Raw genomic sequence first — 140388 nt, 5'->3', positions numbered from 1 at the left:
TTTGCGCGCCGCGGAAGGATCTAGTTTTCTCGCGCGAGGGTCGACACATCCGCCCAGTTTTCCGATGTTTCGTTCCCCCCCGAGTTGAAAATGGAGTTCGATTAAAGCGAATGCTGCAACTTGCGCGAGGATTCTACAGCTGCGGGCTCATCTCCACGCCGTCGCCGTGAGCCGAGAAGCGCGTTCGAGCTGTTTGCTTTGGCGTCGGATGCCTTTACTACAGATTACTGGGACACGTTGGCGGCGCTTTTTCAAGTGTTGTCCTGGAGCCGAAGTTGGCGTGTTGGATGCGCGACACCGTCGCTGACCTGCTCGCCGCCTGGGAGACTTTTTGAAGGATATTGTACCCGTCGCTTTTCTCCGCCCGGACCCCGCTGAAGAGGACGATGGCTCGTTTGTTGTGGTCGGATTTTACTTCCAGGGAGGATGAGATGAATCCACGGCTGTCATTTCTGCTCGCGATTTAGTTCCAGCCACAGTAGCTAACCGAGCTAGCTCCACTCGGGGCTGGTCTTAGTCCCCCGTCTCCCCTCCACTGAAGCCAGGCATGTCCCCGACCTGCACTGCCTGTCTGCCATCCGAATTCAGAGGGATTTTCTCCGTGTGAAGGAAGAAAATGGTGATATTTGAGGCATTCTATCCCGCCGTCACTGCGTCGTCCATGCTATTGCTAGGATTCGGATCTCCGTGAGGAAAAATGAGTGAAGATTCAACAAATCCAAACAACGAGTGAGTACATTCCCTTCCTCGTCTAAAAACATACCAAATGTCAACATCAGATTTGATATTTTGTTCATAACTGAGTCGCAATTTTCACATTTTAAGGCTTAAAAACGGCTGAATTTTATATGACAATAGAATATAAGAGGCCTGGAGCAGAAATGGTTGCGTTTAAATAAAAAACAAAATAATTATATTTAGCTTTCATGTTTCCTATAATAGTGATCGCACAATCGTGGTCGTTAGGTGTTCGATAGTCTGGATTTGAACGTGTTTATGACGCCACTCGTCCTCAGATGTTTGCAACAATGTCACAACGAAGATGCCATTTTTTTCTCAATCGCATTCATTTACATATCTCCATTCATAAAAAAGGCTTTTAATCGTTGGTTCGTTCACGCCCACGTCATGCAGACGCGCGGATGTGAACGCTCGATCGCGTGTAGGGTGATTTTTGTGGCGTGTTTTGTGTCCACGGACCGAGCCTTGTGTGTTGACAGTCAGTGAGAAATAGCTGCTCCGGGAGGTGCTGCGGTCACATGACCCTCTCCATTCATAAAGTACCTGCCAGCCCATTCACAGCCTCGCACACTGTTCCACATCACATTTCCTCCTCCTCCTCCACCTCCTCAGCATTTAATCCCAATATAGTTTTTATTTCATCGGACGTTTCCGCCTACACCGTGTCGGGCTGTTCCAGAGGAAGTCACAAGTCCTTGTCACGGCTTTGTCTCTAAACACACCCATGTTTTTCTCCATTCCATTTTACGGCTCCTCCTCATGCTGTTCATTCATAAAGGTATTTAGCTGCAGATGGCTTGCGCGTTACTCTATTAAACAGCAACATGTCAGGATGTTAACTGAGCTCAACAGTGACATTTGCTGTAGCTTACAATTCAGGTCGCTCATGGACCAGGTGCAATTGCTTAAGGTCACTTGTTCATAAAACGGTGGAATATTCTCAACATACGTGTTGATAATCTCTCTTACATCTAATGCATGTTATGTTAACACTGTATTACTTGCTTTTTATTGATGAAATGGTTGTTGCTTTTGACTGGACAAGTCTAAATGTATATTTAATTCTTGGCCCATAAGACCCCAGCATGGACTTGATGTTGAACCTCTGTCTCGTGTCCACACAATTTGCGTGGCTGCAGTGTCTTGGAGATTAAAACTATATTGTCAAAAGTATGTTGTGGAATGCTTAAATATAATTATTATTCCGTTATGAAAAGATTAAAAGCAAAACGCACGATGAGCAGTAGTATTTTGAAATTCTCTAACATGTCATTATTTAACTTTTTTCATTTATGTACATCTTTAGACGTGTTATCGTTGGAAACAAACATAAAAATGCAAGTTATATTTGCCCAGGAACCGCTGAAAGATAATATAATATCCAACGTGAGTCACGTTGCGCTACCGATTTCCTACTCTGCTTACATTCCCCTCCACAGTGCACAGAAGATTATAATCTACACTGTTAACTGTTAGATAAGTTAGAGATATTTGAGCTAATAATAATTAAATTGTCTATTTCTTTTCATTGAATAAAGTGTGACAGATTTCAACTTAGCTGCCCTGTGTTTCTTTTAAATTAGGCTTTGTATGACACATGTATTAAGGCAAGCCTCACTATGAATATAGCCTAGCTGGATTGTCACCTGTGGGATGTTGCTCACTGGTGCTCCTTTGGATACATTTGGTGGAGGACCATCAGCAGATAATGCGAGTGACTTTACACGCCGAATATCTTATCCAATATGTGTTTTTGCATTTGTTTGACTTCATTGGGTCCTGGCGGTTCATGGTTTAATATACTCATTGTCACTTTGGTCAAAAGTAGCTGCGACATTCAGCACATTTGGCCTAAAATTGTCAGGGACGTACAGCCTACACGGTTAATTTAACCTTTTTGGCTTTTCAAACCAGGCTAAAATGAATATGCAAACTAAATAGTTGAAGTGTTGCTGGTGATAGCTTTACTTCTCTGCAGGCAGCATTCTGCTTGTTGTCTTTGTCAGTAAGTGGAACGGCTACACAAGGACCACAAGCCTCTGGTTGCACACTGTCAGAGAAAGACACCATAAAATGCACTAATGAATCTGGTGTAGCTTTGCTCTCAGTGACTTGAGAGCTTGTTTCTTGGATCCTGTAGTTCTTGTCTCAGGGCAGTCAGGTGACCCTCTCTGTGTCCTCTTCCTATCTGTGTGATTGATTTGACAGTTCAGCGTTTTATCTGCCATGTGGGTGTTGTGATCTTATCACCTGTGGGCTGTTTTGCTCTGCTGTTCCTGTTGCAAACACATTCCTCCCAAATAACCCCCATCCAGCCAGCAGACGACAAAGGAGACGGTTGCTTCAGCTGTTGCTTTATGGCAAGGCTAATTGCCTATATCCTGTGGCCCCTTATGTTGAAGCTAAATCATTTCCTGGGCTCTTTTATGGACAGTATTAGGATTATTGCCTTGTGTGACCTGCACAGAGACCTGACTGGTCGAACCAGTCTGAACCAGAATATTCTTTACATGTGAATTGTCTGCTGGGGTAAAAGCAGTTTTGCTTCTGTCTTGCTTGAGGAAGTGCTGCTTGTGACCAGAGCTGCTGTGTTACTTAGAATTCTGACGTATGAGATGTACCAGAGATACTCATCTGTCTGCCACTGCTGGCTCTTTATTTAAAGCCAGACCATTTCAGCTTCATTACGCAGTGAAAATTGAAGCTGAAATTTAAGAGTACCTTTTGTCAAAGATGTAGCCTTACAAAGTGCCATCATTGGGAGACCATCTACCTCAGTAGTCTACAGATAGTGATGTTGGACTGGACTCTGACTCGACTGGAACTGAAGGAGGTTGATGGTTCTTGATATAATCACCTTTGTTGATGAACAGACGTCATACAGTTTTGAGGAGTAAATTGTCTGTCAGTTCTGGAGGCTTTTGATGTCTTTACTAGCATAATAAACCAGTGTTTTTATCGTCATCTACCAAATGGAATCCATCCGACTTGGTGTCCTCCCTCTCTCTCTAGTGCTGGTGTTGCTGCAGTCATCGACAATGACTCTCTGTTCCACTGCAGTGCCGAGACAAGCCAACCAACTCGCATGGTGGTGGACTGTTCCATTCCCATGGTCACAGTTGTTTTCTACGCCCTGACCACTTCCCTCGCATCATTTTCGTTTCCTCTTAAGTATTTCACTAGTCACGCACAGCGCAAATGTCGCCACGCTTTCTGAGTTGCTGTTTCAGTCTTTACATTTATGACCTCAGCACTGTTGTATCTAAAGATCGCAGACATCACAAGACCCTGGAGAGCGAGGCTGGACTTTTTCTTCTCTTTGTCAAAGAGCTTCTCTGATGTTCACGGACCATATCAGGATGCCTTTAGGAAGTGCTTTTAGCACTGAGTGTCTGAATTGCGGATATTGTTTTTGCTTGTGAAGCATGCGGGAGCGTGAAGGCTGGATCTGCTGCAGCTGGTTCTGATGCGTCTCCCCTGCGAGGCCACCGACATAAAAGGGCACAGATGTAAACCCTAAACCTTGTCTTTGATTGAGTTTCCTTACGCTTTGAAAACAGGAAGAGGTTTCTGTGTGTGTGTGCCCTTCGATGTGTGTGTGTGTGTGTGTGTGTGTGTGTGTGTGTGTGTGTGTGTGTGTGCAGATTTATCCAGGAATGTGAAACATGTGTGTGTCTCTCTCCAAACCACTGAATATGAACTTGTCAGATCAACAGATAATCGGTCAGACATTTGTCAGACCAGACACCTGTCAATTTCATGTTATAAAATCATCCTTTTAAACCATGATTGCTTTTCTTAACTCATCTAACTGGACGATAAAGATGAGTCCTTTAAGTCTCCTTTATGACTCAGATAATATTGTGACTGTTGCAAAAGCAATCCTGTTTGTGAGTACCAAATGGCATGAATTATAGAAAATAAACAAGTCGACAACAAGCGCAAACCACAGTCTGATAAACATTTCATTCCCAGTACCATTTTCTTTTTGATCAATGGTGCCGGTACAATGAGTTGCCCATATACAAGTATGCTACCTACAAAGATGCCGTCTACTCTGTATCAGAGAGTGAACGCAACACATTTTGTCATGCAAGTCGACTGTCATTCTATGGATACGCTCATATCACATACACTCTCTGCCTGGCAATGTAGTACAATGTCAATGCAAAGGAGGAATGTAAAGGAGGAGAAAAATGTTTTGTAAGGGTCATTATTGTATTAGGAGCTTGAGGAAGAAACAATTCTTTCTTCTATTTCAACACTGATGTTGCCGTGTGAAGTTATTTCTGAGTTCGGAGAAGATACTACCCAATTAGCATGCTGGCTAGCAGTGAAATACGCGACGATGGAAAACTCAACCGGACAGTATGTGAGCTCTGTCAAAACAACTCTGTGTGGAATCAAAATCTTATTTGTCAAGGGACACTTTTAAAGAGTGGGGAAAGTCTTAAAATCTACTTATGAAAATTATTGTTCCCTTTTTCACTGTGGTGACATATTTTTGTCAGTTGGTGCGTCTAAGAAGCAACTGACTTGACGGCTCATGTCTTTACTCAGTCTAAAACAAGTTTTTCCACCAAAATCTACTGTTTTTTTATTCCAATATGGCTGAGGATTTCTGGCATTGTGGTGATGTTGTGTCCTCTCTGCTGACTTCAGGCTTCAGCAGTTTATTCCTTCAAATTGGCTTCTGGTGTGACTTGTTCCTCCCGCGGCTAGACCAGCACAGTGGCCCCTCAGGCCCACCCTCCTTAGTTACCCTTCAATGTTACCATGGCGACAGGATGCCTACATCCCACAGAGACGACTGTTTACATCAGAGACACCGCAGAAGTTGACTTTGCGGTCCCTTCTTTCGTAAGAACATTTTAAATATCCGTGCGGTTCAGCTGAGAACATCCTCTTCCAAGCTGCAGCCCGTGTTTAGTATTTCCAGTATTTTTTTTTCTTTGATCTGTTTTGAGGTAAATGTCCTTGACCTGGATTCTTTTACTTTGATTTTCCCAACAATATTCAAGCTATTCAGAGTGCTTTGTGTAACAGGGGGGAGGTGAGAGGTGAAATGTCAAAATGAATATTTCGTAAGATTGCTAAATCTTAAATGTAAAATTAGGATCAAGGGTTTGAACTCAAGTCGTCTTTCTCCTAAATCGTCACAATTTCATCAGAAAAATGTTTTCATCTGGCTCTGTATAAGTTATACATGAGGTATATGTTAGCAATGCGCCTCACTTATTTTCATGAAACTGGAAAATGGACAGTTATCTTAGTAGTTATTTCATTTGAATTGCAAAAATGGCTGCCTTCTTCTAGCCCAATGGAAGTGAGAAGATATGTGTTTTACTCTGACCGGATATGGTGGTGTATTTACTTGTCAGCTGGCGATATCGATGTGTTGAGTAAGTGGAAACTGATCGTGTGATATAAATTTTCTGAGTTGATTTTCCAACGTAAATGGAAGATCTGATGTACTTGTGAAGCGATGTGGGGTTGTGCTGTCCCGAGAAGCCGTTTGGTTTTTGAGTCGACATTGTTGATTATAAGAAAATCTGAATGTAATTTGCAGAAGCAGATGTGTGTTTTTTCCTCCCTGAGTCAGTCGGTAGCTGAGCTGAATGTTCTTGCAAGGGAGATGACTCATCAGGCGCCTGAGGTGAGGAGAGGAGATATGAAAAAAAAAAGAGTCTTTCACTTCTCCTTCTATAGCCATACTATCGCTCCTTGCTGCCACAGCAGCCATTGACTTCTCTGTGTTATTTATATACATTTGTATTTACAGATCGAACCTCAGCCTGCTTCGGCCTGATGCTGCCGTTTGCTCTGCGTCCATGTTAGGTCATGTCACTGTTTGTTTTGGGTTCCTCTGCGCCCTTCACTTCACCACTGGTTATTTGGAGGACGTGAACCGTGACTAATTGGCCGGTCAGTTTGCACCATTCAGATTAGACGCACCGCTGGGATCGACAGTCGAAGCCCAGATAAGGCAATAAGGCAGTGCCAATATCACTCGTCTATCGTTTTTAGTGGTTTGACCAATATGATTTCTGAATTTTTTTTGTTCACTTAGAAATCCTCTGCCTAGATTTAGATTGTTATTCTGGTTATATCGATTTGGTAGCTTTACAACTGATAAATGATACGCCAGGATTTGAACATGATTCGAACACTGCTGAATGCAACAAGTAACACCTTCTGAACACAAGTGTATAATTTATTTGGACATTTTTATGATGATTTTTGGCGTTGTGTTGCTGACCAAGACCAAAGAGACTTCTATTTTGTTTAGGTTTAACCCCACACACTGCTCAGCGCTATCGTTCTTGCTGTATGGCTCACTTTTTAAAGGAGAGTATCAACTTGTTTCGTTCGAACTGTGCATGAACCCCAGTACCAGGAAACACGGCAGCATGTTTGCAACCTGGTATATTAAGAGCGATCTGTAATGACTGAAATAGAAAAATTAGCAGTAATAGTAAAAAATTTGAGGTAAAATATCATCTATAAAAAGCATTTCAATGGATATTGAAGTTCAGTTTCGATCGGATTAACCTTTGTTGTTGGTGTAAAGCCTCTTTTTGTAATCTACTTACATAAGTTCAAGTGCTTTTGCAGTCAAATTTATCCTTCTTAGTTAGTGAAGTACTGAAGTTTTTTTGCATGATCGATTGAAGGTGTTTATTTTTACAGCTTGTTTTGCAGAGAATATGTTGATTGTGGTTCCCCCATATATGAAAGATGAACAAACAGTTTGTGAGCACACCTTATAGCTTATTAGCAAGTTAGCTCTGTTAACATACATTTTGGTGTGATAGCATGTATTTGTGAGACTGTATTGTACCAGAATTTCTTTTAAATGTGTCTTTTTCTTTTTAATAAAATTTGATGGCTGTTTAATGACACAATACTCCCTTAGTTTGTGAAACAGTTCCATTTACATTTAAATTGTGTAACTAATAGAACAGTGAAGATACATTAGGTCTGTGTAAGATTTGATTATATTAACATGAATTATTCTCGCTTCTAGTGAGGAACCAAAGTATGTGGGACCATAACCAGGCAGCGTCTGAGATGTAATCCTGTGTTTCTTTGGCCACTGTATATTCTAAACATCTTATCATCCACTCCGCAACAGTTTAAACATTAACACTGTCTAATCTCCTAAATGAGCTGAGTTTTCATCTGGACTTTCTACTGGACTTTTACTGGCTGAAGTGGACACCATTGGATTGAGTCAGATAAAGTGATGAACGAATGGTAGTGATAATGTGCGTGCGTACACACGTCTTATTACTGACTCTGCATACGCCAGTCTGTATACTATCTTTATCTGCAGTGGTGTACTGTGGTGTACTGTAAAACGTATCATGGAATGTGTGTGCACTTTCGTTGCTCAATCTAAATGTACTTAAATCTGTACAGTAGAAAGGAATTCAATCTGCTTTACTCCAGTTCTGGTGTAAGAAGGAAAGTAGCAAAATGCTCATTAGCAACCATATTATCGAATAGTTTCAGTCCAAACTTTGGAGAGCTGATAAGTGAAGCAACACCTTGATAGAAAAGGTTACATCTCAGACTGTCACAAATTTGGTGCTGAATGTGATAATTCTACGCCCTAGTTTGGGACATTGATGCCGAATGTGTAAATGTGTAATAAAGTGTAAATGGTGAAATGGCAAGTTACAGAACTAAAGTCTTAATTTATTTTCTTTGTTTGAATTTAAAACTCGTGAGAATGTATATCTGTTTTATTGAGAACAAAGATATGCGGTCACGATTTTACCAATGCACTAAACATAAAGAAGCAAATTCTTATTTGGGTGTCAAGGCCAAGATGTTTGCATTGAGGACCATGATGAGTGAAAGAATGAGTTGTCACATCTAGAAGGACACGTTCCAAACGGCACACGTCAAGGACACCGACAAGCGTTTGGTCACAAAGACTTTTATTGTGAATTTGAGATTCACCCTGAAGACCGGCTGTATTTTTAGCTCGGACTTGAGCTGATGTGAAAGCTGCATATTTTATCTTTCATAACCGCTATTGAAGATAACACACACACACAGTTTTGAAAGCGTGGAGAATGAGTCACAGCTTTCGCACCGTCCTTCCATTTCCGCTCCCTCCACTTTCCCAGCTTTCCTTTCCCTGGATAATCTACGGAATCGGATTGGGACTAAGTAGCTTGTCTTTATTTGCCAATGATATTTTAATTTTTTTTTCCACCACTCCTGAAATCTGGTTTAGTGAAGCCTGACGGGCCCTCATCTGTTCCTGATACCAGGAAGAGATGGTGATGGGGAGGGTGATGGAAAAAAGAAGGTAGAGGGACTTCTCTTCCTTTCTGATGCTAATGAAAGGAGGAATGGTTTTCCAGCTCTTAGCTTGCAGAGTGTGTCTCCCCTGCAGCATGCTCCGCTGCCCGGACATTGTGGGAGTACAAAACTCTAGGCCCGGGATCCAATAACGTGAAATTTCAGCTGAGAAGCGGCCATTGTGTAGTGAGAGGCAGCCGGGAGGGGCTGGGTGGAAGAGTGGGGGACGGAGCGGAGCAAAGGGAGGGTGACTTGGCCGGCACCCAGGTCTCAGGCCACATCCTTTCTTTCTCCTCCAGTTCTTCTCCTCTCCCCCTCTGGTTTTCTTTCAATACCAGACCCCAATACCCTGACCCCCCCCTCCCCACTCTGGCCAGGCACCTCTCCCGCTCTGGGGTCTGAAGGCTGAGACGGGGGCAGAACATGATGGCACGCTGGAGCCTAGAGAGGCAGGGGCTGGACCAGCAGACAAATGGACACTTTGTCCACTAAGGAAATGGTTGTCCCAGGATCCCCCTGCTCCACCAGCCAGCCTGGAGGCCCCATCCTGCCTGCTCTACACGTGCTCCAGCTCTCTCCAGTCTCCTCTGGACACTGTGTTTCCCACTTTTGTCTTTGTTGTTATGGTTGAATTTAAAACGCCATCAAACCACACCTTTATGGTTGCTTGCCACTTTCAAGTTCCAGTCTTCGTCAGGGGGACCAGTTGGGGACAGTCCATACATCTGATGATTCATTTGACTTTTATATTAAAAAAACAATGTTTTTTCTTCCCATTTACATCATTGACCAAATGTAAAACCCCTGTGCATGTCACACCCAGTTCATGGGCTGGAAGAGAAAATGGAAGGTTCTATGGTCCAGTCCCACTGCATCAGCAAACACAAGAACTTGTGCTTTAGTCGTGTGTGCTCATGGTGAAGACATGGGTTCTCCTGGCGTCATATTGGTAAACTGAGCAAGTCACCTTGGCCTCCACCCCGTTCCCATCCACCCCCTCCTCTCCCTCTATGTTTCTCTCCAGCCTTCGATCGGAAATGAAGTCAGTCATCCAGCAGAATAACTTGGAATAATTTGGAACAGTCGCCCCCCTCCCCTTCCACACGCCCTCCCTGTCTCCCCACTCTCTGCGGTTCACAGGCCCAGTCCAGCTGATCCTGCTTCCGCTCTCAATTGTGTGTCCAGTGGACTGTGAGGGGGCGAAGAGGGGATCGCCTTTGTCTCCGCTGCCCCACCGTAATGTGAAGCCTTTGGCACCTCCCACCTCTCAGGGTCTCCAGTTCGTAGCCGGTTTTGACGTCCCGCCATCTTAAAATAGTTTGGGGCGTGGAGGCCAGTCATAGAAAGCAGCCACAATCCACTTCCTCTTTGACCCCCACCCCTGCCCCCCCAGTGGCATCCTGGTCAACAGCATGTGTGTAACGGAGGGTCTGCAGGGTCAGGATTTGGTCATTGTGCCCTGGTCATGGCTGAGCGACATCACCGCCTGCCTTCTGTTCACCCCCTGGGATCCCCTGCCTGAGTGACAGCCCCTGCTGCACCCATCACCCACATCCTCTATTGGGGGCCGTTAGAAGGGTCCATCCAACAGCCGTCGTATTTCCTGTTTTTATCATTAGATGCATTGCTAGAACTACGCAATGTAAAACTGTCAGTGGATAGTTGGATGTGAGTGTGGTTCAGTCATTTCCTACGTAGCAGATTTTAAAGACTGTGTAGAACCTGTTCTCCAGAAAGTGTTTGAAGTCATGAACACAGCAAAACAAAATATAAAAAATTACCTTAAATATACATCTGTTTTTTCAGCAGTTTCGTATACTGTAAAATGTTTATTTTTTGGTAATTATTTATTTATTTTATGTTTTTTTTTTCCCTACGACATAAATATTTGAATCTGGTAGTCTTTACGAATTCTCTGTCGTATGCCACATTGACTTGAACCTGAAGTATCGATTCTGTTGCGAATATTAATTGCTTTTCTCATAGATAATTTTGTGTATTTCATATGGCCTCCGTTTTGTTCCCTTCTGCTCAGACGTTGCCATTGATTCTCGACTCATAATCTGGCTGCGTCGTTTACCGAGGGTGTGGACAGCAGGAGACCAAAGGTCACTGTATGAGCTCGACCTATATTCAGAGGGGCAGGGCAACAAGTATAAGTACACAGAACATGTAGCCAACGGTCTGTGACATGCCTCCATCCCTCAACATAAACCTCCGCAACATTTCCCTGTGTCGCTATGAACTCGCGTCCTCTTTCAGCCTTTTAATATGTTACCGGGAGTCTTGGCAAAAACGCTGCCCTCAGCACACCCTGACCTTTGTAATTTCCGGCAGCCCAATGCAGTTTCTGTTATCTAATCAAGGGAGCATCTGACTCTATGTGAGGAGACAGAGAACAGAGCAGACCGAGGACTGCGTTGGGTGAACAAGTCATACATTCTTTGGATGCACTGGTTCCCAAACCGGGAGGAGTTATGTAATGTCCATTTCTCAATGTGTTCCTCTCTGCAACCCTTCATACTTGAAGTCAAAACACTGGACATGAAGTCGACGATTGATAGTCTCACAATGTACAGTCCGATCAAGACCCGTGACTCGACCGCTGTCTAGTCAACTGAATTAAAATTGAATCATCAGAAATATTGAGCCAAAATTTTGTAGCGTCCTGAAGAGTGGTATCCCAATTGGTTCATACAAATATACACTGATAGTTTGTGCTAAGCTAATTCAGTCTTAAAACTCCATGTACTATTGAGTTTGCTATAGCGGTGTGGTCAGCGTTCAAGTCCATTCAAGTCGTCTTACTGGTTATTTTGTTTCTTCATGTTGTATCCTTCTGTGTGACCAGGTGCTATATAAATAAAATATAATGACTGAAGGAAACAGGAAACGCTGCCTCTTAAGGCCCTGAGGTTGTTTGTTCTCTGTCATAAAAACCATCTGTTTTGAGGTAAATCTTGGACGTGTGTGTGCAGGCAAATGGTCGCTGGCCTTCAGCTATGAGTTCAAATGCTTTTTTTTTTTTTGACTATTCTGGGTTTTCAGTAGTAACCAGCACTCAGACAGGACAAACTGACCGTGTTTGGTTTGGCTGCTGATCTGACGTCGCTCTGTTTTATTATCAGCTGCTTGTTTAGCTTCAGATTGTGGCTCGTTCTCTGTGGATGTGATTTATTTAATCTCACTTTGATAGTCCCAGAGTGAGTGTGAACACTCAAATGGGGTGTTTTTCAAATGATAGAAAGGTATGGTTTGGCTTTCAATATTAAAAATGCAAAGATAGACCAGATAAAATGGAGAAAGTATCAGTTGGTTTTTTTTTATTGTGTGAATTATTTGCAAAACACGTCGTTTTTTCTACAGCCAATAATGTGGCATGTTGTCAGGGTCATGCTCTGGCTCTGGACTCGGCATCCTCCATGGTTGACAAGTCTCCCTCCTAATATCGTGTCTCTATCTTCTTTGTTCATCAGTGACAGTTATGCGCGCGTGAGAGCAGTGGTCATGACTCGGGACGACTCCAGCGGTGGCTGGCTCCCCCTGGGCGGTGGGGGTCTGAGCTGCGTCACCGTCTACAAGGTGAGCCGGGCCGAGGACAGCAGCAGCACCCACAGCGGAGGCAGCCGGGGCAGCAGCAGCAGCAACCTGAGCCCATGCAGTCCCAGTCCGAGTCCCAGTCCACCCGCCGTGGAGTTCCACATCAGGGGCGAGAGGCTCAAAGACAAACTGGTGAGTGGAACCTGTGACCACACAGCTTGACGATGACATCACAAGGAGTCGGTTGAGTCACTCCGAGAGAAGATGGAAATGCTGAAACCATCATGCTCAGGTTTTTGTGTGAGCAGCGTCAATGTATGAGGCTGTAAAATGCGTCATGTTGTGTGACCATTTTGACGCCCAAAGTTAGAGCAGTGGAATTTTCCATGGTGATAATTAAAGTTCATGTTAACAAGAATGTAAATCTGAATTCATGAGTCAGACCCGCAACTGTCCCCGAGACCACCATGACAAACAAGCCGCAGTCAAATGGCTACATCATTTACTCTTTTACTGAGTGCATTTTATGTGCATTTTTGTGTAAGATCTGTTTGTGGTTGTGTAGAACTGGTGCAGGGGAGGGTGTGACCTGCCTTCTGAGAGGTTACAGTGCCATTGCTCACACCCAGAAAAAGAACTCATTTGGGATGTGGTTAAACACTGAAGTCAGCGACAGCGTCTCTTCCCAGTCACCACAACAAACACTGAAGCACGTGTAGGTTGGCTACTGTGCCGGCGTCAAGTGCATCTTTGGTGATTGTCTGAGGGTGTGACACGAGAGATGGTTGAATGAGAGATGGCGGCTGTGGTAACCAGGAAGTCTGGGGTTGTCTCAGAAGACCCTTGAAGTTCACACTCGCTACAAGCAGAGAGGTTTGGATTGAATCTCAATACTGCGGTCAGGTCACATCTCTCTACACTAGTGAGTTATTCAGTTTTGCTGTGAATTAACTTGGTTGAGTGCCAACACAACACTATAATGACGAGATTGTTACAGCCAGGTAAGCAGGGTAAAACCTGTAACTGCTATAATCGAGTGGAGCGTAGAAAAACTCAAGCAGAAACAAGGTGATCATGAGGGATTATGAATCCTGGAGAAAAAAAAGGAGGCATTGAAAGAGCAGGAAACGGAGGCGGAGCCAGATCCACGGAAGCAGAGAGGTGGAGGGATCTGTCTATAAGCGCAGTGATGCGGCACTGAGTGTGCTGGTGATGACTCAGCTGGCTCTCCATATAGCTACCAATCACTCTCCTCCTGCCCCTCCCTCGCCTGTCTTTCTCTCTCTGACACACGCTCGCCTCCATCACTCTGATTCTTAAAAACTGCAGCTCTTGTTCTTCAGTGATTACATGTGGTACTCGGTGTGATTCATGTCTTGGTTGTTTAGGGACTCTCAATGTTGGACATTTCAACAGCTGATAAACCAGATTTTTTTATTATACGCCCCCAAATAGCCGATGTATAATATACCATAATTACATGTGGGGAGGTGAGCATTAGGGTTCAATCTACTCTTGTTGACCTGCTGTGATCACTAAGTCTGGGAAGGATGAGAACTTCCTGTAAACCACCACAGAAGAGAATGTTTGCTTGATGATGTAACCAGCTCCATCCGATTGAATCTGTTGCTGCGCTCGTGGTACTGTGGCGTCTCACAGATTGCGAATGTGATCACAGGATGTGTCTTTTGTCTTCCTGCTGTCATGCTATCTCACCCGTCCGTGGAGCGCCGCCCCTCTTTCTCTCCGGGCGCTGCGTGGAATGCGGTGTTGAGTGTCACCCCCTCATGCGGCTGCGATACTTCCTCTTCTGTGGGTGCTCACCTTACCTGCTCCGGCTCCATACAGTCTCGCCACCGCAGCCAGAGGCAGAGCAGACCCCCACCGCCACCCTCATCTCCCTCTCTGCTTCCATCCCTCTGTCCCCTTGTCCCTCTGAGTCCTGGCGGGCTTAACCCCTGACCCAGCTTTTCTTCACCAGGAACATCTTTCATGCATAGAGAAAATGATGGTAAAATTCCAGCCGTATCACTGGAACCAGCAATTCTCGCTCCAGTTGAAACGTAGACCTGAGTCCTCCGGCCACCGCGCCCCCCCTTACTCTCTCTCCACGCATATCACATATCAGCAACCTCTTATACAGCTGCCACGTATCAACCTCTTGAAGAGTGTCAACTCTTGTCCTGTTCCAGAGGGAGAGGAGCCATCTGCCGTATTTGTTTCTGAGCCTCTGAAGACATCATGAGACCTTGTGACACTGGCGCTCTAGCATTTCACCTTTCCCCACCTGCATTCATCCGACAACCCCAAAGTTTGCAATGTCCATCTCTTCATTCAATCCATCAGAGATCAAGCCTAATAGCACCACACATTTTTACCACATCTACCAACCTAGTGCAAGACAAATCTAGAGCTCTAGTACTGTTTCTCGCTCGAATTGACGGATGAATTATGACAGTGATGTGTGTTGAAGGATTCACAGTTTTCGTAGTGGGGTTCAAACACCTGAAAAGCTTTATAACTTTCCAACTATAGCGCTCTGCTCCTCTTTGGATCTAAAGTTGTCCTGTAAAGAGTCACAGAAAGTCTTGTGGTTGTAACCTGCGGGGAACTATGAACCAAAAAGGTTGGCAGTGTTTTCTTACGTCTTTGTTCCTGTTTTCAGGTGGTTTTGGAGTGCGTCCTGCAGAAGGATCTTGTCTACAACAAGGTCACACCCATCTTCCACCACTGGAGAATCAATGACAAGAAGTTTGGATTGACGTTCCAGAGCCCCGCAGATGCTCGTGCCTTTGATCGAGGCGTCCGACGTGCCATCGAGGACATCTACCAAGGTTAGCCTGATGGTGGCGATATCGCCACTTATTTTCTCCTGGTCATCGCAAAATCATAACTCTATTGTTACCTGCTCTTTCACCTAAGCATGGCTCACCTGAGATCTTACCTGAGGCAGCTGCTAAAATCAAATGAGCTTCCTGAGCAGCGCAGGTGTTGCATGTTCAAGTTGACATGTTTTCTACCTTTTGATCCACGGTGTTTGGGTTCAAGACAAGTGAACCCAAACACTGGCAGAAATGGCGTTCGAAATGTGTTATTATGTGCTGCTGTCAGTAAAGGCTGTGGAGAGGAATCAGCTGAAGAACCTCGCACCAAAGAGCAAGGAACAAAATGAGATCATCATAAAATCTGGTCGTAAAAATTCAAATAAAACTGGACATGTGAATAATAAAGTAGAGAAAAGTACTGTCTGGTAAAAATCTGAAAAAAGTAATTCAGTGAACATTACAAAAGCGTATGAGGCCTGCGGTGGCTCAGAAGGTCACCACTCCCAGCTTGGTAGTCACCTGGGCCCATTCAGAGGCGCCAGAGTCGCCTCTGTCCTGTAGGTCTGAGCACTTCCCTGCTCTGCATCCCGATCAGCCATATTTTTCATTTGTGTGCCAGAGGTTGCAAAGTCATCCAATTAGCAGGAGAATCGCCAGCTCAGCAATCTGCCACCACGTTACACAAGAGGCCCTTTTCTCTGAGTCTGGAGTTCTGAACCTCCCCCCCTCCCCTCCTCGCCCCCCGCCTCACTCTCCTGGAAAAGCAGCAGAGGAACGCACCATAAACGCCTTGTTATCAGCGCCTGGCATCAGTCGCTGCTCGCCCACACAGCTGCTTATCTTCAATCTCAACTTCCTGGGTGCAAGTCCACGCCAACTGATAATCAAGGACGACGGCCGATAACGCCGTCTCTGTGGACAGTTGAGGGAGCAGTCGTGTTGTAGGTCTTCATAGGCTCTCCAAGATATATCAGTTTTTTCCTTTGTGGTCGTTCTCTTTTCCATTGAAACAGAAATTCAGATCACAGAATAAATAATATAGTTTGCCGCTCCATGTTGACCGTGATAATAAAACCCCTGAAAAATGAGAAAACAAAATGCATCATGGGTTACCACAGGAATTCCTCCACCTACATCCATCTACGTCATCCTTTGGTCAAGCCAATCCTCTTCATGGTCTCATTCATCCATGTCGTCCTCCAAAATTCTCGGTCCATCACTCTGTCCTCACCACAGATCCAAACCATCAGATATCCAAACCTATCCATCCTCCACTCTCTTCTTCACCTCCTGTCATCACTGTCCAATTCTCTGGATGAAACACTAGATTTGTTTTTACTCCCTCTCCGCCCTCATCTTCTGCCTTCTTCTCACGTCTGTCTCTGATTCCTCCCGCTCATACCTCCACCTCTCCAGTTTCTCCTCCACTTCCTCCTGACTCTCGCTACAAATCCGAATGATTTAGTTGAACAGTCAAAAAAACATAAGACTGCTTCACTTCCATCGTTCTATCTCAATTGATATTAATGAAATGGTGAGTCACATGTGGACGGAGCTTTTGGGCTGCAAAAGGTGATGTTGAGTTTTAGTCCTGGTACTTCAACGTCTCCCTGCTGTCATCCCTCCCTTGCCTCACTCTCTCTCTTCTGGTTTCTTCTGTATTCTCGGGGTGTTGTGTAATGCTTCTCCTCAGCAGACAGACAGGTTCTTCTGTATTCCTGTTGCATCCTTCTGCTGCTGGACTGTGTGTGTGTGTGCGCGCGCGCTTTGGCGTGTGTCTATGTGAGTCCACATATGTGTGTATCAGTCTTTGCAGTCCTCAGTTGCCATGGAAACCCTGGGCACATGGCTGAGGCAGCTCGGCGGCCCAACACAACCGGAGTCGTGCCGCAGAAAAACCTTTTTCCTCCCGGTTGTGAAGAAGACCTTGTGATTTAAAGACAGACAGGGGACGGGTTTGTTTGTAGGATCAAAGGGACCATCTAGAACAACACTGTTAGACGACAAGTTTGGTGTCGTGCGTGTCAACTAGAGAGGTCGACGCAGTCAATATGGATGGAAGCTTGTTACCATTTGACTAGTGGTCAGACCTCCAGCTCTGGATAAGCTACTTGGGGGTTCATTCTATTCGACTGAACTTCACTTGTCAAGTAGCTGGACATCATGAAACTTCAGCATTGCTTTCAGACATTACTAGGCACTTTAACACTCACAAAATCACAAGCTTATTCCATTCAAATTCCTATGGATATATTATTATTTTTATTATGGTGTTATAGTGCAATTAATAATATATAATTTCAATTGGATTTTAATTAATTATCATATAGTTTGCACTGGAAATTTTGCAAAAAAAAAAGGTTAATAAGCCCTTCATATTGAATGATTGATTCGGATGACCGTGTTTTTCAAAAATAATTATCGTTTTTTGCATAGAGGTGCTGCCCTTTGTTGACCTCGGTTCGACTCCTTTAGCCAGTAAAGTTGAACCTCTGTCCAAACCTGAAACATGACACCACAGACGAGGCATCCCGGATGTGGGTACGTCACCTTGGGTTGAGGGTCAGGGGGTCATATCACTCCAGCATACATATTTCATTAACGTCGGTGTGGCCCACTGACACAGCCGCGTTCATTTCCTTAATTTAGATGCCACAAGGTCTCAACCTTCTGAGAATCAACAGTTGGCATTTTAAAAAAACAAACCAAAAGAAGAATTGTAATTCATAGAGAAAAGGTATTGTAATAACACACTATTATCATCTGAACCTTAAACATTTCGGTCTTTCTTACGGGACGTGACTTCAGCAATCGTCTGGAATCTCAGGAGAGTGTGAGAGTGTCTTGTCCGCTTAAGTAAAGCTGAAGGAAAATATCAGTGATGTTAATGGGCTTCGATGACGTTGAGAATGGCCTTCAGTGTGTCAATCATCTTGACACATATGCTGTGTAAAAACACTGTCAGCGTACAATGGTGTTAAACAACAAATTTCAAAAAGGGTTTAACGGTTTTCCCGTTTTCTTTCAGGTTGTCGGTCTTTTGGTGAGGGCGACACTCCAGAGGATGGACTTCCGGTGAGTAGACTCATGTGTTGCTTCTTGTTCTGACGCCTGCCTTTCCTTCATGAAAGATTTACTGACCCGAGGCTGGGAGCGGGCCCCCAGCAAGATTTTTGTCTGCTCTGGATAGAGTCTAATACAGACTGTTGGTCCAGGTCATGGTCACAAACGTGTCGTGTAGGTTCCAGATGCAAGGACGAGGATCGCTGAGCTTTCTGTTCTGAAGACGTGCTAAGAGTTATTTACTCAGAGCTGCACTCACGCTGACCTTTGCACCTTGAGAGAACTGTAATACAGCAGTCATGACTGATGGCCCCATGTGAGACATGTTTGTTCAGCTTTTGTCTCCCAAACATGAGTCACCATCGGTAAACTTGAGAAATATGCACCGTTAACGGAGTTGTGACTTCAGCAGTTGAGCAGGCCAACAAGTTGCGGATGTGAACTATGACTTTGAAGTTGATAATTTGGGCCTTTAAAGTACAAGAGCGCGTTTTTTATTCTCCTGTCCATCTCTAGAAATCTGTATAATAGCAGTCTTTGCGGTCCTAAAGCATAAATTGCACGTAACGGCACGACATTTTTAAAAACTCTGTAGGAACTCGATTATACACTGACCGTCGTCATATCCTCGCAGCTATTGTCTTCTAAACATTCTCGCTGTCTTTGTAGATTTTATGTCGTACTGTGAAGAACCGGGTGCTGGGATACGACCACAATCATGCAGTCCGCCATGTTGATTGTTTTGGTTAGTGACAACAACAAGCGTTTTGATTGGTCGGATGTGCAGTCCACTTGGCCTTTTCATGATGTTGCTTGTTGTGGAATCATGTCTTTTCTGCATCAACTTATCACTGTGGTGTCATCACTCTTGAGCCACCCTCACATTCTCAACCAGCCTGAAGGACGAGGAGTGAGCTGCGACTCAGTTCCTGCAGTGAAGTTCCTCTTTAAGGAATCAAGCCTAACATACAGGAAACTCAACGGCACCACAGTTGCTAGGCACCAAGAAGGAGGGGGGTGCTATAGAAAAGGGAGGGAGGGGGCTTTGACTAGGTTCAGATAGTGTGCCACCAAGGGTGTCACCATGGAGACTTGGCATCCAAACGTTGTGGTCAAAGACCTGGGCGGCAGAGAAAGAAAACTGTTTGGTTCCTAAATGTCAACAGTGCTCGACAGATATGCTGGAAATGAGACTGTATTGTTTAATAGGAACATGATTTGATCCTTTTGTGTACTAACCCTTGCTCACCTCACGAGCATCTGCAAAGAAACCCTAGTCTCTTCTTTTGAAGTGGACTAGTTTTCACGGTGCCTTTGAGAACACCACAGGTTCAACAAAATCCAGGATATGGGCCGTTTATTTCAGAGAGAAATGAGTCCAAGAGGTTTCCAAATGTGGTTCTGTTCCTTAAAGCGAAATATCAAGGACTCTTTATGAGTCAAGCAGTCTCAAACCAAACTTGGCCTTCCCGACTGATAAGAGTCCACTTCCTGCCAGTGGTTTAATTGGATGCGGATGTTTTTCTGTGGCCGTTGAGGAAAAACAAAGAGGGAGATGGAGGTAGAACATAAGTCTTGGCAGCGGGTCATCACAGCTGAGTGGGATGTTGTGCAACCGCATTTTTCTTTTTTTCGCTCCTTCACAGCTAAACTATGTTGCATTCATAGTTGTTTGACTGAGCGAGAGGAAGAATGTGGTTTTGCTAGTGAACGAGCGAGTGCCGAGGCTCAGCGGACAGGATGTGGGTGGAGAGGACCATCGGAACACGCAGGCACACAAATACGTGACTCAAATTCTTGTGACAACATCAGGCTGACGTGAATTCCATGAACTTATGGAGGAATCGCTTCAGCTGATTCCCACGAGGACAATTGGACTCAATGTGGACATGCATTTTTTCTGGGAAAATGCAGGATAAAATTGTGAGAAAAACGTGTCACAGTTGAAATGTGGAGACTAAAATATGACAGACTGATGGTGTGCTTTCATGGTGACAGCACTTTCCCCAATTGAAGAACAACAACCAAGATGTCCCATGCTTTTGCAGCCCTGTGTTACAGGCTGTGGTACTTCACTTCCAAATGTTCCTCTGGCACGTTGATGGTCAGGTGACCAACGGGGACGCCATGTTGTTGCATCACACAGAACTCCTTCAGTTTGACTGTCGGCCTGGAACCCCCCCGCCTCCATCGCCTCGCCTGGGCAGAAGTGCATGCTTCCCTGATGTTGGTGGGGGGCCATGTTGCCCCTGGCTGCCCCCCTCCCCTTCTCTTCCTCTTCTCTCCTCTGTTGCCCGCCACATCTCCAGGGTCAGATCAGCTCCAGATTGGCCTACACACTCACACACACATGCCTTTGAATGGCGGGGGCTTAGGCCAGCGCTTTAAAAGGAAGCCCGAGTCCGTTTCCCATTTTGACCCCCCCCCGCCATCTCAACATGCATACACACTCACACACTGCTCCTCCTAACCCCCCCTCACTCACTCACTCACTCCTTTCTGTCTTCCTCTCAGCACACACACAGCTGTCATCTGGCTTTTTTAAGTTCTGCACTGCATTTCTCCAGCTGGAGCTGGTTTATGACATTCTCTCTGCAGACTCTTTGGCCTCTCTCGCTCCCTTTTTCTTTCATATTTCTTTCCCCCATTCCACCCGCTACATACACACACACACACTCATTTTTTCCTTTTCTGTTTCTCCTCTTCATCTGTCTCCTCTTCCTCACATTCCCCACCAGACTCCACTCGGTACGTTTAGGGGCAAAGAGGAAGCGGACACACACACCTACACACACCATGTGTTAGCCGTCCGGAGGGGAGGGGGGGGCGCCTAACTAGTTGGGGAAAAAAAAGAAACAGAGAGAAGAAAAAAGTCAAAGGAAGCATCTCTTAGCAACCACAGGACAGTAATTACTGTAGCAGCAGCTGGGAGCAAACCAGATTTCCGCTGCACGTTAAGCACTGGCGTGGGCTCCTTCTCTGTCCTTCTCTTTCTCTGTCTCTCTCTCTCACACACACACACACACCCACACTAAATAGAGCCAACAGCCTCCTACACATGCAACCCAAAAGTGGGAGAGGGGCAACAACCTGGGTCCGCTCAGGTCAGACGCGTGTAGCTCCATATTTTTGAATGCTGGAAATCCTGGTTTTCCAGTCTCGCACCATTCCTGGTGCAACTTTCGGGAGCTGCTCAGATGGCAGCGGTGACATAATGTGAGATAGAAAATATCAGCTGCTGGCCACCCCCACATCTCCTCACCCCTGCACGCATGAATCACAACCATCTCTGCGCCTAGTTTCATCCATCAAAGCAGACTTCCCCCCCCCCACTGATTATTTATAGACTTTCGCGGCTCCATGGCCTCGGTGCGGCGCACTCCTTCTTTCCCGACGTTCCCCTGGAAGTCTTCCGGAGTCACATGTTTGTTTGTGGATCACCAAGGAACATGTTTGTGGGAACACTCGAAGGATGATGGGAACTCGTGAGTTCTAAACAGAAGGCCCTTTTAGTCATCAGCACTGACTCAGTGAGCCGCTGTCGCCCCCTCCTGGTCAGAAATAGAACACGCAGCCTGAGTCACTACTGTGGACGTTCCGTGCGAGAATATAGTGAGTTGGATTATATAGTGAATTAGAGATTTACATGTGAAGTAGAAAAAAACGTTTTGTAAAAGTCAAGAGGTGAAAGTGAGGTCCTCACCTGAGGATCCATTCGTGGGTGGCAACTCCAGAACTGTTGAGTCAGAATTGAATGCGAAAGCAATGGATGGGATCATAAACTAAACCCCGGTTTGACTAACCCAGTGTTTTGCTTGTCTTCCAGGTTCTTGATGCACCGCCACCCATCTGCACTCCGGTGAAGGAGCCCTTCTCGCCGCTCAACAACGTCGTCTCCAGGGGCTGCTACGTGCGCACGCAGCCCTTTGATGAGTTCCCAAACAGCAACCGCCGTTACCTGCCCCCTCAGGTCTTTTTTTTTTTTTTTTGACATGATTTGGCGTTCTTGCTAGGACACTTCCATTATTGACCAAGCAGACAAAGACGTTTATGGATTCCAAATGTGTCTTCTAATCCCAGCTCCTGGCTTCTTCTTTCAGACCTCGTTCAAGTCATCGCGTCACGTCAGCTTCCGGGTGGACGAGGAGGAGGAAGTCGTGCGCATCAACCCACGCAAAGACGTTCTCATCCGGCGCTATGAGGACTACCGCCATCCTGTTATGTGGAAACCAGAGACCGACCGCGAAGACCTGGACTTCCCCACCGCCTTCCATAAACTGGACAGTAAGAAGTGCGAGTACCTTTATCCCCCAGGAGGGGAGCCCCACTCTGGTCCTGGCATCGGCTCTGGCATCGGACTCGGTCTGGGCAAAGACACTGCCATCAAGACTCAGCCATCCCCTCTGCTCAAGTCTAAGAAGGGGCGGCGGCGGCGGGAGGACGGCGAGCGCTCCCGCTGTATCTACTGTCGAGAGATGTTCAACCACGAGGACAACTGGCGGGGGCAGTGCCAGGACGCCCCGGACCCCATCAAGCAGTGTATCTACAAAGTCAGCTGCATGCTGTGCGCCGAGAGCATGCTGTACCACTGTATGTCCGACTCCGAGGGAGACTTCTCGGACCCCTGCTCCTGCGACACGTCGGACGAGCAGTTCTGCCTGCGCTGGCTGGCCCTGGTGGCGCTGTCCTTCATCGCGCCCTGCATGTGCTGCTACCTTCCGCTGCGCGCCTGCCACCACTGTGGCGAGGCCTGCCACTGCTGCGGGGGGAAGCACAAGGCCGCCGGGTGACCCCCGCTGCCCTCTCAGCGCGACACAGGAAGAAGCGGAAAATGAAAAGCCGGCATCCTTTTTTCATTCCTCCTCCAGAGGGGAGCGAAGTTGTTGACCCTCCTGCTCTGAGGGGCTTTTGGAGATTTCAGTTTGCGTTTGTCGCCAGCGAGCAGCAGAGGGAGACACAACGTACCGTTTGTGGAGCTCTTAGCGACCTGGAGCTTAAACTGAGGCGAAGATCAAGATTAACAGAGTTGTTACTAAACACACCTGTACACACGCACGTCACAACTCTACAAGTGGAACTATGAAGGAAATTTGTCTTTTGTACAGAGCAACACGTTCACTACACAAACTCTTCTTCAAGCTGTTCTCAGCAAAAAGGGATTTGTTCAGGCTTCTCCAGCCGCACTGCAGCGGCTTCCTGTCGGCTTCTATGTCAGCTTCGCTCACCTGGTGGAGAAGTAGGCGCCAGATGACTCTGGAAAGTTCTTAACCCATGCGTCACCCATATCAACCTCTCTCCGTTCCACTCAAAATGTGAATCCGATTTGGTGCTTTCAGGAGGTTCTCCGTGAATTCCGGGTGAGTTTGAGACTCAACTGCATTCCAGAATAAAGGGATTCACCGGTAGAAGGGAAGTCCAGACTCACGGAAACACACGTCACCAAAAATGGCCGTTTCAGCACAGTCATTTCCTGCTTCTCCTCTTCATCACCACCCTGATCATTTTGAACAAATTCTGGTCAACCAGCAAGTTTTTGGGTGAGTTTGGGGTTTCGGCTCTCGTGGGCTCCAATAACAAGGCACTTAAAGTTGAATTTCCCTTCGTGTTGTTTTTATTAGGCTGTAAATAAAGAAGGTATAATTTAACATCCAAGTTTGGGTTCAAAGCACTGCCCCTTCCGACACACCCGCCCACCCCTCAAGCTTCGGTTGCAGCGGCGTCTCTGAGAGTCTCATGTTTGGTCCCACAATCGATCTTTTTGTTCGGTGTCCTGCTCCTTCCATGTGTCTTTAACTGCCCGAATGAATGCAGCGTTTTGTTCTGGAGCAGCTGAGCATTGCAGTTATTAAATATTGTGTGTGTGTGCGAGCATGTGTGCGTTCCCCACAATATCGTTGTGTTCCTCCTAAATGAGGTGAAAAGAATTGTGTTCGGAATCAGCTGCGATCAGTTCTGTGACATCCTGTTTACTGAGCCCTTAAAAGAGAGCAGTGGTCCCGAGGTTGCGGCGCCACCATGTCCCATCAGTGTTGCCGGCCCTTTTCAGATCTCCAGATTCTGTTGTCAGTTTAAGGTTAAGGTTAAGATTTTCAGTTGGGCTGAGGGGGAGGCCCGCGCCTCCGAGCAAGAAAGGGCGGAACTCTCCAGGGAGTCCTGCACCAGTATCTTAGTGAGCCTCACATACAGGAAAGCACTCCTACTACAGGCCCCATAATGCACTGCAACAGTTGGCGCTCTTATTATAAAGTCTAATTCCTGAATCGGTTCCCCTTTGTGGTGACACATCTGACTTCTGGTGATATTGAAAGATGCTTTGGCAAGTGTGTAAAGTGGTGGAGTAATGAGTAGAACTGTCTGAAGAGTTAACATTATCGACCCTCATTTAGATTCTCTGGAACACGATTGGTGACTCGGCTGAGCTTGAGTCCAGGCCATTCACGTCAGGAATTGTGAAATCCAGTTCCAGCACTTCCTGACTGGCGCCTCCACAGCTAGCAAGTGGATAGATCGACAAGCACTTGGGCGGCGCTAGCCTATGTATGTCCACAAACACTTTTTGCATTTCTTCATCGGCCAAATGAAGACCAGAAATTTCTCCATCCCGCTTGTGACGCCAAACTCTGACACTTACATTCTATGCAAACTCCACCTTCGCTTCCCGCTTGCTGCGAAACTCCTGTAAATACTGAATTATTTAAAATCCGCGCCACGTGCGACGTTTGTTTCCCGCCCTGTAGCTTCGATGGACAGCGTTTCTGTACATACGTTATTGTATTATTTCATGTTGAAAAGTGGAGGGCAACACATCCAGGAATTATAGGTTCTCTCTAGTTTTGTACGTTATAAGAGGCGCTAACACGGTACAGTAGTGGCAGTCTTTCTTTGAGAGATTTGATATATAGATATATATATATATATAAACATGTGTGAAGATATACGGCTGCTAGATACAATCACTAATTTTATTGTGCTGACAGAGGAACTTTAGCTATGAACGACTGTTAAACCCTCATGTAACCAGGTGTGTGTCTGTCTGTGTGTGTGTATGTTTCACCTGCGTCTGTCTCTGGAATCGAGCTGAACCGAGTTTGAACCTGAAACTTGCTGGCTGAGACCCAACAGTGGTTTGTCTTTCCTCATGAGCGTAGAGAATGCCGACTCGTCATTAACCAGCACAGTGCAAGTTCCTGTCACGTACTGTAAGATATATATATGCAACATGTGTCTGTCCGCTTTAATAAATATAAATATATATATCTATATTTTTCGACCTGCGTTATTACAAGACTTCAGTTTTAACCACTTTGCTGCTCCACCTCCTTCAAGCTCCGGAATTTGGGAAATGCATCCAAATGTACATTGTGTAGATTTACAATGATATAAACTCTTCAGTGTGTTTGTTTTGAAGAACTCTGTGTTTTTGTTCCTCCGACGCTTTGGTGCACTGATTTTTTTTTTCTTTTTTTTTTTTTAATCCACCCTTCAGCTCTTGATGTAACATTTTTGTGATTAGTTCTAAAATAGTGGAAGAATTTGTGTTTTGAAGCTCGCAGTTTAAAACGGTACTGAACTCTGTAAAAACACTGCCTGTTGATTTTCCTCTGGCTCGCGCGTGCGTCGTCTTCTTCAGTTCTCGCTGTGCCATCTCTCTCACGTCCTCACGCTTACGACAAGTGCCTCACGTTTCCATCTCTGGTTCTGTTGGTTCTCACGCCTTCGTTTTGATCGTCACGGTTGGAGAAGTTTATGATGTATAAAGAATTTATAGTCCTGGAATAACTTTTTTTTTTGTTGTCATAGTTGTATTTTCTTTATACGGACGTAGCTTGTTACTTTTCATAAATATATAATGTAAATACGCATCAACATGTTTGTAACGGTTTTATGTTACACCACACACTTGTAATTTGACATATCAAATAACATTATCATAATAAAATGTTGAGTTTTAAGCTTTTGTCGTCTCCAAGTGCATCTGCGTGAGTTTATTATTGTGGTCCCTCGCACCTGGTTGGTCCTGGTTCTGGGAGGCCCGTGCTAATCCAAGGTGGCAGAGGGTGATTGAAAACTACTACTTTATTCTCAGCCAGATACTTCTTCCAGTAGTTATTTGATTAAAAAAAAAATTTTTTCTATTAATGGAGAGACATGTTAATTTAAATCCAATAATTTTCTGTCTAGAAAACAATGGCGATGAAAATTATACAGCGGATACAATAATTCATAATGAATTCACCCACACACAGTTACATGAGGCTGTTTTTAAACTGAATACAGCCCGGATACAAGCAATAAATGCGACCTATTATTCATGTTAAATATATTTCTCCTCCACAGATGGCGCTGTTGTGTCTGCGCCCCAGAGTTTTGACGGGCTTTAACAAATATGGCTTGTCATAACACATTTTATAAGGTTTATTTAACAGGTAATATGAATTCTCAGTCCAAACATTTACAGAACAAACTTTGTAGACCATCTTCTGCAGGTGAATCGTAACTTTATTACAATGGTCCTGGGAATGAGCAGGTCGATGAATGCTAAAACTCAAAATACATTTTTGATGGGCTTCCTCTCAGTCGCTGTCAAAGTAGAGGTCCTCCTGTGAGCTGCTGTCCGCCTGAGGGCAGTCTTTCTCAGGGAACATCTCCCAGACGACGAAGGTGTCGTTTTCTGGAAAACAGAAAAAAAACAAGACGACACAAGTCACCGGACACTTCAAGAGTCGTGGTGCAGCTCAAAGGCTGCATTCGCTACTGCTACTGTGTCTCAGTGGGCTTGTTTACAGATAAAATTCTGGGCTCTTCAGCACCAAAGCATCACAGTTATTGGGTCTAAAGGTGCAGGAGCCAGAACCGGGGTCAAGGGTATTAGAAGTAATGAGGACAAAGCCAGTGGCACCATGATCACGGGGAGAGGTGTCCTGCAATTGGTCAGCAGACATGAGCTGCTCCTGTGATCCTGACTCACCTGTGTTGCCACATCTTCTCATCTGTTTGTCTGGCATTGGCGTGTAGCTCTGCAGGAGACAAAGGTTAAGACCGGAGTCTGCTTGGTGCTGGACTAGAGTCTGAGGCAGAAACTAGTACCTTGGCGGACGGCTTGCGGGCATCAAACTGGTTCTTCTTCATCCTCTTCTGGAGCTGAAACACGTACTGGTCATTCAGGTTCCTGCAGAAGATCCCTATAATGACACTGCGGCATCATGGAGCGAAACACGATGTTGGACGCTCACCTGCCGGGGGACCCAAACATTCCTGGCGTGAGGTGCTGACACTGAGGCGTCTTTGCTTCCCTGTAGTCATTGGATTTGGGCGTCATGGGCTCCAAGTCATTCAGGTTGAAGTCCGGTTCACTGGTGTGGGACATGGAGGGGAGCTGATGGGCAAAAGTAGCACCTGTGAGGACCACACTGAACTCTGGCCTTGAAGAAGTGTGGGCCATGACAAACCTTGAATTTCTTCTTCTGCATGAAGTCGCAGCTGAACACGTCGTCCGTGTTTTCTGTCTGCATGTTCTCCAGGAACTGACGCACCTGCTGCTTCCTCCGTAACGTTCCGGCCCTGGCTGTGATGAGCACCTGACCTGCACCGGGGAAGACCAGCGGAACGTCGACCTGGCAGCTTCCCGCAGATAAACCTAGCGTTGCTCACCATTCTCCTTGGCTGGCTCCACCTTCTTCTTTGCGCTTCTCTTTGGTCTGGCGACGGAACTTGGTGCCTTGCTGAACGCGGTGCACTTGTGGTGACATTCCTCTGCGGTGCGACTGTCCACCATGGTGGCCACCTTCTGCCAGTAGCCTGGAACATGTTTGGGCAGACTGGACACAGCCCTGAAACAACCCAGCGTGTTACACTCTAGCGAAGCCGTGTGTGACTGTCGAAGGAAGCGCCACCTACTGGTGGAGTCTCTGCATTTCAGCCTCCGTCCAGGCTTCCACGTCTTCCAGCGGCGGCGTGCTTTTGTTAACTTGTGGCTTCTTGATGGTGTGTGTTGTTTTTGTTTGTGGTTTATCTGTTGCTCCCTTTGCATTTGTTTCCCTTCGACTCGCTGGTCTCTTCGCCGCACCTTTTGCAGGCATCTTCTTCCTGTCGACAAAGCTCTGCTTGAACGACTCATCCGTCGCCTCGTCCTCTGTGGACGATGTGATCTGGGTCCTTTGTCTCAGCGTTGTCTGAGCTTTCCTGCCACCCCTTGTTGGTCTTTTGGACCCTTGGCCTTCAGGCTCTCCCTGGGGCTGCGCGTCTCTGGACCGCTGCCTGCCTCGAAGCCTGCGAGGCCCCTCCTCGGAGCTGGACTGTTTGTCGAGCGTGTCCGACACCGCTTTGCGGCGCCGTCGCGCTGGCGCTGCTCTGCATTGAACCGACGCACCATGGTCACTGCCTGAGCCACTGTTTCTCTTTCCTGGACACAAGCAGCTTCGCTTACAATCTCGCCCCCGTGTGGCAGAAATCTCACCGTTTATTTTTCTGGAGATGGGTCACATGACACCAGAGCGACGGCCGTTACCTTGGTCAGAGGGCAGAAGCGTCTTGGACTGGTGACCCGTTTCTGGGGACGTGTTCTGTGAAAACAAAAGGTTTAGCCAGAGTCTGAGTGGGAGTCTGACGGAGCTCTCACCGTGTTGACCACAGATGTGTCGTAGCATTCGTAGATGGTCACGTTCATCTGCGCGTCCACGGTCACACGGCCACCCTTCCAGTACTCCAGCGGCGCCTTGAGGACGCGCCCGCTGCGGGACACTCTGGAGGAGGCAGACGAGGGCGTGTCCGAGTCAGCAGCTGTGGAGCGATCGGTCGGGTGAGATTTGCCTCGGCAGTGACTCTCCAGCTCGCCTCCACTCACGTGACGACAGGGGCTTCGACCTGCTCGACTTGACAGGTTTCTTTTTGACCACAGCTTTCGACGGGTTGGAGGGCTGACTCTTCCCATCGGTCCGATCGCCTCTGAACAAGACAAATGTTCTCACATGAGTCAGGTGGAATTTAAACCTCCTGTACCTTAAATTATTCACACTGTGAAAATGTTTACATGTTACAGCAGCACAATATTCACAGTAAAAATACATAGATGACACGGAAACGAACCAGACTTTACCGACATTTGAATATATCAGTTTTATCTGTACTAGAAATCAAGTGTTTGGACACTACCGAGGCATCCGGAGTGATATGGTGATTCACTATCTCGGATCTGAAACCAGCGAATTAGCTTCTCAAACTGTGATCCCGCACCGCCCCCCAGTGGACATAAACGGACTGAAAATATTTAAACATCCTCACGCGGCCCTCGGCCAGTATTTAGGCAGGTCCCAGCAAAACAAAAAAAATGTTTTGATTTTTTTAAAACTATTATTTTAATAGTAATTGTTGGCCCTCAAAATGAAGATATTGAAAAAAGTAGCTCATAATAAACTGCCTCTGTATCATATTTGCATTTTAAAATTCATGGTAAATGATACTATACATTTACAAAACCAAAACTACTTGTTGATCCAAGAAGACGGGGAAAGAAAACTTACTCAGCGAGCAACTTGTCCAGCAGCTCCTGCCAGTGTGGAGGGAATCCAGCAGAGAAGTTCTTGAGAAACCAGCGTGGGAAATCTGCAGCAGACAGGAGGTCAAGTCAGTGAGGTCGGAAGGTCTGGAGCGGCGACCTGAGAGGAGCGTTCTCTGACCACTCTTTCTGTTGGTCACCATTTTGCCACACAGGATGTACACCGTCCCGCTGACCGTCTTCACCACAGAGTTGGAGATCCTCTCCACGATGATGTTGCTGTTCCAGGGAGAGTTGTCTTCTCTGCACAGAGATGAAGACTCAATCTAGTCACAGTCGTCCAGCTCCACCAGAGAGCGGCTCACCTTCTCAGCCCGTCCACGAACAGCCCCTGGTGTTTCCGCCGAGGAAACCATTTGGTCAAGTGGATCTCGCTCTTCTGCTGCACACAGACACTCAGACCACTGCACTTTGGTGTGTGAGCTGCAGTGTACTCTACTCACGCCGGGGAAGGTGGTGCTCAGCGACTTGTCCTTCCATATCAACGGCTTGTTTTTCTTTGGGATCTCCAACTTTGGCGAGTTCACCAACAGCGGGTCCTCGAACACGAGCACTTCTTGTGGCGACTCTTCAGGTGACTCTGGTAACGAAGGGCTGACGGTCTGCGTGACCTCACCGTCTGATGAACTGGGGTCCACTTTGGATGGTGTCAAACCTCTGGCTGGGGGGAGGAGACCTGACAGGACCAGAGTTGTCAGAGCGGGTCACCACTCCAGAGAGACGTCCAGCTGAACGCACCTTTATCCACCGGTCTGAGAGCTTTGCCGCCGCTCCTTTTCAGAAGGTCTTGTCTAATCCGACTGTCCTTCTGTTGTAAATAAGCCAGAGCCTTGACGGGCGACATCAGGGTCTGATGGTCTGCAGCACCTGGATCAAAACAATCGTCCTCAGTTGGAGATGATGGATGCGAGAGAGAAGATTGTGAGCTCAAGTCTCACTCTGTCTGAGACCATGTGTCGTTGGGTGTTGCATCTCCTGGATGGCTTCGCATCTGGGTTGGGTTCTCCTCTCCTTCGGTGGACTGGCAGCATCGTTCAACGCACGTTCGGTGCTGGCGGCCAACTTCCGCTTCCTCGTCCTCGCGGGCGAGAAGACGTCCGCGCGACTCTGTCCGGTCTCTGTGAAACATCTTGAATGTGGTACCGGTTCTGCTCGCGTCACGCGAGACCACGAAACTGCTGTCGGCTATATGCACACTCACCTCTCGTTTTGCGGTTCCGCGGACTGCAGAGTCCGGAGACGAACGCAGGCACATCAAACCCGGTGAAGTCCGGTTCCACCGAGGGTCGCGTTGGACTTGATATCGGCGACAATGTAATCGCTTCGGCTACGACCGTGGAGGACAGGACATTCACTTGGGGCTCGTCGCTGAAGTTCCCTCCGTGGCCTCGACCCAGAGCTTCCTTTTGGACTCTCGACTTCATCCTGGCGAACAACTTGGCCGGTGACTCCGCCCGGCCATTCGACTCGCGTAAAACACCTATAAACGACGACATGTTTCGCCACAGCGCTGTGCTAAGGTGTTAGCATTTGCCCAGCAGCCTGGGAGATTTGAATGAACGATACAAATCAGCGATTGGCTGAGCGCTCGTCACATGAGCTGTGACGTCACGGTGACGTTAACGCAATAGATTATTTGTTTTACGGTGTGTTGCTAATTATGTGCAGTTTAAAATGATAACTTCTTAGCGAATGTGTCTTTTGACAAATTGCGTATTTTTTGATTATTGTAAAGAAAAACAGAATAATATTAGCGACTCTGTGTTATGAAAAGACCTGTTTTCAACAACAACCTGTGATCCGATTAAATGCTTTTGTTTACAAGAAAAAAAACAAAGAAAACTCTAAGTGGATTCTTGGTATGAAATGTGTTTTTGTTATATTCCCGACGTGCATGCAAACAATTAGGAACTCAGCCAGTGATACTCTTTTGCATCCGTTTATTTTCCTGAACTACCGGACTACAAACACACACATGTACTAATGGGCAGGCGAATCACTTATGCACGATTGCTGTATTTCTACCCAACAAATAGTAGTGCTTCTATTTTATAAAAATAAAATAACATAGTATTTTTGCAAATACATAACAGTTTTATAAACTGACAGGGGACAACGTTGCGACCTGGAGGACCGCAGGCGTGGTGACGCAACAAACATTTCACAAGCGAAGAAGAAGGCACTTCCGGGTGGCAGCAGAAGAAGAAGTGAGTTCTGATCCGACCAACTTCCGACAGAAAGGTCGGTTTAGAAGTGTGTGTAGAAGTCGCTACTAGTGACCGCGCAAACATGGCAGCGGCGGCGGCTGTCGTGAGGTGTTTGCGGACCGGGCTGAGGACAGACTGTCTGGTTGGCTCGCGGCTCGCCTCCGCCGCCGCGGTGAGCCGCCACACAGCCGAGGACGTCAGCAGCCTGAGGCGCAGAGGCGCCGGTGGGTCCCGGGGCCGAGGACGGGACCGCGGGGGTCGCCTGCTGAGTTCTGTCTCTCTGGGGCTCGGACTCTGCGGCGCCGCGCTGCTGGACACGCGGAGGGACGAGGACTCGAGAGGTGCGGCGGTCCTTGAACGCGTCCTGCCCAGCGCTCTGTGCGCGGCTCCGTTTAAGCCCGACAGTCCGCGGTTTAAGTACAACTTTATCGCCGATGTGGTGGAAAAATCGACACCTGCTGTGGTCTACATCGAGATCCTGGCCCGGTGAGTCTTTCGGTTTCTTGTTTAGACTCGCCTGTAATTCATTCACTAAAGGTGAAAACACCATAAAGTAGATTAACAAATATGTGCCAAATAAAAACTTTTAAATATATATATATATATATATATATATATATATATATATATATATATATTATATTTTAGACTTTTTTTATGTCTCTGTTCAAGTGATATTTGAGTTGTTTAATATCAAACCAAGTGTTTCTATAAAAACATGAATTTCAATTTTATTTATTATTTATTTTGGCTGAATCCCAGAATTCAAGACAATATATTTATTTATGAATCAAATTACTTTTTAAATGTGGCAGGAGTAGTATCAACGTCACCTGAATGCACCACTAATTGAACACCTAGCATTTCTGTTGGAGGTCGGCAAGTGAATGCATCACCTGCTGCTTCGCCTCTGTGACCAGCATCTACAGCTTCAGTAGGTTCCACCAGGGCGGGTCACATGACTGACCTTCCTCCTGTCGCCCCCAGACATCCGATGTCCCACAGAGAAATCACAGTGTCCAATGGCTCGGGATTCATCGTCAGCAGCGACGGCCTCATCCTCACCAACGCCCACGTGGTGGCCAACAAGCGGGCCGTGCGCGTCAAGCTGGCCAATGGCGACACGTACGACGCCACCGTGCAGCACGTGGACCAGGTGGCCGACATCGCCACCATCAAGATCTCCGCCAAGGTCAGTCGCTCTGGAGGTCACGGGTGAGACACTGATCTTACGGAAACAGAAACACATGGAAAATAAATGTTTTTATTTAGGAAAAAAAAAACTCAAATAATTTGCTGGATGAGAAAATTACAACAAAAAAATTAAAGAAACAAAATAAATAAATGAGAAAAATGAATGACGGAACATTAATTCAGGGAAAAAATGATTTTAAAAAAGGTTAAAAAAATTAAATTATTGTAATTTTTGAAACATAAAAAAATGTGCCACTTACGTCTCCCTAACCCAGAAAATTGTTATAAAAAGTGAGCATATTAGCGACCAAAAAATTAAAACCCATGGTGGGAAAATACACATAAATGTAAATAAAACATTTAAGTCAGAATTACCTACAAAAAGTATGAGATGATTTATTACAAATACAATATTTGAGGTTTGGCATCAGAAGAAATGGAATTATAAAAAAATGTATTTGTTAAACATGAAAAAATATGATAAGGAGGAAGTGAAGCGCATGAAGGAAACATAGTTGAAGGACAGACTGACTTCTGTTGACCTCATTGTTGATCATGTGACCGCCCCCACAGAACCCCCTGCCCACGCTGAAGCTGGGCCGCTCCTCGGACATCCGGCAGGGGGAGTTTGTGGTGGCCATGGGGAGCCCGCTGGCGCTGAGGAACACCATCACGTCCGGGATCATCAGCGCCGTGCTGCGAGGAAGCAAGGAGCTGGGAATGGTCAACTCCAACATGGACTACATCCAGACGGACGCCGCCATCGACGTGAGTGCACCTGACTGAGCCTCACACACTGAACACACTCAGACTGTGTCTCCTCTCCTGCAGTTTGGGAACTCTGGCGGTCCTCTCATCAATCTGGTGAGTCCTGGTTGACCTCCATGTGATCTGCTTGTTGGTGTGGTGAGAGGCTGCAGCCTGCAGGGGGCGACAGAGTCTAACTCCTCTCGTGCCGGTCAGCGCAGGACGGCGAGGTCGTGGGCATCAACACCATGAAGGTCACGCCGGGCATCTCCTTCGCCATCCCGGCCGACCGCTTGCAGCTGTTCCTGGATCAGGCGGCCAACCGGAAAAGTGAGTTGGCCGCCATCTTATTTCGGAGGTCACCAGAGTCATGGCTGGTCTCCTCGCAGGTTCGTGGTTCAGCGGCTCGGACACCCGCCAGCGCTACATCGGCATCACCATGTTGACGCTGACGCCCAGGTGGGGGAGTGGGCGGGGCTTGACGCACCGCTGAAAACACACACACGCTGAAATGTTCACGTGACTCCTCCAGCATCATCGCGGAGCTGAAGCTGAGGGACCCGACTTTCCCGGACGTCACTCACGGAATCCTGATCCACAGAGTTCACAAGGGCTCTCCGGCCCACCGGTGAGCACAGCATCTCTCTTCCGTGTTCAAAGTGGAGCTCAAGCTTCCAGTAGTGACGCGCTTCCGTGTCTGGCCAGGGACGGCCTCCTGCCACGGGATGTGTTGGTGGAGCTCAATGGGAAGCCGGTCTACACGGCGGAGGAGCTGTACCAGGCGGTGCAGAACAACCAGCGGTTGGTGGTGACGGTGAGGAGAGGCGAGCGACTGCTGCAGCTGCACATGATGCCCGAGTACGTGGAGTGACGCCGCTTTTTATACTTCTGAGGGACAAGTCCGAAAACAGCTGATGAATCAGGTGCCGGAGGCGTTCGACCACCTGCTCTTGTGTCAGCACCTCTGTAAAACGTGCTCAGTCATCTGACAATTACACACGTTTAAAAACAACTCTTGAATGATTGGCCGCCCCGCTTCACGTGACTTAGCCGCGTTCATGTGTGCGATGAGAGGGTTTGTCTGACCTGCGGACCTGGCAGTAACAGAGCCCTGCCAGCAGATGGCGGCATGGGCCGCGCGACTCTAAAGGTGATGTCCGGAGTTAGTGCAGCAGGGCTTCTTTAAATACCAGCTGAAGATCAGAGGTAAGACCTTGTTCTCATTTTTTTTTATTTATTTATAAACGTCCTCGATTTTCCTTCAGCTTTTACACGCTACCTATTTTTCTTTTCCACATGTAAATGTGACGTTTCAGTTATTTTTTCATGACAACAGGAGACAGAATCATATTAAAGCCATTTAATGTTGACAGCGACAGGAAGCATAAGTCAGACAGTACGAGCCGATCGACGAGTTCACGAATGCTGCGAGAATGATCCCACTTCATTAATCACAAATCAACACACAAAGTCTCGCGCCGGCTGACAGGAAGTAAAGTGACACGTACGGCTACACGAGTAATAAACGTGAGTGACTAGAGCGTTAAAGTTCTACATCAAACGTACGAACGAGTATGGAGGACAGGACGACATCGTTATTTAAAATTAGTTAAAAAGGCTTCATATATTTGCTGGTAATATTTTTTTCTTTAAGAAAATATAAATTGTGCGACTGAAGCTTACAATACACTGCTGGCAGTAGCGCCGGGTTCGGAGGCGACCCGCCAAGGAGAGTTCGGGTTGTCGGTCGGTCCGGGCGCCGTGTGCTGAGACTCTCTGCTGGAGAGGAAGGGGGTGGGGGGTCGGACACTTTGTTTGAATCCCGTTGGCCTGCGACTGTCGGTCACGGTGGAATGCTGCGATGTGCACGGACAGCGCCGGACTAGAACCATACAGATACATAAATAAAGGGCATGGGCTTTGGAGGGGTGGGGAGGGGACTGTAGTGAGCAATCTAGTCCAGCAGGAGGCGCTACGCCACATTGACGTTGTCTAGCGCTCGCAGCAGCTCCTCCCCCTGCAGCAGGTACTGGCGCCCCTGTAACGGGGCGTTGACCTCGCAGTCGTAGCGTGTGAGCTGCGGTAGCGAGAGCAGAGAGCCGCCGCCGTCCGACGTGCTGCCGAGCAAACGGCTGGCCAGGTCTGTAGCCAGAGGAAGAGAGAGGGTGAGAATCCACGGGCGAGCGCAGATGCCGGGGCTCACCTGAAGGCAGTAGGATGAACGTCTTCCCTACATCTGACCGCTTCGGCTTCTTCACCGCCTCCACTCGGTCTGACGTGAGCGCCTCCTGGAGGAAGAGCAGTTCAGCACCGACAAGCGCGACTCTCCTCTGACAGGTCAAGCAAAGCAACTCACAGGTGCCAGTGTGTCTCGCAAGTCGCCCAGCTTCCGCTTGCGTTGTGCGTTCTGAGCCGCGAGGGTCCGCAGCGACACCTCTTTGTCCAGCTGTGGAGTTCTGCAGGAGACACGGTTGCTTAGCCTCCACACTCGCGCACTGACTGGCACACGTTACCTCTTGGCGATGATGGTGGCGAGGTGCGGGGCGACCACGGGCTCCGGAGGCACCGGGGAAGCGGTGCGACTCTCCGGTGAGCTGAAGGGGGCGCCGGAGTAGTTGTGCAGCTCCTGCGATGTGATGTGCACCGGGGAGCCGGTCAGGGACCGGGCGGCCTCGTCCGGGCTCAGGCTGCGCAGCTGGAAGTCGTCGTCCATGGGGATGTAGGGCGCCAACATGTCCAGGTCCAGGTCCTCCAGGGGCTGCAGGCGGACTCGGAGTCAGTGGCAGGGACGGACGGCGGTGTCGCCGCGACAACTCACCTGGGAGGTGAACGGGGTCTTGGGCTGCGTGTTGATGGTGAACAGCTTCTCCACCAGGTCCAACTTGAAGTCGGGGTTCATGTCCGAGTCCATGGGGAAGCAGAAGTCCAGAGAGGTGACCACCTGGAGGAACAGGAGTCAGAACCACGGCGCTAACTCGGCACTGATGCCGAAGAAGCCTCCTCACCTCCGGGCAGTTCTGGCTGACCGCAGCGCTGGACGGGAAGCTCTTGGCAGCATCTGGTGAGGAGCTGGAGACAGCGAGCGGCTCGCTGGGCGGCAGCGGGGAGAGTGGCAGCGCCATGGTGCTGCTGGTGGACGGCAGCATCACGTCGTTGTACAGCGGGTCCTTCAGGATGTGGATCTCAGAGTCTGTAGTGACAGGAGAGGGGTCAGAGGGCTGCGTGGTTCCAACCCACCTGGAGGCGTGAGGAGCACCAACCGGGGCAACTGAAGTCCAGCGAGATGATGGTGTCGCCGGCAGCCGGCGCCAGCTGGGTCAGGCCTTCAGGCTCCTCCTTCAGACGCTCGTACAGACTGGGCGGGGGCTTCACCTCCTCCGTTTGGCTGAAGAGCTGGATGGTGTCCAGCTCCTCCTCCTTCTGCTGCTCGGCCTTCAGGAGAGTCACGCCCTCCTCCGCCTGGCTGCTCTCCTCCACTTCCTCCTCCTGCTGCTGCTGCTGCTTCTCCTTCTTCACAGACTTGACGTCCTCCGTCTGCTCCAGAGACAGGATGGTCTGCTCCTCCTGGACCCCACTGAGGGACAAGAGAGCCCGTGAGGTCACGTGACTCAGCGGGGAAACCTTCCAAAGATGGCTGCCACGTTACCTGAGCACAAAGTTGACACAGACGACGCACTGCGGCTGCGAGTTCTTGTTGTTGTAGATGACGGTGGCCTGGGTCTCCACCCACACGAAGCCGCCCCTCTTGGCCAGCATGCGGTACTGACCCGTGATCACCTGACCCTTGGCGAACACTGGCGGGGAACACACGATGTGAGCGCCAACGCTTCCACTGGCAGGACCAGAGTCTGAGCACTCACGGTTGTGGTGGGTCTTGGTCAGGTGGTTGGAGTCCAGCGCGTGGTAGTACTCGTACACGGAGCGGTTCAGGAGGTCGTCGGGGTCGTAGCCCATCAGCTCCGTGATCCTGGAACACGTGACTGTTGTAGGTGACTGGTGGCCGGCGCTGAGCGAGTCTCACTTACCTCTCGTCGCAGTAGGTGAACTTCATATCCATGGTGTGGCGGCTCAGGAAGGTCTTGGTGTCCAGTGGTGCCTCGATGTTGGACGGGTGAGGGATGGGGTCGCAGATGAGCACCAGGTACGGGACGGACGCGTCCGAGAGCTCGCTGTCGTACACGTGACCAGAGCAGTGCAGGACCTGCCGGGATTCAGGTACACAGCCATCAATACACCTGAGGAGCACCATGTTCTGGCAGCAGAGGACTTCAGGCTCACCTTCCATGTGGCTGACTTCACATTGACGGTGCGCCCCCTGCTGGTAAGAGTGCACTTCATCCTCAAAAAGAAACTGCGAGCCGAGTTCACCTCCCTGGACTTCTTGGATCCTGAACATCACAGGAGATGGGAAATGACTTAAATATGGAGCACGGTGAAGAATATGTTCGCTCATGAAAAACTAAATCCATTTTAAAAGAAATTCATAAAGAGCAGTTTTTTTATTTAAGAAAGAATCACATACAAAAAAGGCATTTTAACTGAATGAAATACGACAAAATACAAAACTAATTCAATTCTGTTTTTTTAATAATAGAAAAATAAAAGGAGTTTAAATAATTATATTCAATAAAAATCCTTTTCAATCTTTAAAACTGAAAAACACATTTTTAAATGTTTTAATTTGTTTAGTTTAAACTACTGTAAAGACTTCAAATAACGATAAGCATCAAGTCAACAGTCATGGCTGAGGATGAAATGACAGTAAATCATGTCACTGCTGCAGGAGAACACGCTCCCTCCCAACCTGAGCGGGTTCTAAATAGTTCTCAAAGCCGCTCTGCTCCAGTGACGTGTTCCAGCCCGGGCGACGACCAACGGATCCCAGAGTGTCGCTCACCTGCTCTGTGCTGCAATGTCTCCCTCAGCTCCTCCTGGTCACATGGGTGTGTGAAGTCGAAGACGCTGTGGCCCGTCAGGTCCAGCTGAGGAAACCATACAAAGTTTCAGCACCAACGGGGGGGGGGGGCGGTGCTTAACAGGCTAAAGAAAGATCAGCTGTCACACTATGACTGCTGACAGGTGGTCATCTGGTTGTCATGGGAACAACCTGTCCTCACAGGCGCTGTCAATCAATGAGGGCGGCTACTTCTGAGTCACTTCCAGTCACTGCTGAACTAACTGTTACCAGTTAAAGATAACGGCTTTTTTAGGTCAGTGGGAACTTCAGAGAAACACACCGCGACCGTGAGCCAACTAAAGCAGCATTCATGATGTTTTTAAATTATTGTGGACTCAATTATTCATGGGTTCACTCCAAATGTTCAGTTTTCAGTCAGGTGGCGCTCACCTGTGCCAGGCCCAGACACTTGTTGACGTTGTCAGAGAGATAGATCATGTCTCCGTCCTCGGACAGAACCATGAGGAAGCCTTCCAGAGCCTTCAGGTAGGAGCTGTTGAAGTGGAGGTCCAGCTCGCTGCCTGGCTCGGCCTTCGACTCATCTGATGGAGGGGGGGAGAGAGTGTCAGGTCACATGATCTTGAGGACACGCGACCCCTGTTCTGAGAGAGTGTTGGCACGTGAAGTCTGTCCACTGCAGTTGGGCCATTATTTTTATGCGTGCGCTTCATCTATTCCGGTGTGTTTGTTGTTGTCTGCGTGTCTCGGCACGTACGTGCCGCCTCCCTCCTGCGTGTGTGTGTTTGGTGCGTCACACTCGATGAAGAAACTGAATATTTACAGTGCTCAGGTTGAAATAAGGTTAGAGGCAAAGGAGACCAGGTGACATTGAGATGTTTCTGTCAACACAGTCTAGTACAAACTATCTATCCTGCCACTGAGCGTGCGTGTGTGTGTGTACACTATGCATGATCAAATGTTCTTGGTGACAAAGAGAATGATCACGAAGGTCCCACAGCAAAGCAACAGTGGAGGTGACGCTGCAGGCAGATCAATAGAAGCATGAGCTCATGAATCCCAGCAAACGGAGTCCACTCACATCATGTCATCTACATTCCGGCGGCGCGCCGCCTCTGCCTCCATATTGACGTGGAAGCACAGGAGCAGGAGCTGAATAATTGACAGGAGAGGAGAGGGTACTGACCGCTGCCCAGCAGTTTCCTCATGCGCAGGTAGCTGATGGTCAGTCTCATGATGGAGGCCTTGTCCAGACTGGAGCTGCTCCCGGCCGGCAGCGGCAGCTGCTTGGCCAGCTCGAAGAACACCTCCGACTCCTTCCCACGCCGGCATCGCGCCGCATCCCTGGACTTCTCCTTCCTGCGCTCGGAGCTCACCCTGCGGGGGACGGGGGAGGACGGGTCAGTGGGCTCCGAGTCAATAACCTGCAGCGTGAGGACGGACATCCCGGGATGCTGCAACTGAAGTCGGCAACAGGCGAGCCGCTGTCTGGACCCCTGTCAAACTCTCTTCCACACACACACACACACATGCATTCCAGCTCTCTGACTGGCTGCTGGCCGGCGAGGCCACGCCTACTGACGGCCGATTGGCTGAAGGAGCGGAGCTGAGTCTCTTGTGTGCGCGTGTGTGTGTGTGTTGGAGCAAAACCGATTGAGAGCAACACCAGTCATTCTGACATTTACGAGCCTGGAGCCAGGCATCTACAGGGAACGCTGTAATGATGTCATCAACACGCACGCACGCACGCACACAGACTCGCACACCTTCCATTAATGATTACACCACTTGTTGCGGCGACTGAATTCATGCAAGCAGCCGAACGTTAATCCCTCGTTTCAGAGAGACAAGTCCAATATCCACCTGGTTTCATCCTCAGTAATCACCTCAGCTTTTCACCATTCACATGCCCGAGTCACATGACTGCTCCACTTCATCCATCATTCATGCTCCTGTGATCTATACCATCATGATAAAAACTGAGAGTGGTAGCCCTCTCATTGTAATTGCATGTCACAGTATTTAAATATCAGTTTAGAAATGTTCTCAACAACACAGTGTTAGCAAACCTCTCTACGCAACACGATATTCTGAGTTCTGCACTGCTGTTGTGGTAAGTGCCAGTGCCATAAGCAGATGAATCACCACCCAGCCCTTCGCTCTGAAACCCAGTTATGAAGTGGAACATGAAAAGTGATCACTGATGAAGAGATCCACGGTTTCAACATCAACAGTTTCCTCCCTGCCCCTGCACACTCACCCCTCTCTCCCCCCCTCCACACACACAACCTCATTATCTGAGATGCATTTAGGAGCCGCAGCAGCTGCATCACAACAACAGTTTGAAAGCTGTGCGGCGCTCAAATGCTCGGCTAAGTGAAATTGATACGCTGAGCACTTTCCGGATTGGACGAGTTATTTGTAGCTCGCCAAGAAGAAATCAAGTGAAATCTCTAAATCGAGTGGTTGGCAGGGCGCGCGGGGGGACGCTCTTGATCTGGGAGGAGGACTGACCAGGAAGCGTTGCTGCAGCAGCAGGATCAGTCAGGAATCCAGAATTACTCTCTGGCTTTGTTTGGGTTCACAGCAACACAAAAGATGCAAGTTGAGCAAATGAAATAAGCGCTCAGGTCGATTCAACAGCTCCACAGGGAGATTCAAAGCATCAATACTGCGTGGCCAGGTGTTTAAAATAAGATTCTCAGTAAGTCATAATGATCAAAGTCAAGATCATATTCTGAATCACTGTGAAACCACAAGCACACTTGTGAGCCAACGCTAAATCTGCGCAGACCGGTTTCACTTCCAAGCTCCGGCACAGTTTGTGTTGTACTTTCACTCAGCCTGTCTGCCTTGTTTACACTGCTGAACATGGCTGGTCTGTCATCCAGCTTATTTCTCTCAACACCAACCTCGCAACAATCAAATTTAAGCAGAAGAGATAAATGCGGCAGAGGTAAAAATAGGATGCACATCACCAGGGGAAACAGAACCAGGTCATTGTGTCATTAACACCTCGCTCTTATCTGCTCCGCCTTCTGCTGAAAAGTGCAGGGGAAGCAAATTTGAGTGTACAGATCTGACTGCGGTCGCCTCTGCCCATGTGAAGTTATGAAGCCAGAGCGGAGAAGATTTGACCCCATATTATCCTGGATAATGCCCTCAGTGGAATGCATTCACTTCTACCGCTCCACTGACAGACAGCAGGTCTGTATGTATGTATATATATAATAATATATATATCTCAAATATATCTCAAAATCATTATACAAACTGTCAGTGCTTTGTCTTGTGTGATGAAAAACCTTTTCACAATTCTCTCACCTAAAATGGTTGTTTTCCAGTGCCTTATTGAAGATGTCACTCATACTTTGACTGTTATGCAGAGACTCAGAGTCGACCAGTGTCATTATCAAAGCTTCCCTGTATTAAAAATAAGTTTATAACTACGATCGTGAACCAAAGTCCACCACACTTTCCACAACTGTTACACGCCGCGGAGCTGGAGAGTGAGCTGCGTGTTTATCAAATTTATCGTGAGATGCAGAATCGTGGAGATTGTGTTTGGCGGTATATTGTGAATTGTGACGTTATTGCGCATCCCTACATACTGTATATATGCACATACACCAGAGGACTGAGATACTTAACCAGTATCCAACTTTGCTTCCCTTAGTCAAGTGACATGTTTATCTCAACAGAATTTCACTGTTGCTCTGCATCAGTTCAGTGGGTCACTTCAGTGCCGTCAATGTTTATCCAGAGAAGCCGTTGTGAGGACAGAAAAGTGATGCTCACCTATCCATTAAGATGTCGAGCCCTTGAGTTGTTCCTCCACTAATAAAGAAGCTCTGAGTGGGCCGGGCCGGGCATTACACACATGACACAATGGAAACTTTGCCCTGCACGCCACCAGCTAAGCTGCTGATGATCCAATGACAGATAAGCTCCAGTGTGCCGGCGCGTCGGCTGAGGAACCGCAGACCCTCCAGGAGGAAATGAGAGCTTGATGGATGAGTGGGAGCGGACTCATGAATACAGACGTCAAATAACACCGGCACCCACACCTCAGCACAGGCGGCTGAAGCATCCACAAACACGGTCAACAAATTCATCAGAGCACGACAGCTGCACAAACCACTGTCACTAATGCTCGGCGAAACACTTCCCCACCTCGCTGCGGCCTGAAACAATCCCTTTCTGTCTCAAGCAACAGAGCCGGGTTCGTAAAGAGCTCGTTTAAATGTAAAGAGAGGAGGGACAGTGTGTGTACTCTTCCACAAGCGAGCGGCTGTGGAAATGTCGCAGCTCGGTGGAGCTAAAGGGCAGCCGAGAGGCCGCGGTTACATAAGGCCCCTCCACACACATGGCCATACATGTTCAGCACACACACACTCCGCTGCAGTCACATGTGTAGACTTGCTTTTACTGGATGCGATTGTGGAATGCACGCCAGCAGGGATGAGATAGCGTAGACAAAAAAAAAGTATCCAGGGCAAGTGTGTATTTTTACTACGAGGTCTGACCTATTAACTAGAGAGGTCATTTGTCAGCGTAGTTTGGCAGTAAACAGCGTCTCGGTTACGCAACTTGTGTTGGGAATGTAGAGCGGCTGCACAAACTCAAGGGACGGAAGAATGAACAATCTCAGAGGAAAACAGGAATCTGCGCACATGAGGCGCGGAACATTTGCACCTCAAGGGTGTACACTCTGGAACATATACTGGACGCATTCCAGAGTCAGAAATACATCACAGGGTATGGGAAGCTTCAAGTCACTGCGCCCAGATTGGGGTGACAATAAGCCTCATTCTCGAGCGTTTGAGACTCCAGTTAATGTATGAATGATGAAAGCAACTCATGCAAATTAAATAGCAATGTATCGCAACACAGCCAGGTTTTCTGGTTCCACGGTGAAAGCCAAAGAAATGTGCATATAAAACACAGCAGCCTGAACAGTGGAGGAGTCTGCCCATAAGAGGAGAGCTCCACTACCATTAAAACGCAATACTCCTACGTGCTCTCTACACGAGTGACTGTGCGTGTTATATTGCTGACATATGAAGAGATGAAATGAACTTCAACATCCACAGGGCAGCTGTTAGCTCATGGCTGGGTGCTACATCATCATCTGATGCTTGAGCTGAGCAGGCGGGATAGCCAGCTCTGCGAGCAATATGCCCCCACAACCCTCCCGAGGACTGTTAGCCCTGCTATTAGCAATACAATCACTGCAGGTGAGAGATCAGCCGGCGCTAGCTTTCCGCTCGTCGTGGACTTTTTCAACTGCTGACCCCATAAAACAGACACTGCTGCCAGGAAATGACCCGTTTGGGAGTTGTGGTGCGAAGACACACACAACAAGAGGGTTTTTTTTTTAGGTGGGGGGTAACTGCCTGGTGCGCAGCCAAACAAGCCGACTGGGCTGTGGAGATTAGACCACCTTCTAACTTCAGAAATCATCCTGTTTATCCGGTGAGACCAACAACGCTGAGTCAAACAAGAGCGTCAGGTTCTGGACAGTCTTTTGCTTATCTGTTGCTGGGTTGGTGGGTCAGTGATGGGACAGTCAGTTGAGTCAAACACACTTGGTGACTGAAAACAGACCGGGTGACAATTGTGTTTTCCAGATTCAGGGACCTAATGCGTGCAAAGTGGCAGTGGCACACTTAATGTGGACCTTTAGGTGAGGACTAAATCAAACCTCAGATCCAGGTACAGGCAGCTCAGGAAAGCACTTCCTTTTTCTTGCAACTGAACACTGTAAATGGGTCCCACAAATAAAATGACATTTGAATGCATGGAACAAACAAAAGAACACAGCCAACTACACAACACCTTTTGGAAACTGTCGCGCGCAAGCGTGTCTACTAAGCTTGTAAATAGCATCCGCGTTGCTAATAATGATTAGCGACAGTTGGGATACAGTTGGGTTGGCAGGGTTCAGAAGTCACAGGGACCCACTATCAAACCACAGCTACTCTGATACATGCTGCCTTGTTTACAGCCATGTGCACCGTGTCCCTGGATCCAATGACCTGTTCTGGACGAGATGTTTGTTTACGAATCCCCCACATGAGGTAACTGAGCTGGCTTCTCTACTGGACTTTGATAATAAAAGGACTGGAAAACTTGGCCTCTATTTCAAGGCTTGATTTTCCTATAAATATCAGGCAGACCCCTGACTCACTGGGCACGCTGCAGCTGGAACGTGATTTTCCAGCCAGTGGGATTTAAAAACCATACGGCAGCACCTCACGTGTCTCCCACTCCAGGAATGACGGACCCTGGGAATTTAGCATCCTTCCACAGGGCTCTTGTGACCGGGTATTATTAAGAACCTCGATATTGTTCTCTCGGCTTAGAAACAGGTCCAACTGAATGTTCTGGTCTCCAGCACTAGCTTCACGTGACGTTTTTTGTTCGCCTACTAATAACAGAATGTCCCAGTGTATACTGCTTCACATGGTGTGGGCATCAGGTTTCAGTCATGATTGACGAGTGAGGGTGCAGCAGGAGGAGAGATGAATGCTTCCATGCATATCACCTCTCTGCAGCGACAAGTAAAGTCAAAGCAAAGGCAAATTCAGAGTTACGCAGAAAGAGAACTGACAAGGAAGAAAGAATGATCAACAACAAAATAAAAGACTTCAAACCACGGTTCACATTCCGAGACTCAGAGTCAATGTTTAACATGTAAAAGAGAGTGTAGAGAACAAATGTTCCAGAACAAGTTGTTGTGTTAGTATGGATTGGTTCAAACAGAAACAAACAAAACCTCACTTCATCATGAACAACACAATAACAAAGAGATGACTGCATGCCTAACAGCTTCATTCTTCATGTTTGTTGATGCTTCCTAGTAGCACTTCCTTGGAACCTTAAGGAGGGCTGATATCAAGATAAGAGACCAAAGACAGCCATAAACTTTAACTGTCGCCCTGTAAACCAGTGCAGAAACACACACACACACACACACACACACACACACACACACTGAAGCACTTCAGTGATGACATTCATGGCAATGTTCCGGAACCTGTTCATATTTCTAACCATTGCCAACATGACCAAAAAATTTCACCGCAATCTCGACTGATTCAAATAGCTTGTCTAACAACACACACTAAGGCAAATGAAAATGTAAAAAGTTGCGATGTGCTGCAAGAACTGGGTCCAATTACGGCCAGCAGCCTCAAATACGTCACAATAATCAACTGGAAAACTTGTCAGGAGCAGTGGTGGCAAGCTGGGATTCCAGCTTCAGCTTCAGCTTTCGTGGCCTCAATGTGCAAAGTCAGTAACACAGAGACAAATGTGGTACTTCACTGGTGCAAATGGGCATTTTGGAAGACCAGCACAATTTGGTACTGACACTTTAACACACAGCCCTACAACTGACGCTCTTCTCAAAGGTGCAGCTTTAAACGGAGGGAAGTGACAGTGTGAAAAGCTGAATCAGTGATGTAACAGGATTAGAATCCTAAACTCCAGAATGAAAATACACAAGTGAACTGTGCATTTCATTGTACAGCAGGTTTTATCATCACTGACTTCTCTGATTCAAACAAACTGCATGTAAATAAGCCCTGAGTGTAGCGATGTTCTCCGTCTATAAATACTACACACCAACAAGCATTATATAAGTCACATGGTGCAGTGTTGATCAACAAGCATCTTTGGATATGGCCAACTGAGCAAGGAGCAAATTGAATAGTACACATTTAGAGCAATACATTTGCTCCTACAGACTATTACAATATTTTTGCACTCTGGACAGTGCGGTCAGATTCTTTACAGCAAGTGGTAGCTGCTCATTTTATGAAAACCTGGGTCCATTTCAGAGCTCCTTCTACATCACCATCTACATGTAAAATTGGTAGGCGAATGAGCACAATGCTCTCCTTTATCTGCACCTTAAAAGCAGCGTCAAGAGCAGCCACGCAGCTTCATCATTGTAACCGCCGGGTGAAACCCCGACGTTACATCATTCATGGGGTGGGCGCCCCCAACAGCAGCGCAAAAGGCATTAGGTAGAAATGAAGCTCGTTCACGCACAGCGCAACCTAATAGGTGCATCAATTTTTTCCTCATATATTCCATCATAGCACCGATCATAGTACTACAGCTCCAAACACAGGGGGTTTGGATGATGATGGAACAGAGCAGAAATAATTTACAGAGTGGCTTTAAGTGACACCATATTTGCTAAAACAAATTTTGGCAAGCGATACGGACAGAATAAAATGATTTTTCTGCTCCAAAAAAAGGACATCTGAAGGTCAAGCGAAGAATACAGCCCTCTCCACACACTCAGACAAATCTAATAACCAGTGCCCTAAATGGATAATCTACATAAGAAAAGGCAAATAATTCAATACAGAGTCAAAAATTTAAACAAATAATGTAATTTCAGGACTGCTTTAAGTCGCAGTTACTCTTAATCTCATCAGTGTGCAACGGAAGATATGACGGACAACAATGTGAAAGGAAAACAAGAAAACAAAACAATAGATCTGTTATGTGGCGACGTTGAAAATCAAAGATGAGCGGCCCATCTGTCAAACTTGCCACAACAAATGCTTTACACCATCGGTGTATCAACTTCTACATGTGGAGAATGTAAACCTGCGACATTTAAGTGGCCTCTAAATCCATCTCAAAGCAATGCTCATTGCAAGCACCACTGAGCAGGGTTGTGTGATACAGTCAAACACATAGCCTTTGCTGAGCTCTATGCAATTACAATAGGAATTAGGCGCAGGCTACTGATGTTGTATTTTGAATTAACCCAACAAAACAATCAGAAATACAGACTCAGGACGCATTTTTGGTTGGTAGGGGCCATAAAGTTTTATGTATTTATAATACAAGTGTTTTTATTAAGATTTTGTTATCATCACCGAGTATATAAAGCAATCAGACACAGTTTCCTGGACTGTACTTCACAAACATGTGTATCAACAGTGGGGAGTCTGCCATGTTGGGAGTGGGAAAAAATCTCTGCTTTGATTTTTGTCCAGCTGCTTCCTGTTTTGTTTTGGTGTGCTGCAATTTTTACATACATCCTTCGCTTATGGAAAACACAGTGGAATCCATTGCATGAAAATATCTTCAGTCACTGGGGATTATTTTTTGCTAGTATTTTAACTTCCTTTTTTGGAACAAATGCGACACTCTCAGGTTTCAAACCGTCCAGGTGCTGGATTGAAGCGCTTCGAGTCAGATGACCTGGATGAACAAACATCTCATCACTTCCAGAATCTCTGTTAACAGTTAATATTTAATCGCTTGTCACAACTGTGTTTGTTTGGAGCTCACTAAACTGACCAAGTCATCTACTGTTGGACAGTTGGACCCTAAAACAACAATGCCGCCCCAGGAACAGCCACTTCCTTAGCCACACCCTCAAAACCGCTTCAAAAAACACCAGTTCAGTTTTACACAACTTGCCAGCTGACCAATGACTGACCAGAAAGACTAAATACTGACTTGTGAACTTGGAAAGTAGCGGAGAGAGCGCAACCCCTGTAGTGACTGTACGTCCTAACAGTATGAGGTTTCAACTCCTGCTCTGTTTTGCTGACCGCCGACTCCCGTCTGTGCGGCTGTTAACAAAGAGGAAGATGGCGACATCCTGTACGACAGCTGAGAAGAAAGAAAGAAAACTTTCCATCACAGCCGCAGAGGCTGAACAGCAAACACTGTCATTTACGACGCTCAACACTCACTAATACTACACAGCTCTCAATTTGTAATTATCCACCAGTGCCTTGAGGCGACCAGAGAAATTAGCAGGCGATAAATATCCCAGCACATTTGACGTCAACCTTCAGTGATTAAGAGCTGAGACAAGCATCGGCATAGCAACCGGCCAAAACCAGAGTCCAACTGGCGTTTCTCTCTGACAAAACAAACATGTTGCGCCACAGATGAAGCGCCGAGACATGATTAGACAGATACAAGGCGCTGTGCCAAATATGCAGCTGTAGAGGAATGAGGGCAAAATCTGAGAGCATTAACTTCTCTTGAAACTAATAAGGACATGTTAGAAGAAATATATAAAAGACATTTTCCGCAGTCGATTATTCCAGTCTGCTCAGTGCGTACAGCTGGCGCACTTCAGGAGAAACGAAAAGTACATGGAATCTTTTCGGCTTTGTTGGTGGAATGACCAGAATTGACTGGAAACTGTGGTCGCATCCCACACATCGGAATATGCCGAACATGAGTGTCTATCGCAGAGTCTTCCAGCTCCCAGGAAGCCTGGCGTGAACACCATCCTGATGCTGAACGTTTGGCTTTAAAAAGTGGCCGCAAATTCATAGTAAATCAGAAAAATGTATCAGACACTTTTCCAAGTCGGCTACTCCTTTCTCCGATTCCACGTTGGTAGATCCAGCTAGTTTAGGAACCCATCGAAGTGAGTTAGCAGCTGGTACAAGACGCGTGGAAGGATTCCAAACCACAATTACAAAGTCATTAATAGAGGTTATTGCGACACAGTCTTTGATGGTGAGCTAGTTTGAGCTGGACTGAACCAGAGCTGTGCGTTCATAACTAGGGCAGCAGGAAAGTTCCATTTGTATACCATCTTTGGAGCAAGCTTAGAGGTCGAAATAATAATGAGATTAGAAAAGTAAGCTCAAGTTTGAGGTTCTTCAAGAACCCACTGAAATGCTTTATGGTGCGTATCCTACACCAAGCTCATCTATCTTCTGATGGTAGGTTGAAAATATTCAGACAAAAAGTGAATCTATATAAAACCCAGACAGCCTTGTGTCTAAATTAACCATTGCACTGAGAGTGAAGTAGAAGTGGGAGGCCAGAGGAACACCATTCAACAGTTACTCCTGTTGACCACATATCCAGTGACGATTTCCACAAGTTGACCGACACGGTCACCTCAACACCAGTAGATTTAACCGCCTTTACCACCAAGACATCAAAGTAACACAAGGACATTGTCTCGCCTATAAATTTGCTGCTCATTCTGTTATCAAGTGTGACTACACTGTAACCTTTGATTCACGCCTGTGAGTGTATTTGAGCAATGGGTTTAGTGAAACCAGAACAAGCAGTGACCACCAAAAAGATGCTCAAAAGATGAAGATATCTGACATTACAGTTAAGACCAACTAGATTCCAAACTGCTGCAGTCGTCTCAAAGAGGTGTGACGTTAAACTTTAGCGATCATCCCGTCCTTATTCTCTCAGATCGCACTGGAACAATAAGAAGGCATACCAGTGAATATTTATATAATCCCTGACCCTGCCTGATTACTATAACACCTGTTCAACTCAAGGCCTGGGGCCCAAATACTACCCAGGAAATAATTTGCTGCTGCCTGCCCGGAGCTTAAAAAATAACGTTAGGTCAGAATGGCATTGAAAACTAATGTAAAGGGCAATAACAAAGCACTATTCCATGGCTAATATACTAAACACAATTTCAAGACAAAACAAGCCTCTTCAACTTTCACCTGAACCAATTCCCTGTTCCAGGAGTCTCATGTAACATTTTTGTTTTGGCCCTCATATCTGTTTGTTCTATGAGCACACAAACATATTTATACACCACCATCCCAGCTCAATATTATGTTGTGTATACAAGTAATGCTGCGTGGCATGATCTAACAAGGTGCATGACATGTTGGAAGTGCAACGATAAATTATGTTATCAAATAGAACATACTATTATACTGTACAAGATACTTAATAAGGTCAGCAAGAGCATTCCACAACGATTGCAGCATCTCTTTTTAATTCAATTGTCAAGTCTAAATCTATAGTGAAAATATTGCATTTGAATTCCAATGACCACACATTCACACATTTTAAACCCAAACAAACATTTGATCGTTGGAATGACAGATTGTAATTACCAGGTAACGTCTTCTCTGTTAACATATCAAACATGTTAAGGAAACGACATCCTTCAACATCTGATGTTTAGGATCGATGCTGCGAGGACATTCAGGTGAGCAAAACTTGTGCAAACAATATTCCGACCCACAATCGAGCAGAACAGAAAGTAGCTCGAGTCAATCACTGGCAACGTACTACGATGTTTACGTTGACGTCGGGTTTTGGAATAATTACAGCGTTAAATAGACGTTATTAAACACCAGAGCGGACATTAAGGGCGACATTACCGGAGTGGAAGAGTAAAACGTGTGTTTTGAGAAGTTAGTAATTCGACTCGGCTAGTAATTTTCCAGTTAGCGCGAGCTAGCCGCTGCTAACAGTATTAGCATCGACTGTCTGTGTGTGTCCAGGGAGCGGATGCTAGCAGACAAGAAAACTATTATATAATTGGGATTAGTTCACTCGGCTGCGTTTGTTATACACGGTTCGCCACTGCGCACATAGCACCACGAGCGGCCGTTACCTTTTCTTTTCAGGTCCAATTCCTGTGTCCATGTCAGGACGGGAGGGCTGGAGTTGGGTCTCTCTCTCTGAAGCGAGCTGTGTTCGGGCCCGTCGGAAAACAAACTCCCACGGTGTCTGTCGCAGGGAAGTGTTCGTGGATCCTCCGCCGGGTCTCTTCTGAGGTCGCAGCGGGTGGGTTTTGTTTCGAGAGAGCGGTGTTTGGGTCGCGAAAAGACGTCCGCGCAGTGCCACGCTGTAGCGCTTCTGACTCGCTCAGACAATGTTGAGTCCGCGGGGACGCGCAGTCACATGCTTAGTCGCTCGGGGGCGCGCACAGGAACAGTTCCAGTAAGATCACGAGGAGGTCAACAAGTTCACGGCGGTTGACAGAAGCGTTCCACAACACCGTAGACGCCTCCAACATATACTCGTATACTGCGTTCGGTGTTGTGTGTTAATGTGGTTGCAGAAGCAGTGTAGATTGGGTTGTGATTGCACAAAAACATACGTTCAAAGGTCCGTTTGGTTTGGAATGATCGTGCACAGCAAGATGTTCTTTTTCTGTGAGGTTGTGTCGGGCAGTCATAAAGTTCATATTAACTGTTTATAGCGATTTTGGTCAGGAAGGAGGAAACGCGTGAAAACAGGAAGTTTTGAAACGGCTGCAAACGGCATTGAAATTCGGCGCCGCAGATTCGTCATGATTTCAGCGAGTGGATTTCAAAGTGACATTGGCGTCTTTGTTTGTCTCAATTCTCGTTGTCTCGCGTCTCAATCGCAGGTGATTCGTCAGATCGACAGCTGATCCATCCATCAAGGAGAAGCACGATCCTCCGCACTGAAGGACGTCACACGAATGAGCTTCCTCTTTTATGGCGAGCCACGCCGGATTGTAAAGGTGAACGTGAATCATCTGGACCCGACCGCACGGCTATGAACTGGGACTGTAGATCACCTTCAGCCCATATTCACCACTTAGATGTTATCAACGCCGCCACGTTGCTCTGCCAGTCTGTCCCAGCTACTTAGGGTGAGAGACAGGGACACCCTGGACAGGCCTCCAGTCCATCCAACAGTCATCAGTTAACATGTTTTTGGACGGTGAGGACGCACCTCCGTCATGATTCACTCGAGACTCATTGTTTTCAACATCAAAAACAAGCCTTGTTCCTGGACCCTGGGAGGAAACCGGAGTGCCCACAGGAAATCGCAATCAACGAATGAATGCACAGAAGCCATAAAAGATGAGACAAAAGTTTGCGAAGCTGCCATCAAATGGCTCCAACTTCATCTGCCAGGCTGATGGTGCGAGGAGAAAACTAGACTTCCTCCCTAACAGGAAGCCCGTCTCCTCGCTGCAGGTCATCGTGGCGACTTTCCTCTTCCTCTATTGTTCTACATCTGTTCTACAAAGGCCTCCTTACGGTCTCCATCGTCCATCCTGAGGTTTCCTGTTTCAGCCGTGACGTCAAACATATTGTTGTTTACCGACACCAGAGCTGCTGGGTTGACAAAAGACCACAGAAAAGATGTTGCACCCGCTTCTGATGAAACTCTGTGAAGTTCTGTTGTAGACATGAGTCAGACTTTCTCCACTGCCTTGCATCACCTGGAAGGTTTCCTTAACTGACCGGTTAACTTCTGCAGACTAGTCAGGCAGCGGTGACTCAGCTGTGACTAGACACTTTTCTGTTTTATGTGCCGCCTGGGGGCTGCACCGAGCTGGAGACATGCAGCCTTGCAGCTGAGCACCCTCTAAACACTTCAGAAGCAGGTTTTAAACTGAAGGCCCAAGGGCTTTAAATCCAATTTAAACAGCACCAAACACTACATGAACCACACAGACAGCTGTGTTTACCACTGGACATGCAGCAAGTGCAACATTCAGGGTCTTGTGTTATGAGTCAGCGGTGAAGTCTGAAACTACTGAGAAGCTAAAAGTAGCTCATGATAAACAAAGCAAGACAGGTATTAGGTTCTCTTTTAACTCTTATTTCCTCACACATGAACACCAGCTTGTTTGACTCCCTAAGACCGAGGCATTCACCTTTTATTGTTTGTCCTCCTTTCAGTCGATTGTTGAGTTGCAGTTGAGCAGGAAGCATCGTCACCTCACAGTCCATTTCTGTTTTCATATTCTAAGATGTTTCTCGTCCATCCTGACATAGTCTCCAAGGAAATAAAGTTCCTACAGCGCAGAGGCCGCCAGTGGACTCAGTGGTCTGGATGATGTATGAGAGGCCATTTGTCCTCCCCCTCATGTCACCCTCTCTCCCTCCCCCGGCTCTCACTCACACTCTGTGAGAAAATATTCCAGATTCTGTGGTCGGCTCTTCCCAGCCTTCAACTCCAGCCGCCAAAAAATCTGTTCCCATGAAGTGAAAAGATTTTTCTTTTTCATTTACATTCAGAAGATTTTACTTCAAAGGTGAAAAACATAAAAATGACAGAGAAACAAGTGCAGATCTGACAAGCGCTTGTGTCCGTTACGCTACGTCGTAGCTTCACTTGCTGGACCGTAACGTGACTCGCGAGGAGAGGGGGTGGAGTCGGAATGCCACTCAGCTTTCCAGCAGCTCCGGCGACGTGAAGGAGAAGTTTTGGAACTCATCCTGGTTGATGGCGGAGAACATCGGGTCGTCGATGGGCGTCAGTGTTGGCTCCTCCTGGGTGAAGTCCGGGTCGAAGTTGTTGACGTCCTCAGGGGTTTTCTGGGGAGGGAGGAAAAGTGGAGCAGAAACAGATGATCCTTCAAAACCAGGAGCACAGAATCAGCGACAAGAATATTTTGGACCTTGGGAGGGAATCGGAGTTCAGTCTCAGAGATGCTAAAATTAGCGCAGACATTACAGTTTCATAGTGCTGTCCATTTCTGACCATCATACATTGGCCAAACATGGACTGCCCTGTTGTGGAGACCACAATGCTAGACTTGGACCCCTGGTGGGGGGCTGTGTAACTGCATCCGAATGGTCCAGGGGCCACAAGTTTGAGGTCCCTGCTCTAGAGTATCCAACTAGAGTAAAGACTGGTACCATGGTGGCTCCATGTAACGCCACCAACTAATAATAAACGGGAGACTTACTATCCGAGGTTTGAACGGTGGCTCCAGTTCTCTACGTTCCAGCTTTTCCCAGTCGATGCCGGAGAAGAAGGCGTGAGCGGTCACTGCACATTCACCTCCGAGCGACGGCACACAGCCGAGACGCTGCGACGGGTTCTTAGTCAACAGCTGTGGAAGCAGAGGGAGACGCAATATTAAAAAATATATATATATTCCTGTTATTTTTGTTGCAACTTTGACCATGTCGCACAATGACGAGACCTTGTGTGGCCCCCTGGCCATGTCATGACTCTAGAATCAGAATTGTTTTCTGATCAAGTCAGGACTCCGACTGAGTCGTCATAACGTTACGGCTGTCCATAAACGCACAAACAGGATGTTATTACAGATCAAATGTGCAGTGGCTTCGACAGGCGCTTATCACAGACTTGTGTACTAATCTGGTCACAAAAGCGGGAAGCGCTCAGCTTGGCTGTTTTTGGACCTGAGGTCCTGCCAAGCTGGACCGGGTCCAGAAGGACATCCAGTCAGTCACCTCTCTGACACACAACAACTCTCTCTGGACAGCAGCCGGCGCCTCCCATGATGCATCAGCCGCCACAGCTCTCAGACTCAGGGTCTGGGAGGACCGGACTTGACCCAGTCCAGATGATGACTTACATTCAGGATGAAATTGTGAGGAGGAAGAGACTATTAAGGAAGCGAACAGGCTCAAATGAACTGACGACAAGGACAATTGTAAAAAGATTAAATAAGTGCAAAAGTGCAATTTATACATTGAAAAATAGGTAAACTTACAAATAAACTACAAGTGATCATATTAGAGTAAAACATAATTTCTCAAAAACGTAAACTAAATTAGATGAATGAAAAAATAAAAATAAAAATTCAGTATTATGAAATATTTGAATGATAGATTAAAGAAATTAAATAAAAAAAATATGAAATAAATTAAAAGTAAAAAACACGTATTTGAGAAAATAATAATAAAAAAATGATAAATCTAGAAGAAAAATATGATGAAAAAACAAAAAGCAGATTAAGTCATTAATTAAAAAAATAACTAAAATGTGTTTGAGGAAAAAAATGATTGACTAAAATGTCAAAAATAAAGTCATTTAAAAATAAAAACATGAAAAAAATATAAAATAACAATAAACAACAGAAGAATCAGAAGAAAATTTTGACAAATATAAGTCTAAATTTTGAACCACAGAAATAAAAACAGAGCTTTACGACACAGAGGGGCGGAGTCTGCTCTTCTGGACCCGAACAGAGCCCAGATGGAGGTTCCAGAACCTTGAGTGTGTGTGGACTCCCACAGACGCCAGAGAGTTTCCCGTCATTGTGGTCCTGTCCCAGAGGAAGTCCCCTCCTCCGTGACGACCCGGCAGCAGGTTCTGGCTCACATCCAGTCGGACCTTAAAGTGAGACTCACCGCTCTGAGGAGCCCGACAGCCTCGGCGCTGAGCCAGGACGCGTAGACCACCTCCTCGTTGAGGATGGACTCGAACAGGTCGTCTTCGTTCTCGGCCTCGAAGGGGGCGTGACCCGACAACATCTCGTAGAGGAGCACGCCCAGAGCCCACCAGTCCACCGAGGGCCCGTACAGCATCTCCTGCAGGATCTGAAGACCAACAGGTGAGACCCGGGATCTGCTGCTGGACCCGTGTCTTCACGCTCTCACACCTCAGGGGCGATGTAGTCCGGAGTCCCACAGAAGGTTCCGGTCGTGGCTCCATCACGGATTCCTTCTTTACACATCCCAAAGTCGGCGAGTTTGCAGTGACCGTCGCTGTCCAGCAGGACGTTATCCAGCTTCAGGTCCCTGCAGCACACACACACACACAAAAACAATACACAAAGGTCAACTCATTTTTACACAACAAATTTCCCACTTCACTGTTTGTCTTGGCTTCCTGTTGCAAAACTCTGCTCAAAACAATGGAGTCTTTCAGTGATCAAGCACGTCGCTGTTGTTCACCAGTGACGTTGTTTGTGTCGCTGCCAATTGACCCACTTCTGCTTTTGCATCCGGTTCAGAAAGTCTGGTAACTGCGTGGTTATGTTGCTGTTACTGTTGAGCCACACACTTGTGTGTGACTATGAGTTTTCAGATTTGGACAGTCAAGTTCACCAGAGGTCAGGCGGTGGCTGTTCTGACCTGTAGATGATGCCTTTGCCGTGCAGGAACATGAGAGCAGACGTAATCTCGGCCGCATAGAACTGGGCTCTGGGTTCCTCAAACTTCCTGGACTTCTGTATGTGGAACATCAGGTCACCGCCGTTCACAAACTCCATCACGAAGAAGAGTCGGTCCTGAGACACACACACACACAGACACGATGATTAAAACGTTTCCTCGCAGCTGCGTCTTCATCTGCTCACGTCGGCAGAACTAATGACAGTGAGAGCGATCGGGTCCAGCAGGTTCTGATCGACTCATAAATCTTCCTGTCCAGCGGGAACTCAGGTTGCGAACTACAAAGATGGTCGCGTGGGGTTTCCCTGTTGCATCATCCGTGTGTGTCCATTGGAGAGACCTCTCGGACCCATGTGTCGCTGCGTCTACACCTGTTCATGTGTTGCGAGTTGTGTTGGTGTTTGTGTGTTGTTGTGTGCGCAGCTCCTTGAGTCCGGACTGTGGCCGGAGAGCAACGGAGCGCGACACAAACGCGGCACGCCGTCCTGGCCATGATGAGGTGCAGCCTTGATGGGTTTCACTTCTGGACCCGAGCAGCTCATTACCGTGTTCTGGTGCCGAGAGCAGATCCAGTGAAGCGGCTCCATCTGATCGCCCGCGGATGATGCGCGGTAATTAGATTCCGGCTTTCAGCGCCTCGCTGCTTTACTATCATGTGACAAGAGCCTGGTCCCATCGGGCACCATCGGTCCACACACACAAACACACACTTGTACTGCTATCTTTGTGGAGACCTAGTGTTAATCCTCAAATTGAGGTTGAACCTTGTTCCCACCTGCAAAATCCACGAATAGGTGTGCTTCCACGGAGCAGACCTCATGAGTCCTCATGAGTCTAGCAGCCTCGGGGATTCACAAGTGCAGCTGTTCCTTTCTGGCCCGGTTCCAAACTGGACCCCTTCTGAACCTGACCGACTCAAGTCAAGACTCTGCCGCCTCCTGCTGGCCAACTAGGGTATCACAACCCAAAATAAAAGCGGGCGAAACTAAAATGTTCCGGCCCAGTTTCTGGTACCATACCTGTCAACTTATACGTTTTCCCCGTATTCTATACGTTTTTTTTTTTACAATTTCAAATCATGTACGCTGTATAACGACTTTTATACGGGGAAAAATAATTTTATACAGGGGAAAAAAATATTTATTTTTACTAATTATTATTATTGTGTCTGTTTCTTTGTAAATATATATTCTTCTTCTATTTTTCTCTGTAAATATATATTCTTCTCTTCTATTTCCTATTGAAAATCTCTATAAAGTCACCATCGGCCGGAAACAAATTCCCTGTATGTTAAACATACTTGGCAAATAAAGGTGATCCTGATCCTGATCCGGGTAAATCAGAACAAAAAAATATTCCCACAGACGTTTCACGCCAGACCGATATCGACTCGCCAATTTCGGATCCAAAACGGATCGTCTCGTCTGTGGTAGCCGACGACAGTTGCCGCATCATACTAGCAAAAGTTATCCTCCTATTTTTCTCGTTGTTTTGTGTTGCGTGTGCATGTGCGTTGCACTGCGGCCCACATCCGTTGTTTTGAATTGTGTCGCGAGAGGAATAATTCAGAGAAAAATCATAGAAGCAAGCATGGAACAATCCAATTCTTCCATGCTTACTTCTATGTTTTTTTGATTGAAAGACACTATGGAAGAATTATTTATTTCAAAACATGCTGCACACGGTAAATGTAATGCAAGAGCTTTTATATACGTTATCTCTGTTATCATTTTCCACTACATTGTCTGTCTTGCTGAGATGTAAATAGTAATAATAAAATATTTAAATGCGCCGCAATTGTGTTTGTAAGGTTTCTTTTCGATTTATAAGGGGAATTGCACCGCTTTATAAGGGGAGTTATTGGCAGAGGTTGACAGGCGTGTGATACTGACCGGGGTCTGAAAGCAGCAGTAGAGCTGGGTGAGGTAGGGGTGGCACCGGGCGAGCGAGAGGACTCTCTTCTCAGTCATGGTGCACTCGACGTCATCGTCCTGCAGGATGATGTCTTTCTTCAGAACCTTGACCGCGAAGACCCGACTCCTGCTGTCCAGTCGTGCCAGCATGACCTGCGGAGACACCAGAACAGAACATGCAGGGGTCACGGGATGTCAGGTGTGAGTCACAGCCAGTAAGTCACCACCAGCTCACCTTGCCGAAGCTTCCCTTGCCGAGCACCTGTAAGAAGGTGAAGTCTGAGAGGCCCAGCCGAGGGACTGGCTGCTGCAGCGGGTCTCCGCACTCGGAGGTCGGCCTCTGCTGGACGTTCTGTTTCTGCACATCAGACACACCATTTCAAAAAAAGTGAACCCACAAATCAAGAAAGACAAAGTGGACAAGTGTGAGTCAAGTCCTACCACGCTAGTCCGCTTGGACAGCCCCCCCGCCTGCAGTCCCATCTCTGCTAGCTTGTTGGCCAGCTCCGCGCTGTTGACGCCGCAGCTAGGCGCGACATTCCCTCTGCAGCGGATGTGAACGTTCATTTTGCAGACTGAGGAGAGACAGACAGGTGAGACACAGACAGAAGGGGAGACGGAAGGTGGGCGGCTCACTCTGGCAGTGGAGTCCCTGGCGCACCAGACCCCAGAGCAGCGAGCCGCAGTGGTCGCAGAACGTGGGAGACTTGTAGTTGTGGATGTTGAACTTGTGCGGGACGTTGATGCTGAAGCCCTGAGTGACAGCCTGGGGGGAGAGACAGGGGACGCGGTTACATGCAGTACCGTCACCACCCAGCGGAGGGCAGCAGACGCTGCTTGACCACGTTTATCAAAAGCGATCACTGACCTCTTGACTTTGCTTCCTGTGTTCTGCCCGGTAGACCGGGTCTACAGAAAAGGGGAACTAGTTTTGGTGCACTTCCCCTAATGTGGAACCACTTCAGAACCATTTTCACACATTTGGCCACAAGAAAGAAATTGGCTTTTAAGTTTCGGACTTGAAATTCTAATATTGAGTGAATAATATTTATTTTCCTATCACAATCATATATTTTATAACACAGCTGCATAATTTATACTAAGTTTCTATGAAGTAAAAAAAATACAGTATGAGAGATATAATTAATCATTAATAAATTCAAAGCAATTTTTCATTATTATATTTGAATTACACAAATACTCTACTAGTGAAAATGAATGTTCTGTCATGAATACAATTATGATTTTAAACATACAACTGACATAAAATACAAGAAAAATGTTTGTGGGAAATGAATATAGACAATATAATATTTTTAACGCATATTTCATTTCACTATTTTTCTAATATTGGCTCACCTCCTCCTTGGAGGTCTTCTTCATGCGTGGACACACGGTGACCACCAGCTGATGGCATCGCTTGTGGACCACACACGTGCAGACTGAGGAGACAAACCGAGTTGTGACTAAATGCAGTGGAAAAACGCTGTCCTGACTCAGAGCTCTGCTCACTTTGACACTGGTAGCCTTGTTTTCCGAAGACACCCCTGTGGGAGAAGAGAAACGGGTCAGAACCGGGCCCTGGGGGGCACCAACACCCCGGGGTGGGAGGTCTCACCAGATGAACTCCTTGCAGTGGAAGCAGAAGGTGGGCTGCCGCAGGAAAGTGGACATGAACTTGTGCCCGTTGACCTGGTGGATCCGCCGCCGCACGGCGCCGTTACGCTTCCGTGTAAACTGCTTGTAGGTCTTCTCCTTCACCAGAGCGTCATCTGGAACCAGAGTGAGAAATCTAGTCAACTCAGAGTTCACAGATCCTGAATCCCCTTTGGGATTCTGCGTATCTAACCACATGCAGACACACACATAGCTGAGCCAGTCTCTAGAACTGGTCCGGTCGTGTCCGAGTTACGAGGAGCGACGCCGGTGTGAAACATGTACGGGAGCATTTCTTGTACACAAAAGACTGACATCAGCGCTGACGCATCCTCAAAGACTCACAACATTCCGAGGGCCCGAGTCACCGACAGGAACCTGAACTCACCGTCAGTGAAGGAGCCGCTGAAAGAGACGTAGACGAAGACCTTGCCTTCAGGCTCCAGGTCCACCTGCGGGACAGCGGAGGAGATAAGGACGTCAGTGAACTGAAAACCAGTACCACTTTCATACAGCAACTTCATTTAATTCGATTTGTACTGCACAATACCCACACTACACATGTCACCTTTGATGAAACCAGCACCTTGTCCATATCAACAAGCGTGTTTGCATGTGCTAGCTAGAGATATACATTTCTAGCTAGCATTTAGCAGTTTTTTTTACGTAAAGGGAGAATAAATGGGCCATTTGCGTTACCCTCTTATGCCATCATTATTACTGTATATCATGCTACAGATTAACATTAAGACAAGAATGTTAAAACATATTGACATGTTCTTAAAACACAAATGCACTGTGCAGCAACACGTTGTTCACATTTGACAGAAAATGTTAAATAAAAGTCCAAGATTGATCACGACAATATCAAGTTTAAAACAGGGCAACAGTGCAAGCTCGCCACACACTATCAGGTTGGCAGCAACATGTTAGAACAAAGTCAGGGTCATGACCAACCACAGACGATGAACAGTATCGATAAGCTGCTTGTGAGGCAGCTGGTGTCGTGACAGACATCCAAAACAAGGAACCCAAAGATGTCACAAGTAGTCGAGACTGTTCCTGAGGCGCGACAGCTGCTGTCAATTCTCATGTTTTGGAATTTTTGCTGCGACGCGCTGCTTTTGAGACGAAAGGCGGTGGAACCGGTCGAGCGAGCCCCGAGCATCTGAAAGACCTGGAGTCAAGTCGCACTTGTAAACACACCATGAAGTTTCCGCAGGTCGGTGCGGGGGCGGAGGAAGTGACACGCTCTCACTTCCTGCTGCAGGCCTCGGCTGGAAACTTGCTTGAAGTTAAACCTCCATTTTTGCTTGACTTGCTCGACTGGAAATTAGTGCGGTGCAGAATTGAACGGCTGTGACCAAAACCCCTGGTGCTGTCCAGTGAAAGTAGCAGTGAAAGAGAATTCGTTTTGGAGTCACATCACGGAGCGCAGTTAGCGCTTTAGCTGTCAGCAGCAAAGGCTAATGTTCACGTTCAACATTACATCGGACTTTGGATTAGCACATATGCTACGCCAGAAAATAAAGGAACAAAAATATGAATCATTAATACACAAATTACTTCCTTATTTACTGTTAACAGTCACCAAACCTCAAACAGATGAACATGCCGCTAAGTTGTTGACTTTGGAGTATTCTCAATGAAGTATTCAGCTTTGATACCGGTATTCCATCATTGCTGCTTGGAAATGGTTAGAGAAAAATTCCATTAGAGTAGAGTAGCTGTCCGTTCTCCAACAGTGGGGAAATCCAACCTGCCACAGCAGCAACAGTAGGCGGTAAATGAGAAATCCACTCATCTGATTTATATCCTTCATGGCGTCACTGTCCGGCAGCCATAGTGAATGAACGTAACACGACGTTAAGATGGAAGCCACAGATACTGATTTGGCCATTTATTTTAAGTCTTTCTAACTTTGAGCTTTGAGTTTTCATGACATTTATGTTCAAGAAATCCTTTTAATTTGGTTTCATTTTTTCTTTATTTGCAGAGAAAAACACATCCACAAGGGGACACGGCGCCCATCCTTTAACTTGTTTATCTTTGTTTGTTAAAAATAAATTGTATTTCATGTTGCAGGTTACTCTTTTGTTGCGCCCTAATATGCTAACATAGCGCCTCACTTATGCTAGCATCTGGAACAAACAGCGAGGATGAGAAGGAAAGGGAGTTTCTGCAGTCTGAAAACAAGATTTTGTCGCGTCATGACGCAGAGTTGAAGCCGCAGAGTTGTTGCAGCGTCACTACTGAGGAAGTTCAGCTCAGTCGGCCGCCTCATCGCAACCGTCGCCATGACGACGACGAATGAAGGAAACAGTCTGAGAGACGATAAAATCAGCGGAGGTAGGAAAGTTCAGCGACTGGAAACTCGTCTGCCCACACCTGCAACGCGGCAGTTTCATAATTGATCTGAGGTGGAGGCCACAAGACGATGGCAGGTTTTGAGGCCTGTACAGGGTTCAGAGGCTTCAGTCGTTGACGCTGGCATCACCATCATCATGGCTCCACATGAGCTAGTCTATGAATCCGCTGACTTACTGAAGACTTGTGAGAGACTCATGAAGTGTGACTCACACACATCTGAGTGAGTCTGACTTCTGTCAAGTAAGATGTGAGTCACTGAAGGGCTTTTTTGACTCACTTTTTAGGGTGAAAGCCACAGTGTTTTTCACAGGAAATGAGCCTCACACTCCAAGGAAAGACAAGTCGCAAACATCTGAGTGAGTCGTTTTGAGGACTTGGAGTCGACTGAAGAGGATGCACAACTGAAAACTGCAGTATTACTAAGTTTCACAACATTGTCCTCAACGGGTGACTTAGTCTGTTATAAAGACTTCAACGACGACTTGTTAGCGCATGAGCTCTGACTGCAAACAGGAATCATACTTCACCGCACCGGCAGCACCTGCGGTTTCAGACCCTGGCGTGTCCACTCAACGCAAATGAGCCCCAGCAGCGCAGCAGCAGGAAGTGGGCGGAGCCAACACCACAACAGATGAAGAAGAGGCGTTGGTGTGAAAAAGCAGTTTCTCAGAAACATGCGGACCGCCTGAAAGTCTAAGTCAGACGACCATCTGAGCTGAGACTTGGCCCATGAGGGTCATAGACCACTATGTTCCAGTCAAGTCCACAAGTTACCACGGGACTTCCAGTTCCTGACCAGCACAGTTGTGAGCCACTACATAATACTGACAAGTTTCATTCTGACTCTCAAGTATCATGCTGACATCACTTCTTTTTCCTAGACTTCAGGATTAGACATTACGTTTAGAGAGTACATTCCAGAATATGAAACCAGGTCAGTAGTCTGAGAGACTGGCGTCAGGAGGGACTCATTCAGATGTATGGGACTCAGGAAAATGCATTAGTACATCTTTGGGCCACAGAGACTCATTCAGATTTCTGAGACAAAGAAAATATAACTTTGTAGAACTTTAAATCTATAACTTTGAGTCACAAAGACTCGTTCAGATGTGTGGGACTCAGAGACAAAGTATGTTTGTACAACATCAAATCTACAAATGTTGAGCCACAGAGACTCATGCAGATGTGTGGGACTCAGGAAAAAAATTCTACTACTACTTTAAACAAAAACTTTGCGTCACAAAGTCTCATTCAGATATATGGGACTTGAAGGCAAAGTATGTTTGCACAACTTCAAATCTAAAAAAAATGGAGTCACAGACTCATTTTGGTATGTGGCACTCAGAGAAAAAATAACTTTGTACAACATCAAATCTACAAATGTTGAGCCACAGAGACTCATGCAGATGTGCGGGACTCAGAAAAAAATAATTTGTACAACTTAAAACAAAAGTGAAAAGAGTCACAAAGACTAATTTAGATGCGTGGGACTTCGAGAGAAACTATGTTTGCACAACTTCAAATCTAAAACATTGAATCACAGAGACTCATTTTGGTATGTGGGACTCAAAGGGAAAGAAATCTGTACAACCTTAAACAAAAACTTTGAGTCACAAAGACTAATTCAGATGTGTGGGCAAAGTATGTATGTACAAGTTCAAATCTTTAAAAAATTCAAGTCTGAGACTCATTTTGGTATGTGGGGAAAAATCGTTTGTGGCACTTTAAATATAAAAATGTAAAAGACACGTTCAGCTCTACAGAGCAGTTGAGTCTACAGAGTCAGTCCATAGAGTGTGAGTATATGACTGAGGTCAAGTTGAAATAGACAGATGAGTGCAGCTGAAACTTGAAGGAAGAATGGGGGGTACAGCCCAGAGAGGTTCCCACATCAGAGCGGAGATCTCCTGGCTGTCACAGCTGAGAGGCTCTCCTCCGAGTCTCAGAAGGACGACACAGCACCACGTGGCGGGATGTACTCACCCAGCCCTCGAAGGTCTCCCCGTTGTTGGAGGACTTGAGGAGGTCCTCGAATTGGATGGTGCAGTTGGCCACGAAGTCGTCGTAGCCGATGGGAGTGTCGTGAAACACCGCCAGCTCGATGCGTCGGCCGTCGTTGACGTTGAGGCAGAACTCCTCGTTATAGGTGGGAGTGTTGGTCTTCTGCTTGGTGTGGGTCTGTCCGATCTTGAAGTCGTCCACCTTCACCACGATGTAGGGGTCCAGCGCGGGCGCGCTCTTGTGGAAGATGAGCGAGTGCCGCTGGGAGAAGGTGGTGGGCTTCAGCTCCAGAGCTTCGCCGATGCGCAGCTTCACGTAGCCGTTGAACTTCATGGTCTCCAGTAGCGACTCAAACAAACCGGGGAGCGAGTGCGCATGCCAACACGCGGGCAGGTGAGCCGGAGTCGAACCTGCAGCCTCTGCGGCAGAGAAGGAAGGAGCTCCTGCAACACAAACACACGCTGCGGGCAGAGAGTTCCGCATAACTTGTCAAACACACTCACGCACTCTCGACCTGTCGCTGGGCTCAGAAGTCACGTGGCGTCGTGTTTCGGTCGTCTTAAAGAGACAGTACACTAAATGAACGCACCTGTCCGGGCTCAGCAGAGGAATAGCACCACCTAGCGGCCAACAGGTTAAACTGCACACAAAGTCGATGGACAAACATTATTTCAGAATTGTTTTATAACAAATTAAAAACTTATTTCACTCTAAAAATAAAAATCGAGTCGATACGGTAATCAGATTACTTAAACTTAAATAATGTATATATTTAAAAAAGAATGATTCAATTAGTTTTAAATATTTAAAACAATTTAAAACGTAAATCCTAACGACATATTTGCTGAAAAACAAGAATAATTCAAAGCATACTTAAAGGGGAAAAATAAACCTCAAACGTGCTGTTCTCAAGATTTCACACAAAACTGAAAATTATAAATTTAAATCAACAAAATCATGACGAGAAGCAGTGAATGCCAGTCAATCAGAAAATTTATATTTATTTTCCAGTAATAAAACAAGATTACCGAAATACAAAATTGTTACAAACGTGTATTACATATTTAAAATATTTTCAGTGAAAGAGCATACAATCACATAAAAATAAATTCTACGTAATTTAAAACAAATATTAACTGACATTGAGGCGCTATTTATCTGGGAGGCAAATATATATATTACACAGAATTCAACTCGTTGTTATTCACATGCCGTTGTAGATTTGTTGTAGCTTTCACAAGTGACCGGCAGAGGTCAGGATAACGCCACCTACAATCGAGTTTCGCTCACAGACCCAGGTGAACCTGCAACCCTTGGATCAGTGGGGAGCTCGGACGTGCTCAGAGACTCAGTGTAGAGCAGATGTTCACTTGGTCATCATCCATGGCTGAGAAGAATACAAACTCTACTTGTACTTCCTCGTAAAATGTCACTTAAAACTACGGTTGCGGTGGACTCACTTGTCTCAGTCAAATCCTCACACGACACAAGGTTGAGGAATGGATGTTGAATTTTCATGGGTTTAAAGGTTTGAAGGTCACCCCAGCTGCAAACATTGGCGTTTCCCTCTGACCTCAACAGCTAGTCGGGGTCTGAGGCAGCGGTGTTGTGGATGTAAACAGAGTAGACCACAGGACACTGGGTCCACGTGAATCCTCCATGTTGTTGTAAAATCTACAGGAATGTGAGTCGTGGAGGGTTCGGGGGTGGTTGGGTGGGGGGGTAGTCAGAAGGGTGAGGGGTCCTCTGTCACAGCCCCTCCAGTAATGTCCTCCAGATGTGCGGCAGCGTGGCCTCAGCGCCAGCGAGGCGTCAGGGCAGCATTAAGAGCTCAGAGCAAGAGTGATGTGATCGCAACTCACGGCTGGACAGAACCCTGCTGACCCCCCCACCTCCGCATCATCGGGGAAAGTCAGGGACAGCTGACTTGAAAAACTAATACCAAACATTCGTGAAGAAAAAAAATGTTGCTGTTGAAACGAAATCAAACATCAGTAAAACACATTTATTATTTCACATGAATTCAACAGATTAAACAATATTCAGCAGCATCATTTCCACTCAGTTTAAATTAGAAAGGTAGATTGAGCTTTGGTGCACCGCTGTTGAGCTCCTCCTCCAGAGTGTGAAGTTCCGGGACTCTGGGTTGGATCAAGGTAATTCCCGGGATTAGACGCAGCAGTCGGCGGCTGCGTGAGTCTAAACAAGCTCCGTGATTGGAACCGGACCGGACATGTGGCTCTGATTATCCTGGAACCGTGAGGGAGGGGCGTGAGGTGGAGAGTGGGGGCCACCGCGGACGTGCGTCGAGGGTCGATCAGCAGCTGCAAGACCAGCGATCGAACCAAAGGAATGACTAGTTAGAGTCCTGCTCCGTGAAGAGGTCAATTCTCTGAAGGTTAAAACTTGCTCCTGGATCTCTTCGGCAGGATCTGGTGAACCTTCAGCAGCAGCAGCAGCAGCAGCAGCAGCTACGAGCTCTGCACCCAGGTGATGACGATGACGGAGAAGCTGGCGGCTCCCATCAACACGCCCAGCACCACCAGGATGGCCGCCTGAGGACGGACAGGAGAGGAGTCAGAGAAGCTCACGCCGGGGCCAGAGAGTCACCGGCGTTACCCCGAATGTGTCCGGAGATCTGAGCGGCTCGTTGCTGATCCTGAAGTAGAAGATTCCGGGGAAAACGAAGAGCAGCAAAGAGGAGGTGGTGGACCCTGAAGGGAGAGAGGAGCATGTTTTTCTAAATTTAGAAAACATCACTGGGAAACATTAAAAACGAATAAACACAATTAAAGGGGATTTTTGAAAGAAATAATATTCCAATGAGAAATGACATTAAATCTTAGAAGAAAGCTGGTTTGATCAGGAAAACCTGGGACTCACTCACCCACCACTCCAAACACGTTCTTGATGTCCGGGACCAGCACGGCCATAGTGAGCACCACGCCGAGGATGACGATGGTGGCAGTGACGTGGATCAGCCAGGAGAAGGCGTCGCTTCCACACAGCAGCAGGATGGCGGCTTTACGTGCCTGTAGATGGCGCACAAACACACAGTCCAGAGTGCGTCTCCCACCGATTCTCACCACAAGTCTGGTTCTCACCGGGAAGTGAATGAGCGGGACAGTGAGCAGCACTGACAGCAGGATGGCCAGCCGCACCGTCAGCACCACCATGTCCCGCGGCAGGTAGTGGTAGCCCTGCAGCAGTTCAGAGTTCACATGAGCTGCGGAGAGGCAGAAGAGGTGAGAGTCTGGAGAGCAGCGGAACTCGCTGTTGGGCCTCACAGTAGAAGGTCAGGTAGCCGAACAGAGCCGACACCAGGTACACCAGGAAGCTCAGGCTGATGCCAACGTTGGAGACCTTCTGCATCCTGGACTTGGAGGGTCTGCAGAAAAAGGGGGCTCAGTCTGATGGAAGCAATGGACCGAGGCACTGATGGAAGTTACCGGTCCAGCTCGCAGTAGATGGGCAGGATGGCTGTGTGGCAGAGGAAGGAGAAGGCCATGGTGGGGATGGCGTAGGCGCTCTGGAACACCAGGGGTCAGCATCAGAGAAAGAGCTAGGAGACCTTCTAATGTTCTGAATCTCACATACTTTGCTGGAGAACACGAAGAGTTTGGGGGAACACTCAGGGTCAGAGGAGTTCTGGGCAAACTGGGGAGAAGGAAGGAGACGTCAGATCAAGAGTCAGAGGTCAGGATCCGGGTCGGGTGAACTTCCTTCCCCTCAGGTCCACTCTGGTCTTCATCAGACACCAGACATCAGAAGAAAGCCCTCAGACTCGCTTCCTGTAAGTCCTACAGCACGGTTGTGTTTACTTTATCACAACAATATTTTTAGGGAGTCCCACACATCTGAGTCACATTAAATCCTAGATATCAAAGTGCGTGCATGTGAGAAAGTTGACAGAAAGAAGGTAGGATTCATTGAATTTGAGTGACTTGCAGTGTCACTACACGTCGGTGAATCCTACAGCTCTGGATGAGCCCCACTGTCGAGCTTAACAGGAAGTAAGTCAGCCACCTGAGAAAGTCTGAGCAACTCTTTTCAAGACCAATGCCAACATTGATGATAAACTGGCTCAAAGGACCGAAGCGAGTCATTAAGCCAGTAATACAAATACATTTTCTGCAATTTGTCTCTGCAAATAACCTGGCAAAAGAACAACAAGTGTCAGTAGCTACTGTTCTTCACAAATGAATAGGGATTTTCTATAGGACTTTAAGCACAAGTGTGCTCTGGCTGAGGTTCCTTTGGTGGTGAGCCTTGAGATTTTCTAAATGATCCAAGGGCTGTGGCTAGAAAAAGGTTGAAAAACACTGCATTAAAGCACGAGTCATGTAAAGCTTGGACCTCTCACCTGGTCCACACCCAAGTCCAATGAGGTGTTCAGTGGCAGTGGGCAGGGGATGGACCACTTCTTGATCACGACCTGGAAACAACAGATGATCAACGTCGGAGCGAGGTTCAGGAGCGCTGCATGTTAACTCACCACCGCTGTGAAGTAGAGCATGAAGAAGAAGGCCAGGCTGCTCGTGTAGCCCAGGAGGCCTGCAGGTGAGACGCTCGGTCACCAAGCAAAACATCCACCGAATGGCAAAATGGCAAAGGCAACTCACCGATCTTGGTCAGCATGGACAGAGGGAGAACCACACACACTGCGATGAGGACCAGGAGCACGCGGCCGTCCAGGTACCACACGTCCCTGCGGAACAGCACACATTATTAAAGATGATGATGATTCTGCTCGGCGGACTCCACCTCTCCTTCAAATCCAGAGCGACGGAGCCTTCATCTGCTTCCTATTAAAGGCCTCAACTCTGTCAGAGCAAAACAATTATGTGATTCACGAGCAAACGTTGCGTCCTTCCATCAGATACGGCTGCCGAGGGGGTGTTTTTCTTCTGCCCTGGTGGTTGAGCAGCGTGGAGGTGACGCATGTGGAAGGCATGCGTGCCCGGATCAGGTCGTGCACCTCAACATGGGGGTCAGCAGGTCTGGCTCCAGAGCTCTTTACGAGGCTGGCGGCGGCACCTGCTCTGACACCGCCAACCCTCCCTGCCCTCGGTTTGGCAGCTTCACAGCTCCGGACGTCACCGACACTTCTGTCTTTATTTATACAAGTTTAGGTTCTTTTCATCCGCTAGGATCCGGAGAAACCACCGGCAGGGGGTGCTGTTGAGCAAGGCATGAGTAGCGGCGCGAGTTGTTTAAATATTTACAAAATGTCACACAGTACAATACGGTAATAATAATAATAATAATAATAAGAGCGGGGGAAATTAAATTACACATAAAATTGAAAAGGAAGACTTTAACCCGAAAAATATAAGTGGAAAAATGCAAGCAGGACTTATGTATTATGTATTGGACTTAAATATTGATAAGTAAAAAAAAAACAACCCTAAAAGTTAAAAAAAATAAAAACACAATTAAATGATTAAATGATTACAGATTAAATTCATTGTTTTTGTAAAAATAAATTGGAGCAACTCAGAAAAAAATTCTATTTCTATTTAAAGTAAAATACATTTTCAGAATCAAAACTAAATTTATTTTAAAATTTAAAATATTAAAAACAAACATACGAAATTAAAAGCACAAAACAATCTTGTTCTATAATACAGATGGCAAAACCAAAAAAAGGGTCAAACCCTCACTACTGGACAGGTGAGGTCTGTTGATGTGGTTTTGTGGTTCTGGAATCGACACATGGTGCAGTTCATGGCAGTCGTCACGCCTCTACTCTCCACGTGTTCTGACCCGAGTGAACGATCAAGAAGAGCGGTCGGCGGTTCTTGCCGGGGGATCGCGGTACGGGCTGAGGATACTGAGAAGAGCCGTGAAATACGGAACATTTCACGCCTTAATGGAAAGCAGGGCGGCCTGGAGTCGACAAGTCAATCTCAGCAGGAGTGTGTGGCGCAGGACGCCATCATTCGCCACTCTGCTGTCAAACCATTTGTTTACCGTTCCCGGGTCTCATTAACGGAAGCGTCTGGCCCACGTTGGTGCCGAGCTGTGATTAGAATGGCAAAACTGATATCCTCTTGTATCAGTCTGATGGTAGGGAACATGTGTGAGAGATTTGGGGGTGAAGGGGGCGCGCTAACACCTAACAGCTGCGGCAGATGTAGATGTGGTGACGGCAGCTTGGATCGGCGCGGACGCTAAAGTTTCGGAGACTCGACGATGATGAGTAATGAGTGACGGACCGTTGCAGACAGAAGCGAGTTCCCTGAAGAGCATTTTAGAGGAGCAGAGAGAGAGATCTGCCGCAGCTGTCAACCTGAGATGGAGATCCAGATGTGTCTGCTTCTGACGCCTTCTGTTTGTCTCCTCTCTCTTCCTTTATCTGCCCATTTGTCTTTCTTTTTGGCAGTTCAGTACAGTTCAGTTTGGTACTTTGGACTGGATCACTGGAGTAATTTACTTGGATTGTTCAGAAGATGAAGAAGAGCCGGTGCCACTTCAAACAGCACCCCAACACCCAGAGTGTCTCGATCACATGTACCCACCGAGGAGTGTCCGAGCTCAGGAAGCTGGTGATGGAGGCGGGAAGCTCTGACTTCAGGATGAACAGGTACGAAGCCATTGCTGAGAGAAGAAGAGAAGGTGATGAGGGAAGCACAGTCACATAACTAACACTGTTATGAGTAAGGGGGGGAGGAAATGGAAAGCGGGTGAAGGGGCTCTGAGTTAATGCAGGCGGGTGGAGTGGATCACCTCTAAAGCTCTTGCTGCAGAGGAGATCTTCCAGGCGGGCAGAAGTGCGAGGAATGTTAACAATAATGATCCCTGACACTAATCCAGGTACCCCCAGCCCCACTCCTCTCTCCTCCCCTCCCCTCCCAGGACGGCTCCGCATCCTCCCAATCTCTAAAGTGGTGGCTTCCTTAAGGTCACGACTGCATCCTCCACAGCAGAGGGGGCAGTGGACCAGCGTGTGTGTGGTCAGCCACGAGCCCACGCCACCAAAGCTAGCTGGGACTTTACTGCCCCGGGGCCAGGTCCTGCGCTCGCCGTTCAACAAGCCCGGACCCTAATCCCCGAGATCCTGTATTTGTTTGTGGAGCAGAATTCCTCCAATAACGTTCCAGGCCACACAGACGCCGCAGCGCTCGCTCTCAGTGTAGTCAACCAAAATACCTCAGTCCAGAGGAATTCTGGGGAAACTCCCCAGACGTCCCCCCGACTAGTCCCGCTGACCACATCTGCACGCAGATACATGCAGATGCAACAAAGGCTCAATATAATCTCAAATCAACTCTCACTTCAACATGACCTGTACGATTAACCCTTTCACGACCAGGGTTCAAACTACCGTAACTCTCCTATTAATGAGAACAGATGAAAGGGGAGAAGCTGCTTCGTGTCACTACAACAAAGTGGTGAAAGCAGAGCAGGAAAGCAGCGGTGGAAAGTGAAAGTGAACCTTTTAGCAGACAATAGCAAAATTGTTTGTTCAAGCTTTGAGTGACACTTAGCCGCTGTTTTCCAGCAGCGTTTGAAACAGTCAACTTGTCCTGGCAGTGGACAGGGGTCACCATGGGCTCCTTACTGAGTCAATCAGAACCAGGCGGCCCACACACACCCCTCCAAAATGTCCCCTCGTTAACATGTCATAAAGCCGGCGTTACGCTCGAGCAGAAGCAGGGATCCAAGCAACATACAATAAAACCACAACAACACACACACGTGGTGACTCACCATACTTACTTTCCTAAAGAGCTTTGAGAGGGAGCGCGACTGAGCAGTGAGGAAACAAGAGAACCACCATCAGGAAGAGGAGAACACCTGAACATTGTGCGTGTGCAGTCAGGTAAACACAAAGGACAGAGCCACGTTCAATTCATTAGGAGGGGTGGAGAGGAGGAGGGGGGGGGCGTTGTGAGAGCCCGGGGCTGCTCTGTAATTAAGGTCAATTGGTCCATCAGCCTTTGGCAGCGCAGATGAATGTTTACTCAGTCAAGCTAATTGCGCTCTTATAAAAGAGGCCCGGGTGCAGACAGATGCACGTGGGAGCGCGGGGGTCTCTAACGCTCTCACACGTCCCCCAAAACCACAAACATACCAGAGGCCGGTGCGGTAATCCACTCAGCCGCTCCGCTAATGACGGCGGAGGAGCTTCACCTCTGCTCGCCACCGGCCGAGATGTTTCAGGCTGAGCTGGGGGGGTGATGAAGGGAAGTAACTCAACACCAGAGAGGGAGGGGCCACCATCAGTGATCAATTAGAGCACAAGTCAGGTCTCAAGCCCCGGGGAGGGGGGGCCGAGAGGGGTCGGAGGTTATCAGGGAATCAGCATAATGGCCTGCGAGCTTTGACCTCCGGTAGGGGGCGCTGTCTGCTTCATCTTCAGCAGTGAACAAGAAGAAAAACAGGAGGGCATGTACATGACTTCAACACCAGCTGGAGCCCCTAGATGATCTGCAGAAGACAGCTGAGGAATGTGTCAACTCACCTCCCATGTTCTGGATGAGGATGGAGATCGCAACAATCACCTGGAAGACAAGAGCGTGACCGTCACCAGGACACCCTCAGCGTCAGCTCAACTTAATCTGACTTGTTATTTAACACCAGCAATCGCAGTTGCATGATCCAAATGTCCAGTGAAGAGTAACAAAACTGTACGGTGTGTTTTATGTGTCAGACATGTTTCGGGGTGTTCATCATCAACATGACCTTCACTCACCTTCCCGGGTCTGTGCAGGGCTCGCAGGCCCAGGTCTTCATACGAGGTGATACCTGTGTGGAGGTAGAACAGACAGTCTGTTCAGAAGCCTTTATTTCCTCCAGCATTTCTCAATCCCAGTCTTCTCTCTGTCTCCCTCTTATACACTAATCTTCTCCTTAATGTTCAGTCCCAATGACAACCTCAGTATCTTCATCTCTGACTCTTCTAACTCTGCTCTGCCTTCACACCAGCATCCACTCCGACCACAGCTGTCCCTCCACCCTGCCTACACTCTCTTCATCACCTTTTCAGTCTTCACTCTTCCTCCATCTCATTCACTGATGAGCTTCTCCTCAGAGTGGTCATCACAAATCCCTAGCAAGTTGAGATGAAAGAGTTGTTCTTGTTGTACAGTGCGTTTGATGTGTAATTGAAATAAAGTTATATTGCTGGTATGCCAACACCAAACATCATGGCCCATGCCTCAGTTGTAATCCTACTTTCACCGTGAATCATCAGTGATGGACATCTCACAGAGGTCTCAGCTTGTCCTGCACAACCCTCACATCTCTTCTCTTATGCTCTTGACTTCCTCATTCAGAACAAAGGTTCCTCTCTTGGAACAGGATTTCAAAAACATAGGGCAGCGCAACCTAACTTTATCTGTATTCCTCCATCCGTCTTCATGCAAAGAACAGGTCATTTTTTTCCGTCTGCCTTTGGAAAAATAGTCACTTCAAGTCAATTTTTCTGAAACCAAGTACAGCATTTGCTGCCATCGGTCCAACGTCCATGAGTTGCAGTCGTGTGCTGAACAAGACCAAGAGATAGTGAATCAGTTCTCGCCACGATAATCACCGGAACAATGTCTTGGTCAATAATAATCATACTCATTGATCAACCTCTGTTTGAGCCCCGTGACCCCCTATTGATCTTCACTCACCTGTTTGATCACAGAGCTTCAGAAGTAGATGGATGGAGTACGCCGCCATGGTGGACACCAGAACTAACAAAATGCTGCAGGCACAACAGTCATTATAGGACTAGATAGAAGCTCAACCTCTGACGGACTCATTATTTTTGTGAAAGGAAAAAAAATCAATAATTGACTTAGGAAAGATAAATTATGCGAGAAACAAGTTTTGCAACTTGACTGCACACTTGAAGACTGGAGAAAAAGGAGGAAAAATTCAGAGGAAGAGAAGGTGAAGAGTAGGAGGAAGACTCACCAGAAGCCAACGATACCCGTGTTGGCCATGGCGTATGCCAGTCCAAGTATCCCGCTGCCCATGATGGCGTTCATTAGGTTGAACACGGAAGAGGTGAAGGAGGCTCCTCTGACTCTAGATGGCGCCTCCTGCTGTTAAAACATTGAAGGATAAATAATGAGAACACTATAAACGCTGTTCTTATCATGAATCCCCATCACAGTGCATGTTGTCCTGTGACCTCCTGTGGGGTCATGGACGCTATGACGCCACTGGTCTGCAGGGGCGACCAGGATCAGGGGGCCGAGACGGGAATATCTGGGATTTGAGCCTCGGCGAGTGACAGCTGCCTGAGCTCAGGATGCCCGACTGCTCGGCCCTCTAATGAAGGACATCCTGAGAGACCATACAAGTGTCGCCACAAGGCCAGGATTGACATTTGGAACACTGAGGGAGGGGGGACACTGTGCTCACAAACAGGAAGTGATGGAAGATCAGAACAGTCCCAGGAAACGTCGACTTAATCACAGCAAGGAATGTGACACATTTAGTGATCTCTTCTAAAGGGTTCTGCTCCAAACCATTTCGACACAGAGCTTTTATTATTATTTTTTTTATTAGTAGTAGTAGTAGTAATTCCTCAAAATCCGGAAAACTGCTCAAAAGAGGTCATACACTGGAGAACAGTGATTATCATCAGATTATCTGGACAAACGGGGCTTTAGCCTGACAGTCAATGAAGTAAATTGACACACCCTATGTACAAGTTCATATCTTTGTGAAAAGACTTCAAATAATCAGTGCGTACAAATAGGGGGATAACTAATACATTTACACACACAAACAATACTTTTAATTTTGCAACATGTGATTCTGCGCCACGATGTGTATAATTCATCTGAATAACGTTAAATTATACACTCAAATACAGTGCATAAAAAGAAGGAGTTGTGATGAAAAGACAGATAAAGGACAGTAGTGCAGTTTAAATGTGCTGATTTAGTTGTATGCAGACGAGAAGGGACTTTGGAAAGTTGCAGCTTACACAACAACACAATAACAGTAAAACGCTGAGATACATAAACCAAGGTTTGCATCTCAATAATGTTTCTCACTAGGAGAACTACAAACTAAAATCTGAAAAATGATCAGTCGCGTCACTAAAACGACAGTATTCTCTGAAATGCCAGCTTAAAACACACATGAAACACATGGAGGCACATCAATGATTTTCATATCTGAAGAAAGTTAAGTTGGACTTTATTTTGAATGTAAAGATTTAACAAGAAACTGAGGTGTTTTTAACTATTTAAATCAACGTCACGAGTCAGCAATACTATGATGAAAGACGTTGAAAGCTGAAAGTCGTTTAGTAATATGCAATAATAAGGAATATGACAATATTTTTGCCGTAAACAAACTTACACTTGACAGCAACGGTGTGGCTTCATCCTCTGCTGCAACATCTTGGCGGCACACTTCTCCGTTGATGCTCATTTTCACAGCACAAGTTGAAATCTGCCAAGCTGCTCTAACTTGTGAATTTAAGCTGCGCCGGCATATTGACCGCTTCCTGTTGTTGGTGTTACCACGTCACGTGACAACAGTTTCCGTCGCAGTGTTCTGCGTAAGCATATTCCCTGACCAATCAGAGGCCGCCGTGAGGGGCTCTAGTTGATGACGTTGCCAGCATGCTGAGGACGGAGGATGTTGAGGTGAGCGCTGAGGTGATATTTCTTTCCTATTCAAGCCAGGATTCAAATATTTAACGTTCATTTCATAGCGTTTGTTGTCGGAATCAATGATGCCGTATGTCAACTGTGACGGGCTTGCTATAATTAATAAAGAAACGAGTATTAAAACCAAGATCCTGACGTTTATGAAGTGAAACTGACCGTCTGCTTCACCTTTCTGCCCACGTAGGTACCTCAGCAGAGTCTTTAAAAATTCACAGACTCACATCAAGCTGAGATCATCAGATTCAAGTTTGTGTGCAACTGGATTCATGGTCAAGCCTGTGGTCATGGATGCAAAACTGTACCGGGTTCCTCCTGAGGTCAGAGGGATGACCTCTCTCGACAAACAGGCCTTCACTCAGAGCGTCTCAGTCCCGGCCCTCTGTGTCTCCACCCGGGTCCTCAACAAAGTTATCAAGAGTTTGAGGAAGTCCACGATCCAGCGCCCTGGGATCGCACGGGTCGTGAATGCAGGGAGCGAGGATGAGCGTCTAATTCTGCTGGACCCCCGCAGAGTGACATCCACGGACTCCTTCAGTGCAGCGGAAGTGGAGGCGCTCAGGTCCTTCGACGTCCCCATGGAGCTGCGGTTCCACCAGCTGACCCTGACCTACGAGAACCTGAAGAGCGAGGAGGTGCTGGAGGCCATACTGCCGCCAGGTCAGGACGTGTCTTCAGGCTTCAGTCGGGTTGGACACATTATCCACATGAACCTGCGGGACCACCAGCTGCCGTACAAGACGGTCATCGGTGAGTTTTGATGGGCAAGCAGTTGTTGAGGCTGGGCTTCTTCAGGTCTGGGCAGGAGAATGCGAGGGAAGATTTTGTAGCCGTTTGTTGCAAAGTCAAACACTGTGCTGCAGGTCAGGTCATGATGGACAAGAACCCCGGGGTGACTTGTGTTGTCAACAAGACCAACGTGATCGATACCACTTACCGAAACTTCAAGATGGAGGTTCTGGCCGGTGAAGAGGACATGTTGGCCAAAGTAAGTGGAGCCTGAGCGTAGCTCTGACTCCAGGAGGACATGGTCCCGCTGAACAGATGTCTCTTCTGCAGGTGAAGGAGAACGGGGTCACGTACGAGTTCGACTTCTCTCGAGTCTACTGGAACCCGCGCCTGAGCACCGAGCACCAGCGTGTGGTTCAGCTGGTCAAGCGTGGCGACACGGTCTTCGACGTGTTTGCGGGGGTCGGACCCTTCGCCATCCCGGCCGCCCGAGCCGGCGCTGAAGTGTACGCAAATGACCTGAACCCAGAGTCTTTCCGGTGGCTGCAGCACAATAGCCGAGTCAACAAGGTGTCGGGGGGAGTCCGCTGCTTCAACCTGGACGGACGAGAGTTTGTGCGCGGCCCGCTGTGCCAGCAACTGCCGGCTCTGCTGCTGTCGAACGCCAACGTCCACGTGGTGATGAACCTGCCTGCGCTGGCTCTGGACTTCCTTGACGCATTTAAAGGACTGCTGCCCCAGCAGGACCCGGAATACAACAAGCTCCCCACCGTCCACTGCTACGGCTTCTCCAAAGATCAGAACCCAGAGGAGGACGTGGTGAGGAGAGCATCCCAGAATCTCGGCTTCCCTCTGGACGGACGGTGTTCCGTGCACTTTGTCAGAAACGTGGCACCGAATAAAGACATGATGTGTGTGAGCTTCACGCTGCCGAAGGAGGTTCTGTTCAGTCTGGATCAGGATGAGAGCGGTAAGTCTTGAGACCTAGTATCTGCTCCTGCTCACAGAGAAACAAGACAAGGCTGATCTCAGTTTGTGTGTGTGTGTCCATCTCCGTCCTCCAGAACCTGCACCAAAGAAGCAAAAGTGCGACGAGGTGACTGCATAGACATGTATTTTTTTGTTTTCCACCTGGACAATGAGACAATGTCGACATTCTTTTTATGAACAATTACTTTTTTAATTTTATTAAACAAGTCGACTGAAGTTTGTGGAGTTTATTTTAATACAAAACATGAAAAACTGTCAAACGCCGGCGTCACCGTTTCCATGGAAACAGACCCGTGAAGGCCTCCTGGACCGCTCTGTGACAGGCCAGCGCCGACGTGTATCCTCCCGCCGTGTCCTGAGGTAAGGCAGCACGCACGTGGTTCAGATACCTGACAACACACACACACTTGATGGGATCTGCACCGACAGTTTGACACTGAAACTCTTGTGACGGAAAGTGGCGGCTGCTGAAGTATCAGAGGTGTGTAAGTGTGTGCAGATGTTTCCTGACGGCACCAGTGTTTATGTTCACCTCGCCAGAGCAAAGAAAACAGTTCCCTGCTCCATTTAGTCTCACATACACACGAGATGTTTTCAGGTTGTTGGTGCACATGTTTTCTTTGCGTGTTCCTGACCTGTCTCTTTCTCTTTGTACCACTGAGAATCTCAAAAACCTGTGACATCACACCATCAGGTGTGTTGCAGTTGTGTCCTGTGGTACAACATAGGAGATGTTTTCCTCATGAAACGGGAGCTAGTTCAGCGCCTTCTCAGCCAGCAGGTGACGTGAGAGAAGCTGAAGAGAGACTGAGAAGAGAGAGGACTACACAAGCCTCACCCCCTCCCTCGTGAGTCTGTGGCCTCTAACTCTCTCAAGTCGAGGAAACTTCAAAGTCTGACGGGAATCGGACGCCTTCTAGTGTTTCTAGCGTCTATTCAGGCGGCTTCACTCAGAAACCCAACACCTGAGTGTGTGTGTGCGAGTCTTCATCCCCGATAAGATTGTTCTCGGCTTTGATGAGTCACGTCTGTTTTTGTGGAGCAAGTTTCACTCAAATTATTGATGGCGACGGTCAAGAGATTCAGGTAACATGATGTCGCAGTGGTCAGTACCCGGAGACCAGAGGAGTCCAAGTTCAAAGCAAATCAACCGACAGGTGCCAGTTCTCTGTTTTGGGTTCTACTGGATTTTAAGATTCAGACTTTTAAGGAGACACACTTGTTATTTCTAAGAAATCTATTTCACCTTTAACTTTTTTTTTTTAACTTTGACTACGGGGACATTTTTCTTTTCTTCCTTCTCAGACGCTATTTTACTTTATGTTTAAAAAAGTCACCTTTTTGCAACTACAATTGTTATTTTGTCCGTCTTTACGTCAATACATCAACAGTCGACTTCTCCTGTTGACTTTATAACTGACTGAGCTTTTTATTGGAGACTTTTTCGGTGAAATGGAACTAGAAACTTTTTTTTTCTTTTCACATTTTTGTCAACTTCTTCTTCACTGCTAGACTCTTGAGATGCTCTCTGGAGTGATGATCAAGAAAATACATATTTTTAACAGTCACAAAATTTCCATCCAAAAATAAATTGAAAATCCAAATACTAAAATAAAAATCCAAATTGTTGTCTTGAAGTTCATGAGGGGTCATTTTAACTTGGATTAAATATTAACCTAAATTATAAATTCTTGTGAAATACATTATTAAAACTGCCACTTTGCAAGCATAGAGTCAATCTTTTTGTTCCAGAGATAAACTGAGATGGAGGAAAACACAGTGAAGCGGCTTGTTGTCGAAGACAGGAAGATTAATAATAACTTCATTATAGGGGCTGGGGGGGGGGCACTGGAGCCCCCGTCCTTCAGAGCACTTGTCTTCTCCGGTGGCTTCCTGCAGCAGATGAGTGCATCTATTGATTAGGTTTTAATGGTGAAGAAAGTGAGCTATTTCCAGCACGGCTAAGTCTGCTCTTCCTGCTAATCTAATCCCAGAGCCGCTGGTGTGGTCGCTCCTTCCAAGAAAGCCGAGAGCTCTGTGTAACCCAATACCTGCCGAACCCCGAGCGGGAGGGGGGGTGAGATCACCTTTGGGAATCATCATCATCATCACACAGCTCTTCTCTTAAACCAAACCGCACCCCCCCACTCTCCCCCACCTCTTAGCTCAGTTCTGCTCCGTTAACTTCCTGTGGAGGTCACACACAAACAGCTGGACGACAAACCTTCACTGTGCACACCAGGAAACAGGCTGGATTTGAACCTCACCATGAAATCGAAATGGTTTTTAATATTGCTGCAACAAGGGGAACCAATAAACTGAAGAAAATGTTATGGTTGTTGCTCAATGTTACTCATGAGAATTTTACCGAAGAGTTTTTAATCTGGGACGAAGACAGTTGAAGCTCCGGTCTCACGGTGACTTATGTCACTGAAGTTTAACTTCATTATTGTTGCTCAAGATCAAAATTGATTTTAGATTTATGACCTTGCATCACGTCTCTGCTAATCTTAATATTTCCAACTGTTGTCAACACTCAACAAATTCTAGAGACTTTCTAAAAACCTTCCATGTGCTAATCTGGGCACCTCATGAGAAATGAAATCTATAGTGACATTTAATGGAGTCTCAAAATAATAATCCCATTTTTCATCTCATAATTTGCATGTTTTTAAGTCCCAGACAGTAAAGTCAGTTCCATTACTACTGTCAATGATCCAAGTGCTAAACTGGATCAAACTATCACACAATTCCAGCAACTTTGGATCAGCTATTTCTACCATCATTTATGTTTTAAATGAGACTATATTACTGACTTTCCACATTTTAATGTTCAAATCTGATGTTCATCTCATGATGTTTCACCTTCATTCACTGTTATTATTGAATAACTCTGACTTCCCATTACACAATTGTGACTGTGCTTTGGCCCCCAGGTCGTCCATAATAGAATTATATAATTTGACTTGATTGTTTTTTTTTTTAATCTCATTTTTTTTATCTCTGACTCACAAACTGACCTTTAACGTTTGAATTATCCTATAATCTCTGACAAATAACGCTTGCATGAGGAGACGCCTCCCCATCATCAGATGTTGCACTGAATTTCAACACATATCCACTGTACCCCCCAACCCCTTGCTCTCCCCCCCCGGTCCCCGTCAGCTCGGACTGCTTTTGTTCGCGAGGTCCTGAAACCAGAGCCGGTAACATCTTTCACTCTCCGGGCCTCACTGGAGCATTAACCGCAACCCGATCCGGGTCTTTTCAAAGCCGGAGTTATTGGGTAAATATGGGTCACTCCGGCCCGGCCCATTATGTCCCCTCGGGGAGGAGGGGGGGGACGGGTGCAGGTGATGAAGACGTCTGAGCGACACAATGAGACGGAGTGTGTGAAAGTTAAGTTTTAGGACGGGGATTTCCAGCTCCAAACTACTGCAGGAATATTCCAGGAAGAGGAAGCGAAGATTTCTAAATGTTGACGGTTCAACAGCGACCCGTGTACCTGGCAGGCGTCTCCGGCTAACCACGCTCCACGAGTCCCGGGACAGACTCTGGAAAACACTGCAGAGCGGCGTCTTTAACTCAAAGTGAAAAGATAAGTGGAAGAACGCTCCAGAGGATCCGCTTGGTTTCCACTGTGGAACGTTCCGAGGCTCGCTCCGCTCGAGATGAGTCAGATTCAAGGAAACGTGGAGCGGCGTGTGTGTTCCAGGCCAAGCTCCAGTCCTGATGGACGAAAAAGAGCTAGCGACAAGTGTTAAATGAGAAGCTGTCTGGGAGCTAGCTCTCAGACAAGTGTAGCTTATCGAGCAGCCCAACCCCAGACCTGGGTTTCCTGCTGCGGCTCGGTGTGGCTGCAAGCTCAGGTGGTCGAGGTGCGACGTGCAGTCTCCTCTCAGTGGGAGTCAACAGGCCTGACCTAAGCGCTTGGCTGCAGCAGTAGCAGGAATACTGGGAACATGGAGGGGGAAGGAGGGGAGGGGGCTGAGCCACACACCTGTCAGATGATTTGTCATTATAGAGGGGGTCAACACTCAGCTGTCACCCCCTAATCACCCGTCCTACCCCCTCAAATCTCCCCTTCTCCCTACTGCTCCGCTCCGAAAACACCCTCTGCATTCCTGAGGCGGATCCAGTTACTTCCCCCCTCCTCCCTTCCTGCCCCCCGACCCTGAGAGAAAATCTACCTCTGTGAAAAAAAAAGACAAAACACACTGGAGGGATTGTGGGGGTCTCCCCCCCGATGGCAGCGACGGCGCACAAATGTTTGTTTCCGCACCAGAAGGTCTTCTTTTGGGGGAATTTACCCAAAGCCCCCCCTCCAAAAAAAGTCCACCAAGCCCACTCTCACAGGTCTACAGTGTCCAGTCGGTGGCTCCTGTCATCGGCAGGGTCACAAGTTGCCCTCCTCAGGGACGAGTGGACCATTGGGGTGGCGACTTCACTTCCTGTTCAAGATTGGGCCACTTTAGGGCACTTCTCTTGACATTGGCATCATTACTGAGGATGAAGCTTCTAAGTCCAGGATGAATCAGAGTAGAACCTCTGCTGAGGTGGATCAGGACTCCGGGACGCTTCGCTCAGTTGCTGCCCCCGTGACGTGGAGACAAGTCACAGAAGACAACGTTTGGTGAGTTGGAAGAGATGCTTGATGAATAGAAACATCTTCCGGTTTGAATAATTTAAAACATGAGAGAGAAACTTCAAACACACTCTGGCTCTGGAACAAGTGACCCACAAGACACAGCTAACAGATCAACTGTCGAAACATGAGTGACAGCCGTCCGACCAAAACAGAGGCCGCAGTGGTGAGCTGCACTACCCACAAGCCGCCTGCAGGGGGCAACAGAGTATGACACAATGCTTACAGCGCTCATACACAGCTTTACCCAACACTTAATGACGCTAAATAAGGTGATAATTATCGAGAAATTACTATGAAAAATGAGAGCAGATAAATTCTTGAATTTCATTTGAAAGTAATAAAAACATAAAATAAGAAATATTGTTATATGATTAAAGAATTTCTATTTAAAAATCACAAAAAGCCTTAGAAAAGTAGCAAGGAATCATCTCTGAAAATAAGTGAAAAACAATGTACTTCAAAATTTAATTTTGAAAAAAAACTTACAAAAACAAAACATAACCATAAAAAGGAATAATATAATCCAAATATAAATAACAACAAGAAGAGATCAAATGCAGTTTCTGTGAAATAACACGAAACTATTTTGGTATTCTACACTAAAATATTGTATTTTATTATTTATAATTTTACCAGACATCAATTTAAAAGAAGTCATGAAGAATTTGTGGTGAGCTGACGGGTGTCACCAGGCCGGTGGAGGAAGCACCGTGGTGATATCAGTGTCATCATTAACCAAATGGAGGGGAGAGACAGATGCTGGGCAGCAAACGGCTGCGGGCACAAAACCGGCCTCGGCTCTGGTTCTGGGAAAAGAGCAGCAGCTTACAAGTGGAAGAATGAAGGCATCCCAGCGGGACCCCTGCTCCAGTATCGGTTACCAGAGCACCTCAAGCACCTCCGGGAGGATTTCAATTATGACGAGGAGAAGACAATAAGAGAGGGAAGGTGGAGCTGGGGGGGACCCGTGGTGGAGGGGGGGTGGTAGCTGCTGTCCACATGACCAGAGTTTCTCTGCTGGACTCTTGAGAGAGAGCAGACTGGTCCACCCTGAGGGTGTGGGAGGAGGCGGGTCAGGGTCCCATGATGGCTTCTGGTTCATCATTGACCATAACATTACAACCACTTTCAAAAATAAGAACGCAGGAGGGCGGAGCCTCGTGATGGCGCGAATACACCAAGTACCGAACCGATGAGCCACCCACGGCCATGTTATTCTGGAGGGGCGTCCCTCAGAGCTAAAACAGTGGTGGACACCGCGTCAGCCGGGACACGAATAAACCGGGTCTCCCTGAACTCGTCTGCTGGCAGACGGTCACCAGAGATGGAGACCCAGTAGAGGAGTCTAAACCGGGCCCAGAATAGCTGCTGCAGTCTCAGGTGAGACCAGGACCAGAGTCAGACCAGCTCTGGTGGAGTGTTCCTGGCTCAGAGTAGATCAATATTTGCTCAGAGGAACAACAATAGTGATCCGGCCTCCACCAGCTCGGCCTGTTAATGGCCTGTTTACTCAGACAGACGGGATAATGGGCTTGGGGTGCGGAGGGGTGGGGGGCCAGGCCGGGACTGGTGATGGACACACTTGAGGGCTTTTTGATCCAGTTAGCAGCTTCAGCAGAAGAGTGTACGTCCACACGACCTCAGTTCTATCGCGGTTCTCAGCAGGATGACAAAGATCTGTCACTCAAGTGCTTCTCAAACGGATGCTCCCGCGCACACAAACCCTAACATGGACCTCCACAACAAATCCCCAATCCACATCCAGGTCAAAGTCATGATCAAGGATAGAGGTGACTTAGGTGTGGCCCAGGGGCCAGGTGGGGCCTTCTGAAGGCCTGTAAGTGGACTCAATGTTCAAAAACAAACAAAAAAAAAATCAGACAAACAAAAGAACAAGATCACAAATAAAATATGTAACTTTGAATTGTAATTGTTAACTGTCCTTTTCTGCTTCCCCAGATTAATTAGAATATTTTGTTTTAAACTTCTTTAGCATAATCATTTGGATTTTTTTGTTCCACCTTCATTGTACAATGCTTCTGTTACATTTAAAATTTAAAAAATAAAAGCCTGTGCCACAAGGTTCCACACGTAGCTCTTTGAAGGTCAACATTCCACAGGCAGAATCTGCTGAGGAATCACCACTTCAGGACTCTGCATGAGTTCACAGCTAATTCAAGATAGTTGCTCAAGATTCCGCTCCTCAACACTCCTGTGAACCTTAGTGACCCCTGCTGGGCACTGTAAGGGCTCTGTAAGAAGTGAGGCTGGCGGGGTCGGAGGTCGCTGACGTGGGCCTGAGTGACGGCACCTCAGAGAGCCGTGAGTCCTGGGCCGCCGTCTCTCACACGCTCGGCTTTGATGGTGAAGTGAGCGCCGGTGAGCTTGACCTCACGTGACCTCCCTGAGGAGCGGCGCCCACTGATGTGCTTTTACGGCAACAGATAAAATCTGAAGAGGCTTGTCTCTGAGCTCATCACCAAAACATCCCACCGCTGGCTCAGTTCGTGAGACAAACAGAAAGGCTTCCACATCAGAAGTTCAGATGTTAAAAAAGCTAGAAGTTAGGAGGCGAGCTAGGTCATCCAGGAGAAGCCTGGAGTAGAGCTGATCCTAAAAACCTCAATATTTTAGCCAAAGTCCTCCAAGATTTCCACCTTCTGACATGATTTTACTGAAACCTTTTTCCATCTGTGAACATCCCACCTCAGTTTCTCCACCTGTCCCCATCCAAACTTATGGGTCGTAACCAGACCAGAGCCGAAGTGGAGACATCTGATCAACTCTGACACACTCCGGCGTCTTGTGTTACCAGATCTAGTAACTTCGTCAGACGAGGCGAGCGACTCGTCGGCTCAGATCCGCAGTCACAGATTTGATATTTGCATACCCAAAACAGACTTCAGGCCCTGTGAGGGCCGACGACTATTTGACTTGCAAACACGTCCGTGTCAACACGGGGACCTTGTCACAGGCCCAACACACTGCGGTTGTCGAGAGAGCTAGTGCCACAATATAGGTCAGGAACAGACACTCCGGCCCATCTTGGGAAGACACAAGCATCTCAGTGGCTTCCTGTCCATTAGTGTGGGCACCACTGCACCCTCATTGGACCAGACGCTTGGTGCCTCAGTGATGCAGCTCATACATTTATGCTATCTACCGGTCATATCAACACCTAGTGAGCAACCCTTTAACAAAGGTCAGGGACCAGCATGACAAGAAAAACCTCCAGGTGAGGTATTCTTAATGTGACGTGACAGATGGTGTCATGAGTAGGATAGCTACATGAAACTAGAGAGGGATGGGAGATGAGAGACCATCGCGGTGGTGAGGCACTGATGTGAGTGAAGGATGGATGGTGTAGCAGGACAGACAGAGGACCTGAAGTTTAGGATCAGTGAAGTGGAGGAATGAAAAAAACTTCAAGGTTTCTCTCCTCCAGAACAATTGTCTTCTGTCAGGATCGGTTTGGTTCATTTGATCCAAGCCACTCTTGAGAGAACCATTCCTCGTCGCCTCGGGGGGGGGGGGGGGGGGGGCGACTTCCTAGGACAGTGAGAGGTTCAAATCCCGAGAGAGCATCTCAGACTAAACACGACTTGCTCAGCTGTTCTACTTCGCCAAACCGACAAACGACGGACGCCTGAAAGGCAACTCACTTTTTCCAGCCAACGGAGATGTGAAGTGAGGGGGAGGACGGGGGAGGGAAAGGGAGCGAGGGGGAGGACACTTAGCAGAGCATTGAGCTCCACTGTCAGAGAGAGAGACGGCTAATTTGGGGGCAGAGCTGCCAACACAAACAACTGCTCTGGCTCACAGTGGTTGTCAGCACTTGAGGTTTTTTGACTCAGAATTTTCAACACGCAGCAGCCAACCATCAACCCCCCTTTTATACACCCTCCTTTATTTAACTCAGCCCAAATCCCCCCCAGGCGCCTCCCCCCTTCGCCAAATATCTCGTCCTTGTCCGAGAACCAAGTCCCTCTTTCATCGCTCTCACAGCTTGAAAAGTATTCTGGTGGAAAACAAACCAGATGATCGTCGGCCTGACCCGGGCTGAGGAACATTCAGGGACTTGGGAGGGCTCCTCGGGCGAGTCTACGACAGTGCAAGTCAAGAGCTGGTCAATGACAGCTAGTAGGAGGAGGTCAACAAGCAAAGCAGGTCTATGAAGGTCCAGAGTGGGGCTTCAGGTGCAACTGAGCCCCCCAAAAAGACATTGTTACACGGAAGGGGTCGTAAATGTTATGTACATATGTTTGAGATCTGTGGAACGTTCTGTGGTTGTGATCCATCCAGTGTTTGTGTCTCCTCAGAATATTTACTTCAGACTGAGTGTGTTTAGTGGGCATGAAAGCCGGGGGAGGAGGCGGCTGGAGCCACAACCATCACAGAGGTCTGGACCGGGACAGTCCCGGGTCAGAACCAGCACATGGAGCACAACCACACGCTCCACAACAGCTCATGAAGGAATCGTTTGGAAGCTGCCTTCCCATCATCCATTGTCTTAGTCAACCTCTATTATCCATCATCCTTCTATCATCCAAAGATTCATCCTGCCATCATCCATCCCTCCATCAACTATCTGCTGTATGCTCATTCTTGCGACATTTGGAGCTCATATGGCAACAGAAAATCATGCTCTACTCTGAGTCTCAGTCACATGACACAACTCCTCATGGACACCTCCTGTCAGCTGGTCTTCTTGTTTCGAGTCAAGACCTCGTGTGCAACCCATCACTTGTGAAAGAGAGTCACCAAAACCTCATTTGTTATTTTGCCTGGACGACAGGGGACTAGCGGCAATCGGGTGCAAGGACTCCGAAGACAAATGACCGGTGGAGCTGCTGTCAACAGGAGAAACTGCAGCTTCATCCAAACTCCCGCTTCCTTCACAGGTCATCGAGTCGTCCAGCGGACGAGTCTGCAGATCCACAATCACGCTGCACTGGCCACATCACACACCAGACCCTCAGAGCCTTAGGCAGCAATAACAGAGGCGAGCAGAGACATGTTGACAACGAGAGACCAAACCTGAGCTTGAACTTGAAGAATGTCAGCAAGACTGGGAGATTAAATATAAGTAAGAATATTTTTTAATTATTTTTATAAACATTAATTACTTTATTAGTTCCTTCTTTAATGTGCTGACTGGCATTTTTGTACCATTTTTGAAAGTAAATCTATTCCATATTTGTTATTGTTGTTGTTTTTTTTTTATCATTTTACAATTAAATATATTTGTAACTCACTTAGCTGAACAGATATTCTTACTTTTTTCATGAAACAAATTTCTGTTTATGAAATCTAAAATCTAAACCTTTCACTTGAGTAAAAAATATAAAAACATCAAAATATATAACATCAGGATATCAATCACAAAATATAAACATCAGGATAATTGATTTATAAAATACAATTCTTTGTTTTCATGAGAGAAATGCAAATTGTATTGGATTATAAATTTAAAAAGTGCTTATCTGTATTTATATTTCTAAAAAATAGACTACACAGACACATACAGATGGAGTTGATTAACAGAGCAGAGCATCATGGGAGTTGTGGTCTGTGTCTGTGGAGCTGCCTGGAGCCCTGAGCAGCGAGGTCGGCACAGGGACAGATCCGAGACTCATTTATCTGAGCAGTGTGGGTCCTGGCGGACCCTGAACTGCTGACGGCCCCCTCACCCTCCTGCCACCTCTGTCTCCTCTTTAGTGTCCGCCGCTGCAGAAAGTCAGTCCATCTGCATATTGATGGTTTTGACCTGCAGAAGCGGCGGCTCAGCACTTCGCTGAATACATCATGTAAATAAGTTTTTCTCTCCCTCACGGTCGCTGCCTCACAAAAACGTTGTGGGACAACGTCTCACCGCCACAACATCTCGCTCCTGCTTCCTCTTAACGGCGGGGGTTTTTGTGGGCCGCTCAAGTGCAGACGGCCGGCGCTCAGCGTCTGATGGATGGCGAGGAGCGATGGCGTCATGGATTGATCGTCCCGGAGGGGCCGTCGGGTGGCAGGCAGGCGAGGGGGGCACTTCCTGTGTGTGTTAATGGAGGCTGCTGCTGGAGGCAGCGTCTGTCTCTCCCAACCTTCTTTCAATCTGAGAGTCTCACCCAGGAGGTTCTGAACCGTTAACCCCAAGAGGGGTCAGCAAAGCCTGGCCCGGGGGCCTCACAGGGCCCTTAGAATGTCACCTAAGTAGCGAGTTGAATTTGTTTACTGCTTTTTCATTGTCAATTTCATACCTCCTTCAATAAAAATCTACCACTTTTTCAAATCTCTTTTCACGTTACGAGAACTTACCCCTGTCTGCTGAGCTGATCCAGTTCAGGCACCGGGGGTCCGTAGGTCTGAATCTGAAGTGGCTGGTACTGGTACAGAACCTCTGGGAGCCTTTGAAACGGCTGAAGAGAAACCGTCTGACCCTGCAGACAAAAGGTGAAGGGACATTTGTAAGTTAACAGAGCTCACGACATCAGGGCCCTCGTGGACACACCTCCATCTCAACCTTCACCTTCATCTTTGGTGGGGTTTCATTTAAATCACGTAATAGAAAATAGCATTATTAGTAATCAATCCACATTTTATAGAAAGAAGTGTCAAACAAAGCTTGAATGAAAAGTCAAAAACAGAAGTCAGTCAGTCAAGTAAATTGAGGGCTTAACAAATGAGTCAGAGTGAAACAACAAAGAGCAAAAATAAAAATAAAGACAAATATATGATTTTTAAAAATAAATAGCTAAATAAATAAAAACAAAGCCCAGATCAAAATGAACATTTTTAAAAACTAAGTTCATTAGTAATTATGATACAAGTAACAGACAGAGACCCCTTCAATATAGAGGCTTCCTGGTGGTTGCGCTCTCCCTGGTTTGCTCACTGACTTCCACACGTGGCATAGCAGAACATCAACAACACCAAATCTTAAGAGCGACTCGGGGAGAGCGAGTGGGAGAAGAGTAAACAAAAGAGCTCAGAGGGAGCTAATGAAAACCAAACCCAACCACTAACCAGTGACCTCACACACACACTCCACTTGATTTCCCAGAGGAGACGCGTTTTATGTATGAATGTTGTTTTTGCGGCGCTAGCGTTAGCGCAGTTGGGAAACATTGCGAAAACGCAGTGGATATATTGAGGCCAGATCGGGTTGGACCTGTCGGAGGGTCTGCTGACCACTGCAGCACGGAGAGCCAGAGCTCTGATGACATGGATCTTTAATAAATCGATAAATATTCATCTTTTTGTGATTTTACACTTGCTTAGACACAAGATAAATTCAGAGAACTTGAAAAAACGTTTTTATGTGGTGGGCTTTTTTAATTTTCCATTTTCTTTTTTTCCCCAACAGACGTTTCTGCTCTGTTAACAGGTGGTAATCGTGCCAAAATCTCCCCAAATATTGATACTTATTTTCAACCATAACCTGTTCCAAAAGTTCCTATATTGAAGCTGTGCACTGCAGATGCCACCCATAAGGGGACTGGCACCTTCTGTGGAACTTCACGACCTCAGATCTGGAGAGGAGTAAATCAGACCTTTCCAGAACTTTCACTAAGCTAATGGAGAGATATCAAAATTCCAGATGTCACAGAGTGATCATCAGAACGACATGTTCTCGCTATTAAAGAGAAGACTCTTGTGGAGGGAGGAAGCATCACTGAGGAATGTCGGGTTCCTCACTGACAGAAGATTCTCTATAGTTTCACTTTAACCTTCGACCTCCGGGTGCCAGCGATCCCCCATCCTGTCCACCCCTTCATCCGACAGTGTGACCCCCCCGCCGGCGGGCTAATGAAACCCAGAAGCCGGGGTCCCTCACACCCCGTCAGTCTCCTCATCCATCTCCCTCTGGGCCATCAGAGGTGCCAGCTCAGACCTGACGGGCTTCTGGAAACAGTTGTCAGGACTCTGCAGCAGATATTCAGGCCAGAGGACCTCAGTCAGGGAACATTCCATCACAAAGTCACCTTGAAGACTCAGCAGAAACAAAGACTCTTCTCAGCAGAGAGCAGAAGTCTACAATCCAGATTGGGTCAGAAGGACTGAGGGCCAGTTCAGCTCCTCAAAATGAAGCCTGAAGACGATGGAATACTGATCATGAGCGTGGCGAGAAGCTGGGAGAGACTCAAACCAGAATTTCAGCACAGGAGAGGCTCCTGGACTGAACTTCTTCAGCACAGCAGCCCTGCAAATGGGCCGTGGCACCAGCAGGACTGATACCAGAGCAACATCTGCTCCCGCCATCTGCGAGTCTCTTCTCCACGTTTGAGTTGTCTCCCTGGTGAGTCCCAGACGACGCTCTAGAGAGCCGTCAATCTCTCCGAAGGGTGTTAGCGAACGTTGATGTCCGACCGTTATTGCTCGTATATAGACTTACAGAACAGCAGGAACCGGGTCATTAAGTGACACTGGGCCACGTGTTAGTGCTCTGAATCATCATCAGAACCGCATGAAGTCATCACGGACTTGGATGGTTTCATCTGGAGCCCACCGAAGACGAAAAGTCAGTTCTTTGGACGAACGAGACCGTCATGACACCACAACCAGAAACATGACTCGCCACTCTTCAGAAGCAGGTGGTCACAATGTTACCACATATTTGAAAGTAGGACAGCACAACTTCTGTCGTCTCACTTGATCCGGGTCCGTAACTAATGAGGCTCATTAGCAGTCGGCCCGGCTCCTCTCACCCGACACCACCGGTGCTTTGGCGCGGCTCAAGAGCTTTGTGCTGCCCACCGGCCGCAGAGCAACAAGTAGCCGGTGTGAAAGCCGCCCTCCCTCGTCCCCCGCTCCCTCACCTTACAAGTTTAAATTTAACCCCCTCACTGGTGGCAGCTGCGCCCCGAAAAGCCTCCAAAGCTGACGGGTCCTCTTTCTGAGCGCCACTGACCCACCCATGGGCAAAGGTTGCCGAGGCCAAAGCGGAGAAGGAAGAGCCAGAGGCAGCAGGGATGAGAACGTCCACATGTGCTGACGTCAATCAACAGATCAGCCCTCAGACCCCCAACTCTGATGAGAACTAGGAACATAGAGTCATGTGACCAGCTATCAGAAATGAAAACTCAAAATGAAAATGCCCAAGAAAAGTAAAGGAAGGATGTGGATGTATATGGAGGAGTCAAAAATCTTACCAAGGAGATTAAAATAGGTTCAGACGAGAAGGAAATATCTACATTATAAAATGAGAAGGAATTGTGAGATTAAAAGTGGAAAAAGTGGCAGACTCAAAATCACAAGTTAAAATCTCCTAGCTGGGCTGCTATTTGAGATAAAAAAAAAATCAATCATGAGGTAAAAAGTTCTTAATTACTGTGATGCAAAATAAGAAAAAATAACGAAACACTAAGTCAAACTGATGTTGAAGGAGTGTGTGTGCACTTGTTTATCCTGCCTTGTGGGGACTATTTGGCAAGACACCGCGGGGTTGAGCCTCAATTTCTGGATGAGGACGTCAAAATAACAGGGTCACTAAAATTAGGTTTCAGTTTCTTTCAGAGTCCTGGTTAATCTGAGCTATTTGTTTTGTAAGGCTTGGTTCATCAGGAGAGACTGGGGAAAGGGTTATGTCAATGAGAGGTCCGCACAAACCTGCGTTTGTGTGTGTGTGTGTGTGTGTGCGCATGCTCTGGTAAAAACTGGTCAGTCCAGTTTGACGCAGGAAAATTTCCCCCACACGACAAAAAGCAGAGGTCAACCTGGAGGTCGACCGCGACCCCACACTTTTGTGTGTGTGTGTATGTGTGTGTGAACAGGTATGTCAGCTGCTCCGTGCACTGGAGCCGCACTGAAACTTCGGACCTCTGATTTAAGACAGTGCTGAAAGCTGCACAGAACAGAGAGATTCTCCGTAGGTCACACACTTCCAGGGATGTGGGAGCAACACACACAAATACACACGCAGGCCACACATGAAAAGGAACTAACAAGAAAGCGCGCTCGCACACAGACTTCTGATCTGCGGTCTGTGTTTGACTGGACACGTCTGTGAGTGTTTGAGTCTGATTGCATAACAGTGTGTTGTGTACCCACCTAAGAATGTGTCTGTGTGTGCGTCTGGTTGTGTACACCACCGTGTGTTCTTCCATCAGCGTCTCGACAAATGAGGGATCAGTGGAGCCATCCCGGGACAAGCCCGGGCTCGTCCAGGACCCGTCACACCGGGACCACTTTCTCTCTGGATCGCTCCGGAACATCGGTTTAGGAGCGCCAGAACATAGAAGGGAGTTCACAAATGTTCCCGTCAACAAGAGGGAGCTAGCGTGAGGTCACTGGGTATATAAAGGTCTGGACTCTCGAGCAGATCCGTTCCTCAGAGTCCAGGGATCCCGTGGCTCAGTGACAGACTCATCATGTCTTCTAATAACATCACAACAAGTGGCGCGACTCAATCCTCGCTTGACCCATCCGACATTTCAACACCGCCGAGAGGAGTTTGTTCTGGTTAACTGAGGACAGTGACGGAAGCCAGTCAACGATGTGTGTGACTTTGATGAGTCTGAAGAGCTTCCTGCCAACAGCTCAAGTGAGAGCCACAAGACATCTGAATCAATTTGAGTCAGGTTCACGGGTTAATTTACAGATCCAACGAACGGGTCGCTCCAGAACTTCTGCAATAAATGAATTCCAGAGCTGGAGTGGAATCCGCCACTCAGCTGAACCGTCACCAAGTCAAACAAGAGTCGACTCTTCTTGACTCCGAGATGAAAAGCAGTTTAAACCCACACGTTCCCTCGACTCGACTCGCAGTCGGAGAGTTCTGCTCCGTCAACAGGCGAGTCGGTGAGCGAAGGACAGCGGCCAAAGGAAACACAAATGTGCTGTATCTCGCTCCATCAGCAAATTTGACTTGGAGCAGCGGTTCCAGAGAGGAGGAGCTCCTCAGATCACTGCAGTCCGATTCATTTTTCCACTCCTGCTGAAGTCTGGTTCGGATTATTTGCATGTCAAGTAAATGCCTGTCGCACACAAGAAACTAGGAACGATAAACGATCAGTGTAAAGCATGAAGAGCACAGATTGAATGATCCATACACCCACTGTCCGCCCTCTAGCTGAGGTCAAATCGCAGGGGCAGCAGCTTGCACAAAGAGGCCCGGACATCTCTACCAACTGTCGCAGTGAAATCACAACCAACAAACCTATTTACAAAGTTGTAAAATATGTTGAAAAAAATGATCAGAACATTTGGAAGGAGAAGAAAAAAATGTGAAAATTTTTACTTATATTTTTTGCACAACCACATCATTTATGTTCTTTTAAAAAATTGTCACACCATGACCTTGAGGGGTTTATTAGAAAAGCCAGAAAAAATGTTTAGAATTAAGTTACGTTTAGACAGAAGTTTTAATTTGAGTGTAATAAAAAAGTAAACTATATGTATATAATAAAAATAAAATATAATGAAAAACATAATTAAAAATAAAATTCGATACTTTCAGAGATTAAGAAATTAATGTAAATTTATTTTTCAAAGGTTTAATGAGGTAAATGTGGGAATTTCACAATCACATCACGAAAAAAATAATGAATCAATCAAAGACAGGGAGAAGGAGAGCAAATGAATGATGAAAAAATAAATCATTACCATGAAGGAAATATTATTATTCTTCGATTATGTCATGACCAGCTGCTTCCTTGTCGGACTGGGATTATCTCCAGCACAACCCAGACTTGCTCTGACAAGCATCACCACGAGTGAAAGACAGATGTGACTAAAGATGATTCGAGACTCACTGTATTGCCATTGTGTAAGTGGATTTGGACTTATGTTGGTGCCCGGACTGATAGCTCCCCCCACCCCTGACTCGTGGGGAGAGGAGTGGTTCCTCATGAGGGTGGTGGGGAGAAGAGGGGGGTGACATCAAACTAAAAATGAAAACAAATGGCTGAGGACATGAACCAGTTCCCTCAAGACCACCGTGAGTCAGGTTACCCGAGTACCACATAAGGAGTGGGAGTTCAGGAATGTATGGACAAGAGACTAAAATTGCAGTCAATAAGATCATTTAAGTCGCAATACAAAGTTTCCTCTCCCACTAGCACCACTATCGACATCACTTCCCGTCCCGGCTGACAGGATTTTATGTTAATGTTGCTGAGTGCTGTTAAACCTGGTCGAGACTTTGAGAGACTCCCACCTGGAGTGTGTCATTGCGACTCATAATTTTCAGAGGATCTTTGATAGGTAAGAGAGCCCCCTAGTGGACACTAATGTGACCAAAAAAATGTAAAACTCTGACAACTCTTTCAAGCCATTCGAGAGGTATAACATCTGGACTCACCATCTGGATGCCGGTGGAGAAGATGCTGGTTGGCTTAACCGTCTGTTTCTGCTGCTCAATCTTGGTCTCTAGCTCGGCTGCTCTGGCCTTGTGCTGTGCCAACAGGAGTGCAGCGGGAAGTTGAGATTGCTCCTGTGAGAGGGAAGACAGCAGATGACCTCCAGGAAGATGAAGATTGTACCAAGTGAGGCTGCATGTGGATGACAACATGGATCTCTGCAAACTAAAACTTGAAGGTGACTCTTCACCAACTTCAAGGACGGACGATTCTAATTTCTCCGGTGGATGGTTGCCAAGAAGGGGGTGCAAGCAGGACGTGAAGTTTGCTGAGCAGTGAGGACAACAGCGGCAGTCGTTTCAGATGACAGGCGGTCATAATGTTTTGGCCCATCACTTGTTATTCAGAAGGACCGACCAAAGACATCAACCAGCTTGAGCGACGGCAGGCAGCTACAGATGTCAGGGGCCCTGGGCTCACACCCCCCTGGGGTGTCGCAGGGTTGATCTCATCTGCTTCAATCCACAGTCTCGACTCTTAAACAAACAAACGCAGCTCGACCTGCTGCCTCTTCAGAAGCGCCACAACAACAGCAGTGTGAGAACAATGAAGCTTCACAACACAAAGACTGTTAATAAGCTCTTAATGTCCTCAGAGCTCAGCCCCGGGCGACACACAAGTGTGTTTTTATAAACTGCTTTCTTGGGTATTTTATTTCAAGTTACTGCTTTAAATATTTAGGTTTCTCACCTCTCTTTTCTTCTATGAAGTTGGTGCTTTTTGATTAAATTAATTTTTAATTAAAATTAATTTAATTTTGTGTCTTTTTGAATTTGTTTTTCTGCTTTTTAATGTGTCATTTACTTATTTTAGTCAAGTCCTACCTTCATATCATTTCCTCCCCATATTTTGAACACTATTATTTAATATATTTTGGGCGCATTTTAAAACTCCAGCCACTTTACTGGTGCATGCGACGCCTCACCAGCTCATCCAGCAGCGCCTGCTTGTTCTTCCTCTTGGCCTGCAGCTGCCGCTTCTCCTCCTGCAGCAGCTCCAGCCGTCGCTGCTCGCTGCCGCGCTGCTCCAGCAGCAGAAGCTCCTCCAGCTCCTCCTGCTCTCGAGTCTGACGCAGAACAGCAGAAGCAGAACTTGTTTCAGAAATCTGTTCATCTAATTTCTGTGGTGACTGAATGACAGTTTATTGATCCTCACATGAGGAATTCAGTTTACTTTTTATTATATCCAAGCATGGTCACTCAGAAAAAAAACACATTCCCTGACCCATAAACCAAAGACTACGGGCATCAACCACCCTCATCTGAACAAGGCGGGACGATGACTGCTGAGCCAATGATCATGCAGGACACTGAACTGCGTCCAGTCCCATCCAGCAGCATGATAAACTCACCATCTTGTCCTTGTTCTTCTGGATCATGTCTCGGTTCTCCCGCTGGTACTGCTCCATCCTCAGCTTAGTGTTTTCCACGTCCAGGTTGTTGGTCAGGTTGTAGACTGGAGAGCAGAGCAGGATTGTTAGCATGATGAGCAGCGACTGACAAGGTCAGAGTTGAGTGTCGCAAAGTTCCTCCTTGAGCTGCTGTTGTTTTATCCCCATATGTTCAAAAGCAACCTTAGTTCAAGTTCATAAACTACAGTGCTCCCACCCTCAACAGTCGATGATGATCTGTTTTTATTTTAGTTTAGTAAAGCTCTTTAAAAGAGCATTCAACAGATAGATTTGAACACTCTGACAGAGTGACAACTTCTCAAGGATCGTACCGATGTCCTCCACTTGTTCCAGGTAGTCGTTATACTCTCTCAGCGTTGGGAAGTCCGAGTCTCTCTTATTGTATCTGTGGGAGAAGTGATGGAAGCAAAAATCATCAATGTGCACTGAGACTTATTGCCCCCCGCCTTTGGCTTCCCTCCCCCCCGGTTGCTTTTACTGCCATCAATCTATAACAGAACGTCTGCACTGTGGCTAATAGCTCACATTAGATATCAATTATAGGCTATTAAAGAGCAGATAAGAGGGGCGGGGGAGGCAGGGGGAGGCAGAGGGAGGAGTAAAGACCTGGCAGGGAAAGAGCCTTCCTCCCCCCTGGGAGACTCATTGTCTACAAAACAAACAGCATAATGAGAAAGACAAAGGTGGCTTAAGAAGGGAGGAGAGCCGCGATGACACATAAACACACATGGACACGCCCCCCTCCCTTCGCCCCCTCCTCACTCACATCTTCAGCACCTTCTTCCGAATCTCCACCTCCTTGTCGACGGTCGGGTCCTCGAAGAGCTGCACGCGGAAGTTGCTCTTCCTCAAGGGCGTGTCGCATTGGACACAGTTACCCGAGCCACGGACGAACAACATCTCCACGCAGTTCTCACATCTGTCCAAACCAGAAGCACAGACACCAGGACGTTCGATGAGTTTGCCTCAGAATGTTTTTGCTGAATAAAATTGGAAAAAAATATGAATCAATTTTTTAAATCATTTTACAACACATTTATGAATTTTATTTTAACCCTGTTATGATACAATATATTACAGTGATGTTATATTATTTCATTATTGATTTTCTTTTTTTTAATTCACCCAGCATGTGTTGTGTTTTTCGGCATTTATTGTTCTGTTTGCCAAAAAAAAAAAGCTTCAAAGCATTACAATGAATCATTCAGGAAATGTTCTTAATGGTGCAGGGAAGGATCCAGGAAGTTTTTAAGGTCAACAACCAGCGCAGCAGATGACACATCCGGCTCCGTCCAGTCCAGAGGTAGAGAGCGACCATTTTTAAAACACAGCAAGCGATCAAAGCATGAAAATAAATCAACTTTCATGTCACTGCATCGTCAAATACACATTTTTTTTCTTAGGTGTAGTAAAAAGAAGTACATAAAATTGACATTTTTTTCATTTATGCTAACATTTCCTGTTATTGTTTCATTAAAAAATCTATTGGCATGTTCTTATAAACACTACACTGAAGAGCAAAGATCACATTCATTACAATTCATAAGACAAGCAAAGTTAACTTCAAATTATGCTGACTTTTGTAATTTGTAAACATTTTCCATCATATTTATTTAAATATATCTATACAAAAACTACATTCTCCTAAAAGTATTCTTTTAGAGGCACCTTTCCCCTGAAAGAATATTTTATATGCATGTTTTTTCCAATTTCTGACTTCACAGTAACGTCACAGACACAACTTATATTCCTTGAATAAATCCTTGTTTTTAAACGATGACTTTGACCTCACCTGGGGGTGGCGCTACAGCGTCGGCTACTATTATCAGGAAAGCCCTGAATCTGAATCTTAGTAGGAAAACTGTGAAGTCACTTATAGTTCAAATTCAATTCCCATTTTCTGCAACAATTTTGACGTGCATCTTCATGGCAAGTTGAGGAATGACTGCAACTTTAACTGAAGACAGGAGGTCATAATGGCAATGCTCTCAGAATACGGAATCTCTGGAAAAGCTGCGAAACATGGCGAGCAGGAATATTTCCGAGAGCTGAGTGATGCCTGGATTAAGTCTGGAATGTCATTAGGCTGCGTGCTGCTCCCAGATGAGAGGAAATTAGTCTGACACCCGTAAGTGCAGCGTCTGTCTGGAACACTTCACGAGCAGCATGGTCAGTCCAGCCATCATGAGGCTCTCAAATCCAGGAGGGACCACAGAGGACCAACAACCGGCCAGCAAAACGTGGCTGGAGGCCGAAGTGAGAGCGCTGTGATCCATCACACTGGACCGTCAATCTCACTAGACACTGAAGACAAGAGGAAGGCTCCACATCTGCAGTGATGGCCTGCAGGACATTCTCACATCAGAGTGAAGTCAGGAACTCGTGTGGATTACACAAAAAAAGTGTTCACAGACATGACAAGTGCATCCATGACACTTCACACATGCGTCACATGACTCAACTGTGAGTTGCAGCCCACTGTTGTGAACCACGTCTGGGTTTCGAGGTGAGAAGCAGAACCTCAGAACAAGACGTTAGCTTGCTCAGCAGGATTCAGTCGAAACACAAAGTCAGTTGGAGGAGAAAAGTGCCGCGTCGGGAAGTTGCTGTGTTTACTAATCGCGTCTCAGATGTGGGTCAAACAAGAACTGAGCCTCTCCGGCCACCCTGGAACACGCAGGTACCAAAACACACAGCGGGCGCTCGGCGTGACTTGAAACATCTTGTCCAGTTGGTGCCGAGCTCCAGAGCCGGCAGATGTTCAGAGCGCCCCAGGCGACGGAGACGTATGGGGCATATGGAGGTGCACGGAGGCTCGGCTTGTTACTACAAGCCCACAAAGAGCTCATTCATCACGAGGACTGGGGCGTTGCTGGCCCCCCGACCCGAAAGTGGACCACACAACTGAACCCTGAGTGGACCAGAGAGGGAGGAGCGGCCGTGTGGACACTGGAGCGTCTGTACGGGCGCGGCCAGATCTGAGGCCGGCAGATGGAAAGCTGCAGAAGCCACCCCGTGTCCTGGGGCTGTCCTCGCTGACTCCTCCCCCTCTCACCTGTCCCGCTCTGAGCTGCAGGCTGCTATCGCTTCCATCTACAGCTGTCAGCAGGTCGGGGAAGTGGAGGTGGAGAGAGGATAAACAAGGCTCACAGAGGAGGCCGACGTTTCTCTTTTGCCACCACAGAACATCCCGCCACACCACCTACTCACTCCTCAAACTCAGAGTTGATCACAGACTGGTTATGAACACCAGGCAGTGGTCATCATCGAATATCATCGTAGAAAAATTAATTATATCAGTAGTGAGTTTGAGTGTTCAGTGAAGTGTGGCAGTGTTCATTCATTTTCGTGACTCACTCAACTCAGTTATTTGGAGATAAATGACTAATTTGAGTCATTGTTCAGTTAGTCGCACAACCAGAGTTGTGTTTAAAGTGAGTTCATTTGTGCCTTGTTAGATAGTGTCGTGTGGGTCGAGTAAAAAAAAAAAAGAGTCCCGAGTTTGTCGAGTCATTGCAGTGTGGGTTGCGCTCAGGTTTTGTGTTTAGTTGTAGTGTTTCATGAGTCGCGAATGTTTAATATTTCTTAGATTTATTGACCCAATTCATTATTATCCTTCATGTGTTCTCAGCTGTCGCTGTATGATGATGTCACCAAGCATTTATGAGTTCAAGAGTCCCCCTCTGCAGCAGCCTGAACCCCCTCAGGGTCACACACTAGAGGACACGGGCATGACAATAAATAACACACATCAAATGCAGCGCTGACAGAGATACAAAATGTGCTGAGTTTAAATTTAGACGCGCGTCAGTGCAGGAGGAGAAATCCAATATTATATTCCACCGCAGGGCAGGAAGTCCACTCGGCCCGCAGTGAAGACATCCACGGATCCATACCGTCTCAGACCGGCAGGTTCTGGAGAAGGATGGTTTTAATATTTAACGTGACGTCCTCGCCAACTGCCACGACAAAGCATCTTTCTAACTTGACACGTCAAATCTAGCGCACCATGACTCCGCCCAACAACAGAAGGTGACCTGACTGGCGTCTCGAAAGTGCTTCGTCGCAAAACCATTTCAATTTTGGCCGCGCACAGTTTGAGCTACTAGGTCGTTGACCTGATGACAAAGCACCACCGGTCAATGCAGACACCGATGACCACGTGCACTGATCAGAGGGTGAATGAGGAAAAGTGCCCCAGACACAGGTTTACTTTTGGAAGTTCATCTAGAGCAAACTGAGGAGTCAGCACCAGTCAGCTACAGAAGTGAAAAATGTTTCTCCTCGACTGAAACATCAACAGCTTAGGGATCCATTCGTTCTTCTTCACCCTCTAACACCAGGTAAGGCAGCTGAAGTAAAGGCCCGGGAGCCTCTTCCAGCTCTTCCAGGGGCAGAGTGGGTCAGTCCTGGGGCCTCCACCCAGGTAACAGTCACATCTCCCAGAGATGCCACCACAGATGCTCTATAATAGTCTCTCGAGGATGACTGAGCTCCTACCTCCAAGTGAGAGTCTCTGAAAATAAAACTAGGGTCCCTGAATAAGGGATCTAAAGACTTCCTGAGCCAGAGTGTGGGCCCTATTTCATCACAATTGGTTTTAATGTTGAACACTAATGCATTATTAACACTGTCGTACTTAATTATCTTAGCCATGTTACAACGATTGGTTTGATCTTTCTCAGACAATCATTTTGCGCTCAATAAACTTTAATCTGTGAGCATCTATACTTCAGTAAAAACCAAATCATGAAATGACAGCTGTGAAGTGTTGGATCAATTTGATTTCCTGCTCAACTGAAACATGATTTAGCAGTAATAGCAGTGTACGCATCCATATTTGATTGTTTTCTTCTTCCATTTGCTACGCTTTACATTTTATACAGTAATTTACTTGATCTAAAAAAACATATATTTCTGTTTATCACAGTCAATTTAATTTATTTATATTTAAACGTCTCACCACAACCTGGTCCAAAACTTTGAGCTGGTTTTGACATGCCAACGTTTCAGCTTCACAGCACTCCATTTTTATTGACTTATTTTGCAGCTGGCTCCCGACAGACATTTTAAAAATGCTGACAGCTGATGAGCCAGCCGGGATCCCTGTTGACTGCTCAGTAGACGAATCTAAAGGTGACAGAGCTTTCTACGTCAGGGCAAGTCTGCCTCCTACACCTGAGATTTGAGCTTCAACTTGCATCTGACCTTTTATAATCTGATGTGCACAGACTCAATGTGAAGATGTCATGGCTTTTTTATTTACCTCAGTTGACGTTTTATTCACGTCTGTTTTTATATAAGCACATGGTGGGTATGTATATTTATATAGGTGAGAACTCTGCGGGGTAAATGGTTTGAAAAAGCGCTATCCAAATCTAAGTCAAAAGCCCTATTACAATTATTATTATTGTGACGAATAAAACGAAACACTTCGCTTAAATTATAGTTATTAAACACATTTCTATGCGAACATTCACAACATAAGGGAATGTAGACATGACGTTTAGTATAAGCTGTTGCAGACACACGTTTAGTGAGACAAGTGAGGACAATAATCTCATTTAAACAGCGGATACAAAACAGCCGCGGACTGAGCTGTCACTCACAGCGTGTGTCCGCAAACGTTGACCATCAGCTTCAGAGAGGGGTTCCGGTATTTGGTGGTCTTGCACCTCGGACATCCCTGATCGTCCATCGTGCGGAGAATTTTAGAGAAAAGGAATGTAAACAAGAAAAACTCCACTACTGCGCGCTTTTGAAAGCGGCGCTGCACTGAGAGAGAACCGTGCGGAAACTGGAGGCAAGAGATCAGTTCCTGTGTCACGTAGAGCCGCGCTGGACTCAAACCTCTGAGTGCGTCACAAAAAAAAACAAAACACAATTGATAAATACATTGTCTTTTGTATAGCATTTTTGGGTTTGTCTTATTGAGCTAAACGAACACTATAATAATGATCCAAGTGTCCCCCTCTGCGGTCTTGCTGCCAAAATAATAGGGATTCGTATATATATATATATATATATATATATATATATATATATATATATATATATATATATATATATATATATATATATATATATATATATATAATTAAATAATTCCCCAATAGGTACAGCTGCATCGCAACATTTTTTTTAATTATATAATCAATTTAATTATATTCAAATGAAAACATATCAGAATGTTAATAAACAAAATACCATATAACATTTACAATATATAACATATGTGAATACCTTATACAGCATCTAGTTAGCACTCAACCTAAGAATGTTGTATTTATGTGAAGCAAATATTGAAGCTCTGAAAGGTCCCGTTGCATTTCCTATGAGTTTTTGTGAGAAGAAACATGAAGTTTTGCCAAAGCTAATCAATGTTGTTGCAGAGCTGGACGGGTGTATCTCATCATCTAGTGAGAGTCCGATCCTAAATTCATAAAAAGTGTTTCAACTCTGTTCATTAAAGAGGAATCAAAGCAGATTAAACAGACTCACCACCAGATAAGACTTTATTAATGTCTGATCTTTGTGTGACACAAGCATCGGCAGCTTATTAAAAAACTTCATTAAGGTATGAATCACCACATTGACGTAAAACAGCAAGATTCTGCTCATCAACATCATTAGTTTAGAGATTCCAGAATCAATAAATGCACTCATGTAAGGGACACACTGTAAAATACACACCATGACGACACAAATTGGAGACATTCAGGTGAAAAACAAACATGGAACTGCATACAATTTATAGTTAGGTATACATACATAAATACACAATTTTATCACACATGCTAAAAACAAAATAGTATGCACATATTAAAGTTAATGAATACATATATATATAAATATATGTGAAATAATATGTAAAATACAATTTAAAAAATTGCATGCATTCAACTTCGTCTTTACAGTAAATAAAAAAGTACAAGATAGACAAAACACATAGTATACACAACAACTAAAATATACACACACAGATCAATACTTAAGTGCACAGATACACAAATAATTACACAAACCAACACAAATACATACAGACATGGTGCCGCAGGCACACAAAAACATTCTGTACGACTTTCATCATTCATAAGACACAACATATCACACAAAACAAATCAAATGATAAGTGTTGAAACACACACAAACATCTCAAGTACACACGCCATGACCTTATAGAAACATACACAAACGTCCCTCATAAAAATGTGCAGATGCCAAACACACAATTTGACTTTTCATTGGATAGTTCCCCCAAAGGTCATCGACACAAAGTCGTCCAGCAAGACAAGTAAATGACAGACACCAAAAACACGTATACTGTGAATAAAGACTGATAAAGTATATACCCACTAAAAGAAAGAGAGAAGGACAGAACACACCTGCATACAAACAAACACTTGGAAACTAAAACGACAAGTTTTTATTGACTCAAACACAAAGAGTACAAATCTCTTCCACTTTATTTAATGGTTATATAGGTCTCAGCTAGGAAGGGAGGTAGGTAATAGGACGTCAGGTAGGGAAGGTGCTTCGCGAAGGTTCCCACGATCACCTTGCACAGGTGAACACAGGAGCTTCGGGAGTGACAGCTGGAGAACAAACACTCTGGTCCCGCTCGCTCCTCCCTGCGGGGGCCGCGGCGGCCAATAGCGTGTCTCCCCCGCAGATAGACCCCGGCGAGTCTCCTTCCAGCTCCAGTCCGCCCGGAGTAAAAGTCACGTTGGGAGGAAGAAGAAGGAGAGAGGGGGAGCGAGGGAGGAAGAGCGCGAGCGAGCGAGCGAGAGAGAGAGAGGGATCCACTTTCAGCTGCTGTCAGACATCCGATCGCGCTCGCATGGCTCGGAGGTAACCTGATCGAGCTGGGAGGAGTGACTCGACCGCTTCAACCAAAAAAAATGTCTTCTTCCTCTGCCGGAGAAGCGACAACAGACGTCAAGATAGAAAATGTGAAGGAGGAGGAGAAGGGCATCCGGCTCCTGGCGCTGGAGGCGGCGGACTTGTCCATGGAGCGCACGGACGCGGTGCGCACGGAGCTGTTGGTGAGCGCCGCGTCCTCGCTGGCTTTCTCCCCGGAGCAAGTGGCGTGCGTGTGCGAGGCTCTGCAGCAGGGGGGGAACGTGGATCGGCTGGCCCGGTTCCTCTGGTCGCTGCCCCAGAGCGACCTGCTGCGCGGCAACGAGAGCATCCTGAAGGCGCAGGCGCTGGTGGCGTTCCACCAGGCTCGGTACCAGGAGCTCTACAGCGTTCTGGAGAACCACAGCTTCAGCCCGACCAATCACACCTTCCTCCAAGATCTGTGGTACAAAGCCCGGTATACCGAGGCGGAGAAGGCGCGGGGGAGACCCCTGGGAGCCGTGGACAAGTACCGGATCCGGAGAAAGTACCCACTCCCGAGGACTATCTGGGACGGCGAGGAGACCGTGTACTGCTTCAAGGAGCGGTCCCGGAACGCGCTGAAGGATCTGTACAACCAGAACCGGTATCCGTCTCCTGCTGAGAAGCGGAACCTCGCCAAGATCACCGGACTCTCCCTGACGCAGGTCAGCAACTGGTTCAAGAACCGGAGGCAGCGGGACAGGAACCCGTCAGAGGCGCAGTCGAAGAGGTGAGAAACTCGCTGGAACAGCGTGTTCAGGTTCACGCACAGAAACACCTCGATACTAATCACCAATAATACGCTCACTAAACAGTTTATTTTCAAATGGACCGTGTATAAATAGATCACATGGGAAGGCGCACCAACAACAAACGCGTTTATAAATATCAACCCGCGTCTCTTTTCTCCCTTCACTATCACTTCAACAGGTTTATTAAGACTCTCAATGGCCTAAATGTTGATCAATAATTTAAACATTTATCAGCCATTAAATATTAATCGTTTGGATGACGTCACCCAAATAACGAGCCCATATACGTCAGAATGCTTCTACACATCTGCTTTCGTACCGTTAATCATGTGATATGATTTTAATAGTTTTAACGTCCACTGAGATCCATATATAACTAAAGTGCAGAACGTGATGTTTTCACGTGTTCAAAACACCATGAGTAATATGGCTATTATTTTCAATCCAAACTCCTGACAGTTGTAATTACACATTTATAAGCTTCTTCTGAGGGAAGAAGACCACATTTAATTACATTAATAACAATTAAATAACCCTAAATTTATTGTTTCATTTTACATGACATCAAAGTTTTTAAAACATAACTATCATTAAGACCTTTTGAGTGAATATTTAGCAAAAGAAGTGACAAAAACAATACAGCTAAAGACACTGAATTGAAGAATAATCATCCATTCTCTCACCATTCAAGAGGTTCAGGGCCGGTCCTAAAGGTCTAAAGGCCCGGGGCTAGAGAGCGTCTGGGCCTGGTCTGGAGACAGTAGCTTGCAACAGAAAGAGTCATTTATAATTCATCTATTCATGAAATCGATGAGTCTTCTAGTCATCCTCCTTAGAGTTTTTGACTTGTTCAAAATTGTGGCTATGGCGAAGGTCATGGTAAAAAACTCCCGGTGTAGAGCCACAAGTCGTAACACAATGTAATAATAACATGAAGAAGAAACATCATCATCTGGTCAGCTTGAGGTACTCCTCCTCTGACATGAGTGACATCATAGTTGGAGGTCAGGAAGCTACTTTCCGGGTTAGATATGTAGGCATTCTGCCATTTTCTGTTCACATTCAAGACCCCACGTACACAGACCTGGTGGAGCAGTTGGTCGTTGGACTTGGTTAGCAGCATTCTGCTAACATGCTAACACTGTCAACATTTTTCCTTCATCTGACATGATGAAATCGACAACATTATGACAACCCATGTTGATGTTTTGATGTCGATAAAAATGTATCAGTAGTGGTTCAGGGAAGGAGAAGGTGTGACCTGGTAGCTATGAAGTCTGCTAGGCCTGGTTCGAGTCTCACTACTGACCACTGCAGAACAGCAGCACTGCGTGGAAGCTGCCAGCCGTGTTGTGAAATCTGAAGCTGTTGCCAGAGAGATCCAGTTTATATGGGAACCAGAAGCAACCGCACAAATTCACACAGTTCCACTGACAGACAGAAGACACACGCCATGTCACACACACAACAAAACGTCGGCACGTAAACACACATGTAATAAATCTACAGAAAAGGTCTGAAAGACAAAGCTACAAGACACACATACACAAAAAGAAACAACAACAAACCTCCAAGGTGCATGAAGGACGTGAAGGTAAATGATTATTAATACTGTTATTATAAAGTCTTAATTGAATCCAGCAACGCTTAGGTTTGGATTAATCATGGCGACAACCTCGAGTCAACAAAGAGTGAGTCAAAAATAAACTGACAGGACTAGACTTCGTGAAAAGTAAAAAGTCTTTGAAAGCAACATAAATCTTGGAGCTCAACGTCGTTTCACTTCTGTAACGTAAGCACTCTTTATGATAAACAAATAAAAATAATGTTGATGAAACAAAAAGGAAGTCACGTGACTCCTTTCAGGGACCAGGCCCGAGGCAACACACACACACTTGAAAGTCACCTTTTGTGATTGTTTCATAAACTGCGTCCATGCACCTGTGTGTGTGTGTGTTATTTTTTTCTCCAACTTAAAAGGATCTTCTATTTTTCGGGGATCAGGTCACAGTAATCCGGCTCACAAACACACTGACGTTTTCTTCTTTTATGTTTCTGAACAAAGCAGAGACGCACCTGGTGGAGGTGACACCGCCCACCTCACCCTGGCCACCCTCCCCCCTGTGAACACTCTCCCCCACCACCTCTCCTTCGCCTTTATCTCTCTCACATTAAAAAGCTTTCCAGAGGTTCCTAAAATACACAAACAGATTCAATCCATGAGCTGTGCTATCTGTCTGATCTGTGTGTGTTTGTGAGCAGAGTCGGGGGGTCACAGACTGGGGGTGTCCTGGGGGGGTATGTTTGCCCTAAAACAAAAGTCAATTAACCAACAAAACTAGTAATTGAATTCAAATGCCTCTCAAACAAACCTCATTCATCAAGGAGGAAGGGTGTGTGTGTGTGTAGGGGGGTGCTCTGAGAAGGGGGGGTCTGTACAAGCACTGGCCATTTGTCTCGTCCTGGTATTTTGTCACAGTCGGAAATTTATTGCGCCAAATGGTGAGTTGTTGTCGTCGCTGTTGCTTGACACGAGTGGGGGGCAGTTGAGTGTCCTCAGGAGAGGCTGGTCCCACATGGCCCAATATCATTAAACTGGGTTTGACATAGAAATAACTCATAAAGTAGGATTTTTAATGGATTTAAAAGGAGTTTTTTAATGTAACGGAAGTGTCTTTAGTTTTGCGATTGTATTTCTTTAAATATTGTTTTCAAATGGATTTTACATATCAATATATTATGATTATCATTATTACTTTATTAAATAGTGGTAATAATTATTTCTTTTATATTTGTACCAGATTTATTTTGGCATACATTATATTTCCCTTGAATGTTGTCATTTTGTCTTATAAAGTTCATTTAAATTTGACTTACTAAATTTCAGAGAAGAATTTTCATTCATTCTATTACTTATTACTTTCAATTTACTTTAATTTAAATGTATAACAAAACCTTTTTTGGATATCATCCACAAGTGACCATGTGAAAATGAGGCATGTGGCGACCAATAATCGTTTAATAACTTCTGTTATCTCAGTGAATCAGATGGGAACCACAGCACGGAGGATGAGTCCAGTAAAGGTCAGGAGGACCTGTCTCCGCGGCCCCTCTCCACCTCTTCTGATGGCGTCATCACTCACCTCCCCCTGCAGACCTCCGCTCTGGACTCCGGCGTGGTCATCCAACAGCTCGGCGACATCAAGATGCCTCCTGGTTCTGTCGGAGGCAGCACCGGACTCTACAATGGAAGCCTGGTCAGCAACAACGCCTCGTCCTTTCACAACGGTGCCTCGTCTTACCTCTTCAACGGGCTGAACCTCGGCCTGCAGCCGCTTGCCTTCAACTCCCTTCGCTCACCAGGGGGGGTGCTGTTAGGGGGCTCTGGAGTGGACATGCAGGAGAAAGGACTTGTTACCGCCGAGGACTCAGGGATGCAATACGCCCCCTACTGTGTGAACGGAGGCGAGGTGAAGCTGGAAGGGGTCCAGAACGGCGGCTCCTCTGTGTTGGCGTTCAGCTCTTCAGCCGGGGGGCTCCAGCTGGGGGGCTACAGTCTGGTCCAGGTCCCGAGCGGAGTGTCTGACGGCGACTCGTTACTGAACAGCGACGTGGGTCTTCCCCCGCTACAGCTCTCATCCTCGTCTCCGTCATCTCTCTCGCAAGGTGAGTTGGCAAAGTCGCTCGAACATAGGTGCAGAACTAGGTGCAGATAATGCTTCACAGTGTATCAATAATAGGGTCAAGTTTCGGAGATGGAATTGGAACCCTACATAGTGCAACTCTGGTGTCGGAATGTCTGGTTATGTCTAAGACCCTGGTAAACCATGAGCTACCTCTTCATCTTCCTTCAGGTCCTCTTCATCTCAACAACGTGGTGGTAACTTCAGCGGGCGATGACTCTTTCCAGCAGCAGGACAAGCTCACCATGACGTCGCTGCACCACAGCTCCGTCCTCTACAGCAACATCGGTCAGACCTCCATCAAGAAGGAGCCCCTGGAGGGCGGCGTCTACACCTCCTACCATCACAGCCTCCACTTGGACCCGAACGGTCAGCTCACCTACACCACGCCACCTTCCGATGACGTGAACGCTGGTCAAGGCTCAGCGTCTTCTAGCGATGTGGCTACCACGTCTAGCCCCGAGCCGGAGGTTTACACCACCCTCACGGTCAGCACCCCCCTCATGTCCCAAACGGACCCAAACGGGCATCACCTCCAGCCTGCCGAGTATCTAAGAGGCCACGAAGTGAGGGGCGGCGCACACATGGTCCTGAACAGCAACTATCTGAGTTTGTCGGACAGCAAAGTGGACGGGTCGGGCCCGGCCGGCGTGAGCGAGATGGTGCGGGCCATGTGTGGAGAAATGGAGGCGGCGGATGGGAAGGATCTGGCCAAACTACAGACAGTGGAGATGGACGAGGACATGGCCGACCTTTAGCTCCACTAGCGGCCATTTCTATTTTGTGCGTGTGCGTGTGTGTGTTTTTTTTACTCATTTCTTTTAAATGTTAAATTATTTGACGACTGCGATGTGCACTCAAGCCCCATGGGGTAGGGGCAAACGCGCACAGCAACATGTGACCCCAAATCAAAAAAAGACTTACGACTGTTCCGGAGAGTTCTGTTGGGTCGGCGGTTGAAGTTTATAGTCGACACCTGCTACTTCCTGTTGAGTGGGTTTGATTTGCAGGAGCAGGTGCTGGCATGTCCCGGGTCACGTGACGAGCAGAATGTTCCTCCAAAACTAAAAGCGTCATCTGGGTCAGACCGAAAAGGTCACTTGCTGGGAGGGGGACTGAGGGTGGACGGTGGGGGGGTCTCCGAAGGACTGGACACAGACAAGTCATCTCACATTCTTTGCTGCTGATTTTGGAAAAAGGACCTTCAGGAAGCACCTTAGACTGTCGCTCATGACCCATCAAACCAAAGTAAAACCGAGGCCCAGGCTGCGTCCGCACGACTGCTTCCATAATAACTCAACTGTTGCTTGACATCACATGACCTCCATGAGCCGAGACCACCCTGTCATGAACGGTATGAAACCTGCCATCACCAAACTCTTGTGGAGTCCGTCACCACGTTACCACTAAACTACTCCCATTAGTCCGCCTATTCTGGAACGCAGTACCGACATCAAAGGTTAGCTTTGAAAGCCACGTAACAACGCCAGTCCCGTAATAGAAGGTAGCTGCGGATCATTGGATATCAATTCCAGGGGAGCTTTCCTTGCCATTTGACCAAAACTTGACCTTGACTGTAACCTGATGTCCTTCTCCTTCCGCCAATAAGGTGCTCAAGTATCATCTCCACCATGCGGAATGAGTCAGACACTGGCGTGCTAGGGAGGTCATCCAAATACTTCGAATGAGCGACAACTTAGGAATGATTGCTACTTCCCAATGTGACGATCAACACATCGACTTTTACAAGCCTATCCATTTGCCCAAGTCTGTTGATCCCCTTCAACCTCAAGCCCCGCCCTAAAGTACGGATGCATGTACCCACCTTCAGTCAGTAAATTAGCTTTAGCATTGTGTGGTTTAAGCTAGCTGGCGATTACATATTTATACTTTTCCCCTTCATGTGGTTCCTTGGAAAGCCCATCCATAAAGCGTGACATACCCTTTAGAACTACCAAGGTCTACCAAAGTGCTCTACCTTTGAGGATCATTTCTGTCATCATCAACCTGAGTTCTTGCCCTCAGAATTGGCTTTGAAGCAGACAGGCCTCTTTGTCACCGCTTCAGACAAAGCTGGGTTTGTTTGCAAGTCCATCCTTAGTTCGTTCAGGAACACCTTGGGTAGAGGAACAGTAGGTGACCAAATAACGTCAGACTCTGTCCTCCACGTGGTTCCAAACCCCCAATCTTGTTTGGAAACTACCACACTTAAAATACCTCCAATGCCTCACTGCTCTGCTGCAACGTACAAACTAGATGCTAGGATCTGCAGTACCATGAGACACCAGGCGGGGAACGTCCTTCTCAGGTGTTTTCTTCCGAGGACAGAATCACACTGAAGTAGCACAAGCACTGTCGTGTGGACGAAGCCTTGGGCAAGACGACGCGCCTTCCACAGTCTGTTTTGCACTAACTCAGCGACCGCATGACGATTCAAGCAACTTCTTATCATGAACATTTCTCTTTGGTCACATTTCACTCCCCGACTGCGAGACAATGATCAAATGTTCTTCCAGAGTTTGACTGAGTTGTTTCTGGACTTCCATCTGCTGTGTTTTAGACAGTTGTGTGTCTGCAGCCGTCGGGATGTTTCAGTGCCTTTTGAGTGAGATTTACTGGCACATTTGTCAGATAACAGAACGACCTGAATAGTGACTGCTTGTCAAGTTTTTGTTTTTTTTTACGACAGATCCTGCGACGGACGCGGCAGATTTCACACGCGGAGCGTCACGTTTTCATTTGAGCAGCAGAAACACTAGCTTTGATTTCAAAGTGACGGTCGTTTTTTAAATCTTAGTTTGAATTCATGTTTGTTATCTGAAATTATGTGAATGTATTTTTCTAAACCTCTGTACTGCAATAAAAGTTTATATTTATAAAACAACAATGGCTCTTTTTCCGGATCATTCACAGCACTTTTATTATGTAAAGAAAGACGAACGTAGCTGGAATAAATTTCAAGAAATATAATAATACATTACCTTTAAATGTTTTATAAATCTAGAAAAATATGATTTGAACAGTACAGCTAAGCATATTTAAGATTTTAAATAAGGCAAAATATCAAATCCTTTTATCACAATTTAAGTAACAATACAAATAATAAATGTAATAAAATAAAATAGTAATAAAATCACATTTGATTATTATTTCCTTAAATTAAAAGAAGTTAAATACTTCATCATTATATCAAAATGGATGCATGTAAGTTTGAATTATGATGTTTAACGTTGGAACGTTGAACACCTCATTTGATGTGAAAAGTGTGACCAGTGATGATGTGTTCTAAACGTTGACAGAAGCGTGAGGTGGGAGCTCAAAGTGAAGAAGCATGAGCCACAGCTTTGTTGAGTGTGGGAACAACAGACCGGGGGAGAGCTGGTCATAATGTTTCGGCTCTCACACACACACACACACACATTTGTGAAGAGGTGACGTCAGTGTGTCCATAAATCAAAGTTTAAAAAGTCCTCAGACTCAGGGGTGAGGTAGAAGAGGAGGCAATGGGTGGGCTGTTGGGGTGGTGGGGGACCATAATCCAGCAGCCCGGCGCTCCACAAACCTGCGTGATGGTTTGCACATGCCGACAACCTGGACTTCATTAGTCCTCCCTCTCTCATCTCAGACCGGGAAGTCAAATAAACAGCAATGAGATTTCCAGAGCGGACCTCCTCTAGGGTGGGGTGGGGTGGGGGAGTTTCTCTGACAAGAGGGTCGAGGGGGGGTTGGAGAACCCCACACACACCTCTGGAGCAAAAAGGCCAAAAAACAACTTCAGCTTCTGACATGTGGAGGGATGATGATGAGCTGTCACTCACTGGAGCTGCAGACGCACACACTGAGCCAGAGACACAAACTCTCACACACACACTGATCTACCTGAAGGAACCAACAGAGGCTGTTTGTCCCCTCACAGAAGAAGGGGGATAGAGTTACCTGTGCACAGGTGACCTGCTCGCCATGGGCAGAGGATTAGCTGATTGTGAGGTTTCGAGTGTCTCCTCCTGAAATATTGAAGAGGGAGAGAACAGTCCAGAACAAAAACTCATTCGGAGCAGCGGCCAGGTCTCACGGGGAGGTGCCGGGGTGGAGGTGGGGTGTGGGGGAGTTCCCTCTAATGTCCTGCCTGTCCTCTGCTTACAATAAGATGTCGAGTGGCCGACCACGTTCACGGTCTCAGGGTCACCGAGAGGTCAAGACGATCGTGACTGGAGCAGCCTCAAGTTCATCCACAGCAGCAGATATTCGAGGATATTTGTGCGACTGAGACACTTGGGTGTGGCGTAGAACCCGCTAGAACTCCTCAGAACCCCCGCCTTATTAAAACACTGACCTGTGAACCGGGCCGTGCTTTCAAAGCTCACGCAGCGGCAGACTGCAGCCACATGTAACTCGACCCAGCCAGCCCGGTCCACTGCTGCTCCACTAATGATAGGTCAAAGGTCGCCGGGCAACAGGCTGCTCAGCCGGACCCACCGCTGCCGGTGCCGCTGGTTCCGTCCGTCTTCTCATTGTCATGTGACTCCCGAGAGAAACACTCATATCGACACAAAAGTGAAAACACACGTGCCCTGAATACACACAAGCACACACCTGTCATTGGTCTATATGCAGCGGTGGCGCCCCCTCTCCGCAGAGGCAGCAGCGACAACATCCCATAATAGTCTTCCTCACCAGCTGCCCTCATCTCAGCAGTGATGGTTGCTCAAAGGAACGTCTGACAGGGGCGGGTTGTTCGCAGTCCTCTGAGGACCCGGGTAATAGTCGCAGGGACTGGGGGTTCTGACCCGGATGAGGTCTGACAGCAGTGCGTGGTAAGCTGATAATTGTGGCTCCACTTAATGTCACTGGCCGACGGTTGAATTCCTGACCCGCTGCAGGTTCCTATTAGCCAGTAGGCGAGTCAATCCAGAGCTAGCAATGCTAGCTAATTCACTCCGGGTCACTGGAGCGCTGGGTGAAGGAGCTGTTCCCTCAGTTAGAGTGCAGCTTCTGCAAAGGTTTTACGTTCGCAAAACACCACATGCGATTCTGACTGGAGTGGAGAGACTCACTACCGCCCCCTGCTGCTCAGGAGCCAACCAGTCCTCATCACCAAGTCAGACCTTCTCTGGCCCAAGAGGGTTGTGAACCTTGCGCCAGGGAGTCTGACTCCCACACTGATGGCCAGGATCCACTCCGCCTGAGAAATCGCTTCCTGAATCACTGGGTTAGAGGGACGGGGTGGCGCCTCCTGCAGGAAGTCTGAGCCATGACGGCGGCGCCTCGTTCCTCACTAGCGGCTCCGGTTACCAGATTTAATTAAGTTGATGGTGTTGATGAATAATTCAGAGTCAGGAGCTGTGAGGTGGTCACATGACTGCTGAGGTCACTTCCTGTGTCTTGACAGGAAGCATCAGCAGGAGTCCTCCGACATCTGAGGACACACACTGCAACCAGCACCAACACACATTAGAAATACACACGTTTAAGCGCAGAATACACACGTTGGATCACTCGCAAACATGCATTTTGTCATTCACAAACACACATTTAAAATTGCATTTTCGCACACACACTATTATGTGTTCACTAAAGCACATTCAAACATCAGACACACAGCAGTGGACCAGAAACACACACACACACACACGACACAAGCATACCATAAAAATTGAGGGATATGAAACTGCCTCTGCAGACACACACAACTACACACTGAGTTTGACAGACACATTCATTAAAAATTGATATAAAGTGCGCACACGCACGAAAGAAGTCACACACTTAATGTGTTCATGCACTTACACGGGAAAATAAATGACACAAGCAGACACCGAAGTTGAAAGGCCGCGCCCACGCACGCAGCAGTGATATCCTACACGCATCTAGTGTTACCTCGGAGGGTGTGGAGGGTTCGGGTCTGGTCGGGCCGCGGGTGAGGGGGGGTGTGGAGGGGGCCACATCTTGAACTAATCTGAGCCCCGGGCTGCAGGAGACGCGGCTCGAAACCTGAGACCACGTCGGAGTCACCGAACCAAACCTGCGAGCCGCTCTCACACAGGCCGATTGGGCCGCGGCTGGATACCTGAGGTTCTGTTCGATTGTGGGTCGGCACGCGTTCAGAACTCAGTCCTGCGCGAAACATGCGCAGCGCATGCGCAGTTGATCACTGTCAAGAAACGCAGGTGAACAGGTAATTGGACCGGAACCAACATAAACATATGTGGATTTCACAGACTTTGGATTTCAGCATTATCCATTCTATGTGTTTTATCGTCGGTTTTCATGTTGTTTACATCGCATTATAATATGCATGTATTTCTTTTTGACGGTACTTTTTATTACGACAAAATATTCTAGATGTATTTTTGTTTGTACAATTGACAATTCAAAACTAATTCATAATAGTAAATGTATTAAAAGAAAGTACTGTCAAGCCATGTTCATAATAATGTGTTATATAAGATTTTTGTGAAACCAAATTATAATATCATGTTAATATATCATAATAATTTTCCCTTTTTAATTGCTCTTTTGAGAGTAAATTATTTTACATATTATAATATTGCCATTACTTTATTTCTGAATATTATTGTGATTAAACTATCTTCTATCTGTCACTGAAAAGAGAAAACAAAACTATGTTGTTTCCAGGCAGGTCACATGACTGAGCTAAAATAAACACGTATATAAAATGTATTTCAGAGACTTGCTTTAGCGGCGGTGTCATTTTCGGGAGCATATTGGATCGGGTCTCGGGTTTCAGGCGCTGGTGCAGATAAAGAAACGTGATCCGGGGCTCGAACCGACAACTGCGCCAGTGTCGCTCAGAACTCATTTACTAATGGATCTGTTTCAAGTTTCACCTGCAGAGAAAAAAACAAAAGTGGAGCCACCAAGGTCCAGACCCACATGACCTGGTTCTGATGACATTATCCACGAGGAACTAAGAAGAGCAGTCGGATGAAGGAACGTTGCAGTTTCCACACCGAAGCGAAGCTGTAGAACACAAGTGCCCAGGCGTCAAGCTGTTCCATCACGGTACATGCCGCATCAATAGTTCATGACTTTCATGAGGTCAACAATCTGTTTGTGATCAAGATGGCCGACGCAAGAGATGAAATCAGAGTTCAACATCAATGCTTTTGCTATGGACGTTTGCTAGAACCAGCCACAGCATCAAGAACTGTATCAAGGACCTTTCTAAACGTAGTTTAGAACCCAAATCCTCAGTTACAAACCCACCAACTTATAGTTTTTCATTCTGTCAAGTGAACGCCTTATAAAGCTGCAGATAAATCTTTACACAAACCTTCCTTTGGGAACTACTAATGTGTCCGACTGCAACACTTTCCTAGTCGAGCATCAGATTATTAACCACCGACGTGGACCTCAGCATCTTCTTATTGGTCTTCACAATCTAGAGTGTGTATCATGAAGTGATGCAACATGTTGACAAAGTAAGAAAAGGCTAATTCAAGGTTCCACTATTTCTATACATCAGAACCAGCACACTTCAAATGATGAATATTTGAGAATGCAAAGTGTTTGTCCAGAGAAGGAAGGTTTGTGTTGAATGACACATGTATAAAAGGTTCTCAAGAACAAGACTCCAGGCGTGTGTCTTCTGGCTGGTTCCTCACATCAGTACTTTAAGATGTAATATAAGGTTTTACGAAGGTTCCTTGCTGTTCGTTTCATTTAAAGAACTCTACCAAAGTACCTCTAAAGCTTTGGTGACTTTGTTGTTATCGCTGTTCTGTGAGGAACCAGAAGAACCTGCAGTGTCATAAGTGTTCAGTTATAGCTTGGATGTCCAACTGTAATTCAAGATTGTGTCGATAAACATTGCCAACCAGCTAAATAGTAACCAGGGTAGGAGTCAATGACATGATGAGAGCAGCCCTGATCCAGTAGAGATGCTCGCTGTTTGCATCAATTGGACAGGGCCGAAGATTTGAATGAGAAGTTACGGCTGAACCTGTTCATGAATCATTGAAGGTCTATAGTCTTCAGAGTAAATAGACACAATTCTATGTGCTGTTTTGTGCAAAGGAAGCAGGTTTGGCCTCATTAAAACACGGGTAAAACATCTCAAACTACAGCAAAGTAGTTTGACAAAATAAATACACGAAATTCGACCAATATTTTTCACTGTGGATTAGGACATAAATACCTACTCGTGACGTCACAAAACAACACGTTAAACGTTTTCTGTCAGAAAGTTAAACGGGGAAAAACGTGATTTGATGGGACAACTGTCAAAAACACACTGAAGGAAATGTTCGTTAAAAAAAACGAGAAAGTTGAGAGTAACACAGCATGTATATAAAATATTGCGCTTTTAAAAACACTCAACAACCGGTTAAAATAACGCAACAGAAATAGATACATTGCATGTTTTTAATTATTATTATATGGGAAATAAACGTGACCATGAAAGGTTCTAATGTGGAATCTTCTAAAAGCTGATTGAGAAGGTTCTGCTGGTTCTGGACGAGACTGAACTCGGTAATAGCGGGCCACTTTCAAGCGTCCGTAATAATTGATTAGTGTTCAGGAGGAGGGGGGTGGTTCGAGGGAGGAGGGGTGAGGCTCCGGTTTCAGCTCCTGACGCTCCTCTGGGAGGAAGCGGAGCCGCAGACTCAGACCAGCTCCGGAGCGCTGGCGCAGGAGGATCAGAACCAATCACGGAGGCGGACGGGCTCCTTCAAGCTGCTGCGGAACGAACAACACGGACCGAGCGGCACCGGGGACCAGTCTGCAGGAACCGAGCCGGAGCTCTTCTGAAATAAGGATTTTTTTTTTGATCGTCGGGGCGGAGAACCATGTCCATTCTCCCGTCCTTCGGCTTCACGCAGGAGCAAGTGGCGTGCGTGTGCGAGGTCCTCCAGCAGGGAGGCAACCTGGAGCGACTGGGCCGCTTCCTTTGGTCGCTCCCCGCCTGCGACCACCTCCACAAGAACGAGAGCGTCCTGAAGGCCAAGGCGGTGGTGGCCTTCCACCGGGGGAACTTCAGGGAGCTGTACAAGATCCTGGAGAGCCACCAGTTCTCCCCGCACAACCACCCCAAGCTGCAGCAGCTGTGGCTCAAGGCGCACTACGTGGAGGCGGAGAAGCTGCGGGGGCGACCGCTCGGAGCCGTGGGCAAGTACCGGGTGCGGAGGAAATTCCCGCTGCCCAGGACCATCTGGGACGGCGAGGAGACCAGCTACTGCTTCAAGGAGAAGTCCCGCGGCGTGCTGAGGGAGTGGTACACCCACAACCCGTACCCGTCCCCGCGGGAGAAGCGCGAGCTGGCCGAGGCCACCGGACTGACCACCACACAGGTCAGCAACTGGTTCAAGAACCGGCGGCAGCGGGACCGAGCAGCGGAGGCCAAAGAAAGGTATCCAACCCTCACACCTGGACTGTCAAATTAGGCAACACACCACAACAGCGTATATTATATTTATACACAATATAAATTCTATAATACCACGGCAAATATTTAACTTACACCACTGAAGTGGCTTTCAAATTAAACTGAATATTTCGGCACTATATAAATCACACATAAGTCAAACTCAAGCGCACTTTTACTTTAACTTTAACTTTAATTTCTTAGTTAAACACTGCGTCATAAACTGTTTTACTCAAGTCGAACTGAACTGAAGACACACGTGTGTTTAACGGACTAAACTTCAGATAAACACACATTTAAAACCGGCGTGTTCCTACAGGACAAACATGGAAATATAACATAATCAAATATTATTTAGTGTTGAGATGAATAACGAATAAAATAAAAGACAGGAGAAATGCAAAATATTAATGTCCTACTTGCTTCCATTTTGATGAAACATTGAGACGTGCAAATACCATGAATTCGTTTTTAAATAATGGAATATCGATTTTGCGACCAAATTAAAGTGCAGAAATAAACAGTTTTTTTTCCCAGTCAGCTCGTAAAAACAAAATAGTTCTCATCAAAATAAAATTAAAAACCTGCGCCATTATAAAAAACAAAACGAAGGAAGTTAAATTAACTAGTCTATTTAACACGTCACTCGTTAATTCCGTTACATAATGCCAGCTACTTTATGACGTCATTCCGGACTATTAAAAACTGAGAGAATAAAAACAAAAACAATCTGATCACTTCACTTAATATGTCTAATCTGGTTCAACACGACATAATCCAAACAAACTCAAATCAGATGAAAGTTGTTGACAAACATTCCGTGTAAACACAATATTACAAAGTTCACATATCATAGAACGTTAATTTAAATTGCATCCAGTTTATGAAATAAATACCGAGGTGAATCACATTATAATTATACTTTAGTTATTTTAGTTTTTTTCATCACAAAATAATGGCAGTCACGTCTAAAAGGAAAAAAAGTAAATCAAACATTAATAGATCATCTTCAATTATTGCAAACGTTTTAGCCGAGGGACAAATGTAAACATACGAAAATGTATTAAATGTTTAGCGCAAATGAAGATCGACGTGTTGTCCTTTATGTTAAAATCACAATTCAGTATTCACTACATTTATTTTTATTTCCACAAATTAACTAATAAAATCAATTTATTCAGGGTAAACAAAATGTACACAAAATCTAAACCATGTATAGGACACATTGAAACTATGTTCAAAGGTTTGATTTTACATTAAAATGCGTATGTAGTTTTGTTTATTGGCTCAAACACGCACATAAATAAACAAACAAACGCAAGTTGTTTACTTGCTGACATCTTGTGGAATGAGTTTAGCGACACCAGAAAATAATTTGAAATTTGGACATAAATAATGGATACGTTTTAAGTCGTGAATAAAGCGGACCTCCTAACTCCGATTTCCTCCCACACTCAGGGAGAACAGCGAGAACAACAACTCGGGAGGAAACAAACAGAACCAGCTGTCCCCGCTGGACGGAGGAAAGTCTCTCATGTCCAGTTCGGAGGACGAGTTTTCTCCGCCCAACAGTCCGGACCAGAACTCAGCGCTGCTGCTCCAAGGCAGCATGGGCCACCCGGGGGCCGCCGCCTACGCCATGCCGGGCCTGGGCGGCCCGCAGCCGGTGCACGGCCTGCACGGACACCCGCACCAGCTGCAGGACTCCTTGTTGGGACCTCTAACCTCCAGTCTCGTGGATTTGGGCTCTTAAACGCCGCGACGACGCCGAGCACGTGTCCACAGACTCTGAGTATGACGTAGTAGCTGGTGTTATGACGTAGACATCTTGGGTTTTAAACAATCAACGCGCTTACACACGAACTTCGTGAGACTCGAACTGGACTATTAATTTATGATATTTTGTTAAACTGGAGGAACGGTCTAGATTTTAGTTACAATAAAGTGACGTCACAGGTGATGCTGCCTCTGTCTCTTTTCTGCCGATCCAGAAATGATGAACGGATTATTATCGCGAGATTTAAAGAGGAGCGCGGTCGAGTTTGGACCGAACCGCGGAGGCTTCCATCACGTCCAAATGTAATGACAGAGAAGTCCATACGTCCAGAATGTGACGGACCGAGCAGAACCAGGAGGAGTTCTGCGGATCATCCGGACTCCTTTCTCTGCGCGCTCACTGTTTGTTCGGTCAGTTCCGGGCCAGTTGAGATCCAAAGCCGAGTCGGAGTGAAGATGCCACGATAAAGCAGATAAGAATTACGATTCTATCAGATTAAGATGAGGAAATTACCTGGATTACGTTACGATTTAAATCAGGTTTTATTCGAATCGAATTAATTAATACAGAAACCACTCAAACTAGTCAGTAATAGTGAAATAAAAGTGTCAAAATTATAACAAAAGGGCGTTAATAAAGACCTTAAATTAACTCACTGAAAAGAGGAAACAGATGTTTGAGTCAAACTTGACCAGTCACCTGTCTGGTACAACGAGCGCGTCGCGTTTGACTGAACCCAGCGACGTAAACCGTCAAGATCCGGGACGTAAATAACAAGCAGAGAAATGATAAATGAAGACAGCAGTACGAAAACTCAGACTCAGAAAACTAACTCCGCTGCAGCCAGACAGGTGGAAATAATTTCATAATTTCATCAGACTCGTCCGGGCAGACTAAACTTTCCAAAACCTAAAAAAAAAAAGAAAATATATCCTAAAGCAAACAAACTTGAGTTAACTAAACCCAACTTCACTGGAGAAACAAGTACAGCTTTGTATGACTTCAGTGAAGAAAACTCAACACTGAAAAAGTTCACGAGGCACACGTGACTCTTATAAACCCAAACTGACCTGACCTCGACTAAACAGTAAAGAGAAACTGTTTTCAATTCGGAATTGAACAAACGGGAAACTGAAAGTAAACTCTGGATTGTGGTTGAAAGCAGACCAGAGAAGGCTGAACCTAGACTGCCTTCAGTTAAACCTTGTTTTAGCTTCGTCATTGGAAATCGAATTGGCGAGAAGGTCGGAGCTGGGCTCTTCGTAAGGATGGAGTCATCAGACCACCTGTGATCAGTGACATATGAGTCCCAGATGACATGAAGACCAACGTCTTGATTAATAGCTTCAAGACGTCAGACACAAGTTGCCGGGAATAACTCCTGGAACACGGCCACTCTCCTGTCTGGTCTAGGAACATCTGAGTCTTCCTGCAACTAGATGAGGAAGCAGGAGAGACCAGCTTGCTGCTCGCCAAAATAGGGTGGCCCCATGATGAAATCCCCCTCTTCCACCAAAACATCAGTGCGCACCCAGATTTTTCATTTTTGTTTTGTTGTTTTACAGTTTTGTTTCTGACGCTCAAGATAGTGACATGTTTTAGACTTTTGACGACTGATTTTTTTGTTAACTAATTTTTAAGTTCATTTTTTTATTATATATATTAAATTACATTTTTACATTGTGTAGGATTTCATATGTAATTTATTATATATGTATATATATATAGCGAGAGAGTACAACCTACTCACAGGATAGATATCTTGTATTTAGTATGAGGATTTATTTATTTATTTTTTTTTAATGTAGTGACCACATGTTTTATTACTTTGTAGTTTGTGTTTCATGACATTTTTTTTATTTATTTATTTATTTTTAGCTTTAGCAACCATTTTCTATTTTTTAATCTCAGGACTTGATCTGTACTCTCAGATTGGATCAAAATGAGCAAAAGTTTAGACTCACCAGTTCAACGAATCCTTAAAAAGCTAGCATTAGCACTGTTAGCCATGTGACAGCAGAGAACGGAGACAAGTCACATTTGTGGACTTCAGTGATCCACAAACAGAAACACGTTGTCGAAACAACACTGAAACATCCAAGAGAAGCTGGCGATACACTGAGTTAGTTCAAACATATAGACGGATATTTGGAGCTGATTTGAGGGGGACGATAATCTGGTGGTCTTTGGAGGAGTCTGTGGAGGACACCCCTTCGTCCCCTGGTCCTTCTCCAGGCTCATGTCAGACTAAATTGTTTTGAGCAGAGAGCAGCGAGGATTTCCTGACCATAATCTGAAACAGTCGCTGCGAGCACCGCTGCCTGATTGCAGAGATTGGCGGGGCTGCAGGGATTCAGGGGCCAAAGCCTTGGATTCCCAGATGATGCCAGACCCCCAAGACCCCCTGAGCTGGGCTCCCCCTCCCCATCGATCACCCACCGACTCACATGTGGTCACGTCGCAGTGATGTCTCTGTTTTTGCCGTTGTCAGCAGAAATTTCACTCAGACGAAATGTTGTTTTTATTCAGACTGAGATGAGTGTAGAGACTTGTCAACAAAGCAAAAAAAAAGACAAAAATATAAAAAGTTCAACAGAGGAAGAAAAAAATAAAACTGATAAATATAAATAAAATATAAACTAAAAAAATCTTGAGTATAGGAATGGTTGCGGAGAAAAAATGATGAAACAAAATGTTTAAAAAAGCTAAACCTGGCAAAAGTTGAAATACATATGAACAATAGTAAACAATGAAACGCATCAAAAACATACATTTTATACATTAAATAACACAGAGGTCAAAAACCTTTTGAATTTTTGTGAAAATTTATTGTGATTTATACCCTGCATGAGTATTTCTGAGCTCTCCCTGACAAACAGACCATGTGACACGGAGAGGATGAGGATCAGCACCTCCAACTCTACTGGTCATCAACAGAAATGGACTCCTGTTTTCGTCTGAATTGAACGGTGCAAAACTGACCGGCGACTTCCTGAATCCGTGCGTTCATGTTTATTTTTGTTTACTGCCGTGCCACTCTGCCGGGGGCTGGTCTTGCCTTGGCACACACGGCCACCGAATTGTGGCAAATTAACAAACAGGTGACAACAAAGCCGGCGTGGCGGCTCCTCATACCTGCTAATCTAAAGTCAACATGGTCGGGATTATACCGGATCTGACCACATGAGCGACACGTCCGCCCGAGTCACCTTCAGCGGCTTCCGCAGATCCGACACGGAACTGGACTTTAATCGCGTCTGGCCACCGGGAGGTTCTGATGAGGGAGCGTGTCGCGGCGAGAACAGCTGCTGACGGCAAACAAGGACTCCACAAACACGAGGGTGAGGCTCCACCCTCACCTGCTGCAGGTCGACTCACCTGGTATCCATGACCAGAGAGAGAGAGGGGGGAAGGATCGAGGGACAATGGGAGCTTTTCAGGTTGCAGAGAGAGGGAGGGGGTAGGTGGGGGAGATTTTCTTACCGATGATGCCTGGACGTGACAACGCTCCTGCCTCTGGGCCCGGAGGCATAATCGTGAGCCGGTTTGGGTTTCACAACGTGATTCATGATCGACCCTGAAATCCACTGACACGAGAAGCAGGAAGTTGACTTGGATGAGAGTCTGGGGTCGGTAACGGCACCTCACTTGTCTGAGACACGGAATGAAGTGAACGCATGGTTTCTCTTTCCAGCTGAGTTTTGAGGGTCTCCATCCCTGCTCAGCGATTGTTAATATGTTTAATGGCCTGACCTTTGACCTCACTGACAAAACAGCAACCTTTGCTTCCAGACACATCTTGCTCCAGAACATCCATGAGTCACCTCATCTGGCTTCTCTTGAAGGAGCGGTGGCTCTACTCTGAGTCTCCCCTGGATGACTGAGCCTTAGAAATCCACCAGTCGAATCGTTGTCTCTTGGCTCAGCCTTTTCTTCACCACGACAGAACCAGAATAGAACCGGAAAGTAGAAAGAGGAGCTTCCAGAATAGCGCAGATCCTGACATCCCTTCTCTTTATTTATCACGATAACTGATATTACGGAGTTTAGGATGATCCAAAACCCATGAGACTGAACTGCGAAGGAAACAACGTCCAGGGCCCAAGATAAAAGTGGATTTTTCTCCCGCAGAGAATTTCGGAAGTCCAACAGGAAGCGCTGATGTGAACGAGCTGACAGAAATATTCGTCTCCATCTGAGAAGCGACTGAGTGATGTGTGACCCTGAGTTCAGTCTGCAGAAGGAGGTGGGGACTGAGAGAAGAGTCGCTCTATCAACTTAAGGTTGGGGTTCGACGCAAATGTCAGGAGTCAACATTTATGTTTATAAAAAAAAAATATTTGAGGGGATGGAATATTTATTTCTCACTTCTGATTTACAGATTAGCTATGTCTATCTACAACTGAAATACAAGCGGATTGTGGAAGAATGATCCAAAAAGCTTCTCAAGCTCTCGGACTGTCAAGGCACAAGACTCCCCAGACTCCAGGGTATTTAGGGGGGGTTGGTGGGACACAACAAGAGGAAGTGGTTTGGGATATGGGATAATGAAATCTACCTCACACTCACCTACCCGGGCTCACAAATAGCTCAAGTAACCGGACCCCCACCACCCCGTCCACAAACATGAACCCCCCCACCCCCCGACGGTGCCCTGCAGCCCTCCACTTTGTTTGCCCTAGTCGGAGTGACAGCAACCCGAACCTGAGCCGCCAACCCGCCTCCCTCGGCTCTCCGTCTCCAGGATGGACCGCTGGTTCTGGTTCCACACGGGAAAGAAAGAAAAACATTCAGGAAATGAAAGTCGTAACACGATCTGCCCGAGCGGGACAAAAGGTCCAGGGAGAAACCGGCCCGGCTGTTTGCAGTGACGGAGGAAGGAGGGATGAAAGCCGAGTCACAAAAAACCTCAGCAGCACTGGTTCCAACATGAGTCCACCCAAAGCTCTGACTCACTCCTCTGCTAGTCTTTGTTTCAGGATGAAAACTGCATCACACATCAGGTGTCACCCTTGAGTCCAACAACTATAGGGCCCAACAGACTTCCTGTTGAGTTTCATATATGCAGTAACATCCGTGTCCACAAGAGGGAGCAATAAGTGGACTGGACTCATGAGGACAAAGAACTGGACATGAAGTTCATGAGAGGACTTCATTAGGGCATCACAGTCCAAACAATCCAGAGCAGAAGACCAAATGTTTGACATTTCTGAGGTCGAGTCAGAAGAGAAGACAGGAAAACAAGTTGAACTGACTCTTCAGACAGTGAGAGAGAAAGAGAGGGAGGACGAAGAAGAGGAGGAGGAGTGGCTGGAGTAACTACAAACTTCCCATGAATCCACCAAGCAAAAATAAACTTCCCATTCCAGCTCTGGGTTTGTTTTCCACGCGGGGCCTCCTTCACTAGCATGAACAGGAGGACAGGGACCAAAGCTGAGCTCATAATGCTGGTGATCCACTGCTCACCTGATCGTAACGTTCTAGTAAGGAGACTCCACAGCTGAGGATGGAGAGTCTAGATAATCTAGATACACTCATGGAGCCATAGACTCCCAGTACGGGCTCAGAAAGAACTGACGGCACTGGGACTAGAGGAGAACCTGAGACTGAGTCTGGATGTTTCAGTGGTCCTGCTGACTCGACTGTACAGACCTTACCGAGGCCCCCGAGGAGCCCTGGAGGTGCTGAACTTCAACTTGGCGACAGCTGCAGAAACTGGAGACCTGAGCTATAAATAAAGACTCTTAAAAGCCCAACTGCTGCCACACGCGCGCGCGCGCGCGCACACACACACACACTGCGGCGGTCGAACACGTCCGCAGAGCGGAAGTGACGCCTGTGTTTGAAAACATGAGCTGGTGGATTGTACGGAGCTATGCTACAACCTGCTGGTCATCAGTGGCATTACAAGAAACTTTTAAATTTTAAATTTTTAACATTTCGTCCATTTTAAGTCTGAAAATTATAACAACGAGGAAAAATATAATAAGTATAATATATAATAAACATGTTTTGCAAAGACCAAGCATGTATCCCGGTGCTCTAATAGAATAATAATCACACGAAAAAAGACGCTATCAGCGGCTGCAAATTCATACATAAGTGACCACAACATTATGACCACATTTCTGATTAATTTATCCACCGATGTTCGATTTTAATTGCTACTATTTTATCCGTCAAAGATCGGTCGCCACATAAACGACAGCACGGCTTCCGGTTGGCAGTAATCATCGTCTATGTCACGAAGATGATCACTCGGTGTTTATTTCATCGTCTCGAAACGAATATTTATGAATGTATATTCCACACGCTTCTGACTAAGCTAAATAACGTTGACAATAATGAATAAGAATGATAAAAAATGTGTGTGTTTCTGCAGACTCAATATTGCTGTTGCACCATAAAATATATATTTATATTACATGAAGCTCAAGTGTCAGATGTTAGATTCGTTTCGGCTGTTTCTTTTACTGTCTATTAATCTGATAAAAAACATTAATTTATTATTATCAATTAACTATTATAATTATTCTAAAAATCATTATTAATATTAATTTTAGTTTGAAGCCCTTTGCATTTAAATACATTCTTAATGTCTCTCTTTTTTTCCCAAGACAAATATTTTAATGAAGGAATTAGCAAATAATATTTAATATCTATCAAATTAACGATCGTAATGATCCCTATCAAATCAGTTTTTAATGAAGTGAATTTATTTATTTTTCAAGAACAAATGGATGGTATTTTTTTCTAATGTAATTTCACATTTTTCTCTTCATATCTTCACAATTTCCACTGAAGTATTTAATCGAATTGTTTTTAAGAAAACTGAGGTGTAGTGCATGTCTTATGACCTGCAGTTCAATTTTCTGCTCTATGATCTGTTAGATGACCTTTGATCATATAAATATTTATAATAATAATAATAATAATAACAACCACCGATATTACTCGAATATATTATTTTCTGATATGACCCGACAGTTTTTCTATTCTGAATACATTGATAAACATCACCCAGTTGAAGCAGCAGGTGGCGCTACAGGCAAAGCTTTCACTAGTAGTGGCGCGAATTTGCCTGAAGGATGACGTCGCAGGAAAAGGGAACAAATAATACAGGTTTGAGGAAGGAGACAAAAGGCTGCTGAAAATAACAAGTGTGGCCCGCTGAGCGACCTCCAGCGACTTCAGGAGCTCTAGACAGGACGAGTCTTATCTGAACTCAAACCTACATAAACACCTAAACACTCACTGACAGCCCAACACACACCTCCATTCCACACTAAACACACAGATGTCTTTACTCAGAAACAAAAACACACCCTTATCACAACAATCTTCACACACACAACGTTGTATCACCACCCTTGTGGGGACCTCTCATGCCACAACCCTTTCCACAGCCTCTCACCTAAACCTAGCCATCCAAAACAAATGGCTAACCTTAACCACACCTAAAGTTTCGATCCTCAAACGGAGTCTTAACCTTGTGGGGACAAGTGTAGCTAAACCAGGTACACAAACACACACACACAGAAACACAGGTCTATACACAGTTCCATATATGGTGACACACGGTACACAAACATCTATGTACTTTTATACACAGAAACACACAGGTATATTCAGGAAATACAGTGTTAACAGAAGCAAGTGGGGTCCAGTTGTTGTTTCACACATGCACCAAAGCGTTGCAGAAGATCAAGTGAGTGTGTGAGAGTCGAACACACACACACACACACACAGAGGCTGGGGTCCTTTCTTCAGCGGGGCCCCTCTCCGCGGCAGGCAGCATCATTAGCGGTGATTACCGCTGACCGCTCTGACGGCTCGTTGACCACAAACTTTGATGAACTTCAGTCTCAATAGAAACGGAAACGTTCAGCTGGTGTGTGTGTGTGTGAGCAGAGAAAAAGCAGCGGCAGCGCTTCATTCTCCTCTTTTCTCTTCATCACACGACTTCTGCCTGCTCCGGCTCAAAGGCTCTTTGTCAGCAGAAGTTACTGAGCGCTAATGAGGCAGGAGAGCAGGTGACACACCAGCGAACTCTAATCTTAATCCAGATTACAAACTCCACACTACTGCTTTCTTTCACGCTTGCGTCTTTGTGGCGTCACTTTTAAAACACCCTGGAATCTATGATGTCTCCTCCGTGAGGAGCTAAATCAGAATCTGCTCTCATTTCTTTCAGATTACAGCAACTTCAGAATAGAACTGTATTAAAAAACATGTAAAATAAGGTGTAGAAAAAGAGGTTAGAAGTTAATCCTTAGTACTTTTTATTTAAAATCAGAACTGTCAGTGAAGTTATGGGTTTGGCTCAACTGCATATAAAGAAGGCATCAATGGTTGTGATCACTTTTGGGGTGTAATAAACATGTAATTATCAATGTCGATGCTAAAACACATTTGTTCATGTTATAAATGATAGAATATTAGACTATAGAATACTTTACAACAGTATATTGATATTATATTAATAGATTTTATTACAGAATTAGCTGTAGAGGATTCAGTTTAGTTTTACACAATTGGCCGAAATTGACTGTGTTTTATAGACTGGAGAGGAGAATGAAATTCTACTGTAGTCTGCTGTATTTTTCTTTTTTTTTGCTTGTGTGATCATGGAAGATATTTTAGGATTTCATTTTAATGTTTTTAATCATTTTGGCATCAATGTAAATAAAATACAAGGGAAGAAGTGTTATGGATTTGGAGCCAGTGGTTGACGAAGGTATTCTCACTTCGGCACCTGAAGAAGAGCCAGTGGCACTGGACCAGTGAGGATGAGGAAGATAGATGAAGATGGAGGAGGTGGACTAAGAGGATACCAACAAAAAATATTTTTCCCCTGAGTAGTTTTCAGATACTTAAGTTCTGTATTTCAGATTTATTGATAAAGATAAGATCAAAAAGAGTTTGAAGTTGATCTAAATACAGTATATACGTAAACAGTTGGTGAAGCGGGGATTATATATAAATAAATAAAAATAATTGGATTTTCGAGCATTTAAAAAGGATTACTGAAGGAAAACATGTAGCTCAATATTAATTTTTGCTCTATAGATCTGAATGTGAATAGATCTGTGATAGTAGAAGGACATTTTGAGACATTAATATTCAGCTGCATTCATAGAGTTTATAAAGTTGAGTGGCACAGATGTCTGACCGGGGATGAAGTGAGCGCTATAGATTCAGATGAAAGGAGGAATCAGCTGCACATATGCGTACAGTCACTGATTTGACAGTTGAATCGACATTGAAAGTGGAAACATATTTTTACATTCATATAGTCAGATGAAGATGTTACTGATAAGATAAAACAGTAGCTATATATCATACTGTAATTGTTCTGATCATAAATGCAGGAATTTGATCCTGTTACATTGATAATTACCAATACATTTTCTAATATTTTCACCATTTAAAATCAATGTTTTTACTAGATTAACGTAGAAACACATTCAGACAAAAATAATAATCTCCGCTAATGTCAATTAAACGGATATTCCCCTTAAATACATTAATATTGATATGACTGATATGACTATTAGATACGACGTATATTGTCGCTGTAATAACGTTTTAATAACGTCTAACATTTATTAAAATGACTCGTAAATATCGATTAAACCCAATAAATGACCTTGACTGACGCGTGTATGTCCCACGTTATATTTCCTTCAGAATAAGAGTCCGTTTGTTGTGACGTGTTGAGCTCGGTGGCGCATCATCCGGGTTAGTGCGTCGACCCCTGCGTGACCCCTGGCTGTCACCGCGCATTACAGGAGCCGCGCTGCTCAATTAGACCCACGCAAGAAACGAACGTGTCGCTGAAACACGAGGATCACACACACACGCGCGCGCACAACAGTGTTGGTCAACATGAATGTTTTTATTCGACTGAAACACCACGTCACTAAAGCGCGCATGCTCGACACGTCACCCGTGGACATCTGAAAAAAAAAAAAAAAAAACACCGATACTCAATACGAAACTGCGAGGTCGTCTTAAATAAGCAAATAAACATTATTTATAAAACTTTAAAGTAAAAATATCACAGTTCGTGGCACGGCGCGGACCGCGCATGTGCAGACGCCTTTTATCGTTTTTTTTTTTTTTTTCTCCCCATTTTTCATCGGAGGGCTGATGACTGGTCCGTGCGCTGGTCCCGGTCAGTGACCCGCCCGGGTCAGATAAAGGCCTGGAGGTCGGGTTTTGGCAGGAATCCATTGGCGGTGTGAGTGTGTGTGTGTGTGTGTGTGTGTGATAAACGCAGGCACTATGTTTGATTCGGATTGTCTCTCCCCCGCTTCTCCCTCGTCCTCCCCCTCTCGCCCCGTCAGATGTCACATTCGCTGTCGCTGGAGGTGATGGAGATCGCAGACGCGGCCGCTTTACTGGACAGACTCGCCTCCGGACTGGACGAATTTCCCAGTCGGTCCACCGTGGCGTCGTCGTCCGCCAGTGAGCGAACCGATCCTCCGGAGAGAACCTGCTGCTGGAGCCTGCGGAGAAGACACGCACACGTCAGCGACCCACTTCAGAAAACAAACAAACCAACGTGAAATCGATTATACTCATTTGCGGTGTTGATTTAGTTTTCATTTGCTCTTCCCTGCAAATTTAAAATATATTTTCACGATATACAGCAAGCCAAAAAAAAAAAAAAAAAAAAAACTACATTCACTTATTAAAAATGTTGTAAATAATGAACAATTTCGCAAGTATGAGGAATGTCTCCCAAACTTAAACGTCTGTTATTAAATATATTTTATGAAAAAATATGATTTTCATTCAAATATAAATGTATCTTTACACACATATATATTTATCAGATCTCCAATGTTTTTGAATGGATTTAAGAAGTTTGCGGAGAATTCTTTTTATATTTATTGATTATTTATAAACTGTTTCTCTCTGTCTTTGACGAATTTTAAATGTATAATTTGAGGCTTACAAATACATAAAAAACAAAGAATGCCAGAATAACAATAATAATAATTAAAAAAATGTAACCAAAAATTACCCTTATTAAAACTGAATTATTTAAGGTTAAAAATTAGGAAAACTGTGTGCATGATTGCACACCTTAGAAAATAATGTTCTGGAGAAACAATAAAAAAATAATAATTGCATAAACAGTTATAACAAAAGAGAATTGAATAGCGTGCTATATACTAAATATAGCATGTCGTTATTGCAGTAAGTATGCAATTTAAAATTCCTTAATTTTGTGATTATTTGACGTGAAATTTTCTGATGAAAAACATGCAAGATGGAAAAAAAATTGCAGCTGACAAATTTATGACAAAAATAAACACACATAAATAAGATTGTTAAATTCCAACTATCTGGAGGGGGAAAATGCTTTATAATAAAACAAAATCCAAACTGTTCTAACTGAATTAATTATTTACACACATTCATCTAATGACATTTGAAGTTCATGAGACAATATTCATAGAGATTCTTGCCACATTGTCAGACGAAAACAAGAGGAACGTCATCATTAAAGTTGGTCACTCAATGAGGCCATTTTTCACCAAGTTAAGCCAGAAAGTATTGAATGTGTCTTGTGTTCCTCATGTTCCACAGTCTTCCATCTGTTGCTTCCGTGTTATAGGTTTGGGCTTGAATTCGTCTACTGCCATTGCATCTAGAACTAGCAGGTTATTGTGTATCATAGTCTTGTGTTGAGTCTCTCATGTTGTACTTGACTACACACTTGTTGTCATGCTTCCCATCAGCTTTAGTGGAATTTGTCGAGTGTCAGGTGTTGTTTTGTGTCTTCCCTGGTGTCATCACATCTCAACAGTTGTGTCTCTGTTGTTTCTATTTTCTGACTGTCATGTCGCATGTGGCGTTGTGTTTGCGTGTCTTGTCATGTTTTACTGTGCCATCTTGTTTCCTCTTTCGAGTCTAGTCTGCTTTTAGGTCTCATTGTCGTGTCTTGTCTTCGAGCACATCTTGTCTCTGACTTCCTGAGCTTGACTCACATCTCCCTTCCATCACCAACACCTCGTGGCAAGCTGAACTTATTTAAATCTCATCTTCTCCAGCTGATATTGATTTTCTCTCGACTTCACTCCAGCCCACCTTCACCTCATCGTCTTCAACAGAGCCTCTCATGTTGTTTCATCTCTGTGTGCTCGAGACACTTCACCTCCAAGACTCTCCAGTCTGCTGGAACTTACATCTCAATTAAACCAATTTTAACTTGATTCAATTGTTTCTCTGCTTCCTCTCTCGTCTACGCTCTGAATTCTGGTTTATTTCAGCCTGCTCTCCTCTTTCATCCATCATGTTTCACATATTCTGACCCAGTGGTTGTTGTTTGCTGTTTATATCACCGAATAACCAAAATTATAACACTACATATGAAATGGAATCTTTGGTGAAAAATAGAAACAGCCTTTCAATTACAATTTAACGAAGATAAATCAATAACATTTAAGAAACATTTACGCTAATTAAACTATAAGTTCATGTTTTATTTAGTATTTTCCACATCATAATTGTATTCTGTCATCTCTGTATTACATTATTTTACATTGTCTGGTTTAAGTCAATTGATTTTTCGAAATATATGGAACTCTAAAACCTATACTACGCTCAGAAGCGTTTGATTTCTAAGAAAAATAAAGTACTAATTTCAAAATTTCGCTCGAACAATCTACTATTACTTAAACAGACTGACACACGCAGCAACGATTCAGGCATTCTCTTTTCACGTATTTACATTTGACTTACAGACAAAATAAAATCGTTAAAAATATTCTTGGCATCTCGAAATAAATTAAAGAATTTAAAGAGTTTAGTTGGATGAATGAGGTGACAACGTTTTAATATAAAAGCCTAGTAGTGTTTTACGCAAAACACATGAGGATTCTAGTTTTGAATTTTTCGCATTAAAGATTGCTCCGAATTCATACACTATCAATCTTTAAAACCGCAGAAACACTTCATAACAACAACACACACATTTACTTCTCACATGCACAGCTAGACTTCTACGAATTGTCATTGTTTGACACCCCTCGGATTTATTGGAAATATATACCGAATATCTTGAATATATAGACAGAATATCTAGACGGTGTGGTCACTACTCGCTTTATTCTATTCTTATCTTCACTGATGTGAGCTCTGGAAGGTAAAATCATCATCGCAAAACAGACGTTTGTAAAATGGCTTTCGTTTTTATCGTCTTTATTCAGTTGTGTTCATTATTTCACAGCACGTTCCGTTTTTGTTTTTGCGTTGATTTGAATTATATTATGTCCGAATCAAGAGTGGGAAAAAGAACTACGTAAAAACAAATAATGAGCCATTCACAAAAAATAAATAATCATAATTGTACTAAAATATATACATATATTTCTCAATTATTAGTATAAATAAATACTATTTTTATTTGGATATTTTTTTGGCACAGAAATGTGATTTTTTCAAGGGATTCATTCTACTAATAAATTAAATTTTCACATGCTTTAGCCCTAAAACAAGTGTATTTTCATCATTTGAAATTGCTAATTTCATCCTCGTCTTTTAGCGAAATTAAGATCGTGTCAGATGGATTAAGACGCAAACATTAATGCTCCAAAACAATAAATGTGAAGATCATTATATAAATCCTTGGAAGCGTTTTTTTCCTCATAAAATGAAATAGCAAATTATTCTTTTGTGATCCTGGTTGCTTACCATCTGATTCAGCTTATGTTAGACATTATTTTTCTCCTCTGAGAGGTGAAAGTAGTTGATATCGTCAGATTCCCCGACACGTATTTTAGAGCCTCAAGCGTCGAACGGCCGGCTTGACGCTGACTCGCCCGTCTAAACCGCTCAGGGGAGCACGTGAATAACCCGAAGCGTCGGTCTGTTTTCGAAGCATGGAAACGGAACGGAGCGCGAGCGCGGTGCCGCTGAGGACCCGTCCGGTACCTGTTCTTGGCCGCCGCCGCTCGGTCTCTTTGTCTGCGGTTTTTAAACCAGTTCCCCACTTGCGTGGGGGTGAGTCCGGTGGCCTGCGCGAGCTCCCGTTTCTTACTGGGGTTCGGGTAGGGGTCCTGCAGGTACCACTCCCGTAACAAGTGGCGGGTCCGCTCCTTGAAGCAGTGCGTCTTCTGCTCGCCGTCCCAGATGGTCCTGGGCAGCGGGAACTTCTTCCGCACGCGGTACTTGTCCACGGGCCCCAGCGGGCGGCCGCGCAGCTTCTCGGCCTCCTGGTAGTGCGCCTCCAGCCACAGCGCCTGCAGCTTGCCGTGCGACTCTTTGGTGAACTTGTGGTTCTCCAGGATGTGGTAGAGCTCGCGGAAGTTGCCGGTGTGGAAGGCGACCACGGCGCGGGCCCTCAGCACCGACTCGTTCTTGTTGAGGACCTCGCAGGCCGCCGGGGCCACGGGCAGGGACCAGAGGAAGCGGCCGAGTCTCTCCACGTCGCCCGACTCCTCCAGAGTCTCGCAGACCCCCGCGACCTGCTGGGGGCTGAAGTTGAGGATCGGCAGCTGAAACATGGAGGCTCTTTCTCCGGGTGGATGGTCTCCCTCCCCTCCGGTGTCCGCGCGCTCTCTCTCGCGCACACACTCACACACACTCACACGCGCGCGCGCGCACCCAGGGCGACCCCAAACTTGCGAGCCAATCGTCTGAGGATGCGACCGGAGGAGGACGCTGCTATGGAGACCGCATCCTCGGCCTGAGCGGGATCAGGGACGCGGGTGTTCCGCGGGTTGGAGCAGAAAGAATCCAGCCCGAGTGGAGGAGAGGATTTTTGAAGAGGGGTGGGGGGAACAAGACAGTCAAGCCCCCTCCGATGATGATCTCCTATTGGACTTGGCAGATTGGCTGCCCGGTTGCTATGACGACACGTCCATCACTGTCAGGTTCGGCCAATCAGGCGGAACCAGAACTCGGCGCCTCCTTCGCGGCGATCACAGAAACGTTTGACCTTTTTCTTCTTCCAGCTTTTGTGCGAAAGTCAAGAAAAGAGTCGCTCAAGTGTCTCCACGTTTCAAATGACTTCTGCGCGTCGACAGGAAGATATCAAACTTTGAATCCTTTTTCTATTCCACGCGCCTTTGTTCTGCGCTGAGCCTTTTCACGTCACCTTAACACGGAGACATGACGCTTTTACCGAGGCTCCTCCAACGTTCATTAGGACGCGAGCCTCTTTTTCGGAAACATGAGCGCAAACAAACAAGGCTGTTCGAGACCCAAAACTAACGCCCGAAACACTCAAGAGTCCGATTTGATGCGCTTCCCTTTCTGTATTTAACGAATCGTTTGAACGCATAATAGAGGCAAAAATATTTATGATTTTGAACTACAACTATTTTAACAACCAACATTTTTGTGACCGTTTAGATCTATCATTTATCACAACAAATCACCTGTAGTTTAAAATGGTATTTTTCTCCAACATAGTACAATTATTTATTCAAATTATTTGGGGGTAAATTTTATTTTTGCGCCATATATTATATAAACTCATATTTCAATGCTTTTGATTCTTACAAAAACGGTATTTACTCCTGGAGATTAAATGTTTTTTTCTTCACAATTCTCACGATTAATATAACGTCATAATAACAACTAAATAAAACGTTGAATTAACAGCGGAATCTCATGAAAGTTTGATTTAAAAAATGTTTTTTATTAGTTTACACATATCAACACACTTTGACAAAAAGAAAATATATCAGAAACAAAATAATAACGGTAAGCACATCAATAAATACTATTGAGACGAAGTTAGTCATAAATCTTTATTTATTATTTTTATTATGATTATTTTTTGTATATTTCTAAATCTGCCTCTGGAAAAACTCTGATGCAGAATCCTCCAGAGAACCAGACTATGCTTTAACTGGTCACTAAATCTGTTTGAGGCTTCGCCTGATCTGGGATCAAGGTCCGTCCTCGGTCCCTCAGGTCAGCTGATCAGCTGGTGTTTCTCAACTGGAAATAAAATAAATCACACTATTTCACAAATAAATCACCAGGTTTTTTTTTCCCTTCTTGTTTTCACTTGTTATAATGAAAAATACAATTTTCTTTTTTCTTTAACCTGAACTTGAATGTCCTGTTGTTTCATGATACATGTGAATATTACATGATATTTATATATAGTTTGTCATATTTTCATTGATCTTAAAAGCTCATTACAAAGAAAATAATTTGTGACATATTTTTTTCAATTTGTCATTGCTTTTAAATGTGTTAAATATTTGACCTTCAGCCATCATTTTCTCATCAGCAGAGGTCGAATGTGATTGACTGAATGTATGACCTGGTGTGTGTAATCTGTGGCAGGAGAGTGCGAGGCTGGAGTCCAGGAACAGCCTTCTACAATCGTAACCATCATAGGTTCCCACCGCACGTTCACTCTGGCTTCACACTTCAGATGAACTTAGACACCGTTATTGTCTTGTAATGTAACACTTTAAACATCCTCTCTGCTGTGTGTCACTGTACTTCTGTCTGCCCCAACTGCCACATTATCTGATCTTAATCTCCTTTCCTTTTGGTTTTACGCCTCCTCAGATTCACAAAATAAAAGTGAAGTCACCTGAAGAGGATGTGTCTCTGAAGAGCTTCTTCATAACAACATGTTTGCACTGAAGAGCTTCTTTGATGTTTCACTATTTGGCTCAAAGTCTTTAGGATCTGAGGGTTTTGCTCTCAAGTTGGGTCCATTCTCCAGCTGAGCCTCTGCTGTTGGTGACTCACCTGATGAGGCTTCACTAGGTGGCGCTCTTTCTGTACAGATAATGAGAGATTTCATTGAAATCGTTGCGAAACACTAGAGCGCAGACAGTGCCCTCTGGTGGCCTCAGAAAATGAATACACAGTTTCACGAAACCTCATCAACCCATCACGACCAACCAAGTGATCTGAATAGTCTCCGAAAACCAGCACATCTTCACCTAGTAACTGTACTTTCTTTACTTTACGGCTTCATGACGTGTACTGACTCTGACACCTCACAAACACACATTACTGCATGTATTACTCTAGTGTTGAGGAGGCTGAGGCTACATCCTCCAGCAGAGGCACATGTTCCCCAGCCACTTCCAAAAAAAAAAAACGCTTTGTAATGCTCTGAAATAGTAGTAGTAAATATGCCAAGGCTATAGAAGGCAGTGTAGGTGTTGTAACTGCAGATGAAGAAGACGACAAGGCACATAGGAAGCTAGTGCGCCGTGTTTTCTTAGTAGCATAGGAAGCCAAACGTAGGAAGAGATGTTCGTGTGGACCAATGATGAGCTTTTATTACGAGTCACCGCAGATGATCAGAGACACCTGTTTCTTAAGACCTTTTTTGAAACACATTCACTTTCAATAGCTATGAGTATGGCGACTAAGAAGGGTGGATTGAAGGCCTGTACAACACGCAGCTAGCACAGACCCACATGGACAGGGCCTTGAAATACAATTACAATCATGCAATTGTTGTTGTTTTTTTTTTTTGCAACATGTTTTTATTGAATTTGAACATTGTACACAGATCAAAATCAATCAAAAATAAACAAAACAGAACAAAAAAATGAATAAATAAATACAATAAATGAAAAAAACAAACTTTAAACAATAAATTGTGCACTTATAAAAAAGTAAAGGGTATACACTTTTGACACAGGTTCATGAAGTTAAGTTCACATTTTTTAATTTACAATTACCTGGATAAACACCCAGTACACAAAGCTTGGGTTCACATTGTAATCTGACCAGTAAGATCTTTTCAATTTCAACTTTTTTCCAAAAATTCTGCACTTTCACACATTCCCAAATGCAGTGATAATTTTTTTCTTTTTGACATCTATAACACAAGTCAGGTATATTTGAATTGAATTTGTTCATGTTTTCTGGTGTTATACAAATTAGCCACTTATATTGCAGAATTTTAAGACTTGTATTAGCTGATTGTTTTTGAGCTGCTTCACATATTCTTTCTCAGTCATTTTCAGCTGTTTTTTTAAAGTCAAACTACATACTGCAATGTATCAAACTTATAGAAAAGAACAAGTTAATGTCATGTAATACCTTTTCTCAAATCACTAGAATAAAGTTCTATGGATGGGAAGTTCAACTATGGAGGTTCTACTCCTGGTGAGAGCAGGAGGTGGAAGGAGCTCGGTCCAACCCTCACTCGTGAACCAAAACCCGAGCCGCTCAAACTCCTCCACCGGGATCTCATCTCCAACCTGGATAACCAGTGCCACTATTTCTATTTCCACAACAAGTCGACCATTCGCGCAGGCGTAAACACACACACAGGGTGCAGGGCTATGAGTGTGTGTGTATATAGGATTATCCCGGCCCTGTCAGGCTGTAGTATCACACACACTCCGTTTTGTGCACGGGCTGATTTAGTAAATAAGAGGGCGGATAGATGGCGCAGATGGTTTGAAGTGTCGGGTCAGATTATTTCATGGCTGGATACAGTGGTAAAGTTCATTCTGACGGAAAAGCCTGATATTATTTTCACAGATACTCTCCCTCCCACGCACACACACACACACACACACAGGCTGCAGACACACTGAGCTGAAACCCTTCTGGCTCTTTTTGCATGAATTATACACTCTGGTATCAGGGTTATGAAACGCCTTCTGCCCAGGAAGCTGTTCATTCGCCTGCTGCATCACATGAGCGAACACGCTCGCGAATCCATAACAATGGCACCAAAACCACGGGTTCACGACGTCGCCGGCAAACATCCCAGGATGAAATATTAAAACGGCGGGGTAAATATTTCATCGCCGTCAGAGCCCAAATCTACAAGCTCTTCTTCGAGGAAGCCGGTATGAATAAAACACAAGCTGGATTTTGATCCTTTAAACGGAGGCAGCAGAGAACAATTGTAGACTGTGAACCCGTGTGAGCAACATGTCTGGTGTCAGAGACGCTGCTGAATCATTCAGCAGGCCAAAGAGATGAGTCGGGACCAAACCCAGCCAGCAGTTGATTCCTTTTATAGGTCACATGACTGATACCATGGGTTTGATCTGTGAGGGTTTTTTCTTTTTTGACAGCGGCTGCAAGTGTGTGTCTGTGTGTGTGTGTGGCCTCCTGACACCAACATCCACCAGCGACACACTGGACCTCTGTCTTGTGTGTTTCCTTCTTCCACGTTGGTCTCGTCTCCGTCAGAATCCACAGACACTTCTCTCCAGTTTCCAGAGCAATGAAAAGTAAAAAAAAGTAACTTTGATGTGTGTTATGACTGATAGATGAGCAAGGAAAGTGGGGGAAAAAAACTTGAATAAATAGCAAAATAATTCACGAAGATAAGTTTGCGCCGAGAGCTGAACCAAACAAAATCACCTAAAACGGATTCACCGGCGCATTTTTGACTCGATTAAAAAACGGTAACAAATTAATAAGGTTTTATTATTAATCGCGATTAATCGATTTTTATTTTTATTTTTATTTTTATTTTTATTTTTATTTTTATTTTTATTTTTATTTATTCAGATGCAACCTGTGTTTGTGTTTATGTTCTGCCACTGACGCCGTCTTTGTATAGACTGAACTCTTGAAGAAAAATTCATTGCAAGTATTGAATGGATGTCAGTGTGTTTTCGATCCCTTGTTTCCAAGCTTTTCCAGAGGAGGAGGTGTCACCCTGCTGCTGACCCGTCCTCAGTTTAAGTCCGCGGCCTGTGTGTCATGGTTAGCATGTAGCCGGGTCGTAGCTGGCCGAGGGCGGCGGGAGGGAAGGAGCAGTTCCATGTGAGGCGGCTGGAAATGACCCAGATTCCCCGCGATCAGTGGAGCAGACGAGACGCTACAAGAGGCTGTCACCCACAGCCATGCTGCCACGATCCCCCCCCCACACACACACACAGCCATGGCAGCGCCCTGCCCCCACTCCTGCCCAGCACTGAACGCTAAATGTCAGTCGGAGTGTGAAACACGGAGAATAGCTGCGATGCGATTATTAGCTTCTGTCGTTTCTGCTGGACGTGGCGAGCTGGTCCAGAGCAGGAAGTGACGTAGAACAAGAGTTACGCAATGTCAGCTGCCCGGGGCAGGTGGGCTTTTCTGCCTGGTGAAGGAGCAAACATCACTGCGGATGACATCACCGGCGAGTGCTGCATGACACAGTCCGGCTCATCCTCACCGCCACACGGGCCTGAAAGGTCTCGCTGGTGTCATGGCGTGCAGGCCGAGGCCGCGGGGTCAACGGCAGGTCAAGTCTAGTCCAAGATCAGGTCCGGATGAGCGAGCGGGGGAACCTCAGTTCCAACAGTCGTAAAAAAGCACAACCAGTCGAACATGTGACTCCAGATGAAAACGTCACACACTAGCGCATTAAAACCCTTAAGCGTCGGGCCTTGTGAGGTCGGCATCAGCTGCTCCGGATTAACTTTCCAATTAAGATATCATGTCAGTGTTATGCTCCCTGACCTCCGCGTGACCTGGATGTATTTTTAAGTCACCATCATGCACTGAGAATTAAGACGAGTCCG

General features: G+C 46.0%; 11 protein-coding genes across 17 annotated transcripts in view; 5 read left to right on the top strand and 6 right to left on the bottom strand.

The window, feature by feature from the left end:
• Positions 1-26437, top strand: part of spred1 (sprouty related EVH1 domain containing 1) — a 26582-nt gene extending 145 nt beyond the window's left edge. Inside the window, exons 1-6 of the mRNA XM_053845241.1 lie at positions 1-729; positions 12534-12789; positions 15263-15431; positions 18451-18497; positions 22312-22455; positions 22586-26437. The exon at positions 1-729 is cut by the window's left edge and continues 145 nt beyond it. Coding sequence (XP_053701216.1) covers positions 698-729; positions 12534-12789; positions 15263-15431; positions 18451-18497; positions 22312-22455; positions 22586-23275 — 1338 coding nt within the window. The 5' untranslated portion in view covers positions 1-697 and the 3' untranslated portion in view covers positions 23276-26437. The remainder of the gene's footprint in view (positions 730-12533; positions 12790-15262; positions 15432-18450; positions 18498-22311; positions 22456-22585) is intronic.
• Positions 26438-26922: 485 nt separating this feature from the next.
• On the bottom strand, positions 26923-31588 carry mis18bp1 (MIS18 binding protein 1). Of its 4 annotated transcripts, none has more exons than XM_053845475.1 (17): positions 31241-31588; positions 30978-31157; positions 30778-30906; positions 30483-30715; positions 30345-30421; positions 30161-30282; positions 30005-30086; positions 29329-29429; positions 29104-29264; positions 28993-29047; positions 28383-28887; positions 28137-28315; positions 27935-28068; positions 27719-27861; positions 27573-27654; positions 27454-27502; positions 26923-27156 (listed from the first exon to the last, which is right to left on the bottom strand). In XM_053845475.1, exons 1-17 carry the CDS (start codon positions 31533-31535, stop codon positions 27059-27061), a joined length of 2625 nt encoding a protein of 874 aa, XP_053701450.1. In that variant the 5' UTR covers positions 31536-31588; the 3' UTR covers positions 26923-27058. The 4 variants fall into 4 exon arrangements, 3 of the variants coding, with proteins under 3 accessions (XP_053701450.1, XP_053701451.1, XP_053701452.1); XM_053845476.1 differs by having other exon boundaries at positions 30345-30418; XM_053845477.1 differs by having other exon boundaries at positions 30990-31157.
• A 633-nt stretch (positions 31589-32221) lies between these two features.
• On the top strand, positions 32222-36122 carry LOC128747858 (serine protease HTRA2, mitochondrial-like). Its single transcript, XM_053846076.1, has 8 exons — positions 32222-32732; positions 33234-33438; positions 34014-34208; positions 34272-34304; positions 34409-34517; positions 34577-34646; positions 34720-34815; positions 34893-36122. Exons 1-8 carry the CDS (start codon positions 32329-32331, stop codon positions 35056-35058), a joined length of 1278 nt encoding a protein of 425 aa, XP_053702051.1. The 5' UTR covers positions 32222-32328; the 3' UTR covers positions 35059-36122.
• On the bottom strand, positions 35533-51778 carry hif1aa (hypoxia inducible factor 1 subunit alpha a). Its single transcript, XM_053846075.1, has 15 exons — positions 51494-51778; positions 40289-40479; positions 39535-39686; positions 39085-39169; positions 38466-38575; positions 38213-38388; positions 38048-38154; positions 37834-37981; positions 37448-37761; positions 37193-37377; positions 37006-37128; positions 36701-36945; positions 36544-36643; positions 36391-36475; positions 35533-36329 (listed from the first exon to the last, which is right to left on the bottom strand). Exons 1-15 carry the CDS (start codon positions 51523-51525, stop codon positions 36160-36162), a joined length of 2223 nt encoding a protein of 740 aa, XP_053702050.1. The 5' UTR covers positions 51526-51778; the 3' UTR covers positions 35533-36159.
• Positions 51779-53413: 1635 nt separating this feature from the next.
• On the bottom strand, positions 53414-65189 carry prkcha (protein kinase C, eta, a). The gene is made up of 14 exons (XM_053845336.1): positions 64664-65189; positions 60699-60762; positions 60273-60426; positions 60167-60201; positions 60014-60096; positions 59291-59420; positions 59096-59229; positions 58890-59012; positions 58634-58807; positions 56703-56857; positions 56228-56366; positions 55977-56165; positions 54560-54706; positions 53414-54185 (listed from the first exon to the last, which is right to left on the bottom strand). The coding sequence occupies exons 1-14, from the start codon at positions 65162-65164 to the stop codon at positions 54036-54038; spliced, it is 2178 nt and encodes a 725-aa protein (XP_053701311.1). The 5' UTR covers positions 65165-65189; the 3' UTR covers positions 53414-54035.
• Positions 65190-66701: 1512 nt separating this feature from the next.
• On the bottom strand, positions 66702-78068 carry slc38a6 (solute carrier family 38 member 6). 2 transcript variants are annotated; one of them, XM_053844715.1, is made up of 16 exons: positions 75995-78068; positions 74591-74721; positions 74305-74378; positions 73380-73432; positions 73149-73188; positions 71203-71281; positions 69304-69389; positions 69177-69235; positions 69045-69116; positions 68279-68338; positions 68131-68210; positions 67969-68069; positions 67786-67907; positions 67569-67713; positions 67301-67395; positions 66702-67236 (listed from the first exon to the last, which is right to left on the bottom strand). In XM_053844715.1, exons 1-16 carry the CDS (start codon positions 76064-76066, stop codon positions 67153-67155), a joined length of 1353 nt encoding a protein of 450 aa, XP_053700690.1. In that variant the 5' UTR covers positions 76067-78068; the 3' UTR covers positions 66702-67152. The 2 variants fall into 2 exon arrangements, with proteins under 2 accessions (XP_053700690.1, XP_053700692.1); XM_053844717.1 differs by having other exon boundaries at positions 74591-74718.
• Positions 76258-78236, top strand: trmt5 (tRNA methyltransferase 5). 2 transcript variants are annotated; one of them, XM_053844713.1, is made up of 5 exons: positions 76258-76284; positions 76493-77055; positions 77169-77293; positions 77365-78004; positions 78099-78236. In XM_053844713.1, exons 1-5 carry the CDS (start codon positions 76277-76279, stop codon positions 78140-78142), a joined length of 1380 nt encoding a protein of 459 aa, XP_053700688.1. In that variant the 5' UTR covers positions 76258-76276; the 3' UTR covers positions 78143-78236. The 2 variants fall into 2 exon arrangements, with proteins under 2 accessions (XP_053700688.1, XP_053700689.1); XM_053844714.1 differs by having other exon boundaries at positions 76263-76296.
• Positions 78175-102194, bottom strand: mnat1 (MNAT1 component of CDK activating kinase). The gene is made up of 8 exons (XM_053844718.1): positions 102040-102194; positions 97197-97349; positions 96742-96815; positions 96371-96474; positions 95945-96085; positions 94962-95093; positions 88979-89100; positions 78175-78413 (listed from the first exon to the last, which is right to left on the bottom strand). Exons 1-8 carry the CDS (start codon positions 102126-102128, stop codon positions 78293-78295), a joined length of 936 nt encoding a protein of 311 aa, XP_053700693.1. The 5' UTR covers positions 102129-102194; the 3' UTR covers positions 78175-78292.
• Positions 102195-104153: 1959 nt separating this feature from the next.
• Positions 104154-111592, top strand: six4a (SIX homeobox 4a). Its single transcript, XM_053844712.1, has 3 exons — positions 104154-105041; positions 108104-108729; positions 108918-111592. The coding sequence occupies exons 1-3, from the start codon at positions 104332-104334 to the stop codon at positions 109502-109504; spliced, it is 1923 nt and encodes a 640-aa protein (XP_053700687.1). The 5' UTR covers positions 104154-104331; the 3' UTR covers positions 109505-111592.
• A 5715-nt stretch (positions 111593-117307) lies between these two features.
• Positions 117308-120082, top strand: six1a (SIX homeobox 1a). The gene is made up of 2 exons (XM_053845202.1): positions 117308-118116; positions 119590-120082. The coding sequence occupies exons 1-2, from the start codon at positions 117557-117559 to the stop codon at positions 119882-119884; spliced, it is 855 nt and encodes a 284-aa protein (XP_053701177.1). The 5' UTR covers positions 117308-117556; the 3' UTR covers positions 119885-120082.
• Positions 120083-128029: 7947 nt separating this feature from the next.
• six6a (SIX homeobox 6a) lies at positions 128030-134911 on the bottom strand. Of its 2 annotated transcripts, none has more exons than XM_053845804.1 (2): positions 133962-134910; positions 128030-130419 (listed from the first exon to the last, which is right to left on the bottom strand). In XM_053845804.1, the coding sequence occupies exons 1-2, from the start codon at positions 134425-134427 to the stop codon at positions 129941-129943; spliced, it is 945 nt and encodes a 314-aa protein (XP_053701779.1). In that variant the 5' UTR covers positions 134428-134910; the 3' UTR covers positions 128030-129940. The 2 variants fall into 2 exon arrangements, with proteins under 2 accessions (XP_053701779.1, XP_053701780.1); XM_053845805.1 differs by having other exon boundaries at positions 130128-130419; positions 133856-134911.
• Between the last annotated feature and the right edge of the window lie 5477 nt (positions 134912-140388).

Source organism: Synchiropus splendidus, chromosome 16 (genome assembly GCF_027744825.2).
Source record: "Synchiropus splendidus isolate RoL2022-P1 chromosome 16, RoL_Sspl_1.0, whole genome shotgun sequence".
In the NCBI taxonomy this organism is placed as follows: domain Eukaryota; kingdom Metazoa; phylum Chordata; class Actinopteri; order Syngnathiformes; family Callionymidae; genus Synchiropus; species Synchiropus splendidus.
Note: the sequence above shows the minus strand (reverse complement) of the source record. Positions and strands in the feature narration are given on the sequence as shown.

Coding starts and splice junctions, on each gene's coding strand:
- mis18bp1 (XM_053845475.1), bottom strand. CDS start 31,535: ATGTCGTCGTTTATAGGTGTTTTACGCGAGTCGAATGGCCGGGCGGAG. Junction 27,862..27,934: donor TGCAGAAGAAGAAATTCAAG/GTTTGTCATGGC, acceptor TTTGCCCATCAG/CTCCCCTCCATGTCCCACAC. Junction 27,157..27,453: donor GAGAAGATGTGGCAACACAG/GTGAGTCAGGAT, acceptor TCTGTTTTCCAG/AAAACGACACCTTCGTCGTC.
- LOC128747858 (XM_053846076.1), top strand. CDS start 32,329: ATGGCAGCGGCGGCGGCTGTCGTGAGGTGTTTGCGGACCGGGCTGAGG. Junction 34,647..34,719: donor ATGTTGACGCTGACGCCCAG/GTGGGGGAGTGG, acceptor TGACTCCTCCAG/CATCATCGCGGAGCTGAAGC. Junction 34,816..34,892: donor AAGGGCTCTCCGGCCCACCG/GTGAGCACAGCA, acceptor GTGTCTGGCCAG/GGACGGCCTCCTGCCACGGG.
- hif1aa (XM_053846075.1), bottom strand. CDS start 51,525: ATGGACACAGGAATTGGACCTGAAAAGAAAAG. Junction 39,170..39,534: donor AGTGTCTGGGCCTGGCACAG/GTGAGCGCCACC, acceptor TGGTTTCCTCAG/CTGGACCTGACGGGCCACAG. Junction 38,155..38,212: donor TTCACCTACTGCGACGAGAG/GTAAGTGAGACT, acceptor CACGTGTTCCAG/GATCACGGAGCTGATGGGCT.
- prkcha (XM_053845336.1), bottom strand. CDS start 65,164: ATGCGGAACTCTCTGCCCGCAGCGTGTGTTTGTGTTGCAGGAGCTCCT. Junction 59,230..59,290: donor CCAGGGACTCCACTGCCAGA/GTGAGCCGCCCA, acceptor GTCTCTCCTCAG/TCTGCAAAATGAACGTTCAC. Junction 56,858..58,633: donor ACTGCTGCTTTCAGACCCCG/GTCAGTATCACA, acceptor TGTGTGTCTCAG/GACCGACTCTTCTTCGTGAT.
- slc38a6 (XM_053844715.1), bottom strand. CDS start 76,066: ATGAGCATCAACGGAGAAGTGTGCCGCCAAGATGTTGCAGCAGAGGAT. Junction 67,396..67,568: donor GAACGTGTTTGGAGTGGTGG/GTGAGTGAGTCC, acceptor CTCTCCCTTCAG/GGTCCACCACCTCCTCTTTG. Junction 67,237..67,300: donor GATCTCCGGACACATTCGGG/GTAACGCCGGTG, acceptor GTCCGTCCTCAG/GCGGCCATCCTGGTGGTGCT.
- trmt5 (XM_053844713.1), top strand. Junction 77,056..77,168: donor GCCGTACAAGACGGTCATCG/GTGAGTTTTGAT, acceptor ACTGTGCTGCAG/GTCAGGTCATGATGGACAAG. Junction 77,294..77,364: donor AAGAGGACATGTTGGCCAAA/GTAAGTGGAGCC, acceptor TCTCTTCTGCAG/GTGAAGGAGAACGGGGTCAC.
- mnat1 (XM_053844718.1), bottom strand. CDS start 102,128: ATGGACGATCAGGGATGTCCGAGGTGCAAGACCACCAAATACCGGAAC. Junction 97,350..102,039: donor AACGTTTGCGGACACACGCT/GTGAGTGACAGC, acceptor TGGTTTGGACAG/ATGTGAGAACTGCGTGGAGA. Junction 96,475..96,741: donor GGAACAAGTGGAGGACATCG/GTACGATCCTTG, acceptor TCTGCTCTCCAG/TCTACAACCTGACCAACAAC.
- six4a (XM_053844712.1), top strand. CDS start 104,332: ATGTCTTCTTCCTCTGCCGGAGAAGCGACAACAGACGTCAAGATAGAA. Junction 105,042..108,103: donor TCAGAGGCGCAGTCGAAGAG/GTGAGAAACTCG, acceptor CTGTTATCTCAG/TGAATCAGATGGGAACCACA. Junction 108,730..108,917: donor TCCGTCATCTCTCTCGCAAG/GTGAGTTGGCAA, acceptor ATCTTCCTTCAG/GTCCTCTTCATCTCAACAAC.
- six1a (XM_053845202.1), top strand. CDS start 117,557: ATGTCCATTCTCCCGTCCTTCGGCTTCACGCAGGAGCAAGTGGCGTGC. Junction 118,117..119,589: donor GCAGCGGAGGCCAAAGAAAG/GTATCCAACCCT, acceptor TCCCACACTCAG/GGAGAACAGCGAGAACAACA.
- six6a (XM_053845804.1), bottom strand. CDS start 134,427: ATGTTTCAGCTGCCGATCCTCAACTTCAGCCCCCAGCAGGTCGCGGGG. Junction 130,420..133,961: donor GGACCCCTACCCGAACCCCA/GTAAGAAACGGG, acceptor TCTTCTCCGCAG/GCTCCAGCAGCAGGTTCTCT.